The sequence below is a fragment of the Neoarius graeffei genome, chromosome 11 (assembly GCF_027579695.1).
Source record: "Neoarius graeffei isolate fNeoGra1 chromosome 11, fNeoGra1.pri, whole genome shotgun sequence".
Taxonomy (NCBI): domain Eukaryota; kingdom Metazoa; phylum Chordata; class Actinopteri; order Siluriformes; family Ariidae; genus Neoarius; species Neoarius graeffei.
The window spans coordinates 7,020,174-7,164,352 of NC_083579.1; the positions used below are offsets into that span (position 1 = coordinate 7,020,174).

General features: G+C 42.5%; 3 protein-coding genes across 5 annotated transcripts; 2 read left to right on the top strand and 1 right to left on the bottom strand.

Annotated features, from left to right (window-relative positions):
* The first annotated feature begins 2,808 nt into the window (after window positions 1-2,808).
* On the top strand, window positions 2,809-13,530 carry zbtb8a (zinc finger and BTB domain containing 8A). Its single transcript, XM_060933336.1, has 4 exons — window positions 2,809-2,958; window positions 8,299-9,044; window positions 11,671-11,840; window positions 12,143-13,530. Exons 1-4 carry the CDS (start codon window positions 2,894-2,896, stop codon window positions 12,458-12,460), a joined length of 1,299 nt encoding a protein of 432 aa, XP_060789319.1. The 5' UTR covers window positions 2,809-2,893; the 3' UTR covers window positions 12,461-13,530.
* Window positions 13,531-24,516: 10,986 nt separating this feature from the next.
* Window positions 24,517-70,855, top strand: hmgcl (3-hydroxy-3-methylglutaryl-CoA lyase). 2 transcript variants are annotated; one of them, XM_060933337.1, is made up of 8 exons: window positions 24,517-24,681; window positions 40,131-40,214; window positions 40,368-40,475; window positions 45,938-46,033; window positions 55,477-55,625; window positions 57,490-57,742; window positions 58,257-58,382; window positions 65,211-70,855. In XM_060933337.1, the coding sequence occupies exons 1-8, from the start codon at window positions 24,586-24,588 to the stop codon at window positions 65,310-65,312; spliced, it is 1,014 nt and encodes a 337-aa protein (XP_060789320.1). In that variant the 5' UTR covers window positions 24,517-24,585; the 3' UTR covers window positions 65,313-70,855. The 2 variants fall into 2 exon arrangements, with proteins under 2 accessions (XP_060789320.1, XP_060789321.1); XM_060933338.1 differs by lacking the exon at window positions 24,517-24,681 and adding an exon at window positions 24,682-24,755.
* Window positions 70,856-100,775: 29,920 nt separating this feature from the next.
* gjb3 (gap junction protein beta 3) lies at window positions 100,776-107,102 on the bottom strand. 2 transcript variants are annotated; one of them, XM_060933339.1, is made up of 2 exons: window positions 106,981-107,102; window positions 100,776-104,067 (listed from the first exon to the last, which is right to left on the bottom strand). In XM_060933339.1, the coding sequence occupies exon 2, from the start codon at window positions 103,926-103,928 to the stop codon at window positions 103,077-103,079; it is 852 nt and encodes a 283-aa protein (XP_060789322.1). In that variant the 5' UTR covers window positions 103,929-104,067; window positions 106,981-107,102; the 3' UTR covers window positions 100,776-103,076. The 2 variants fall into 2 exon arrangements, with proteins under 2 accessions (XP_060789322.1, XP_060789324.1); XM_060933341.1 differs by lacking the exon at window positions 106,981-107,102 and adding an exon at window positions 104,166-105,582.
* Window positions 107,103-144,179: the final 37,077 nt, after the last annotated feature.

Sequence of the window (144,179 nt, forward strand, 5' to 3'; positions counted from 1 at the left end):
GTAGTACTCTAAAGAGCATGTATATGTAGTACTCTAAAGCTCTTGTATATGTAGTACTCTAAAGCTCTTGTATGTGTAGTACTCTAAAGTGCATGTATATGTAGTACTCTAAAGCGCATGTATATGTAGTACTCTAAAGCGCATGCATATGTAGTACTCTAAAGCGCATGTATATGTAGTACTCTAAAGGGCATGTATATGTAGTACTCTAAAGCTCTTGTATGTGTAGTACTCTAAAGTGCATGTATATGTAGTACTCTAAAGCGCATGCATATGTAGTACTCTAAAGCTCTTGTATATGTAGTACTCTAAAGCGCATGTATATGTAGTACTCTCAAGCTCTTGTATATGTAGTACTCTAAAGCGCATGTATACCATATGTAGTACTCTAAAGCGCATGTATATGTAGTACTCTAAAGCACATGTATATGTAGTACTCTAAAGGGCATGTATATGTAGTACTCTAAATCACATGTATATGTAGTACTCTAAAGCGCATGTATATGCAGTACTCTAAAGCACATGTATATGTATATGTAGTACTCTAAAGCGCATGTATATGTAGTACTCTAAAGCACATGTATATGTATATGTAGTACTCTAAAGCGCATGTATATGTAGTACTCTAAAGTGCATGTATATGTAGTACTTTAAAGTGCATGTATATGTAGTACTCTAAAGCGCATGTATATGTGTATGTAGTACTCTAAAGCGCATGTGTATATGTAGTACTCTAAAGCGTATGTATATGTAGTACTTTAAAGCGCATGTATATGCAGTACTCTAAAGCGCATGTATATGTAGTACTCTAAAGGGCATGTATATGTAGTACTCTAAATCACATGTATATCTAGTACTCTAAAGCTCATGTATATGTAGTACTCTAAAGCGCATGTATATGTAGTACTCTAAAGCGCATGTATATGTAGTACTCTAAAGCACATGTATATGTATATGTAGTACTCTAAAGCGCATGTATATGTAGTACTCTAAAGTGCATGTATATGTATATGTAGTACTTTAAAGCACATGTATATGTAGTACTCTAAAGCGCATGTATATGTAGTACTCTAAAGCGCATGTATATGTGTATGTAGTACTCTAAAGCGCATATGTATATGTAGTACTCTAAAGCGCATGTATGTGTAGTACTCTAAAGCGCATGTATATTTAGTACTTTAAAGCGCATGTATATGTAGTACTCTAAAGGGCATGTATATGTAGTACTCTAAAGTGCATGTATATGTAGTACTCTAAAGCGCATGTATATGTAGTACTCTAAAGCGCATGTATATGTAGTACTCTAAAACACATGTATATGTAGTACTCTAAAGAGCATGTATATGTAGTACTCTAAAGCTCTTGTATATGTAGTACTCTAAAGCTCTTGTATGTGTAGTACTCTAAAGTGCATGTATATGTAGTACTCTAAAGCGCATGTATATGTAGTACTCTAAAGCGCATGCATATGTAGTACTCTAAAGCGCATGTATATGTAGTACTCTAAAGGGCATGTATATGTAGTACTCTAAAGCTCTTGTATGTGTAGTACTCTAAAGTGCATGTATATGTAGTACTCTAAAGCGCATGCATATGTAGTACTCTAAAGCTCTTGTATATGTAGTACTCTAAAGCGCATGTATATGTAGTACTCTCAAGCTCTTGTATATGTAGTACTCTAAAGCGCATGTATACCATATGTAGTACTCTAAAGCGCATGTATATGTAGTACTCTAAAGCACATGTATATGTAGTACTCTAAAGGGCATGTATATGTAGTACTCTAAATCACATGTATATGTAGTACTCTAAAGCTCATGTATATGTAGTACTCTAAAGCGCATGTATATGCAGTACTCTAAAGCGCATGTATATGTAGTACTCTAAAGCACATGTATATGTATATGTAGTACTCTAAAGCGCATGTATATGTAGTACTCTAAAGCACATGTATATGTATATGTAGTACTCTAAAGCGCATGTATATGTAGTACTCTAAAGTGCATGTATATGTAGTACTTTAAAGTGCATGTATATGTAGTACTCTAAAGCGCATGTATATGTGTATGTAGTACTCTAAAGCGCATGTGTATATGTAGTACTCTAAAGCGTATGTATATGTAGTACTTTAAAGCGCATGTATATGCAGTACTCTAAAGCGCATGTATATGTAGTACTCTAAAGGGCATGTATATGTAGTACTCTAAATCACATGTATATGTAGTACTCTAAAGCTCATGTATATGTAGTACTCTAAAGCGCATGTATATGTAGTACTCTAAAGCGCATGTATATGTATATGTAGTACTCTAAAGCGCATGTATATGTAGTACTCTAAAGTGCATGTATATGTATATGTAGTACTTTAAAGCACATGTATATGTAGTACTCTAAAGCGCATGTATATGTGTATGTAGTACTCTAAAGCGCATGTGTATATGTAGTACTCTAAAGCGCATGTATGTGTAGTACTCTAAAGCGCATGTATATTTAGTACTTTAAAGCGCATGTATATGTAGTACTCTAAAGCGCATGTATATGTAGTACTCTAAAGCGCATGTATATGTAGTACTCTAAAGCGCATGTATATGTAGTACTCTAAAGCTCTTGAAGGAATACTATAAATAATGGCACCTTTTTACCAAAATGCAGATTGAACCTTCCCAGTCGGTCGGGTTCATGTCTGTAACTTTAAGCGAGTCTTACTGCCCCAAGCGGGCTCTCTGAACGCCCACGTCAGCACACTCGGGTTTTTTTTTTTTTTTTTAAATCCTCCCTCCCTCCCTTCCTCCTCCCGCACAACCGGGTTTCGGTCTTTCGGGCTGAGCAGGAAGCGATCTGTGGGGGGAGAGAAAACATACCACCACCACCACCACCAGCAGGAGCAAAGAAAATGGAGATGGTGTGTGAGAACGGGACCCGCAGACCGTACAGGACACCGAGTGAAGCGGATCGGCAGTGAGTACAGAGCGCAGTCGGAAGCGGGTGGGCGACGGGACGGGACGGGACGGGCCGGGCTCTGAGCGCTGAGCTCGCCGCGCTATTGCGCATTCCGTGCGCAAACATGGTGCGCCCACGGCACGGCTCCCTGCACAGCCACCACCACCAGGGGGATTTTTTTTTTTAAATAATAATAATAATCGGGTGTTTTACATCTTAAAACGTGCACGTGTGAATGTGAATATTACAGGCCAGCACGGCTGCACTGGTAAAGCATGGTGCGTCTTTTTTCCTCCTCCTAAAGGGCGAGGTCGGATTCGGATGGGCTGAACCGCACGGGTTCGACTTGCCCGCTGGTTCAGCGTCTCTGCACCGGAATCCTCGCTCAGTATTCGTGCATTATTCGCTTGTTTTTGCGGGTGTAGGCAAATCCTGTGGATGCACGGCAGCCACGGGCTCGCCTTCTTCACAACAACACCGAGCCACTTCATAATCATCTCCTCCTCGGCATCATTTATAGGAAGGAAAATCAGTTCCCTTATTTTTTCCTGCAAGAGGAAACAAACCAACCAACCAAATCCTATTTTTCTTGATAAAGTTTAACGCTGACTTTCTCGCCTTTCTCTGCTTTTTTAAACGCGACCCGAGTCGGGTGTAGACCCCGCCCCTTTCTCGGTGCCAGCATTTGACTGACAAGCGCATCATCCAATCAGCGTGCGCGCTGCGTTCTCAGCTCCTCCTTTCTTTCTCCACTGAACAAAGGATGGCCTGGGAGTGTTGTTCAGAGAGAGAGAGAGAATAACCCAGAAATGAATAAGTGCTCTCCTCTCCTCTGCTCTCTTTCTTTCTTTTTTTTTTTTTTTACATTTACCCTCATAGTTTATTAAACTTCTTAATGCATGCTCATGCAAAATCATATCACCTTAAGATCTCAAATAGGTCTTGTGGCACATGTGATGGATAATCCATCCATCCATCCATCCATCCATCCAGTAACCCATCTCCTTCAACCCAAGTGCAAAAACAGGACACCAAACACTTCGTGAGATTGCACATCAGGGATGAATTTAGAAAATGCTGATTTGTGATTTTTTTGTTTGTTTGTTTAGTTTGTTTTTTATTTAATTGCATGCAGTCCTGCACACGCCCCAGCTACCCTTCCTGTATATGGAGCATTTTTGTTCATATGCAAGTCTAAAACTGCAAAATATAACAGTTTTACTAAACTAACCAAGGATTAAAACAGGTTGATGACCAATGAGGTCATCAAACGTCGACATTTGTAGATCTGCATGTCTGGAAATGGGGTCGGGATACCCCAAGGGGAATGTGACGTGTAGTGATGGGGTCTGCTGCAAATAGTAGTAGTGGTTAGCGCTGTCGCCTCACAGCAAGAAGGTCCGGGTTCGAGCCCCGTGGCCGGCGAGGGCCTTTCTGTGCGGAGTTTGCATGTTCTCTCCGTGTCCGCGTGGGTTTCCTCCGGGTGCTCCGGTTTCCCCCACAGTCCAAAGACATGCAGGTTAGGTTAACTGGTGACTCTAAATTGAGCGTAGGTGTGAATGTGAGTGTGAATGGTTGTCTGTGTCTATGTGTCAGCCCTGTGATGACCTGGCGACTTGTCCAGGGTGAACCCCGCCTTTCGCCTGTAGTCAGCTGGGATAGGATCCAGCTTGCCTGCGACCCTGTAGAACAGGATAAAGCGGCTAGAGATAATGAGATGAGATGAGATGCGATCCACATTCACTGTAGCAATCGCACACTCTGATTGGCTACTCTACTCCTACTACTAGGCTAGCGTGTCTGTACACAATGCTGAATTTTCTCACTATTCCCATGATTCGAACGGTCGAGCGAAGATTCAATACAAAGAGAAGATGGATATTATTTCCACATTATTTCCATATTATTTAAAAAAGTCAGACTTTTCTGAAGATAAGACGCTTCTACCGACCATCGAGTACCCAGATATCACATTCTATCTCGTTTGGCTGCCAAAGAATCAGGTCCGACCTTAGACAGAACGTAGCCCATTTTCTGAATGGGTGCCCAGTCTGGATTGTTTCTATCATATAATTTTGCTGGCACTCCTAGAAGCGAAATGGTAATACATGTGTTAAAATTCTAACCATGACAAGAGAACGCTCATTTTATAGCAAGAGTCTAGCAACATCAAATAAAATTCTTCTATGATATTATCGAGAAAGCTTTTGAATCTGACCTGAGATAAAATGATTACTGCAAACACGAGCTGTTTCGGTTTTAGCCTCTGTTAGATCAGCCCTGCCGATGTTGTTCAGCCGTGCTCGTCTCCTCTCTGTACTAAGCCTCGGGGTTTCCTCGCCTTCTTTCCGAATCACAGACGGAATTCTAAAAAATCGGAACATGCCATGGTCACGTGTACTGTTCTGACCACAGCCATATACAGCACACCGGTTCTCTTGTCGTGGTTATAATTTTAACACGTGTATTACCATTTCGCTTCTAGGAGCGCCAGCAAAATTATACGATAGAAACAATCCATAGCTAAAAGAACGCTTAAAGCAGTGAAAAAACAAAGAAAGTTGCGCACCCATGACTATGTTTTGTATGGAATGTCGCTTGACCCCGCATCTCCATCAACATGGCTGACATCCGGGTTTCTATTTTGCTTTGACGTCATTTGCAAGTCAAAGATACCGTGAGTAGAGAAAAACAAAATGGCAAAGCGTGTTGCTGAACCAATCGAGGACGAAATAAAAACTCTACTTGAAAACAAAACCTCTAAAAATACAAAACAAGCAACAAAATATGGAATAAAAATATTTCATGGTAAGAACGTATCTTTTTTTTTCAAGAATTATTATTATTATTATTATTATTATTATAGCATTTTTCAGAAATTGCTCCTGTCGTTTCGCCAGTTTGTTTACATTCTAAGCGGAAATGATTTTGTCGGACGTTTTGTATAAAGTTTTTATTTCTTGAATTTCCAAAAAAAAAAAATGCTCTGTTTTTCAAAATCCAGTGAGTGTGGATAGAATAAAACAGTTACTCCACTCAATCTTGCCGTACATGGCTTATAGCCAACTCTGTGCTACGCGCCTCGTCAGCTATCAGCTCATGCACGACTCGATTTTGTGGAATAACTGTTAAATATTAGCCTGGCAAGCCAGACTAAATGTGAATATTTAGTCTGGCCTCGCTCGTAGACATTTCCGAAGGGTGTGGGAGGAACAACCCGCTGTCTTTCAAACTGTCTCTGTGCGTATAGGCCAACGCTCTGACCAATCAGCACAACAGTGACTGTGACGTAGTCAGAGCGACAGAAAGCAGTGGGGGAGGCCTTGAAATAAATAATTTTTCAAAATGCGTTTATTAATTTTTCAAAATTAATAAACAGGTTCTAGATATTAAGAAGTTTGGAGATAATGACCACAAGTTTGGAGTCTGTACCACATACTTAACATACACTTATTTTTTTCAAGTGTTTTTCAAGGGTTTGCTTAAACTGTTTTTGAGAGTTTTTATTTATTGGTGTTTGGTGAAATAATTTCCCTTAAATTTAAAATAACGGGAAAATAAGAAACAATCAAAAAGTAATGTTTCAAAGCTGTTTATTAATTCTTCGTACTGCACAAACTAGCCCCATCCTTTTGGCTACGAGCGGAGCCAGCTGGTAGATCAGACTTTTGCCATAGCCGGTCGGCAAAACAGCGAAAACGTCCTTCTTGAAAAGGAATGAGCGGAGAGCCTCTTCCTGCTCATGTTTCAACAAAAACTCCAAGTCTAATTCTTCTAAAACTGATTCCAAAGCGGAGTCAAACGCGCGCTGTTCACTAGCCGTAGCCATCTTTCCTGTTGTGCTTTCTCCAGCATCGCGCAGCTTTGTCGTCACTCCTGCAAAAGCCCGCCCAAAGAATCCAAACAAAAACCTTGCGTTGTGATTGGCGGGCACGATTTGATGCCCGGGGTGTTTTGTTGATATGGTGCGAGGCTAGACCCACTCGCAGGCAAAAAATATTTTTGGCCGCTAGGCAGGTGGGTCTAGTTTACTAGGCTAGTTAAATATCTCAAAAATAAGTAGAAATATTGTCATTTAAAAATGAGGGAAATGCTGTTAATATTTCACAATTATTCACCGATATTCACTGAGCTTGAGGCGGATAATTGTTTGTGTATAAATATACAGGTTTTTATTTAAAAAATATATATATATTTAAAATTATTTCGGACTGCAAAAGCAGCATGCAAGTGTAATAAAGGCGCAGCTCAGATTTGTGTCACTTATCTACGCCGAGTCACATAAAATACTTTGTTTTGAAACTGATAAAATAAATCCCAACTCCACCTTACCTTTGAATAGTTTTAGACCAAACTTCGTAGCATCTTTAGTGATTTTAGGAACAGCGTTTTCTTTCATCATTTGTAATTCTTCCTCACTCGGCCATTTTGCAGGGTCGCTCGAGGTGATTGGCGAGAAATAGTCCGAGTTTCTCGACCAATCAGCGTATGCAATTTTCTATAATCACCTGCATATTTATGCTAAAAATAATTACAAATCTACTTTTTAACACCATGTAATTGGCTTAGGTACTATATATACATGCACACACTGTATATAAAAAGCTCAGTGCATCAAATAAATAAAAATAATGGAGCTTCTTTACCAATTGTAGTTTACAGTAATTGTATTTATTACATTCATAAACCTGAAGGATCTTGAAATGAAGGAGTCTGTTTGAGAATCTTTGTCCTGTATAGAGTAAATTTCGCCTAAACATCCAAGCTTCCTTATTCCTCCACCACTGAACCTCACACCTCCTAGCTTCCTTATTTCCATACCTCCTCGCTTTCCACTTCCAACACCTTCTGACACATAATTCCGACACACCCTGCCCTATTCCGATACCTCCTAGCTTCACCATGCCAAAAATTCAAACACCTACAAGCTTCCAATAGTTATGACACCTTCTCACTTCTTTCTTGTAAACGTTCGAAACAGCACGTCCCAGAGTGCCTTCTTTTGAGTCCCAGTGTTTTATCTTTTCCCTTCATAAAAAGCTGTGCTTCAAATAAATCTGATGGAATATAATGTATGTATGTATGTTCAGAAATCTGAAAGAAATCTGTGCTGTTTGAAATGAAGGGATCTGGTTGAGAATCTTTGTCCTCGATGGAGAAAAAAAAGAATAATAGAAATAACATTACGGAATATCGCTATTTGCTTCTTTTATAAAAAGAGAAATGATCCGCTTCCGTGTCATTTTGCACAAAACGTGCAAACTCAGAAAACCTTCATGGTTCTAGACAGATCCAAATGTATTCCACACCATCAGAAAACGGTTTACACCAGCGTGTCATTTTTGGTTGTTATTTCAGGCTGGTGCACAGATGGACGAGCGCTGACATGTCTGCCAACCACCACAGTTGCCTCCTGAAGCAGTTGGACCAGCAGCGACGCCAGGAGCTGTTCTGTGACTGCAACGTCCTGGTAGGTGGACGCCTTTTCCGAGCACACCGCAACGTCCTATTTGGGAGCAGCGGTTACTTCCGCATGCTGCTGTCTCAGGGCGCGCGGGACAGCCTGGAACCTGCAAGGGCCTCATTCGACGCCTTCACCCCCGATACCTTCGCCACCATCCTAGACTTTGTGTACTCTGGTCACCTGGCTCTGGGCAGTGCCAACGTGATCGAGGTGATGTCTGCAGCCAGCTACCTGCAGATGGACAATGTCATCGCCTATTGCAAGGCCTTCATCGAGTCCTCGCTGGAGATCAGTGCCAAGGAGGCAACCGAGGACATTCTGCCTCCTCAGAGCATCCTGTGGGAACACCAGGATGACTGCAACGACGAGGACGCGTATGAGACAGAGGTGACGAACGAACAGAGCCCACAGTGCCAGCAGGTTCTGGAGACGGGCTTGAAGGAGGAGCAAATGGGGCAGTTCGAGGCAGTTTCTGAACCCAGGAGGAGAGGAACCAGGAAAAGATCAGCCACTCATCGGTACACCCCAGACGAGAGTTCGCCGATTGACCTCCAGAGAGCAGCAGCGGGCACACAGAAAGCTGACGAGCTCTATGCCACCCTGCCTACCATCGTCGGAGTTGTGGGGGTTTTCAATAAAGGTGAGTGGATTGCTGTATATGTAGCACGGTTCCAGTGTCAGGCCATGCTAAACTAATTACGATGATCAAATATTCAGGTGCCATTTTATCCTCATCATCGTTAATGCATCGATTATTCAGTGAATACACTCCATTTGGAAGAAGGCTAACAACATAGACAGCATTTTTGGGCAGTATTTGCATTGCAGTTTGGACTGTCTCAATGCAGAAGACATTTTGACCAAAATCTCAAAACATGTTGATAAATGAAACTTAACGTCATCTTGTAATTAGTTTAGCATGGCCTGACACTGGAACCGTGCTACATATACAGCAATCCAGTGCAACCGAGTAAAATACAGAATGCTAGATGTTCACGTCTGCATTCGCACATCTGGAACATTGTACACAGAGGTTCACACAGGCACCTGCAGGCGAACTTGCGTGCAAAGAAAGGCAAACAAAATGACGACAAATGAAGAAGAAAGTCTGGTGTTAGTAATGTTATGCTAGAATTAGGTTCACATTTCCATTTGTTTATTATGGGAAGCCATGGCCTACACCCTCAGGAAACAAATACATCATTGTACCTTTAGGGGTACAACAGCCTGTCACTGGATCAGTACCCTCTAAGGTACTGATCCATTTTGTACCATTTATATACTGACCGGGAACATATAAGAACCTTTTTGACCCTAAAAAGGCACAGTAAGTTCGTTGAAGTCCAATAATGAGCCCTAGGGGGTACATTAGTCTAGATTGTACCTAGGGGACAGAAATGGACTCCTACTGTATGTACCCCTATTTCTCACAATATAAAGGTTTCATAGAGGACCTGGGTTAGATACGTATGCGCATAATTTAGGAGAGTATAAGAAAGCAAGCATTTGATTAATATAAAGAAATTGTATTTTCAATCATACTATTATGATCTATGGAATGTTAACTTAAAGGAACAGTCCACCGTACTTCCATAATGAAATATGTTCTTCTCTGAATTGAGACGAGCTGATCCGTACCTCTCCGAGCTTTGCGCGACCTCCCAGTCAGTCAGACGCGCTGTTACTCCTGTTAGCAATGTAGCTAGGCTCAGTATGGCCAACGGTATTTTTTGGGGCTGTAGTTAGATGCGACCAAACTCTTCCGCGTTTTTCCTGTTTACATAGGTTTATATGACCAGTGACATGAAACAAAGTTCAGTTACACAAATTGAAACGTGGCGATTTTCTATGCTATGGAAAGTCCGCACTATAATGACAGGCGTACTAACACCTTCTGCGCACTTCGACAGCGCATTGATACCTTCACTCGGAGTTGTACCATTTTTTTTTTAGACAGGGCGGACGGACCAGGGCATTCGCCCGCCTGGCCGTGCCCGACAAGGAGCGCTCTCGGCCGGCTTGGGAGGCAGACGGCAGCCCCTCCTGGAAGTGTGGTTTTACCATGGGCCTCATGCGGAAAAATGACAAAGTCCCAATTTTACCATGGGACTCGAGTTGTACCATTTTTTTAGACAGGGCGGACGGACCAGGGCATTCGCCCGCCTGGCCGTGCCCGAAGAGGAGTGAAGGTATCAATGCGCTGTCGAAGCGCGCAGAAGGTGTTAGTACGCCTGTCATTATAGTGTGGACTTTCCATAGCATAGAAAATCGCCACGTTTCAATTTGTGTAACTGAACTTTGTTTCATGTCACTGGTCATATAAACCTATGTAAACAGGAAAAACGCGGAAGAGTTTGGTCGCATCTAACTACAGCCCCAAAAAATACCATTGGCCATGCTGAGCCTAGCTACATTGCTAACAGGAGTGACAGCGCGTCTGACTGACTGGGAGGTCGCACAAAGCTCGGAGAGGTACGGATCAGCTCATCTCAATTCAGAGAAGAACATATTTCTTTATGGAAGTACGGTGGACTGCTCCTTTAAAGTGAAAAATACAAAACAAAACTGATTACTTTAGTAGGCAGCAATATCTTGAGAGTCTAAATGTTTAACAGCCAACAATACAACTTTTAACGGCACGTTATTACTGTTTGTGTCACATAAACCAGGGTCAGGAACGTGAATAGTAACACAGTAATAATACCGTAATACCGGCGGCCATTTTGGATTGGTAATTTTCAGGCTGTTTGCCCTTGATAGTGATTTTGGCACACATCTCAAGTTATTGGGGTCAAATTAGCCTATAACAGTTGAGTTATCCTCTCCTAAATTATGTGCATACGTGTCTAAGCCAGGTCCTAGACTAGTTAGAGAAGCAGCTTTGAGACCAAAAGGTCGCTAGTTCGAGTCCCTGAACCAGCAAGAATGCCTGAAGTGCCCTTGAGCAAGGCACCTAAACCTTACTTAGACTGACTGTTGTAATGTTTGGAAGATGATTGGATATAATGTCAAGATTTTATTTTACATTACAGGTATTTAGCAGACGCTCTTATCCAGAGCGATGTACAACGTACCCAGAGCAGTTGGGGGTTAGGTGCCTTGCTCAAAGGCACTTCAGCCATTTCTGCTGGTCTAGGGAATCAAACTAGCAACCTTTTGGTCCCAGAGCCTCTTCTCTAACCATTAGGCCATGGCTTCCTCAAACCCCTGATTTCTCATTTTCCCTTCTTCTAACGTGTCCCTTTTTCGATTTCTCTCTCGCTCAGACTCCACCCCCACAGTGCGCTTTAAGTGTCCGTTCTGCACACACACGGTAAAGAGGAAGGCGGATCTGAAGAGACACCTGAGGTGCCACACGGGTGAGAGGCCGTACCCCTGCCAGGCCTGCAGTAAACGCTTCACTCGTCTTGAGCATCTGCGCAGCCACTTTGAGACGGTGAGGAAGTTTTATACGCATCACAGCTTCCGGTTTCCTTTTAGATAACTACATTTCCAGTTGCCTTAGTAACTGATAACGTCGAACACTTACTTACTGTACCGCTGGCTTCCTAGCTTCCATATTCCTACAAATCCTACCTTCTTTATTTCCATAGGCTACTTTCTAGCTTCACACTTCCTACACCTCGTAGTTTCCCACTTCCGGCACGCCTCCTAACTCGTTTCTAATAGAGCAAAACACCGCAAAGTACACCGCCAAGTGTTTTATTCTTCACTTGAATCCACTGATTTTCCTTTCAGATCCACCAGGCACGTAAACTGGTGTGCCGGAAGTGTAAGCGACACGTGACGGAGCAGAACAGCCGTGTGGTGTGCGAGGGCTCACGCCGATACCGGCTCTGTGAGGTGTGCCTACAGGAGAGCGGCCTGGTGGCACGGGATGGCACCGACGCCAACACGGAGGAGCCTGGACTTCTGTTAGGGGTGGAGGAAGAACTGGAGGGAAACCGCAATGCCTCGTGGGGGGTGGGGGATGAGGATGATCTTGCTGAGGATTCAGGAACTGACCTCATCATTCAGGAAGTGGAGGACAGCGACGAGGAGCCCAGCGCAAAGTGACGCTCGGCGGTGCGACTGAGTGAGTGAGCGAGCGAGCGAGCGAGTGTTAGGAGTTTGCGCCAAATTCAGTTTCACTTCTTTTAAAAACGGGCATATTTGAATCAAAGAAAATGTTCTATAATAAATGTATAATTGTATTATTGTAATATAAAAGTCTGTAAATAGTTTATTTCAATATCACAGTTGGTTAAATTATTTCCTCTTGCTTCTTATATAAGGAAAGAAATAATCCTGCAATGTAACATTTTGGCAAAATAAGTCACGATACGTTTCCTGCATTTTCCTGTCACTTATGCTTAGAAGTCTGTTATCTACAGTTACGCTCACTGGCCACTTTATTAGGAACACGTAAACAAAACACCTGCTGTTTTATGCAGTTCTCTAATCAGCAGCATGATGCAGTAAATCTTGCAGATACAAATCAAGAGCTTCAGTTCATTAATGTTCACACGTCAGAATGGGGAAAAATTGTGATCTCAAAGATGGACTGGTTTGAGTATTTCACAAACTGCTGATCTCGTGGGGTTTTCACACACTACAGTCTCTAGAGTTTACACAGATAGAATGGTGCGAAAAACAAAAAACTTCGAGTGAGTGAAGGAGCGACAGTTCTGTGTGTGGAAACAAACACCGTGTTGATAAGAGAGGTCAGAGGAAAATGGGCAGATTGGTTTGGAAGGATATAGTAACTCGTATAATCACTCTTTACAGCCGTGGTGAGCAGAAAAGCATCTCGGTATGCAACAGCAGAAAGACGACCACGTTGGGTTCCACTCCTGCAGCCAAGAACAAGTTCCTATTAAAGTGGCCAATGAGTGTGTGTTCACTTCACCAAATATTTTAGCCAGTTGTAAAGATTCATAATAATGTTTTTAGTGTTAAATTTTACATTGTCCAAGAGACTTTATTTACATCACTGTTTGAACAATCAAGCATCATTTTCTCTTAATGTCAAGTACAATTTTATGGAAATGAATACACTTTGCACTCCTCCATCAATCATCCTCATTCTCTTTTTTTATTATTATTATTGTTGTTGTTGTTGTTGCTGTTGTTGTTGTTGTTTGTTTTGTTGCTTGGTAAGACAATGATCATATCTTATTTTTACTTTTTTATGAATAAAAATATGCATTTATTATGACATTTGCTATAAAGCTGAATTAAATTGTTATTAAAGTATAGCTGAGGTCCTGCTTTCTTTTTTTCTTAACGTGAACGCTTGGTTAACTAAATGAAAAGAATAAAAATACAGAATGTTAAGAGAGAGACGAACAAGTTACCTTGTAAGTATCAAGCCACTATTGCGCTCGCTTTGATTTCTTGTTGAACGTATCCAAACGTTATGCATTTCCTGAATAATTAACAATTTACTGCAGCTCTCGGGAGTCCAACAGTGATCGCAGACAGAGCGGCACAAAGGGAGAGTGTGATGTGCGTTTTTTCAAAATGTTTTCTCTTTTTATGTATTTTAGCAGCTGAATACGTTTAGGTCCGAGTATTATTCTGCATTCGGCCATCAATATTTGTTCAAAAGTACAACCCCGGAGCAGGAAAATAATAATCAAATGTACAATATAATCAATAGAAGACTGCTGTAATGAGCTAAATGTGAGCTAAATGTATCTCATCTCATCTCATTATCTGTAGCCGCTTTATCCTGTTCTACAGGGTCGCAGGCAAGCTGGAGCCTATCCCAGCTGACTACGGGCGAAAGGCGAGGTACACCCTGGACAAGTCGCCAGGTCATCACAGGGCTGACACATAGACACAGACAACCATTCACACTCACATTCACACCTACGGTCAATTTAGAGTCACCAGTTAACCTAACCTGCATGTCTTTGGACTGTGGGGGAAACCGGAGCACCCGGAGGAAACCCACGCGGACACGGGGAGAACATGCAAACTCCACACAGAAAGGCCCTCGCCGGCCACGGGGCTCGAACCCGGACCTTCTTGCTGTGAGGCGACAGCGCTAACCACTACACCACCATGCCGCCCCGCTAAATGTATCTGATACCGAAAAACAACAAACTGCAGAAAGAATGTCTGGAAGCAAATTTGACATTTTGTGAAGGAAAATAATCCAATTTGGTCTGACCATCATTGCTGATAGAAAGGAAACCAGTACCGCTACTGACAATGATGATAAACTTTATTAGGCACAGGGTTTCAAAAGCTGAGATGTATTTACATGAAAGCTGTGCATAACATAAATATAAATGAATGGCAAGTATATAATAACAAATAGAACTAGATAGAGTCTGTGACTGAAGCCACAGTAATTTGTGCTAGCTCTTACAAACCGGGATGTCTGAGTGGTGCTTGAAATTTTGTGAACCCTTTAGAATTTTCTATATTTCTGCATAAATATGACCTAAAACATCATCAAGTCCTAAAAGTAGATAAAGAGAACCCAGTTAAAAAAGTGAGACAAAAATATTATCCTTGGTCATTTAGTTATTGAGGAAAATGAGCCAATATTACATATCTGTGAGTGGCAAAAGTATGTGAACTTTTGCTTTCAGTATCTGGTGTGACCTCCTTGTGCAGCAATAACTGCAACTAAACGTTTGCGGTAACTGTTGATCAGTCCTGCACACCGGCTTGGAGGAATTTTAGCCCATTCCTCCGTACAGAACAGCTTCAACTCTGGGATGTTGGTGGGTTTCCTCACATGAACTGCTCGCTTCAGGTCCTTCCACAACATTTCAGTTGGATTAAGGTCAGGACTTTGACTTGGCCATTCCAAAACATTAACTTTATTCTTCTTTAACCATTCTTTGGTAGAACGACTTGTGTGCTTAGGGTCATTGTCTTGCTGCATGACCCACCTTCTCTTGAGATTCAGTTCATGGACAGATGTCCTGACATTTTCCTTTCGAATTCGCTGGTATAATTCAGAATTCATTGTTCCATCAATGATGGCAAGCCGTCCTGGCACAGATGCAGCAAAACAGGCCCAAACCATGATACTACCACCACCATGTTTCACAGATGGGATAAGGTTCTTATGCTGGAATGCAGTGTTTTCCTTTCTTCAAACATAACGCTTCTCATTTAAACCAAAAAGTTCTATTTTGGTCTCATCTGTCCACAAAACATTTTTCCAATAGCCTTCTGGCTTGTCCATGTCATCTTTAGCAAACTGCAGACGAGCAGCAATGTTCTTTTTGGAGAGCAGTGGCTTTCTCCTTGCAACCCTGCCATGCACACCATTGTTGTTCAGTGTTCTCCTGATGGTGGACTCGTGAAGATTAACATTAGCCAGTGTGAGAGAGGCCTTCAGTTGCTTAGAAGTTACCCTGGGGTCCTTTGTGACCTCGCCGACTATTACACTTCAAGATTCAAGATTTTTATTTGTCATATACACAATAACAGACACAGCGGTTTATTATTGGGTAATGAAATTCTTATTTTGCAACTGCCTGACCAAACTACGCTTACCAATATAAAAAGAAATATATATATATATATATAAAATATGAAATATAAAATATAAAGTGCATATGGAATGCAAAATATAAAGGTAGAGTGAAAAATGAAGATAACATTTAAAAAAAAGGAGAGGCAAACAAAACAGTGTGCAAATATAGAGGTAGATATACTGTGCAATGTCTTTAAAAAAAAAGGAGAGGCAAACAAACAATGTGCAAACATAGAGGTAGATATACTGTGCAATGTCTTGCGCAAAATTGCTAATATAATCCGTGGTTCAAAGCCTGATGGAAATATAGAGGTAGATGGTGATTATAATCCGTGGTTCAAAAGCCTAATGGCCTGAGGGTAAAAACTCTTTGTCAGTCTAGCAGTCCTTGCTTTCACACTCCTGTAGCGTCTGCCAGATGGTAGGAGTGTGAATAGTCTGTGTTGTGGGTGTGTTTGGTCCCTGATGATGCTCTGTGCCCTTTTTGTGACCCAGGTGTTGTAAATGTCCTGTAGTGGGGGGAGGACAGCTCCACAGATGAACTGTGCCATTTTAATGACACGCTGGAGAGCCTTTCTGTCCTGAGTTGTGCAGTTCCCGTACCACACAGTGATGGAATTTGTCAGGACGCTCTCCACTGTGCACCTGTAGAAGTTGCTGAGGAGTTTGGTGGACAGTCCAAATTTCCTCAGCTTCCTCAGGAAGAAGAGTCTCTGTTGAGCCTTCTTGATGGTCTGCTGTGTGTTGTGTGTCCAGGTGAGATCCTCACTGATGTGAGTTCTGAGGAATTTAAATCTTTTCACCCTTTCCACCTGTGTCCCATTGATGTGCAGCGAGGCGTGCTGGTCTCTCCTCCTCTTCCTCGGGTCAATAATCATCTCCTTGGTCTTCTCAGCATTCAAGGAGAGGTTATTTTCCTGGCACCAAGAGACCAGCTGAGCCACCTCCTCCCTGTAGGCGCTCTCATCTCCGCCGGTGATCAGCCCAATGACAGTGGTGTCGTCAGCGAACTTGATGATGGAAGTGTTGCTCTGGGTGGGGGTGCAGTCATAGGTGAAGAGGGTGTACAGGAGTGGACTGAGCACACAGCCTTGGGGGGTCCCTGTGCTCACTGTCTTGGTGCTGGATATTCTGGTACCGACTCTGACAGCCTGGGGTCTGTTTGTGAGAAAGTCCAGAACCCAGCAGCAGAGGGAGGATGTCAGTCCAAGGGTGGAGAGCTTCTCTGTCAGTCTGCTGCGGATGACGGTGTTGAAGGCTGAACTGTAGTCCACAAACAGCAGTCGAACATAGGTGTCCCTGTGTTCCAGGTGTGACAGGGCTGTGTGGATGGCTGCATTGACGGCATCATCAGTTGAACGGTTCTGACGATATGCAAATTGAAGGGGGTCTATTGTGTCTGGGATGTCCTTTTTGATGTATGACATGACTATCCTCTCAAAACACTTCATTACAACTGAAGTGAGTGTAATTGGGTGATAGTCATTCAGGCATGTTATATTGTTTTTCTTTGGGAGGGGCACTATGGTGGTAGTCTTGAAGCATGTGGGCACAGAAGACATGGAGAGGGACAGGTTGAAAATGTCTGTGAAGACCTCTGCTAACTGTGTGGAGCAGGCCCTCAAAGCATGGCCGGGGATGTTGTCAGGGCCGGCTGCCTTTTGGGGGTTAGTCCTCCTGAAGACCTTGCTCACCTCGGTTATGGTCACAATAGGTGAAGCGCTCTGTGCTGCCTCTGTTGGTAGAATCCCTCTGTGTTGTTACACGCCTTGCTCTTGGAGTGATCTTTGTTGGTCGACCACTCCTGCGAAGGGTAACAATGGTCTTGAATTTCCTCTATTTGTACACAATCTGTCTGACTGTGGATTGGTGGAGTCCAAACTCTTTAGAGATGGTTTTGTAACCTTTTCCAGCCTGATGAGCATCAACAACGCTTTTTCTGAGGTCCTCAGAAATCTCCTTTGTTTGTGCCATGATACACTTCCACAAACATGTGTTGTGAAGATCAGACTTTGATAGATCCCTGTTCTTTAAATAAAACAGGGTGCCCACTCGCACCTGATTGTCATCCCATTGATTGAAAACACCTGACTCTAATTTCACCTTCAAATTACCTGCTAATCCTAGAGGTTCACATACTTTTGCCACTCACAGATATGTAATATTGGATCATTTGCCTCAATAAATAAATGACCAAGTATAATATTTTTGTCTCATTTGTTTAACTGGGTTCTCTTTATCTACTTTTAGGACTTGTGTGAAAATCTGATGATGTTTTAGGTCATATTTATGCAGAAATATAGAAAATTCTAAAGGGCTTACAAACTTTCAAGCACCACTGTATAGAATCCGGACTGTTGAATAATTTAGCTACTTCATAGATGTAACTATGTTTTGTGTTCTGGCAGCTGGATTATACTCTATTATAGCATGCAGAATTTAGTATTATTTTAAAAAATAAAATGAAATGAAATCTTGATCCTCCTGCACCATCAGTCCTTCTGTTAAATATTCATCTTGGGTTTTTTTTTTTAGCTAGTAGAAGCAGCTGTGTTACAATAAACATTTAAAAAAGTGTATGATGGCTGATGGATCTTAAAGGAAAAGGTGAGAGAGGAAAAAAAGAATTAAGTAAAGGACAAAACACCTTGTTTTGTGCTAGGGAAATAAATCAACAGCGAACTGGTGTGATGAAGTAGAGTTACTGTTCCCATCCTGAAATTGATTACTTTCCTGTAACTGTGAGTCCTGAAGTGATGGACCACAGCAATTTCCTTTTACAACTTTTTAATCATTCAACCAATTAAAGAACATTAGCCGGGATAGCTGTCTGAGGTTTCGTTGTGGAGAATTAATCAGCATGGTATAAAGGTAATTATTATCCATACAGGACACTTTTTCGATGGAATAAAAACATGTGTTCTATTCCCTTCTAGCGGGTTTCATTCATTTGGTTTGATAGCGTGCAATATTGTTAGCATATCGCTTATCCTATGTGCATTACATCACTCTACTCAATGGAGAATGAGCATTGAATATGGTTTACGATATTGCATGGTTGTCAAGACAACATGACGTCACACGTCGGAGATGTAAAACTTCCGTGCTAGCGAGCGACTGTGACAATTTGTAAACAAACATGGCCGCCAGGGTTGTTTCGTTAAATACGGAAGATTTTGAGAAATTTTTGAAAGAGAAAGATGCGTTGAACACCTGAAAGGAATGTGTATGTATAATAATAATAATATTAGCTGGCTTTTTTGTGGTATATTAGATATATTCCATTCAGCTACTCATCTTCAACTCATTCAAAATCTTGCTAGCTGAATGGAATCTATCTGATATACCACGAAAAAAGCCAGCCAATGTTATTTAAATAATTTATGTCAAGGCAGCAATACCACCCTGTCACTGATTTGTCCCCTCCCAATCTCTTCCATCATACTTTTTATCCATTTATAGTCGCATTCAATGTTGTAGACTGTGTGCTCAACAACGTTCCAGTTATTACTTACGTTATAGCAGTTATAAACATTCGTTCCCTCACTAGCTTCTGCTTTTTTCACCCTCACCTGAAGTTAATTTCATCTCATCTCATTATCTCTAGCTGCTTTATCCTGTTCTACAGGGTCGCAGGCAAGCTGGAGCCTCGTCTCGTCTCTCGTCTTCTTCCGCTTATCCGGGGCCAGGTCGCGGAGGCAGCAGTCTGAGCATGGAAGCACAAACTTCCCTTTCCCCAGACACCTCGGCCAGCCCCTTGGGAAGAACACCAAGGCGTTCCCAGGCCAGCTGAGAGACATACTGTAGTCCCTCTAGCATGTCCTGGGTCTTCCCCGGGGCCTCCTCCCGGGGGGACATGCCTGGAACACCTCTCCAGGGAGGCGTCCAGGAGGCATCCCAGCTGACTACGGGCGAAAGGCGGGGTACACCCTGGACAAGTCGCCAGGTCATCACAGGGCTGACACATAGACACAGACAACCATTCACACTCACATTCACACCTACGGTCAATTTAGAGTCACCAATTAACCTAACCTGCATGTCTTTGGACTGTGGGGGAAACCGGAGCACCCGGAGGAAACCCACGCGGACACGGGGAGAACATGCAAACTCCGCACAGAAAGGCCCTCGCCGGCCACGGGGCTCGAACCCAGACCTTCTTGCTGTGAGGGGACAGCGCTAACCACTACACCACCGTGCTGCCGCCTGAAGTTAATAAGAAAAAAATTAAAAAACATAACTTGTAATATTACTGAGAACCTTGAAAGCATAAACAACTCTGTCCTGAATACACTATTATGGCCAAAAGTTTGTGGGCCCCTGAACACACCATCACACCCTGTTGAACATCTCATTCCAGATTTATTCCCCCTTTGCTCTTATAATAAGCTCCACTCTTCTCTTCTCTTTTCTTCTCTTCTGAAAGATTTTCCACTAGATTTTAGGGTGTGATTGTGGGGATTTGTGTTCATTCAGCGACAAGAGCATTAGTGAGATGAGATACTGATGTTGAGTGACAAGTAATATCTGGGGTGCAGTCAGTGCTTCAGTTCATCCCAAAGGTGTTCAGTGGGGTTGAGTTCAGAACACTCAGGTTCTTCCACTCCAACCTTAACACACCATGTCTTCATAGAGCTCACTTTTAGCCCTTTTCGACCAACAGGGAAGGTTTCTGTTCTTGTCTCATCTCATCTCATTATCTCTAGCCACTTTATCCTGTTTTAGAGGGTCGCAGGCAAGCTGGAGCCTATCCCAGCTGACTACGGGCGAGAGGCGGGGTACACCCTGGACAAGTCGCCAGGTCATCACAGGGCTGACACATAGACACAGACAACCATTCACACTCACATTCACACCTACGGTCAATTTAGAGTCACCAGTTAACCTAACCTGCATGTCTTTGGACTGTGGGGGAAACCGGAGCACCCGGAGGAAACCCACATGGACACGGGGAGAACACGCAAACTCCACACAGAAAGGCCCTCGCTGGCCACGGGGCTCGAACCCAGACCTTCTTGCTGTGAGGTGACAGCGCTAACCACTACACCACCATGCCGCCGGTTTCTGTTCTTGTTCTCGCACCAAATTTTGAACCGTTCAAAGCATTCTGACCAAAATAAATTGTTTCAGAACCCAAAAAAGTCGGTTCCCAACTGGAACTGAAATATAGCTGGTTTCTCCAGCACAAACCGTGATGACATCATTGGGCGTGTCATTGATTTGGAGAGGAAGCAGAGTGCAGTGATGAAGAACACAATGGAAAAGGAAACATCTTCAGGAAAAAATGGACTGAAAACAACTATCTGCAATAACAGAACAAAAGCTTGGAGGTAATCAATGTGCACCGCCATCTTGCTCATACTGTTTACTCCCGTTGTGAATTGTGCCACACCCTCTGTTCATGGCGCATCCTTGATTACAACGGTTTTGTTCAAAACTGGTGAAAACGTGGGCTGGTTCGCTTTGCACCAAGGTTCAAGAACCTGTTCCCTGTTGGTCGAAAAGGGGTAGTGTACAGCGGCATTGTCATACTGGAACAGGTTTGGGCCTCTTTGTTCCAGCGAAGGGAAACTAATACCCCTTTTCGACCAACAGGGAATGGGTTCTTGAAACGGTTCTGTTCAGGATTCTTTGAACCTTGGTGCCAGCTAGTGAACTAGCCCATGTTTTCACCAGTTTTGAACGAAACCATTATAATCAAGGATGCGTTATGAACGGAGGGCTTTGTACAATTCACATCGGGAGTAAACAGTAGGAGCAAGATGGCAGCATGCATTGATTACCTCTGAGCTTTTGTTCTGTTATTTATTTGTTTTGGGTTAATTTTTTTGAAGTACAGTAGTATCTTTTCCTGTTGCATTCTCCATCACTGAGCTCTGCAACCATACATCCCAGTTTTCAGCTTAGACTTACATGCTGAGACTATGTCTGAGTCCCAAACACTACTTGGAAGGCTGTTCCATAACTGTGGGGTTTTGTAAGAAAAGGCTCTGGCCCCTGATGTACCCTACACTATACGAGGTACCAGCAGATAGCCTGCACCTTTTGATCTAAGTAGGCGTGGTGGGTCATAAAGGACCAGAAGTTCACTCAGGTACTGTGGCACGAGACCATTCAGTGCTTTAAAGATCAATAGTAGCATTTTATAATCAATACGAAATTTGATTGGGAGCCAGTGTAGTGTGGATTTAGCAGACGCTCTTATCCAGAGCGACGTACAACATACCTAGAGCAGTCTGGAGAGCAGGTGAGGGTTAGGTGCCTTGCTCAAGGGCACTTCAGCCATTCCTGCTGGTCCAGCAACCTTTTGGTCCCAAAGCTGCTTTTCTAACCATTAGACCATGGCTTCCCATGTTACATGTTGAGTAACGTCAGTGTTACAGCATACAAAGACCTTAGATTTTAGGGTGTGATTGTGGGGATTTGTGTTCATTCAGCGACAAGAGCATTAGTGAGATGAGATACTGATGTTGAGTGACAAGTAATATCTGGGGTGCAGTCGGTGCTTCAGTTCATCCCAAAGGTGTTCAGTGGGGTTGAGTTCAGAACACTCAGGTTCTTCCACTCCAACCTTAAAAGGATCTTCACAATTGTGTGCTTCCAACTATGGGAGGAACTGTATATGGGTGTGATGGACATACTTTTGGTCCTATAGTGTACTTTCCTGTGGTTGCTACAAAGCTCTTTTTTTTTTTTTATAAAATGTTAAATAAATGTCTCCTTACAGAAAAGTGAGCCATGTCGGTGATTACAGGTTTATTTTATGTAGAGAGTCGGGCCAATTGACCCGACTCTCTGAATGAGAATCTTACTATGAGAATGAGAATGAGAATCTGTTGCTATGGAAATTACAATATTAGTACTACTGCCAGAGCTGCTGTTACACACCAATCAGGGTTAGATTATGATGGTTATTAGCTTATTCGGCCGCCGGGTGATGAGCTTATGCCATTATGTATTATCCATCGTCCGTTCATCGTCCGTCCGTCCAACGTCATCCACATTTCACGAAAATCGCTTTTTCTCTCTCAATTCTTCAACGATTTTTATTCTTTTTGGCAGGAAGGTAGGTCTGCCTGGGCTGCGTATAGCTTCTAGTCAAATTTGCATAATTACAATTAATAATGAAGATATGGTGTAATTAAGCCCTAACGATCAGTTTCCACACAAATCACTTCTTCTCCCTCAAGTCTTCACCGATTTTGATTCTTTCTGGCATGAAGGTAGGGGAACCTAGGGTGCATATAACTTCTACCTAGATTTGCTTCATGAAAATTATTAATGAAGTTATGGACTAATGAGCAGTTCAACAAAAATCGCTTCTTCTCGGTCAATTCCTCGCCGTTTTGGATGCTTTCTGGTAAAAAGGTCGGTATTCCTAGGGTGTATATCGCTTCTATATATAGCTTGTATATAGTGTATATAGGGGGCGGAACGGTGGTGTAGTGGTTAGCGCTATCGCCTCACAGCAAGAAGGTCCGGGTTTGAGCCCCGTGGCCGGCGAGGGCCTTTCTGTGTGGAGTTTGCATGTTCTCCTCGTGTCCGCGTGGGTTTCCTCCGGGTGCTCCGGTTTCCCCTACAGTCCAAAGACATGCAGGTTAGGTTAACTGGTGACTCTAAATTGACCGTAGGTGTGAATGTGAGTGTGAATGGTTGTCTGTGTCTATGTGTCAGCCCTGTGATGACCTGGCGACTTGTCCAGGGTGTACCCTGCCTTTCGCCCGTAGTCAGCTGGGATAGGCTCCAGCTTGCCTGCGACCCTGTAGAAGGATAAAGTGGCTAGAGATAATGAGATGAGACAATTAATAATGAAGATATGGTGTAATTAAGCCCTAACGATCAGTTTCCAGACAAATCGCTTCTTCTCCCTCAAGTCTTCACCGATTTTGATTCTTTCTTGCATGAAGGTAGGGGAACCTAGGGTGCATATAACTTCTACCTAGATTTGGTTCATGAAAATTATTAATGAAGTTATGGACTAATGAGCAGTTCAACAAAAATCGCTTCTTCTCGGTCAATTCCTCGCCGTTTTGGATGCTTTCTGGTAAAAAGGTCGGTATTCCTAGGGTGTATATCGCTTCTATATATAGCTTGTATATAGTGTATATGGGGGCGGCACGGTGGTGTAGTGGTTAGCGCTATCGCCTCACAGCAAGAAGGTCCGGGTTTGAGCCCCGTGGCCGGCGAGGGCCTTTCTGTGCGGAGTTTGCATGTTCTCCTCGTGTCCGCGTGGGTTTCCTCCGGGTGCTCCGGTTTCCCCTACAGTCCAAAGACATGCAGGTTAGGTTAACTGGTGACTCTAAATTGAGCGTAGGTGTGAATGTGAGTGTGAATGGTTGTCTGTGTCTATGTGTCAGCCCTGTGATGACCTGGCGACTTGTCCAGGGTGTACCCCGCCTTTCGCCCGTAGTCAGCTGGGATAGGCTCCAGCTTGCCTGCGACCCTGTAGAACAGGATAAAGCGGCTAGAGATAACGAGATGAGATGAGATGAGATGAGATAGTGTATATAGCTTGCACCATTTATTGCACAAGGTGGCCCACTTTAGAGAGTTCCTCTGGACTAGACTGGGCCGGAGTGAATGGACTCATTCATGCTGTTCGAGTATGAGATGGTGATCCGCAGCAGTAGATGGCGGTGTAAGTGTTAGTGAGTGTAGATCCACTGAAGTGACACTCAGGGTGTTGTGCAGCAGCAACATGGCGGCGGCGGCGGCGCTGGGGATGAGGATGAGGCTTGTCCAGACTTCATTCCGGCCCGGTTCGGGCCACTGCTGTTTTTCTGCGGCTAAATCAGTGAGTTATACAGCGCACTTTGTCACTTCTGGAATGATAACACGCTTTTCATGATCGACTGCTTGGATTTGGAGGTAAAAATTGAACCGTTTCCACATATATAATCAGTTTCAACAACAGGTTTAGCTTTTTAAACAACAAAAGACGGACATGTTTGTATGTTACACCGACCCCGGAAGTGAATTCATTCAGTGAACTGTATTGTTTACGGTTCATTTATCATAATTTATATCTCAAAGACTATATTTCAGGGTTATATAAAGAGTTTGGTTATGTTAGCTCTAAACTGTTTTAAGGTTTTAAGCACGTTATTATCGCGAAAGTCAAGTGTAACTCCCAAAGCTGTCCACTTCCTGGTTTTAGCCTTTTGCTATTTAAACAATATCTCAATGAACACAATTTCCAAAATGTTGATAAGACAAAGTTTAATATAACATCTGTTTAACTTATAACGTGAAAGTAATGTTAATAATATAAACTTAGATTACACATTTTTCAATTTTACTCAAATTAGGGTGGTGCAAAAATGAGTACACCCCACAACAAAAACTACTACATCTAGTACTTTGTATGGCCTCCATGATTTTTAATGACAGCACCAAGTCTTCTAGGCATGGAATGAACAAGTTGGCGACATTTTGCAACATCAATCTTTTTCCATTCTTCAACAACGACCTCTTTTAGTGACTGGATGCTGGATGGAGAGTGATGCTCAACTTGTCTCTTCAGAATTCCCCAAAGAAAATAATTTCTTTACGACACAAAGGTGAAGGCTACAAGAAGATCAGCAAAGCTTTACTTATCAGTCAGAATACTGTAGCAAAAGTGGTACAAAAATTTAAGAAAGATGGAACTGCAACCATCTCACAGAGACGTCCAGGTCGTCCACGGAAGTTAACACCTCGACAGGAGCGTCTTCTGATGAGAAGGGTTGAAGAAAATTGGCATGCAAGTTCACTGCAGTTATCTAAAGAAGTAGAAAGCCAAACTGGGGTGACTATTTCCCGTGACACAATACGGCGTACGCTGCAGAGGAATGGCATGCATGGATGCCGTCCACGAAAGAAGCCTCTCCTAAAGCCCAGGCACAAAAAAGCCCGCCTAGAGTTTGCCAGGGCCCATGCTGACAAAGATGAAGACTACTGGGACTCTATACTCTGGAGTGATGAGACCAAGATAAATGTTTTTGGAACTGATGGCGTCGCAGAGGTGAGGAATGCAAAGAAAAATGCCTGGTGCCTACAGTGAAACATGGTGGTGGCAGTGTCCTTATGTGGGGCTGCATGAGTGCTGCTGGCAGCGCTCGAAACTAACGGTGTCCCGGGGACCATAAAAAATGTCATCGGGACACAAAATTATCATATCTGGGACAATCCCGGGACAATGGAAAAAAATAGATCTAGAAAAAAAGTTCTACATTAATATTATTTACAAAGCCGTAACACATACGTAGACATTCACCTAATTTGTCAATTTTAATTTTAAAACGTTAACAGCGAAAAACACATAGTAGCTACACTTTCGATGCACCTGCATCCGTAGGCTACAGAGCAGCGCATTCTGTTCTAGAATCTTCGGCCGGTGTCCGCATTATATGGACTTGGAATGGAATTGCTACCGCACACGCTGCGCCGACTCTTGCCAGAACAAAAATGCTTAAGTGGTTGAAGCGGACCGACCGCGGGGAAGAAACTGAAAGCCCAGACATAACGTCTCCGGGACCTTCAGGATCCAAAGTGTCCTCGCCTGGTCTGCAGGCAACGCTAGCAACTGAATGAACTTAATGAACACTGTTAGACACGTTATAAAATACAACAGGAATGATGTGGATGATATTGACGGAAGATACCGTTCAACAGAATAAGTGAGTTTTCTTGGTGTCTTTCTAGTTCAGAAAGTTTAGTCAGTCAGCAGCACAACTAGGCTCGGACCTGGCACTATGTTGATGTTGCTAACATTTGCACCCACGTTTCGGCAGCGAAAGTTCATAAAATGGATAACGGAAAGTTCATAAAAATGGATAACGGTAATGGTGAAAATTATAAGTTGGCCTTATAAGTGCCAACAGATATTCAAGGTATAAGTAGATGAAATGAACATAAAAGGGGTCTTATTTTCAACTAAAGTGTACTGCAGATGTAGGGAGTTGAAACATTTTCTGAATGAGCTAGTTGGCCCCTTTAAATAAACGGGTATCTATTCATACAGTGAGATCGCCAAAGTTTAATAAACTGAAAATGCAATAACTGTAATTTTGAAGTAGATGACGTATAGGACATGTGTCGCTTGTGTCTTGTGACTTATTGTAAAAATGATATAAAGGGTTCAAAATCGCATAGTTACAAATATAATAGTAACTTCATATGATAATATTAACCACTGGTTATTTCAGAGAGGAAAAAAATGGGGACACTATTGCTTCCATTCGGGACAATACAACATAGAATTCGGGACCACTGGGGGACACAAAGAAAAAAAGTTAATTTCGAGCCCTGGCTGCTGGTGTCAGGGAGCTGCATTTCATTGATGGTATCATGAATTCACAGACGTATTGCTCTATACTGAAAGAGAAGATGCTGCCATCACTCCGTGCCCTTGGTCGTCGTGCATTTTTCCAACATGACTAAACACACATCTAAGGCCACTGTTGGATTTCTGAAGAAGAACAGGGTGAAAGTGATTCAGTTGCCAAGTATGTTTCCTGATCTGAACCCAGTCGAACACCTATGGGGAATTCTGAAGAGACCAGTCGAGCATCGCTCTCCATCCAGCATCCGGTCACTAAAAGAGGTCGTTGTTGAAGAATGGAAAAAGATTGATGTTGCAAAATGTCGCCAATTTGTTCATTCCATGCCTAGAAGACTTGGTGCCGTCATTAAAAATCATGGAGGCCATACAAAGTACTAGATGGAGTAGTTTTTGTTGTGGGGTGTACTTATTTTTGCACCACCCTAATTTGAGTAAAACTGAAAAATGTGTAATCTAAGTTATATTATTAACCTTACTTTCCTGTTATAAGTTAAACAGATGTTATATTAAACTTTGTCTTTTCAACATTTTGGAAATTGTTTAAAATGTTACTTTTTAAAGGGGGTGCACTCATTTACGCTCAGCACTGTATATATCTTTAAAAGAGACTTTAGCAATTTGTAAAGAGAATAAAAACAACTCTTACGAATTTCAGTACTTCAGCCAGCAACAGCCTCTTAATGACGCACCCTTCAGCTATTCACATGTTTAGTGCATGGAACATCAGTGTCGTCATTCGCTCATTGTGTCGCAAGGGGAGGTGAGAACACGCCCCATTTCACTGGTATAGATAGTTTTCACTGACGTCACGGCATTCCGAGGAACACCCTCCAGCCGCCATCTTGTGGGGCTAACAAAACGGACCATCGCAATTACCGGCTACGTTATCTCGGACGAATTTATAAAGTTATATAGTCAGTTTTCTAAAATAATCAATGTCGGCAAAATCAAGCAAACGGAAGTATATGGATACATCTCACGACAACGGTATGTAGCCAAACTGGCCTTGATTGGGGGAATTGACCCCTACGAAGTGGACAAAGATGCATTTTCAAGTGACTGTGCAGGGCTGCCATCCATATCGTACCCTGATATTGTGAACTATTTCGTGAATAGTAAAAGCGCCTACACACTTGACGACCTCAAAGCATACAAGTCGCTGGAGTCATACAATTATTTTGTCTGTGGCTGGGTCCGTGAAGTCCACCATATAAAACCAAGTGACAGTCGTGTCCTAATTACAGCCAAGGTATATAAACATTGGAATTTTAGAGCTCTCAACACTGCATATAAATATATATGTGTGTGTGTATAATATCGAGTTGATTTAAGACAAATTTTACATCCATTAGTGGTATTACAGTACCATGTCAGTTCCAGTTAGGCATCCTCCAGAGATTGCTTACACCAGGGGTTTTCAAAGTGTGGGAGAGTCAGCCCCCCCTCGGAGAGCAAATAAACAACAGCGTGGCGCCCCCCCCCCCTTACAACTTTTGTTGTTGCTATACTTAATGTTCCATTCGTATTTTTAAAAAATGGTTGTTGTACACATTATTTTTTTCTTTTTCACATCTCATAGCATCGTTAGCTAGCACCTCTTGACAGACAACACACTGTGGCAGTGGAGCGTCTTCAGATCCAGTCCATGAAAATCCAAACTTTAAATAATCGTGGTCATACTTCCTTCTTTTTTCAGTCCCCCCAGGATTCCGCGGGCCTTTTTTGTGATTGTTGCGGACTAAAATGTCTGATGTTGCGGGGTTTTCCAAAAAAATTGCGATGAAAGTTGCGGTGTTTAGGTTTTTGTTGTGATTACATTGCGGGAGGAAGTGAAAGTTGCGAGAAATTGTTGCGATTTTCTCTTTTTGTGATTAAAATTGAGTGATATGTTAAATATTAAGTTATTACTGAAAAACTATTGATTAAAAAAACCAAAGAGAAATGGTCCTATAAACAACTTTACCAATATAAAAGATTACCAGAACTACAAAAATGCAGAAAAATAGGCTTTACTTATCCAAATGCACCTGTTGGTTCTAAAGTTAAAGTGCAGAGAACCTCACAGCACAACATGAAGTTACCTTAAAATATAATATAAATGCCTCAGCTTTTATGTAAGAAAAAAAACTATTAATACTAGTACTGTGTGCAGGCAGTCTCTCCTGAAGACTAAATTAAACAATAATTATAAACTAATAAAATAAATGGCTCAGGCTTCATAGAAGAAAAAAACAATTGGAACAGAATCTCACAGTATGATGCTGAAGCTGCCTAAACAATGGAAAATAAAATACCATTTTGGCAAAAATGTTGGCATCCATTAACTTCTTGTATTGAGTAAAAAAAAATAAAGTGCACACAGTCCTTCACTGTAAACATAACACACTTTCAGTGTTGCCAGATACTGCTGATGTTTTCCAGTCCAAAATATGTTCAAAACCCGTCAAAATGCACTTGAAATCGTCTAATCTGGCAACACGATGCGCATGCTGCTTCTCTTGAACACACGGAAGTAAGGCGGAAGGTAGTTTGTCGACGCCAACGATTGGTCAAATTTGCGGGAAAGTTACGGTGATTGGATATAATTGCAACACCGCCCTGAATTCGCGGGGATTGGTTGAATTTGCGCTGAAGTTGCAAATCGCAACATCCTGGAGGCTCTGTTTTTTTTGCTTGGCCCAGACTTTGTCTCCTCACTCACTGTAGCTTTAGGTACTAAAAATCGATCCATTTTGTCTCTCACGTTGCGCCCCCCCTGAAGAACTCTGGCGCCCCCCAGGGGGGGCACGCCCCACACTTTGAAAAGCCCTGGCTTACACGATGTTTTGGTTTCCAAAAACAAACTTAAACACAATTGATTGTTTATTTAAACAACTTACCACTTATAAAATGATCAGAGCAGATTTTGCTGTGCTTGGAAGGCTGATAATCCTTGCAGTTGATTCTCGCAAGCCATAGATTTCTCCTTTGTATGCTGAGTTTCTTTGTTTGCTCGCCTTCGTACTCCCGTACAGTGGGAATTCCATAAAAGCTCCGCTTGACGTCATCATCTGACCTATTACGACAGCCGTGAATACAACAGGCGTGCACCATTGCTAGCTTTAAATAGCCTGCTTGGGTTCTTTTGAAGACTTCGTACTCGCGCGTTACAATGTGTGCTCAGTGACCCGTACGGTAAGCTTGACCCTCAAGATGGCCGCCACTAGGGAATCCCCGACTCTGTGACGTCATGTGCAAAGTATCTATAAACATGATCACTTGTTTCCATACCAACTGAGAAACTTTGAGGAATGGCCAATGCAAGGAAGATGTCTCACTAGCGGTTGTTGTCATGCTTTTTTGGTTAGTGTATAGGGAGAACTACATTACATTACGTTTAGCAGACGCTTTTATCCAAAGCGACTTGCAATTGAGAAAAACAATCAAGCTACAGGAAATCATAGAGTAAGAAGAAGAGTGCATGTTAGATGGTTAGTGGGTTGTTCGGATAAGAGGTGCTCTTTGAATAGAAAGAACTAGTTGATCGAAACGTGCTGTGCTGTTTTTCGTCAAGTTTTGAAAACATTTTTCTGTCGCCAAACTATGTTTCACTGATTACTGATTTACAGTAATTAGTTACCTACGTCAACATGCCCTGCATCATCATAGTTATTTTCATTGCTAACTTTAGATTTATTATAGTCCGTGCGTAAGTCTATGCATAAGATTGTGAAATGTAGCTTTGGCTTTTAGGGCTTCTTTTCTTTGCAGTAATTTTCCAAGCAGAGAGGTGTGGAGGGGCGGCAGGGAGGTACAGGGGCCAGGGCCAGGGTCTTTGTCTTTGACAAATGGACTATTGACAGTGACGGGGGATTACAGGTGAATTACACCTACCTCATCAATATTCATTTGAAAGGTTAAGTGACCTTTGGAGAAAGCAAATGTAGTCTGAAGGCCTCTGCATGCTCTTGCGACAAGGCTTTCGCGGACAGCTTTTCGCAGACAGTTGTAATTTATCGTTGAGCGGGGAGTAATAGGCGTGCGCGGTGTTATTCACCGCTACAACACAAGGGGGCGCGAAGTCGCAAAATCGCTAGAAGTAGTTGGTGGGTGTGGTTAGTGGAGTGTTTATCCTCCGGTTACTTATAATGACTAGAACTGGAGTCGTATAGATGTACGTACTTCCTCGATCAACCGCTCTTCGTGCTGCTCCATCTTCGCTCGTGTTTTTAAAAATGGCGGTCGTGAAAACAAACCAAACCGGGAAAGTAGGGAAGTGGAAGTGCGTGTACAGCGGATGTAGAGTGGACCAATCAGAGCCCTCTTGTCTGCGACGCTGTCTGCGAGGCTTCTGCGGTGGTCACAATTTTTGGGAGGTGCGCGCAGAGCGTCTGCGAAGGTGGGGGGGGCTATGCAGACGCTATCTGCGACACCGTCTGCGAGGACTGCGTTGTCAGCATAAATTGGCCTTGAGGCTACATCCACACGACAACGGCAACGAGATTTTTTTTTAAATATCGCGTCCACATGGGCAACGGATCAGTAAAATATCAGGTTCATATGGCAATGCAACACTTGCTGAAAACGATGCAATACACATGCCACACCACTACGTGCGCTGTAAGACGGTCCTATCGGAGACACCAGAACAATAGAAGTAGACGCATGCGCATAACTGCGCATGCGCACAGTGACTATCCCTGTCACTGTCACACGCGCACACTTTCTCACTCCTTATCCTATGGATATAGTCCCTTTAAATCACGTGCTCGTTTTTTGAATGGAGACGCGGAAAGAGGAATGAACGGGGGTAGATGGAAGCCAGTACGCCAACATTCTGATATCCTCCAGAATTTTTTAATGGTCCGGAATAAACATCTGAAGAGGTGAGATCGCTCCTTTTTTTTTTTTTTCCCTATTTTTGCTGGCGGGATTGACTCTGCTCTAAGGGCTATTCTCTCTCTCTCTCTCTCTCTCTCTCTCTCTCTCTCTCTCTCTCACTTTGCACCATTACACAAATATTCACAGTGAAAATATTTTGTAAGTGCGTTTCATGAACCAAGTTATAGGATTTGTTGACAACTCGCATCGAGTTCGTTACACTTCTACCCGGCGTGAAGCACTGACAGTCATGTGGTTGTGACGTTATCGTAAACAAATCCGTCCTACTCATCCAGACGACTTCGCAACGGCTCCGTTGCCAGATTTTTTTCACTCTGGAACCCGTTCTCAAAAGATTTCGTTTTGGGGCACCCAAAACGCCGGTGCCGTGTGGACGCCAGGCCGAAACGATAAACAATTTTATCAGATTCACCTGAATCCGTCGCCGTGTGGACAGGGCCTGAATTTTCTACAATTAGTATTGAAGCTACAGAACATTTCTGAATGCCATTCTTACTTTTATGTAGCCAACACCTATGTTTACAAGGTTCAGACTTCAAAAGTCTTGTGCAGATATATTTATCGTGTGAATTTTTTTTTTTACAAGGTTTGAAGACTCTGAAAATAATTTTTTGTGAGGTTATGTTTGCACTTAATTTAAATAAAAACAAATTTCATCACGGCGGCACGGTGGTGTAGTGGTTAGCGCTGTCGCCTCACAGCAAGAAGGTCCGGGTTCGAGCCCCGTGGCCGGCGAGGGCCTTTCTGTGCGGAGTTTGCATGTAATCCCCGTGTCCGCGTGGGTTTCCTCCGGGTGCTCCGGTTTCCCCCACAGTCCAAAGACATGCAGGTTAGGTTAACTGGTGACTCTAAATTGAGCGTAGGTGTGAATGTGAGTGTGAATGGTTGTCTGTGTCTATGTGTCAGCCCTGTGATGACCTGGCGACTTGTCCAGGGTGTACCCCGCCTTTCGCCCGTAGTCAGCTGGGATAGGCTCCAGCTTGCCTGCGGCCCTGTAGAACAGGGTAAAGCGGCTAGAGATAATGAGATGAGATGAAATTTCATCACATTCACTTTACTCATATTATTATTGCTGAGGGCGTCCAGAATATAACCATGTGTGTCACTTTTGCATGGATGTTTTTAGTTAGATGAAATACTTTAAAAATGTCAAGGTTTATCAGACTGCCACAGTGTGTCTAACAGGCCCAGGACCTCAGAGTGTCCTAGCTCTACAAATCTGATTAAATTCTCTGTAGGAGCATCTTAAATTAAACTTTTCTACAAATTAATTAAATGGCCATTTTTCATACACTTTTTTTTTTTTTAATCATACCATTATTTGTTTATTTAAAGTCTTCCTATTAATAGTAATGGTTCTATTATTCCACAAGGTGGAGCTATGTGGTGTGAAGTTGTGAGAAAACATCATTTTCCCACAATGCAATATCTGTTTACAAAAGTCAGACAACATAATTGACAGTTTGGATATTTCAAAGCCACAACACAACAAAAATTCTTAACCCTCCAACATTTTTAAATAAACGTTTTGGTATAAAAATGCCTGCATGTGCAGCACTGAACTGTACAAATCGTCAGGTCAAAGGTTGTGGACGGACATTTCACCTGTGAGTATTGTTAGCTAGTGTTGATCATTTTTACGTGTGTGTGTGTGTGTGTGTGTGTGTGTGTGCACAGCACCATAAGAAGAGCGCAAAAAAAAAAATCTCTCCTTGATATCTGGGATGAATACCGTGACTGTCAGATTTTTGATGGAAATGTCCAAGAGTAGATCAAAGCCTGTGTGCAAGGAAGAAGAAATGTATGAAAGGGAAAGGTACACTGTATAAGAGGAAAAACAGAAATAATCTTCATCTCATTATCTCTAGCCGCTTTATCCTGTTCTACAGGGTCGCAGGCAAGCTGGAGCCTATCCCAGCTGACTACGGGCGAAAGGCGGGGTACACCCTGGACAAGTCGCCAGGTCATCACAGGGCTGACACATAGACACAGACAACCATTCACACTCACATTCACACCTACGGTCAATTTAGAGTCACCAGTTAACCTAACCTGCATGTCTTTGGACTGTAGGGGAAACCGGAGCACCCGGAGGAAACCCACGCGGACACGGGGAGAACATGCAAACTCCGCACAGAAAGGCCCTCGTCGGCCACGGGGCTCGAACCCGGACCTTCTTGCTGTGAGGCGACAGCGCTAACCACTACACCACCGTGCCGCCCCAATAATCTTCATAAAAATAATTATAGTAGTAAAAGAGCTGTTGAAAAAATGATCAGAGACTGAACTGGAAAAGAGAAAAACAATCACAGTGAAGGGGAGCGCTGTAAGGAATGTGGGTGAAGTTGAAAAAAAATAAGAGGAGGTAACACACAAGCCAAATACACACGGTGGGAGTGGTAAGATGGCGGCCAGATGGCTTCACTCAGATGGCTTTTTTTTTTCCCCTATTCAATCCACAACCTGTACATATTGCTTGATTTTCCATATCATTTCTGTTAAGTGTATTTATGTTCATTTTGTATATATTTATCACCTTTCTTAGCTCTCAGGTATTTGCTAAGTGCATGCTGTGGGTCCCCCCCCCCCCCGTTATATTTCTGTCTTAATTTTTTGCACCTATGGGACGAGCACAAAAGAAATTTCATTGTGCCTTAATGACAAAGTGGCGGCACGGTGGTGTAGTGGTTAGCGCTGTCGCCTCACAGCAAGAAGGTCCTGGGTTCGAGCCCCGGGGCCGGCGAGGGCCTTTCTGTGTGGAGTTTGCATGTTCTCCCCGTGTCCGCGTGGGTTTCCTCCGGGTGCTCCGGTTTCCCCCACAGTCCAAAGACATGCAGGTTAGGTTAACTGGTGACTCTAAATTGAGCGTAGGTGTGAATGTGAGTGTGAATGGTTGTCTGTGTCTATGTGTCAGCCCTGTGATGACCTGGCAACTTGTCCAGGGTGTACCCCGCCTTTCGCCCGTAGTCAGCTGGGATAGGCTCCAGCTTGCCTGCGACCCTGTAGAAGGATAAAGCGGCTAGAGATAATGAGATGAGATGAGATGACAAAGTGCTTGAACTTGAACTCATCTCTACAGCAGGGAACAGGCTGTGAGCTCTGTAGATTTTTATATACAGCTCAGTGCAAAATACCCGGATGAGACCGTGCTATCCGATTCGCTTAAGCCCACCGTACACCTTCCCGATTCGCTTAGGATTTTGTCGGGCCAATTAAATCGCTTGCGAATCGTAAATGTGTGCGGGGACACCTCGTAGCCGATTTCATCAGTAGTCGGTTCAGATCAAACTGGTCTTGATATTTTCATACGCGATCTCCTCGTACGCAACACAATCGGTAGTGTGTGCGTTGTTACTACGATCTCGTCGGTTACAATAATTTTAAACAGCCAATTGGAGTGCTAGGATCGATCACACGTGGACTGCAGACCAGGAAGCACAACTCGTGTCGCTTTGGGAAGCGTCCACCTGTCTTTATGACATTAGTTCATCTGATTATAGCAAACGGGAAAAGAGGAACGAGGCTATGGCTGTAATAGTGTCAGCTTTGAAAATGCCTGGTAAAGTATTATAGCACTGTCAGTGGTACAGAAATCGCTTGTCTGGAATCCCGGAACAATTTGAATTTTAAGAACGACTGAACAAATTAGAATCTGTTCTTATTATTGATTTGTCTAGTTGGGATTATTATCCCTTTTTGATTCTAATATTTCAAATTTAATACTTCTGTGTGTGTGTACAAAATATATATTGCGTGATGTCTTGAACACATGACCATCTATTCGGGCTGAACGTGTATGATGTCTCGCAAATGTGTGCGGGGAATTTTGAACTGATCAAACCGGGCCCGTATGCACGTAACCGATCGCCCGACACACGAAGACCCGATGAAATCGGGAAGGTGTGCGCTGGGCTTTCATCGAGTTGTCTTTTGCTGTTCATGTTCCGGAGGAACACTCGGAGGTGAATTATCGCCACCTACTGGAATCTTGGTGAAATTGCTCATGATGTCTGAGTGATGGAGCTGAGAATAGCAGCTTGGATAGTAGTCTGTTAATATACAAGGACTTGAGCATCTATGACCATCAGACCAGGCTATGCACACTAGGGCTGTAACGATATGCAAATCAAAATCGCGATATGCAGAGCCACGATCTGTATCGCGATACAAGAAGGCAGAACACCCTTTCAAACTTCTTCTCAGCCCAAAAACAGAGGCGCTTCCAAACTTCAATTTATGAATACTTTACTTTTTATTTAAATTACATTTTAAACTTACTTAAATTACTTTTATTTTTTTATATCTATTAGTAAGTCGTTTTTTCGCCGACCTGTGACAATCTTCTGCGAGTCACGCAACGTCCACACTCGCCACTGGCAGAGCATTCATTTCTTTTAAGCGGTCGCCATTCTGGTTGCGACGCGGGGAGCGAATCTGTAAACAAGCAGCTCATTGGCTGGCTAGGTGTGCCACAAGCCAATCACAATCACTTGACCGGAAAGGCATGCAGTGTTGCCAGATTGGGCAGGTTTAGGTGCTTTTTGGCTGGTTTTGAACATATTTTGGGGTGGAAAACGTTAGCAATATCTGGCAACACTGAAGGCATGTCTGCTTGGGCGGAAGCCTTCTGCGGCAGTTACATTTTGACACGCGAGCAATGTTTCACCATAAAAATTCCGTAATTTCCATCTGTTTTCCGCGATCACAGAAAATCATTGGCCCTATGAGAGTGAGACAGTGAGAGAGCCCCCCCCCCCCCCCCCCCCCCAAAAAAAAAAAAACAGCTCAACAGTATTATTTTGAGAAATAAAACAATCTTTGGATATACATTTGTTCATTTTTGCATACATATTACTCATTCTCTGCAGTGGTCTGAATTATTTGTTATTAAATAGTTAATGTAAGTAAGTAAATGTTAAGTCAAATTTACTACTTTAAAAAATCATTTAAAAAAAAATCGTGGGCGTATCGAATCGTGGGTCAAAAATCGCGATTCGAATCGTGAGTTGGGTGTATCGTTCCAGCCCTAATGCACACTATTACAACCTTATTTTCCCTGATCCAGGATCAACTACTTCAAACAACGCCTGTCTCTTTTCCCTGAAAGAATGTAATCCATTTTTTTCCTACGTGTACAGTTTCAGAGCCCAAAGAGAACTCTTCATCAAAACATTATACCATATTTTACCAGTGTGAGCACTCAATGTAATAAAAGAATTGATTTGTTGGTCATATCCTGTGGAAACAGAGGTCTTGCACTTTTTTCCCCCTTCGCTATAGAGACACTTTAGGAAGTGCTGTTTTCTATCTTCTGTCGCTGAAATCAAAACAAAACCAAGTTTAAATCTCAGAACAATAAAACATCAGCGTTTTATAAAGATGTCAGGATTGACACTTGCGGCTTTTAGGTACATTACTGGATTCCTAATACAGTGAATTCAAGTACCTGGGGTCAACTGTGCAGGAAAATGGGGGCTGCGGTAGTGAGGTGAGAAAGAGAGTGCAGGCAGGGTGGAGAAGGATTTCGGGAGTCACTTGTGATAGGAAAGTCCCAGCAAAAGTGAAAGGTAAGATGTATAAGACAGTAGTGAGGCCAGCTGTGATGTATGGATTGGAGACCGCACCCTTAACGAAGAGACAGGAGGCAAAGTTGGAGGTGGTGGAGTTGAGGATGTTAAGGTTTGTGATGGGAGGTTGGACAGGATAAGGAACGAGCACATCAGAGGGACAGCACATGTGGAGAGCTTGGGAATGAAGCTAAGAGTGATGAGACTGAGATGGTCTGGGCACATCCTGAGAAGAGATGCAGAGCATGTGGGAAGGAGAATGTTGAGGATGGAGCTGCCAGACACACGAAAACGAGGAAGGCCAAAGAGGAGATCCATGGATGCGGTGAGAGAGGACATGAAAGTGGCAGGTGTGGTAGAGAAGGATGAGGAAGACGGGGAGCAATGGAGATGAAAGATCCGCTGTGGCGACCCCTAATCAGGAGCAGCCAAAAGAAGAAAGAAGGCTAGATTCCTAATACAGATACAGCTGATATACAACCCCGATTCCAAAAAAGTTGGGACAAAGTGCAAATTGTAAATAAAAATGGAATGCAATGATGTGGAAATTTCAAAATTCCATATTTTATTCAGAATAGAACATAGATGACATATCAAATGTTTAAACTGAGAAAATGTATCATTTAAAGAGAAAAATTAGGTGATTTTAAATTTCATGACAACACCACATCTCAAAAAAGTTGGGACAAGGCCATGTTTACCACTGTGAGACATCCCCTTTTCTCTTTACAACAGTCTGTAAACGTCTGGGGACTGAGGAGACAAGTTGCTCAAGTTTAGGGATAGGAATGTTAACCCATTCTTGTCTAATGTAGGATTCTAGTTGCTCAACTGTCTTAGGTCTTTTTTTGTCGTATCTTCCGTTTTATGATGCGCCAAATGTTTTCTATGGGTGAAAGATCTGGACTGCAGGCTGGCCAGTTCAGTACCCGGACCCTTCTTCTACGCAGCCATGATGCTGTAATTGATGCAGTATGTGGTTTGGCATTGTCATGTTGGAAAATGCAAGGTCTTCCCTGAAAGAGACGTCGCCTGGATGGGAGCATATGTTGCTCTAGAACCTGGATATACCTTTCAGCACTGATGGCGTCTTTCGAGATGTGTAAGCTGCCCATGCCACACGCACTAATGCAACCCCATACCATCCGAGATGCAGGCTTCTGAACTGAGCGCTGATAACAACTTGGGTCGTCCTTCTCCTCTTTAGTCCGAGTGACACGGCGTCCCTGATTTCCATAAAGAACTTCAAATTTTGATTCGTCTGACCACAGAACAGTTTTCCACTTTGCCACAGTCCATTTTAAATGAGCCTTGGCCCAGAGAAGACGTCTGCGCTTCTGGACCACGTTTAGATACGGCTTCTTCTTTGAACTATAGAGTTTTAGCTGGCAACGGCGGATGGCACGGTGAATTGTGTTCACAGATAATGTTCTCTGGAAATATTCCTGAGCCCATTTTGTGATTTCCAATACAGAAGCATGCCTGTATGTGATGCAGTGCCGTCTAAGGGCCCAAAGATCACGGGCACCCGGTATGGATTTCCGGCCTTGACCCTTACGCACAGAGATTCTTCCAGATTCTCTGAATCTTTTGATGATATTATGCACTGCAGATGATGATATGTTCAAACTCTTTGCAATTTTACACTGTCGAACTCCTTTCTGATATTGCGCCACTATTTGTCGGCGCAGAATTAGGGGGATTGGTGATCCTCTTCCCATCTTTACTTCTGAGAGCCGCTGCCACTCCAAGATGCTCTTTTTATACCCAGTCATGTTAATGACCTATTGCCAATTGACCTAATGAGTTGCAATTTGGTCCTCCAGCTGTTCCTTTTTTGTACCTTTAACTTTTCCAGCCTCTTATTGCCCCTGTCCCAACTTTTTTGAGAGGTGTTGCTGTCATGAAATTTCAACTGAGCCAATATTTGGCATGAAATTTCAAAATGTCTCACTTTCGACATTTGATATGTTGTCTATGTTCTATTGTGAATACAATATCAGTTTTTGAGATTTGTAAATTATTGCATTCCGTTTTTATTTACAATTTGTACTTTGTCCCAACTTTTTTGGAATCGGGGTTGTATTTTTAATGGATCCTAAAACAAGGGCTTGTAATACAGTTCAAAACAATCAGATTGTGTATTAAAAATGTAGTGTCGTACAGATGGAATTTTTGTTCGATCATGAACACACACCTGTCCATGTACAAACTTTACTTGCCAGAAGTCTGATCCTGTCCGAGCAGTACTTCAGTCATGTGCTACGACATCATTTCTGAACCTGAATCTACATCCTGTCAAAACGTGCTCTTGTATCCCTCACGTGTGGACAAACCAAGAGTTAGCAGCCTGTAACCTCAAGTCAGATGTGCTTTTAGCTCACAAGCAGTGTATAACGTGATGAGTAAAGGTCTTGTTCACCTTCTGTAATGTGTAAGACGTTTGCGTTTTAAATCTGCCTGTTTTTACAGGTTCGTCTGCATGCTACACGGCCTCTTCCAGAAAAGGTGAAGATAGTAGAAGTTGGACCCAGAGACGGACTCCAGAATGAGAAGGTGACACAGGACTCCTGTTTATCCATAAATATGTCACATTTCTGCAACTAATATCCTCACGAAGCATTTAATTTCTATATCTTGATTAATTATTATACATTGTATATTTAAAACAATAATAATAAGTGCTACTTTCCCTGTCTGTTCTGTTAGACCATCGTTCCAGCCGAGGTGAAGATCCGTCTGATTGACATGCTCTCAGAGGCAGGACTTCCTGTCATCGAGGCCACGAGTTTTGTCTCGCCTAAATGGGTGCCCCAGGTAAACCGGGTCATTTCCAATCATTTAACGGTTATACGCTAGAATTAGTATTGAAGGCAAGCGCAAGCCACCAGTGTGAAGAAGTAAAATAAATTTTCACTGAAGCACCGTTCAAGGCTACATGGTAAAACCAGCATAAAATGCATCCTTCTTATCCTTTTTACGTCTGTTTGAAACACTACTAGTGCGTCAGACGGTGCATGTGAGTTTGTAGCCTCCTCCTCCAATAGTCTCTATCTAGAGCGTCACTGGCCAAAAGGCCCCAGTCCTTCAAATCGGCAACCACTGACTCCTTCCATGAGTTTCTCAGTCGACCCTTCTTCCGTTTCCCAGCCACTTGCAGGTTTGTGATTTCTTTGATGGTTTGCGAGCTGCGATGGACGTGGCCAAACCATCAAAGGCGCCTGTATCTGATCTCCGAGAAGAGATCAGCGAGGCCCAACTTCTGGCGAAGGTCTTCAGTACTAGTGTTAACACCCGGCTTAATGTGGCACATCCAACGCAGCATAGCTCTTTCATTACGCTCCAAGCGCCTGAGATCCTCCTTTTTAATCGGCCAGTACTCACAGGCATATAGCATTGCGCTACGAACATAGGAGTTGTAGACTCTGCCATGAATGCTCCAAGATACACTCCTAGACGACAGGAGGGGCAGGAGCTCTCTGAATTTCTTCCAGGCTGACCTAGTTCGCGTTATAGTGGCAAGCTCACAGCCACCGCCAGCACATAGGTTGTCACCAAGGTAACAGAAAGAGTCAACAGTGTCAAGCTCATGAGTGCCAATAGCCACCTGATTACATTGCTTGCCGACAATGGGACGTGCGAGACCAAGGCAACGGTCACATCTGAAATTGGGAACGGCAGATAGCCTACCACATATGTTTGTGCATTTCTTGTGTACCTAATGCTTACAATCATTATAGAAGATGGAGTTACGGCCAACACCTTTCCTGCAGACGCCACAGGGATGTTTACCAGAGTCCCTCAAGGTGTTAAGGTTAGGGCCAGATATCATCACCTTTGTTTTCTTCATATTGACTCTCAGTCCTCTGGACTCCAAGCCACTTTTCCACAGAAGAAACTTATCAGTGAGCTCATCAAGGGACTCAGCAGCGATCACCAGGTCGTCAGCATAGAGTAGCTCCCAAGGTGCACCGGTTGAAAAAATCACGGGATGAGGCTTCCAGTACGATGACAAAAAGAAATGGACTGAGGACGGATCCTTGACGCACGCCAACATTGACATCGAAGTCTTCGCTGAAGGAATTGTTTATCCGAACCTTGCTCGTAGCATGCCAGTACATAGCCTGGACTGTTCTCACGATCCATTCTGGGATACCAATGCGTCTCATGGCCCACCATAGCATGTCATGAGGCATGCGATCAAACGCCTTTTCCAGATCCACAAATGCAAAATGTATGTTACGCTCTTTAGCCAAATACTTTTCCTGCAACTGCCTTACAGTGAAGATGGCATCGCTCGTTCCTTTGCCTGGCACAAAATCAAACTGAAACTCGGAGATAACTGCAATTTCTCTTAACACTTTATCTAGCACTCTTTCAATAACTTTCAGACAATGTTCAGTCATCTTCAGACCCCTGTAGTTGCCTCTATCTGTTGCATCTCCCTTGCCTTTGTACAGATTGATGATGAAACTGTTGTCCCAGTCTGTGGGAATACAACCTTCAGCGATGATGGCATTTGCAAGCTTGATTAGCATGGGGCAGCTAACAGCAATGGACTCTTTGAGCATGTCAGCCACAATACCTCTTGGGCCGGGGGATTTTCCAGACTTCATTTTGGTGATTGCCTCAGCCATCATGGCACCTGTCACGAGGATGGGGGGGCCAGAAACAGGTTCAGCAACAGGAAGGTCTTCAGCACTCCAGGGGAATTCTTCATTGAGCAGACGTTTGTAATGCTGTTTCCAAGCCGCCGCCTTTTGTTCGTCACTGAGACACAGATTGCCTTCATCTCTAATGCAGTTCTCGTCCACTATATCAAGTTGTTCTCTTTTCATCTGCTTGGCCACATGGAATACATCTATATCACACAACCAGTTTTCCTCTGCTCTCTGTTTTGCTTCAAAGACTGCACGCTTGGCTGTGCGCTTGGCTGCAAGATAATCTTCTTTACTCCCACCTTTCTTCCAGGCCTTCCAAAGGTGCCTTTTTTCACACACGGCATGGTTGACTGACTCATCCCACCACCAGGTTTCCCTCCTTCTGATTCTCTTCTTTGTAACACCACACCCTTCATAAGCTGCTTTCAACAGATTATTTTTCAGGAGCTGCCAGCTTTCTTCAACAGTGGAGACGTCGTTGTTGTTGTTGGATAGCTCAGCTTCAACGACTTCCGAGAAACTCTTCTTTATCTCAGGGTCTCTTAGCTTCCAGGTGCGAAGTTTAGGGGTAAAGGATTGCTTACAGGGCTTGGTAGATTTGAGAGAGAGGTCACAGACAAGTAACTTGTGCTGCGTGGCACGTTCCTCACCAGGAATTACTTTGGTGTTGGTGACAAGTCCAAACTTGCTCCATTTCACAAGAATACAATCAATTTGGCTAGTGGATCCTCCAGATTGGTATGTAATCAAATGATTAACTTTCTTCTTAAAGAAGGAGTTGCAAATGGCAAGCTCATTAGCCATAGAGCATTCCAACAGCCTCTCGCCCTCAGGGTTGCGATCACTGTAACCAAACCCGCCATGAATACCTTCATAACCTGCAGACTTTTCTCCTATGTGACCATTGAAGTCGCCGCATAACAGCAGGGTGTCTGAACTTTCGATTTTTGATACAGTGAACTGTAAGAGGTCATAAAAGGCATCCTTGATGTTATCGTCCAGTCCTACTTGAGGAGCGTACACGGAGAGGATTGTAAGAATGGTCAAACCAATGTTGATCTTGATTAAACATATCCTATCTGAAACACGCTTAAAGGAACAGTCCACCGTACTTCCATAATGAAATATGCTCTTATCTGAATTGAGACGAGCTGATCCGTACCTATCGGAGCTTTGCGCGACCTCCCAGTCAGTCAGACGCAGTCAGACGCGCTGTCACTCCTGTTAGCAATGTAGCTAGGCTCAGTATGGCCAACGGTATTTTTTGGGGCTGTAGTTAGATTCGACCAAACTCTTCCGCGTTTTTCCTGTTTACATAGGTTTATATGACCAGTGATATGAAACAAGTTCAGTTACACAAATTGAAACGTAGCGATTTTCTATGCTATGGAAAGTCCGCACTATAATGACAGGCGTACTAACACCTTCTGCGCGCTTCGGCAGCGCATTGATACGGAGCTCAGATATCTCACTGTACAAGACATCACTCAGCTCCTTCAATTCATCGCCACATCCACATACTTTCAGTTCAGGAATACAATTTACAGACAGAAGGAAGGTTTTGCCATGGGAGACCCACTATCAGCCATCATGTGCGGCTTTTTCATGGAAGATCTGGAGCAGAACGCACTCACTACAATACCAGCAGAATACAGGCCAACACTCTGGAAACGTTACGTGGATGACATGCTAGAAAAAGTGAAGAGGGGACACACTCAACAACTCACCGACCATCTCAACACCATAGACAATACCGGTAATATAAAATTCACACATGAAGAAACGGAGCAGTCAATAGCATTTTTGGACTTAAAAATACATCACACAGAAGATAGGGACATCAAAATAAAAGTACACAGAAAACCCACACACACCGACCAATATTTAAACTGGACTTCCGAACACCCCATAATGCACAAAATATCAGTAGTCTCAGAACATTACATGAACGCACAGCAATAATTACAGATCCACAGGACAAAGAACAAGAGGAACAACATGTACAACACGCACTGAAGGCATGTCAATATCCACAATGGGCAATATCCAAAGGGGCGGAACAGGTTAAGAACAACAAAACACAGAAGAAAGAGAAAAAACAAACCAACAAACAAGAACACAGGGGAGTGGTGACATTACTATACCTTAGGGGAACAACTGAACGCATTCAAAGAGCAATGAGGAAGCACAACATTAACACACCTGCCAAACCACACACAACACTCCGTCAGATCCTGGTTCATCCCAAAGACAGAATACATCCGGACAACAGATGCAACACCATATATGAGATTCCATGTCAATTATGCAATAAAACTTACATCGGGGAGACAGGAAGGAGTTTCAACACAAGAAAAAATGAACATAAGAAAGAGTGCGAAAAGGAGACAGCTACAAGACAAACCCGAACAATAAAAGAAAAGGCACAACAGGAAAATTATAAGTCAGCCATAACAGATCACTGCAAAAGGGAAAATCATATTATGGACTGGGGGAATGTCAGAGTCATCCGCGCAGAAGATAACAAACATCAGCGCTGGATCAGGGAGGCCATGGAGATCCGTAAGCGAAGCCCGAGGACCATCAACCGGGATGAGGGAGCATACATGCTCTCGCATACCTGGAGTGCCATCTTGCAGGGGACGAACAGACAGTAGAAAGCGTGACCGACCTGTCAAACCAGACAGGAAGGCCACGCCTTTCGGAAACATCAGCTGATAAAAACGTCAGAGCGTCACCAATAACATCCGGTGACGCTCTGAGGAAGACGACAGTCGTACGTCGAAACATGTCAGATAAACAAACCTAAAAAATTAGATGTCTGATAAAAAAGAAAAAACTAACAATATTCAATATAAGACATAATGAGCATAATCGAAAGATTTATTACCGTAATTGTGCAAATTAGCTCAAGACACAACCTAGTGGAGAAAGTGTTGAAAAGCTTTGTGACTGCAAATACAAATTATTTTATTTATTTTTGCCATTTTATCACCTGCCTCACTAGGCATGATCATGATGCGTAGATCTACACACACAGAAATGCTCGCGGAGCCATAGCTGCGATTCGAGTCAGCCGTATAGCTTAAAATTGTGACATCAGTTCATGGTATATACAGGATATACCATGGCTGACTCACACCATATCCTTTTTTTTTTTTTTTTTTTTTTTTTGGGCACATCATGAGATACATCGCTTAATCAATGGTGGAACTATTTCCTGTCCGTCCCCCCCTCCCCGTAACTCTTGAGTACTTCATTGGCTGTATCCACATAATCAATATCCATGTGATCATAGTGTAGCTCGATATCTAGTAGTTTTCTAGCAGAAATGGGAAACATATCTGATCCCAGTTAGCCAATAAAATGTAATTCAAGAAACACTGGGATACCTTCATGTAGTGATGCCTCTGGTTGCACCAGTACTATAAAACTGACTTGCTGGGGATCGACTTGGACAAAAATGACAAAACCTGGAATGCATTTATCCATTGTTTATCCACTGACTGACTGACCGTCCATACCTCGAATCTTTCTTTCTCGCCATTAACAGGTTCTAATCGCAATTATTGAAGGTGTTAAAACAGCCCAGTCACTGTGTCCTTGCTCCATTCATAGATGGCTGACCAGGAGGAAGTGATGCGAGGCATCAACAGGAAGCCTGGGGTGAATTATCCAGTGCTGGCTCCAAATCTGAAGGGCTACAGAGCTGCTGTAAGTACCAGCAAAAACACACATGGTGCTAATGGTGAATAAACAGCTAGTTATGGTGATGATTAGGGCTGTAACGATATGCGTATCGAAATCGAAATCGCGATACGCAGAGCCACGATCCGTATCGCGATACAAGAAGGCAGAATCGCGGTACACCCTTTCAAACTTCTCCTCAGCCCAAAAACAGAGGCGCTTCCAAACTTCAATTTATGAATACTTTACTTTTTATTTAAATTACATTTTAAACTTACTTAAATTACTTTTATTTTTTTATATCTATTAGTAAGTCGTTTTTTCGCCGACCTGCGACAATCTTCTGCGAGTCACGCAACGTCCACACTCGCCACTGGCAGAGCATTCATTTCTTTTAAGCGGTCGCCATTCTGGTTGCGACGCGGGGAGCGAATCTGTAAACAAGCAGCTCATTGGCTGGCTAGGTGTGCCACAAGCCAATCACAATCACTTGACCGGAAAGGCATGCAGTGTTGCCAGATTGGGCGGGTTTAGGTGCTTTTTGGCTGGTTTTGAACATATTTTGGGGTGGAAAACGTTAGCAATATCTGGCAACACTGAAGGCATGTCTGCTTGGGCGGAAGCCTTCTGCGGCAGTTACATTTTGACACGCGAGCAATGTTTCACCATAAAAATTCCGTAATTTCCATCTGTTTTCCACGATCACAGAAAATCATTGGCCCTATGAGAGTGAGACAGTGAGAGAGCCCCCCCCCCCCCCCCCCCAAAAAAAAATCTTAACGGATTTACACGATTTGGAAAAATGACTTTTTCAGAACCAAAAAAAACAGAGCTTCCGGCTCAACAGTATTATTTTGAGAAATAAAACAGTCTTTGGATATACATTTGTTCATTTTTGCATACATATTCTCTGCAGTGGTCTGAATTATTTGTTATTAAATAGTTAATGTAAGTAAGTAAATGTTAAGTCAAATTTACTACTTTAAAAAAACATTTAAAAAAAAATCGTGGGCGTATCGAATCGTGGGTCAAAAATCGCGATATGAATCGAATTGTGAGTTGGATGTATCGTTACAGCCCTAGTGATGATACACGGGGCAACTTTTTGGGCAATGTTGCCGAGCAATGTTGCTGGGCAATTGCGTTTTGACTCTTTTCTATTGAGATTGGGCAACACTGTTTCTTTCTGAATGGTTTTGATAATCTCTGGCAACTTTTTGAGATAAGCCAATCAGAACGCGAGTATCGAGTCATGTGACCTCCGGTGAGGTTCGGATCAGAAATTTCAAACAAATATGGCGGCTGCAGTGTCAGTGGAGTGAAGAGATGGAGAGACTCCTCATCTGTTTTTACGCCGGTAAGTTGTTATTTTAATATTCTATATGGAGGAATTTACCTCACCAAAGCTCTAAAAAACAACAGACAGCTTGATTAAATGGCCACAGCAAAAATTAAGACATCGATTTTATTTTATTTTTTTTAAATTTTTTTTTAGCTAACTGTAAACTGCCGTTGCTAACTGTTGTTGCCCATTGTTAGTTGCCCTGAAAAGTTGCCCTGTGTCTCACCTAGTTGCCCGTTGCCGGCAACATTGCCCAAAAAGTTGCCCCGTGTATCATCACCTTTAGGATTTTTCTGTATAAAAAAAACCCCCAAAACTAATATATATATATTTCTTTTTCCCCCTACGTCAGTATTTTGTCGTACAGTTTCTCACAGATCTCAAAAGGATCCCATGTCAGTTAATAATAAGTTAGATGGCTAATATTTGAATAAAAACTCTGTGGTTGTACTGTAAATATTTGACCAGGATATGGGTGGTAGTTTTATCACACCACGCTGCCTGGTGTATAAAACACTGATCAGCCGTAACATTCTGATCCCTGAGAGGTGAAGAAGTAAAAAAAATTGAGTCTCCATTACAATGGCACCTGTCAGTCAAGGGGTGGGATATATTAGTATTAGTCAGCAAGAGAACAGACAGTTCTTGAAGTTGACGTGTTGGAAGCAGGAAAAATGGGCAAACGTAGTGTAAAGATCTGAGTGACTTTGACAAATTGGGATGGCGAGATGACTGGGTCTGACTGAGCATCTCCAAAATGGCACATGTTGTAAGGTGTTCCCGGTATGAGCCCTTTAGCCAGCATTAACTTTTTCAGCAGTTTGTGCTACATTAGGTCTTCTACTGTATGGATTGGACCACATGTTCTAGCCTTCGTGCCCCATGTGAATCAATGAGCCTTTGACGCCCATGACCCTGTCGCCGGTTCACCGGTTGTCCTTTGGATCCTTGGACCACTTTTGTTCGGTACTAACCATTGTATACCAGGAACACCCCACACACATTTTGGAGATGCTCAGACCCAGTCATCTAGCCATCACAATTTATCAAAGTCGCTCGTATCCTTACACTGCATTTGCCCATTTTTCCTGCATCCAACACATCAACTTCAAGAGCTGACTGTTCTCTTGCTGCCTAATATATCCCACCCTTTAACAGGTGCCAGTGTAATGAGGTATATAAACTGTTATTCCATGAAATCGAGTTGTACATGAGCTGATTAAGTGCGTAGCACTGAGTTGTCTATAATCCATGTACGACCAGATTGAGTGAAATCACTTTTATTCTCTCCACATTCACTAGATTTTGAGAAACAGGATGTTTTATTTTCTGCAAATTCGATACATAAAAGCTTTCCACAAAACGTCCGACAATCATTTCCACTTAGGCGGACGACTTAAAGGGATAGTTCGGGATTTTTGACATGAATCTGTATGGCATCCCCATCAATAGTGTCGTGCACACACACTGACTTACCCCTGACAGCATCCTGTGAGTCCAGTTCTTGTCCAGTTTTGGTCCAGACGAAAGTAGTCCGGCAAGTTTGTTGGGGTCACGAAAGTAAAACGTTTTTCGTCTCAAAACGGTACGTGTTCAAAAGAGTGATATATTTGCATCACAAAACCGTTGCCAAATAAAAAGTCAGACCTCGAAATCGCTTGGCACTATTTTCTCTCCCTTATCACTGCGCGCTGCCGCCAGGTGACAGCCACGGCTGTTTCATTCATTGTTTACTGCTAGCAAAGTTAGCGACAACATGTCTGACTACGACAGCGACGTTGAAAACATTGACTTCATCTCACAGCCAAAGGGATATCTTTATGAACCCGAATATACAGATGAAGAAATTCGCCAGATGGAGTTAGAACGGGCAGAGAGAGAAAGGGTGGACAGAGAAGTGGAAGAAGGTGAAGCTGGAGCCGCGAGACACCGGGTGACCGACAAATGGTGGTGTACTTGTTCCAAATGTGAAGTAATGCAGACAGAGGTGGAGTGCTACTGCTGCCACGAATGGGATCTCATCATGCCACAGATGCAAAACCTTTCAATTGACGAGGAGGCCAGCGTGCCAGCTGCTGTCTGCATCACAAACCACACTGACTTCCCTGCACTCCTGAATGTTGGTGTCTTGCAGACGTTTTTCCACATTCCTAAAATTAACTGGAAGAAGCGTCCCAGGCCAGCTGGACCCGATGGTCAGTTGTCTTCAGGGTAAGTGTTGACTCCTTTTTTACATGTTGTAGCCTACAGGTGTTTTGTTAGTTTGCACAGCCTCCGTGCATCACCCAGTCACTATGCACTGATACCATGGGTAGAACTGGGAGGACTGATATTGTCCTGTCCAATGTTTTCATTTCAATGTTACCATTGTCTTGGCGTAAATTTGGAATGTACAAATGTGTCTGGAGTTAGGATATGTTTGCTCTATGTCAGTATCTCGTAATATCACGGGCAGATAACATGTCTTTCATTCATGTCTCAAAACACAACGTTGCTAGCAGCTAGCTCTAGCTGATTCTTGAAAGCCTGTCCGCTTGAAAGCATGGCGGTACAACTTTGTTCTTACCTGGGGTGCAGGGACAGCAGCTTTCTTCAAAACCCGTTTCTTCTTCAGTCCTGGGCATGAAGAAACATAGTCGTCGTCGCTGAAGTGCGCACTGCAAACACAAAGCTTTTTTACCTTTGCCTGTTTGGAGTCCACATGGAAGCCCAGAGCAACAAGCCAAAGTTTCCTCAGTGACACGTCCGTCATGGGAAAACGGTGAAATGTGTGCGGAGATTCAGCCACATCTTTGTTGCTACAGCCTGGATAGTCGCAAGTGCGCACCATTTTCACAAATATATTATTGTATAGAGATCTTGCAGTCACGTGACCGGAAAGTACACAGCCGCCATCTTGTCGGTCAACAGCACAGCTGAATACTGCTGCACTCGTGTACAGAATGGATCAATTTCAACCGACGGACTACACGGCTCATTTTTCTAATGAACAGATAACTAGATATATGTCTAAAATAAACGACCTACAGATTAGTGACCCTTATGGCTTACCGGACGGAGTTTTCACGACCGTGACAGTGGATGTTGAACTGCCAGCGGAATACCCGGACATGTATGATTACCTCATTAACTTTCCCTCGCTGTTCAGTGGTGAAGCACTGCGTGCTTATAAATCTCTGGACAGTTATCTTTACAGAAATTCAGGATTTGTCAGCGACTCAGATGTGGCATCTTGTAAACAAGAAAATGATCCTCACTGGATGGGTAAGTCACTTAAGTATTGAGTATAGCACTGACCAGCCGATTATAGAATAAGGTAATTCCAAATCGTCCGTCTTGTTTACCTGGCGTTGGAGAGGTAGAGGCTTAGCAGTGGAGATTTGAGTGGCTGTTTTCTGAGCTTAGTCAACTCTGACTCGCTTTTGCTTCCTCTCCCGGCGCCGCCTCCTTAGCTTTGCTTCCAATAACAATCCACGGAGACCCCGCTGGTCTCGCTATCTCGTCCGGAATGTTTTTTTTTTTTTTTCTCGTCTGGAATGTTGTGCATGCGATGGAAATCGCTACAAACCGTCATTTTCTGCTGGAAACCAATGTCCAGTAAGTCCATACGGTTGTAGTGGATATTGAAGTCCAGTACAGACGAACAACACGCAAAAATACACACAAAAAACATAAAAAACGTGCACAGGTAGGGAGAGCTTGCAGCCGTTGTAGTAGAATTGTATATAGTAGGTTTTTCCAGAAGAAAAGGTAGAAGTAGAAGGCGGAAATATGGCGTTTGACCGACAAGATGGCGTCTGTCACATTCTGGATCGGCTGTGACGTCACATGCAAGTGCTCCATAGGTTATAGAAGGTGATAAATTGTCGCTGTTCTTGCTCTCAAATTAGCTTGTTAGCGCCGCTGATCTGAACTCCTAATCACTGCCAAACAATGGGAAAGGTGTTGATTCCTGTGCAGATGTCAACATGACAGCGCGCAGTGATACCGAGGGAGACAAAATATAGCGCCAAATAATTGCGAGGTCTGACTTTTTTTTATTTGGCAAAGGTTTTGTGATGCAAATATATCACTCTTTTGAACACGTACTGTTTTGAGACGAAAAACGTTTTACTTTCGTGACCCCAACAAACTTGCCGGACTACTTTCGTCTGGACCAAAACTGGACAAGAACTGGACTCACAGGATGCTGTCAGGGGTAAGTCAGTGTGTTTGCACAACACTGTTGACGGGGATGCCATACAGATTCATGTCAAAAATCCCGAACTATTGCTTTAACCTATCGATGGCTGCATGAATTGACTTTTTGTTTTAGTGGTGTTTTTTGTCAAAAGTGCCGTCTTGCTGTCGTGCCGAGGTATAGAATAGCTTTAGATATTTATTTCATTCTTCCTTGGACATTTCAGTGATTGTAATTTTCAAACTTCTTTGAGCTTCTGAACCAGTGTTTTTTTTTTTTTTAAAGCTTAAAGATGATGAATGTAAACAAACCGGTGAAATGACAGGAGCAAATTGTGAAAAAAGATACGTTCTTACCGTCAAATACTTTTTATTCCTTTTTTTGGGGGGTGAGGTTTGTTTTCGAGTAGATTTTATTTCGTCCTCGGTTGGTTCAGCAACACGCTCCGCCAGAGATGGGACCAAGTCACACATGTGCAAGTCTCAAGTAAGTCTCAAGTCTTAACCTTCAAGTCCCAAGTCTTTTTTGTCTTGGGCAAGTCAAGTCAAGTCACAGGCTATGTCAAGTCAAGTCAAGTCCTATAATAAGTCAAGTCCAAGTCAAGTCACCTTAGGTGTATTGGCGTAATTTTAGCAGCAGAATATGAATTTAATACATTGAAAAGGCAATTCATAAGTAAATGTCAGTAAACATCCCTGGCACATGTGCCCAACCTGTTAAATATTTGCATTTTAAATACTCATGTTCTGTAAAATACATAAAACAAAACAGTAATAATGTCACAAAGTTATTTATTGATGGCAAAATTGATTGCAAGATTGAAAGCCAACTAAGTTTCTCACATTGTCATCAGCCAACAAGAAAAATAAACAGAGAATTGGCAATGTGCGTAGTTAAAAGAGGGTAGGACGACACCTTGGGTTAACAGGGGCATGAGCTCCTCCAATCTCTAATCACGTCAGATGAGATGATTATTATTAATAAGATACACGTGGAGAAACCTGAAGTGACTTCGATGTATGTTTGCGCCAGTAAAAAAAAAAAAACCCAAAGGATAGAGAAATGTGTCGGACATAATTTAGGTCTCAAAAAGAAGACCTGTTCACCCATGCAAAAGTGACATCATCTCACCCCATATGACAAGCTACGAGGTGTGTGCAAAAGCGCTCTCTCTCTCGCTCTCCGAGGCTGCCTCAGCCTGTGCGGAGCGGGGACATATAGAACGACTTTGGCGCGGGAGTCTTGGTTCCCACTATAATAGATTGTTACGAAAATAAATGTTAAATGAAATATGCATCCCGTGCATTCCTTTCCACAGGAACTTTGCCTACAACGTTTCGGTCGTGGCTAACGCACTGTCCTCCTTACCACAAGTGCAACGTTTCGGGAACAATACGGAAAGGACAGTGCGTGGGATTCATCTTTCCTTGAACAATTACCCAGAGACTTTTTAAATTACCTCACTGGGAAATATCCAATGCACCTGTTCAGTTACAGAGTTGTGCTCTCTAAATTGTAGTCATTCAAACCATTGTTTTGGCGGCCTGGTAGCCTGATATACTAAATGAAAATTCATGGTTTGGATGAGTGCACAATTTATTTTCGTAACACTGTGTTACAGCGGGAACCGAGACTCCCGCACACAGTCAGCCTATTTTGCAGAGTTTAGTATTGCTGCTAGCCTGTATTCAAACAGCGAGTGGCATGCCGGTGAATCCAAATCGTGGCGCTTTTTTCAATAGTGCATGATGGGCAGTGGGACGGAGTTTTCTTTTCTTTTCTTTTTTGATCTGGTAGTGTGACGAAAAAAATGTGCAGGTTGCTGCACTGCTATTTGAAACGGCTATGATAAACTCCCCTGCCTCTATGCCCTATGGACAGTCTGGCTAATGTACACGAACACACTTACACGAATTTGTACTGCTCATGAACGTGTACATGTTCACAAGCTGACCATTAGCTTAACCCTGAAACAGAACAACAGGGTAGGAAGCTGCTTATGTTATTCAGCATCACGACTGCAAAGTGCACAATCAACTTACTACTACTGATATACAATATCATTAAACTTGACGTAACTACATTGCTTACCAGCATTCACATAAGAATTTCACAATAATAAACTGAATCCCTAGCTACATCTGCAACGGCTAAAATCCTCCTACCGCTCACTCTCGTGGCTAACAATGGCTAATGAGGAGTTTAGCTGCTGTCACTAAATAACACATTAATAAACTTACTGGGCAGAATGGATCTTCAAATGCCGGACGAAATTGGAGGTCGTGGTCTGGCTGTCAGAAATCGTCACGTTGCAAATCTTGCACTGCGCCGTTCGTCGTTTACCTTCTAGGCAGTAGCCCTTGAAGCCGAAAGTGATGACTCTTGGGATGGCTGACATGATGATATGATGTGAAATCTGTGAACACATCGTGGCATGGGGCGTGCCGGTATATAGCCCACGCAGAGAGCGTGCCTGATGGACAGGGCGGTGACAACGCAACGGCAGTGCAATCAAAATTACTGAAGTATGTGCATATTACATTTTATTTTCACAATAAAAACATGATGGAAATAACACTCAAGTCATTGTGTGTCAAGTCAAGTCAAGTCCCGAGTCTTAAACTTCCAAGTCCGAGTCAAGTCTCAAGTATTTTCATGTTTTGTCAAGTCAAGTCACAAGTCATGAAAACAGTGACTCGAGTCCAAGTCCCTAAGTCCCAAGTCCCCACCTCTGCGCTCCGCCATTTTGTTTTTCTCTACTCATGGTATGGAGCACTTGCATGTGACGTCACATCCGCTCCAGGTTGTAGGCAGACGCCATCTTGTCGGTAAAACGCCATATTTCCACCGTCTAACCGACACTGACTTTTTCTTTTTTTTTTCGCCCGAATCTTCAAATATTACCGTGCCACAATGCCGGAGAGTTGTATGGCATATAACTGCCACAACAGGAGAGGTCAGAAATCGGGAAGAAAGTTTCATAGGCTGCCACGGGACCCTGACAGGCGTGCAAAGTGGATTGCTGCTATCAGCCGGGCCGATGCAAACAACAAGAACAAGGCATGGGAACCGACTGGAAAGAACGATCACTGGCGCCTGTGCAGTGACCATTTCATCTCAGGTTCGCCATGTATTTATTTCAGTATATCCATGTAGTTATTCGCAACATAAGTTTATGACTTGCTCTAATAAAAAAATTCCGGGAAGTGGGAACCTGAGAAAAGGGTTGGGGCGGGGGGGTGGATTGGGTCTTTAGTGGTGAGACATTCAATGTAGTCTCTAGATGTAAAATAATTTTATACTTTTAGGATACTACTGATATATCTAGTATCAGCACTAGTACTCAATACTTAAGTGACTTACCCGTCCAATGAGGATTGTTATTTTCTTGTTTGCAAGATGCCACATCTGAGGGGGGCTGACAAATCCTGAATTTCTGTAAAGATAACTGTCCAGAGATTTATAAGCACGCAGCGCTTCACCACTGAACAGCGAGGGAAAGTTTATGAGGTAATTATACACACCTGGGTATTCCACCTCTGGCAGTTCCAGTCGTGAAAACTACGTCCGGTAAGCGATAAGGGTCACTAATCTGTAGGTCGTTTATTTTAGACATGTATCTAGTTATCTGTTCATTAGAAAAATGAGCCGTGTAGTCCGTCGGTTGAAATTGATCCATTTTGTACACGAGTGCAGCAGTATTCAGCGGTGTTTTTTACCGACAAGATGGCGGCTGTGTACTTTCCGGTCATGTGACTGCAAGATCTCTATATGAGCTGATAGCCTAGTAGTAGAGTAGCCAATCAGAGCGTGCGATTGCTCATATCCAGTGAATGTGGATAGAATAATCAGTGTTTTTCATGTCAGTGGTCATAATGCTATGACTGATCAGTGTGTGTGTGTGTACAGGAAATTGGACAGATGAGTGTGTTTACTGCTCTCTCTTAGGTGAAGGCTGGAGCGAAGGAGGTGGCGATATTCGGCGCTGCCTCTGAGCTGTTCAGTAAGAAGAACATTAACTGTTCTGTGGAGGAGAGTCTGCAGCGCTTCGAGGAAGTGATGTCAGCAGCCAAACAGGAAGGAGTCCCTGTACGAGGGTGAGACTGCCACTAACGCAGCACTGTTGAATTCTTGATCAGTTTTCGATTTAATCCGTCACCAAGAAGCTCCACCAGTTTGGGGGGGGATCAAATTATCCAAAGAACATGATTCTGTTGTTCAGGAATATACAGTGGTGCTTGAAAGTTTGTGAACCCTTTAGAATTTTCTATATTTCTGCATAAATATGACCTAAAACATCATCAGATTTTCACACAAGTCCTAAAAGTAGATAAAGAGAACCCAGTTAAACAAATGAGACAAAAATATTATACTTGGTCATTTATTTATTGAGGAAAAGGATCCAATATTATATATCTGTGAGTGGCAAAAGTATGTGAACCTCTAGGATTAGCAGTTAATTTGAAGGTGAAATTAGAGTCAGGTGTTTTCAATCAATGGGATGACAATCAGGTGTGAGTGGGCAACCCTGTTTTATTTAAAGAACAGGGATCTATCAAAGTCTGATCTTTACAACACATGTTTGTGGAAGTGTATCATGGCACGAACAAAGGAGATTTCTGAGGACCTCAGAAAAAGTGTTGCTGATGCTCATCAGGCTGGAAAAGGTTACAAAACCATCTCTAAAGAGTTTGGGCTCCACCAATCCACAGTCAGACAGATTGTGTACAAATGGAGGAAATTCAAGACCATTGTTACCCTCCCCAGGAGTGGTCGACCAACAAAGATCACTCCAAAAACAAGGCATGTAATAGTCAGCAAGGTCACAAAGGACCGCAGGGTAACTTCTAAGCAACTGAAGGCCTCTCTCACATTGGCTAATGTGAATGTTCATGAGTCCACCATCAAGAGAACACTGAGCAACAATGGTGTGCATGGCAGGGTTGCAAGGAGAAAGCCACTTCTCGCCAAAAGAACATTGCTGCTCGTCTGAAGTTTGCTAAAGATCACGTGGACAAGCCATTGGAAAAATGTTTTGTGGACAGATGAGACCAAAATAGAACTTTTTGGTTTAAATGAGAAGCATTATGTTTTGAGAAAGGAAAACACTGCATTCCAGCATAAGAACCTTATCCCATCTGTGAAATATAGTGGTGGTAGTATCATGGTTTGGACCTGTTTTGCTGCATCTGGGCCAGGACGGCTTGCCATCATTGATGGAACAATGAATTCTGAATTATACCAGCGAATTCTAAAGGAAAATGTCAGGACATCTGTCCATGAACTGAATCTCAAGGGAAGGTGGGTCATGCAGCAAGACAACAACCCTAAGCACACAAGTCGTTCTACCAAAGAATGGTTAAAGAAGAATAAAGTTAATGTTTTGGAATGGCCAAGTCAAAGTCCTGACCTTAATCCAATCGAAATGTTGTGGAAGGACCTGAAGCGAGCAATTCATGTGAGGAAACCCACCAACATCCCAGAGTTGAAGCTGTTCTGTACAGAGGAACGGGCTAAAATTCCTCCAAGCCGGTGTGCAGGACTGATCAACAGTTACCGGAAACGTTTAGTCGCAGTTATTGCTGCACAAGGGGGTCACACCAGATACTGAAAGCAAAGGTTCACATACTTTTGCCACTCACAGATATGTAATATTGGATCATTTTCCTCAATAAATAAATGACCAAGTATAATGTATTGTTTCATTTGTTTAACTGGGTTCTCTTTATCTACTTTTAGGACTTGTGTGAAAATCTGATGATGTTTTAGGTCATATTTATGCAGAAATATAGAAAATTCTAAAGGGTTCACAAACTTTCAAGCAGCACTGTAAGTTAAAGCAGTGAGTTTGTTTTTTGGGTAACGTAAATGAGCTCCGTCTTAGTTTTATAGCAGCAGCAGCAGCAACCCAGTGCAGTTTTGTATTAGTGTTTGATTACTGATAAATATTTTTTTTTCCAGCTATGTGTCATGTGTTCTGGGATGTCCTTACGAAGGCAAAGTCTCACCACTGAAGGTAGCTGATGTAGCGAAGCGTCTCTACGCGATGGGCTGTTACGAAATCTCACTAGGCGATACGATCGGAGTGGGAACGCCGGGCAGCATGTCCGAGATGCTGGAGGCGGTGATGAAGGAGGTGCCGGTCGATTCCCTGGCTGTTCACTGCCACGACACGTACGGGCAAGCGCTCGCTAACATCCTGGTCGCTCTACAGGTCAGCTATTCGTTCATCAGCTCTGCAGACGATGTCGAGTTTAAATTTCACACAAACCAGTTCAATCGAAAACAACTAAACCGTCACTTGCGTTATAGTTTCGTCGTCGTTGGTTTTCGATTGAACTGGTTTGTTGATGTTTGTGAATACTTTCCATTCTGTCCCTGATGATGGACCGTATGTCCAAAAGCTCGGAATAAAACTTCGTAAATGGATGTAGAAGATTCGGTTTTTATTATTGACTCAGTATCATTCCCATATACAAACAAACTTTGGATATAATATACGGCTTGTTGTACGACTTCCTGTAGTGATTGTAATGTTCGGAGTCTCGCGGTAAATTTTGTGCAATGTGCTCAAAATATGTTTTGTTTTGTTTTTTTCACTTTAATCTCATTAAGCATCCTAGAAGTCAGTTTTTTGCAGATGATTCGTAAAGCAGTATTTTTAGAACATGAATAAGGCGTCACATAGCATTTGGATGTTTGTTTTTTTGTTTTTGTAACTTGTACAGAACGGCGTGAGCGTCGTGGACTCGTCAGTGTCTGGATTGGGAGGCTGTCCGTACGCTCAGGGGGCTTCTGGAAACGTGGCTACAGAGGACGTTGTGTACATGCTGCATGGACTCGGCATCCATACGGTAAGCGTACACATCACTGCAAAAGGGGGGAAAAGGGGTATTTATTTATTTCATTCAAATTTATTTATTTATTTATTTTTAAATAATCATGACATCGTCAAAAACAGAGCTGCACTGAACGTGTCCTACGACACTGGTGTTCAATTTTCGGTTCATATTGATCAGAAGCTTGGTGTTTATTAATGCGGTCATTTGAATGTTATCGTTACCATAGTAACAGCTTGCACAGGGATGAGTACGATGGACGTTCTGCTTAAACTGACTTTTTTTTTTTTTTTAATTATTAAATGTGTGCGCTTGATTTTTGGTGAAGTTTTGTGTAAGATGTTTGTTTAACTGTGGCAGCGGGGGCGTGGTCAAGTGTTGGTTTGTGAATGGAGGGCGGGGCCAGGGAAGGTGAGTGGCAAAGTGATCACACTTATGGCCCTTTTCCACTACCCTTTTTCAGCTCACTTCAGCCCGACACGGCTCACATTTCGACTACCTTTGAGCAGCACGACTCAGCTCGCTTCAGCCCTACTCAGCACCCAAAACTCGCACGGTTTTGGAGTGGGGCTGAAGCAAGCCGAGCCGAGTGGGGCTAGGGGCGTGAGGAGACACTCCCCTGTGCACTAATTGGTGAGGAGGAGTGTCCTCACATGCCCACACACGCCCCGCGAGCACGCTGGGATCTGTAAACACCGTAAACCCGGAAGAAGAATAATTACGAATTACGAGAATTTCCGAAGCCTTATGCGCCTCGCCTCATCTATACGCTCTTGCCAGTATCTGTTGGCGTTGTCGGTGACAACAAGCCACAGCACCAAGACCAGCAACACTAACGACTCCATGTCCTCCATGTTTATTGTTTACTATCCGGGTCGTGAGACTACCGCTTAAAAGGTCACTGATGTCACTGTTTGCGCCGCCTAACGACATCACGTGACGTCCACCCACTTTCGCTAACTCCACCCAATGTGTCCACCCACTTCCAGCCAGCACGGCTCAGCGCGGTTGTAGTCGAAATGCAACTCCAACAGCCCCACTCAGCTCGACTCAGCCCAACTCAGCACGGCACGGCTCAGCCCAACTCAGCCGCGTTGGTAGTGGAAAAGCGGCATTATTGTCGTGTGTGTGTTTTCACAATGATGACAGAGCAATGAAAAAGAGGGGGAAATGAAGAGGTTGCTGTCTCCCAACCAAAGTGTGTGTGAGAGATAATGTTGAGCTGAAAAGCAAAACAGAATAAAAAGGACTGTGTAATTTCCCGCCTGCCTGCGCTACAGTGTTCCACCCACCCCAGGAACACACCACACTGGTGCCGAAAGCCGGGAATACTGATGTTTCCAAACACCGTCCTTTTTATTGTGAGTTTTTTGCTTTTGAGCTCAATGTTATGTCTTACACACACCAGCTTTGGCTGAGAGATGGGCACCTCTTCGTTGTCCCTTTCCTCTTCACCGCTCAGTCATCACCGTGGAAGACAGACACGCACACCAATTGACAGCAGGTATGATCACTTTGCTACTCACCTTCCCTAGACCCGCCTTCCATTCACAAACCAATGCTTGACCACACCCCTGCTGCTACATTAACATTTCTGGAAGGAGTCTCCAGTGTCAGAGGTGAATGAAGCTGTAACTTCTGACATCTTCAGGACTGAGGAGTTTATACTTCGGGGTTTCTTGGTAACAGGACAAACTGCATTTCAGTTGCCTTATTAACCTTGAGAGGATGGCGCAGTGCGTAATGATGCTGCTCTGTGTCATCTTGCGTTTTTTTCTTTTTTTTTTAAGTTATGGAGACGTGTTACTATTTCAGTCAACTGATGCAGTGATTAATAAATCAGAAACGTAGTAAAGGATTTTAGGTGTCGCTGGCACAAGGCCGGCCTATTGTCGTGTTTTTTTTTTTTTTTTTTTTTTTCCCCTTCTTCCTTCTAACCGAAAACTTTCTTAGAGCTAATGATGAAGTGGAGAGAAGCAGCAGGATGGACTGTATTGTGCGGTGTAATTTATTTTTACTCCTTTCTGTTTCTCATGGCCTGATGGAAGACAGACAAGGACAGAGGAGTTTATGCTTTGCAGGTTCTCTCTCTGTGTGTCTTATTAACATGGGGGGGGACTGTTTATAGTGCACATGAGAACAGGAACAGTTTTCTGAACATTAAACGCAGCTATAAACATAAGTATGAAGTGTCTCTTAAGTTTCCAAAATTAATAATAAATTTGTTACTTTTGGGAAATGATGGAAAAGAATCCGCTCCAGCGTGATACCAGTTCATTACACCACCACGTCATTGATTTATTTTTCGATAACAGCACAATACAAAATGATGACCATTTCGTATTAAACATAACAAACTCTTCCTACGAACTTCCGCATATAATGAACCAAGTTCGTGTCCCCGCCTTTAATGATGAGTCAGTCTTCCAAAAAAAAACGGTTAGTAAGCCATGCGCTCTTCTTCCCATCAGAGACAAATAATAAGTAATTAAGTCTGCAGTCAAGTTAACAATATGTACTAATGTCATAAAACAAAGGCTTAACGAGCCTCGCTTGGGTGTCAGTCATGAACAACTATCGAGAACCGTGATCACTGACTTGGAAAAAAAAAATCCCTTAGAAGGACCTCATGAGCTAAAAGCAGTTTTACTCAAGTCTTTACTCCATAAGCACTGTTGTCGTCATGGCTATTCGTAAACTTAAGGTTGTGTCCGTCTGTCAGAAAATGTAGGCGAATGGTCAGGATGAAGTTGCTGGAAGAGGTTTTTGTTTATTTATTTATTTATTTATTTATTTTCCTAATTATTAAAAACACATTCAAATCAGTTGAGAAACGGGCTATGGTCAGGCAAGACACAGACAGGATATCGAAGGTGGAGACAATGAGCAAAATACAAAACGGTCGGAAACCAGAATATCAACAGTGTTACAAAAAGGCTTGGTAATGTGAGACACAAGGTACAGCTCGTATACACAAGTCTGTGTGTAGTGAGAGTCCTTATAAGTGCACGCTGTGATTGCACTCTAATCTGGAACAGGTGCAAGGCAGTTAGTCCTAATGGTGCTGCCTGTGCAGACGTGACGCTGTCAAAGACGAGCTTTGTATCCTGGAGCGTCTAAAGCGTGCTGAGAAAGCAATGGATTTGTCTGAAGAATACGGTATCCTGAAAAATTCAGTTTCAACTTTTAAAGAAAAGGGCTCCAAGAGTTCTTCCATAACACTATCTGCTATCAACACAATGGGCTGGGAAAAAAAAAAAGATGTGGCAAGTAAATGACAGCGAGTGTGACTTGTTTCCTTTCCGTTGTAAATATGCAAGTGAATTAAGCGGAAATATAAATTAAACACCGTTGGTTTTGTTTTCTGTAAAGAGTGAGCGAGTGGTGTGACAAGTGGATCCATTTCAGTATCACGATCTTTTCGGGATAATGAACTATTTGGACGTCCCCCCCCCCCCCCCCCCCCCCCCAAGGAGTTCATTCCAGGGTATTCAGTGAAAGGTCTGGGGTGAAATTTCATCCAGCTGAGGTCTTGAGCATTATTCTTCCAAAACACAAGCATTACAAAATAAAACAGGCAAATACATTTTATTCTATCCGCGTTCACTGGATATGAGCAGTCGCACGCTCTGATTGGCTAGAATATCAGCTTATATACTGTGAGTCGAGAAAAACAAAATGGCGGAGCGTGTTGCTGAACCAACCGAGGACGAAATAAAAACTCGAAAGTTTGAAGCTTTTTTTTTCTTTTTTTTTTTGGATAATGTGTTAACATTGATCGATTATTGATGTAAATCTCGTCAAATTAGAATATTTTACTGCGCACGAATGCAATTGTCACGTGTCCGCCAAGCAGAACTGATTATTGTTGGACGTTTTGTATCAAGTTTTTAATTTATCGAATTTGCTGAAAATAAAAATGCTCCGTTTCTCAATATCCAGTGAATGTGGATAGAATAAGTTATTCCACTCAATCTCGTCATACACTGCTTAAGCCTAGGTCACAACCAGATGTACGATTTTTTTTTTGGCCATGCGATTTTTGGCGTTTCCCAAATCGCTGCGTTTTTTTTTTTTTGTGGAGAAAGGCGCACGTTGGCCGTAAGTTTGTCTTGCAACCTGAAAAAAACGTAAGCGCCCGTAGAGTTTGTTTGACATGACAAAGAACCTCTGCGGCCGGTCTACGGCTCGAAAATCAGCACGTCACACGCGCGCCCTCCGTGCATTTCTTGCGTTTTTTGCACGTAGACCGGCCATAGGAGCACGTACGGCCGGTTGTGACCGAGGCTTTAAACAATTCAGTGCTACGCGCCTCGTCGGCTATCAGCTCATGCACGACTCGATTTCGTGGAATAACTGTTAAATAAATATATATATATATATATATATATATATATATATATATATATATATATATTTTTTTTTAAGTCCTGTTTGGACTGGATTGTACGGGGGGGTTGTGATGACTAACTCTCTCGTGAACCTCCAGTTACACATTTCTGCAGTTAGTCAAATTTGAACTTTTTTTTTTAAACCATCATTGGGGGGGGGTTGGTTTGTGGGCGCATTTATTTATTTGAGGGCTTGTTCCAAAACCTCCTGTAACTTTCTGATTTCATGAGGGGGGGTTAAAAAAAAAATGACCATGATATAAGGGCTAATATGATCCTGAACTTTTTCAGCCATTTTCTCAGATGTAAAAGCAAAAACGCTACCAATCCAAATCAAATCTCGCACCAGAATAAGAATATTATATTTTTATAGTCAAGATCACAACCCTGGTCCTGTAGAACCCTGTGCCCTGCACATTTTAGTGTCTCGGTCATAGATTTACATAGAAGACTAGATGCCTCATCCCCGTTGCCCGTCAACGAAGTCGAACGTCCGCACATGGCGGCCATCTTACCTCAGACAGCTGGCTTACCCGTTACATTGTGTTGGTAGCGATATGTACTTTTCAGATGACCGTAACTTCCTCAAATTTCAATCGATATTCAAACGGTTTGGTTTGTTATATAAAAAAAACAAACGGAAGTATTTATGATATTAATGATGAATAATCATTTTATGTTTAAAAAAAATACGCATAGCTTGGCGAAAATATTTCAGTATACTACAGACTGTAAGACAGGATGCATGCTGAAATTCCTCTGCTGTGAGAAGCCTAACACTGCATACTTATGGATAACTGCGGCCTTAGGACAAATAACCATACAATTTATTTCCAATTTTTAGTGAAAATATTTTTACATGTGATAGGGCCGTAGGGGAAGCTAAAGTTAAATAAACAGCTTACTCACTTCTGAAACTTCAGAAGTACTTCATCCACCTCAAAAACCGAATGCACTCACAGCATAGCATAATAACAAATGCAAACTCACATCATAGCATAATAACAAATGCACTGCCCGAGTAAGTAATAGTATAAAACAGTGACAGCGACTCACGGTAGTTTGTGACCAAAAAAAGCATTTAATTAATCACGTGGTTATACTTCCAAGGATAAAAAGATATCTTTACATTTACAAAAAGAACATTCAAAGCTGATTATCATGTCAAAGTCAATATACGTTAGCACAGAAGATTGAAATTTCATTTGACTAGGCTCCAATGTGCAGTTAAAATAAAACTAAACATACTGATATAAACATCTACAATTAAAACACACACAGACACACACATCATCTTGTCATCGAAGTCAGTACTTTGATTTCCTGTAAATCATAATGTGAGTGCTGGGCTGTGCTGTGCTTGCGTAAGTCTTCATACCCCTTGTCTGTGGTAAGATGGCCGCCCTGTTCGGATGTTCTGGAATACACGGTGAGGAATCCATTACGTTCACACTGCAAGGCTTAATGCTCAATTCCGATTTTTTTGTGAAATCCGATTTTTTTGTGAGGTCGTTCACATTAACAAATATATGCGACTTGTATGTGATCCTCAGTATGAACGAAAAGCGACCTAAAAGTGTTCCGCATGCGCATTGCAGGATACGACGACGTCACACGCAGTGAGCATGGCCAGTGTTTACGGAAGTAACCTAAAGTTTCCTGTGTATGACGGTAGCCAGCATGGAGTACCTGGCGATGATGCAGTTGTTGTTGCGACGGAGCCAGAACATGCACAATAGCCTGATGTTAAGGAGGCGGTTGAGAAGGAAGAGGGCAAGGGTTTTGTTGTTGTAACTTTTTTTTGAGAGACCCGCCGCCTACTTCAGCGCAGAATGGTGACGTTTTTGGCTTGTTGATGATGTGTAAGTCGGATGAATGCGACCTGGCGGTTCAGACTGAAGTCGCATATGAAAAGATCAGATAGGAATCGGAATCAGGACCACATATCCAAACGGCCTGGGTCGGATTTGAAAAAATCGGATCTGTGTCGTTCATATTGTCAATAAAAGATCGGATACAGGTCTCACATGGGCGAAAAAATCGGATTTGAGTCACTTCAGCCTGCAGTGTGAACGTAGTCATCTAGTCTTCTGTGTAAATCTATGGTCTCGGTGCTCTAACATGCACCTAAAACTACGTTTTGTGTGTGTGTGTGTGTGTGTGTGTGTGTGTGTGTGTGTGTAGAGTAAGCAAAACACTAAACTATGCAGAACAGGCAGTTCTCCAGGACCAGAACTGGGAATGTGTTGTGTTGAAAATATGGTTTGTAAAATTTTGAATGTTTATATAGGGGATAAAATTAAAGGCAACCGAAGTTATATAAAGTCAGCTTTGTTTATACGAGGAAATGACTCGTTAACTTGAGCTGAATTACAGTTCCACTAAAGACTGTTTTTGGGTATTTTGAGTCATGTATTAGCGTGTGTGTGTTTGATTTAATTTATGTTTCCAGGGAGTAGACCTGCAGAAGCTGATGGACGCCGGATCGTTTATCTGCCGCTCCCTCAACAGACGAACCGGTTCCAAAGTTGCTCAGGCTTCATGTAAACTCTGACCTCAGCTCGAGTGTGGTTGTGTTTGTCCTCATTGTGTTGATTTTAAGCTCACTCTCTCTGAATCAGCCATTTCCTGCAAAAGAACAGGAAGTGTAACAAGTCCTGTCGAGCCTAATGATCAGATGGACGCTATTGTGTACGGTTTCCAGCTGATACACACTTTCCATTTGGGTCCATGATGGAAGGAAGCTGTATGAATCAGCAGCTTGTTTTTAGAAGACACTTGCACTTGGATTTCTCATGAATAGGTTTATAAATATATATACACACACATTTAATGTCTGTTTATTAGGGAATCATGTATAGAGACTGCTTCTTGTCTGGAAGCTTCAGATTTGACAACCTGTGTGTGTGTGTGTGTGTGTGTGGCTACAGTCTGCTATAAATATACAGACGCAAGTATGTAAAGTGTCTGTCTGTCTTATAATCGGGGAAGCAGCTCTTCAGGGAAGTTCTTCTTGCAGCCTCGGTATTTTCATTTTCAACCTGAAATCATGAAAACGCATAATTTCCTGATGAGGAACTTAGATGAACAATGATTGCTCGATTAGTGTTGTTTTATCTTTTCTGTACAAAGTGCGATTGTTATCGGTTCATCGTACCTGTTGATCCAGTCCTACTTCGAGCCCTAATATGGTCCTGCAGAAGCTGCATCCTATCCAGAAGCCCTGACATCAGTCACTTTTAAAGATGTCTGTGGAGCAAAATGTCATCGCTGGCTCTCACGTTAATATTCCTTGGTATTGCCAAGATATAACCACAACTACAGCCAAAACAAATACATGACCTGAAGTATTATGAATACACACTCAGTGGCCGCTTTAATAGGATCATGGTTGTTGATTCTAAGATCCCTGTTCTTGGCTGCAGCAGTGGAACCCAATATGTTCTTTCTCCTGTTGCATGCTGAGATGTTTTTTTTTGCTCACCACAGATGTAAAGCGTGATTGAGCGTTACTTTATACTTCCTGGCAGCTTGATCTGCTCAATTTGGCCATTTTCCTCTGACCTCTCTTATCAACAAGGCGTTTGTTTCCACCCACAGAACTGTTGTTCACTCGATGTTTGTTTGTGTTTAGCTCATCCAGCTGTAAGCCAGCTCGGATTAACGTATGCGATCACGTGTCGCCTGTCCATCCACGATTTACAAAAATCGCTACTCCTCCGACAGGATTTCGATCAAACAGTGTTCCCCAGATGTGTGTGTGTGTGTGTGTGTGTGCATAAAAGTTGTCAAGACAGTGGCGCCATCGGTCATTTATTCACGATTTTATGGACATCTGAAGTTTTTGGGTGACTCGTCATGTTAAACGCTAGGGCTGTAACGATACACCCAACTCACGATTCGATTCGTATTGCGATTTTTGACCCACGATTCGATACACCCACGATTTTTTTAAAATGTGTTTTTAAAGTAGTAAATTTGACTTATTTACTTACTTACATTAACTATTTAATAACAAATAATTCAGACCACTGCAGAGAATGAGTAATATGTATGCAAAAATGAACAAATGTATATCCAACGACTGTTTTATTTCTCAAAATAATACTGTTGAGCCGGAAGCTCTGTTTTTTTCGGTTCTGAAAGTCATTTTTCCAAATCGTGTAAATCCGTTAAGATTTTTTTTTGGGGGGGGTGGCTCTCTCACTGTCTCACTCTCATAGGGCCAATGATTTTCTGTGATCGCGGAAAACAGATGGAAATTACGGAATTTTTATGGTGAAACGTTGCTCGCGTGTCAAAATGTAACTGCCGCAGAAGGCTTCCGCCCAAGCAGACATGCCTTCAGTGTTGCCAGATATTGCTAACGTTTTCCACCCCAAAATATGTTCAAAACCAGCCAAAAAGCACCTAAACCTGCCCAATCTGGCAACACTGCATGCCTTTCCGGTCAAGTGATTGTGATTGGCTTGTGGCACACCTAGCCAGCCAACGAGCTGCTTGTTTACAGATTCGCTCCCCGCGTCGCAACCAGAATGGCGACTGCTTAAAAGAAATGAATGCTCTGCCAGTGGCGAGTGCGGACGTTGCGTGACTCGCAGAAGATTGTCGCAGGTCGGCGAAAAAACGACTTACTAATAGATATAAAAAAATAAAAGTAATTTAAGTAAGTTTAAAATGTAATTTAAATAAAAAGTAAAGTATTCATAAATTGAAGTTTGGAAGCACCTCTGTTTTTGGGCTGAGGAGAAGTTTGAAAGGGTGTACCGCGATTCTGCCTTCTTGTATCGCGATACGGATCGTGGCTCTGCGTATCTCGATTTCGATACGCATATTGTTACAGCCCTATTAAACGCTACTCTTCGTAAACTGCTTGGGCATTTTCACTGAAACGCGCCCAGAAGACTCTAACAACACATTCCAGCAAGAATTGTTCACCAGGTGGTGCCACCTACCATGGATGCAGCTACACAAGAGTCCTATGCAATTTCAAACTCGCACGCAACAGTATGAGCGACAGCCTCATTGAGGCTATTTTTTGTTTTCTGCACCATTTTGTCTGTGTAAACTCTAGAAACGGTTGTGTGTGAAAACCCCGGGAGATCGGCTGTTTGTGAAATACTCACTCAAACCAACACTAGGGTGCATCAGTTGCCCTCACTTTCATAAAATCTGATGCATTTGTGTTTGGGTGTTCCTTTTCACCAATAAAGACATCCTGTAAAATTTTTTGACCATATTCAAAAGTCTAATGGTGGCACCATGAGGTTCTTTTTTTTTTTTTTTGCCAAAAAACGCTTATTTTATGTTTTCACATAAGGTTTGAATCACAATGTTGGACTCCATTTATTGATTTCTTGTGACCCAGAGATCATGTTAAGAACCTTTGCAAGGGATTGAGAAGCATTAATGTGATTCATAATACATTTGTATTGTTTAAAAGTAGTTGAACAATCGATTCAATGAACAGCTAAAACTCAAACTGTGCTTGATAATATATTTAGAATATGTACTAAAAATGTGTATCTAAGGCCCCGGTCACACCGCCCGAACTTTGCTGAAGCGTTCCTTGAACGGTAGGGAGGGGGGGCCGAATTTCGACAACGCTAGTCACCGCGCACAAAATGGGAAAAAAATCGAAAACACGGGCGTTGGCTTAGCGGTGCACCGCTGAAGCCGGCGTTGCTTTAGCGTTAGTTTAGCGGTAGCGAGCGTTGGTTTAGCAGTGACGCAAGCGTTGGTATAGCGGCGTTCTGCGCATGCGGGCTTTGGCTCGGCGGGGGTATAAAGTTGGTTTAGCACCAATCATAGCAAGTCTCTCAGCATCCATGGTGATACAGTTTTACTGTAACTTTGAGCAAATTCGATATAGATGAGGTCTGAACTCAACGGCAGCTCGATTCCAAATGAGCTCCTGGTCCATTTCTCCCCGTATTTATAGCCAAATTCTGGTCCCGCTCTGACACCTCTATAACAACGCCAAACCAAAGTTCATCGCCGCCATGGATAGCTGCTTCAACGCCCGACACCGTTCCAGCAACCCCGTGTCCGCTCGTAAAACGCTTACAACTGCTCCACCGAAGTTTGTGCAACGTTTAATCGCTGCCCGGGCAACGCTGGCGAAGCAGCGGTGGTCCAGCGTTCAAGATTTCTACGTTGGCCTAGCGGACCCAAGCGTCCACGAACTTGCGTCTAGCGGTGCCAAACTTTGACTGGGCGTTGGTGGTGCGGGGGTGAACTTTGCCGGGGCGGAAAATTGCCCCCTCCTCACCGCTCGCAATATTTTGTGCAGCTCAAAACTTTCGGAGCGGTAGGAGGGCCCCTCGAGAAACATCAGCGGTGGCCGAGCGTATACGGCGTTGCTTTAACGGGGGCCAACTTTTGTTAAACGGTGGTGAACGGTTACGAGCGGTGATGAATTTTTTTTCACCGCTCCAGGAACGCTCCAGCAAAGTTCGGGCGGTGTGACCGGGGCCTTAGATATTTGGTATACTCTATAAGGTGCCATAATGTTTCATGAAAAGTGATCGAAATTTTGTCATAAAAGTCATAAAATAGCAGCTTTTTCCATAACTTTGAGCTCCTGGTGCCACCATTAAACTTTTGAATTTTGTCAAAATATTTCACCCAGTGGCGGCACGGTGGTGTAGTGGTTAGCGCTGTTGCCTCACAGCAAGAAGGTCCGGGTTCGAGCCCCGTGGCCGGCGAGGGACTTTCTGTGTGGAGTTTGCATGTTCTCCCTGTGTCCGCGTGGGTTTCCTCCGGGTGCTCCGGTTTCCCCCACAGTCCAAAGACATGCAGGTTAGGTTAACTGGTGACTCTAAATTGAGCGTAGGTGTGAATGTGGGTGTGAATGGTTGTCTGTGTCTATGTGTCAGCCCTGTGATGACCTGGCGACTTGTCCAGGGTGTACCCCGCCTTTCGCCCGTAGTCAGCTGGGATAGGCTCCAGCTTGCCTGCGACCCTGTAGAACAGGATAAAGCGGCTAGAGATAATGAGATGAGATGAGATTTCACCCAGTGTGTTTTCTTACCAAAAGGAACATAACAAAAATGCATCATGATCGGAGGAACTTTTCATTTTTAGGGGGCAACTGATGCACCCTAACCAACACCCATGCTACAATGAAAGAAAGTCACACTATGAGACCCCCCCCCATCATTCTGTTGTTTGAACATTAGGAACATTAATTAACTGAAGCTCTTGATTTGTATCTGCGTGATTTTACGCATCGTGCTGCTGTTGAGGGATCGGCTGATTTTTAGAGAACCGCATCAAACAGCAGGTGTTCCTAATAAAGTGGCCACCAGATGTATAAGATCTTGCACCCTGAAAGCACAGCATAATCTGCTAAAATGCAAGTTGCTAATGCGCCGTTTTAAGAAAAATAAACAACCACAAGGAATACTTTTTACACCTGGCAAATTCTCAATTCTGATTGGTCAGATTGGGGCGACTTTTTAATTTTCTTTAACAGCAGGTTTACATTTGTTTTTGTTTATCGCAGGTTTGTATTTACACAGGTTACATGTGGTACATCTACCGAACGTCTAACGAGAGAAAAGGCGAGGCTCATGAGGTTGCGAGTGTTTAGAGCTGATGTAACGTAAGCAAGGACGGGAAGTAATGTTTCCTGGATGTTTCACAACACTAAATGTAACTATAAATGGATAAAAAGTTTAAAAAAAATTTGTTGGAGGACTGGAAAAATCATGGCAAACCTATGCTAGGTTTTCTTCTCTAAAAGAAGAGAGAAGGGTTAATTTTTTTTTTTTTTTAATAAAACAGCCTGCTGAAGAGACGCAGCAGGATGGACTTTGCTGTGCTGTTTTGTTTAATTTATTTGTACTTGTTTGCGGTTCTCACAGCCTGATGAAAGACAGACGCTTCATGCCACTGATGTAACGTCGGACGAAAGTTTGTCTACACACGCACGAATGTAATTTCCTCTCTGTGTACGGATCTTCAGTATATATCTAATCGAATGATTGATTTTATAAATTAATGACTTTTTAATTTACTTCTGTACATTTGTGTCTATACATCATGTACTGACTTGATGGTGTTTTCAAATAAATGGTGGTTTATGTCATAAAATCGGCTTGCCTCTGTTCTTTGTGCTTGATTATAATCTGGAGGTGGTGCTTCTAAAATACTTGATTAAAAAAGCAGGAAACAATAACTCCGCTTGCATATCTACTGTACGTTAAAATAAATCTTATCTACTTCCTGCAGTCTCATTTTTCCTTACAACATTATTTGCATTCATTGGAACCCTTTTTTTTTTTTCAAAATTAACAAACTTCGTCTTAAAAAAAGGGCTATTGTACTGAAGGAAAGCTAATGGCAATAAGTTTTGAGTTAGCTGAATTTGCTAACATCGTGACACACTTGAATCCAAGATATGGTTTAAATCAGCAACATAATTTGTGCATGAAATGGAACTTTATTACTGTATGATCCAAATTACTTTTACAATTTACTGGGCTGTCTAATTGGCAATGAGCAAAGCTATTCCAAAGGGTGAACCTTTGGAGGAAAAAAAATTGGATACTTGTGGTTAATTTAAGCGTGATTTTTGGGCTTCCGAACAATGGACGCAAGCTTCTTGACAATTTGCATGTTCCTGGAAACAATTCGTTGAACCTGAACTGATGCAGTGAGTAGCTTCTCATTACTTAAACAGCCATGTTGGAAGTCGCATCTCGTGCTCATGGAAAAGATGTTCCTGTGTTTCAGAAGGTCAAATTATTGGCCTGGACATTTCAACTAAAATGACTGGAATTGGGTTAAGAACTTTTCCAACGCATCATTAAAACGTGGAGGGATAGAGATGAACCATCAACATCATGGGAGAAATGTGACCAGAAAAAAAGATCCTGACTGACCATGATCAGAGATCAGTTAAACGCTTGAAGTCAAATCATAAAAAAAAATCGAGAGTAGAACTCACAACTATGTTTAATCATGAAAGTAAGATCATTTCCACGCTCCCAAGGTGACGAGAACTCTCAGCATTAGGACTGAACAGCTGTGTGTCCATAAGAAAACCACTTGTCAGTGAGACTGATCAGGAGAAAAGGCTTCAATTTGCGATGGACTCTGGAGCGATGGAAAAAGGTCATGTGGCTTGGGTTTGATGAGTCCAGATTGACCCTATTCCTGAGTGTCAAGGTAAGAAGGGAAGCTCATGAAGCGATGAACCCATCATACATAATGTCCACTGTACAAGCCTCTGGAGACAGGGTTCTGATCTGGGGTTGATTCAGATGGTCAGGTCAAGACTCAGCAACATTATGGGGCAATAAACTGAAGTCAGCTGACCACCTGAATGTACTGAATGACCAGATTGTCATCACATCAATGTTTTGTTTTTTTTTAATTCCCTGAAGGCATGGGAATAAAATTAGGGCTCAGATTGTGAAAGTTCAGGAAGCATGAGGAATCATTTTCACACCCCACAGAGTCCTGAACTTAACTCCACTGAAAGTTTTTGGGACGCTGGAGACGTTTTACAGAGGGGTTCGACTCTCCAGGCGTCAAGACAAGATCTGAGTGAAAAATAAATGCAACTTTGGAAAGAAAGAAATGTTGTGATGTATAAGGTTGTTGAAACAATGCCATGGCAAATGCAATCAAAGCTAATAGTGGTCCAGTGAAAGATTAGTGTGTGACCTTGTTTTGCCTTGGCAGTGTACAGTGCCTTGCAAAAGTATTCATACCTCTTGAACTTTTTCACATTTTTCCACCTTACAACCACAAACTTAAGTTTTTTATTGAGATTTTATGTGATAGACCAACACAGAGTAGCACATAATTGTGAAGTGAAACGAAAATGATAAATGGTCTTCAAAATTTTAAACAAATAAAATTCTGTGATGTGCATTAGTATTCAGCCCCCCTGCGTCAATACTTTGTAGAGCCACCTTTTGCTGCAATTACAGCTGCAAGTCTTTTGTGGTATGTCTCTACCAGCTTTGCACATCTAGACACTGAAATTTTTGCCCATTCTTCTTTGCAAAATAGCTCAAGCTCAGCCAGATTGGATGGAGAGCGTCTGTGAACAGCAATTTTCAAGTCTTGCCACGGATGCTCAATGGGATTTAGGTCTGGACTTTGACTGGGCCATTCTAACACATGAATATTCTTTGATCTAAACCATTCCATTGTAGCTCTGGCTGTATGTTTAGGGTCATTGTCTTGCTGGAAGATGAATCTCCTTCCCAGTCTCAAGTCTTTTGCAGCCTCCAACAGGTTTTCTTCCAGGATTGCCCTGTATTTAGCTCCATCCATCTTCCCATCAACTCTGACCAGCTTCCCTGTCCCTGCTGAAGAAAAGCATCCCCATAGCATGATGCTGCCACCACCATGTTTCACAGTGGGGATGGTGTGTGCAGGGTGATGAGCAGTGTTAGTTTTCCGCCACACATAGCGCTTTGCATTTAGGCCAAAAAGTTCAACTTTGGTCTCATCTGACCAAAGCACCTTCTTCCACATGTTTGCTGTGTCCCCTACATGGCTTCTTATGCCTGTCTTTCAACAATGGCTTTCTTCTTGCCACTCTTCCAAAAAGGCCAGATTTGTGGAGTGTATGACTTGTAGTTGTCGTGTGCACAGATTCTCCCACCTGAGCTGTGGATTTCTGCAGCTCCTCCAGAGTGATCATGGGCCTCTTGGCTGCTTCTCTGACCAGTGCTCTCCTTGCTCGCTCTGTCAGTTTAGGTGGACGGCCATGTCTTGGTAGGTTTGCAGTTGTGCCATACTTTTTCCATTTTTGAATGATGGGTTGAACAGTGCTTCTTGAGATGTTCAGAGCTTGGGATGTTTTTTCATAACCTAACCCTGCTTTAAACTTCTCCAGAACTTTATCCCTGACCTGTCTGGTGAGTTCTTTGGTCTTCATGATGCTGTTTGTTCTTCAGTGTTCTCTGACAAACCACTGAGGCCTTCACAGAGCAAGTGTATTTATGCTGAGAGTAAATTACACACAGTAGGACTCTGTTAACTAATTAGATGACTTCTGAAGGCAATTGATTGCACTGGATTGTATTTAGAGGTATCAGAGTACAGGGGGCTGAATACTAATGCACACCACATTTTTCAGATTTTTATTTGTTTAAAATTTTGAAGACCATTTATCATTTTCGTTTCACTTCACAATTATGTGCTACTCTGTGTTGGTCTATCACATAAAATCTCAATAAAAAACTTTTAAGTTCGTGGTTGTAAGGTGGAAAAATGTGAAAAAGTTCAAGGGGTATGAATACTTTTGCAAGGCACTGTAGGTCCGTGTTTAACAATCTCTGTATTTATGTAAATACACATTCCACTCTTTGTACTGCTGGAGCTCGTTTTTCTTGCCTGACCAAATATATATGTGAATATGCGTCTCATTTTTACACACCCTATACACCCACACAGGTCTCGTATGTACTGAAGAATGTTCTCGTTCTTGTTGGCTCTCAGCAATGAAATTCTTCAGAGTACACACTGCTCGAGCCTGGCAATGATTTGTTATCTGATTTGATTATTACATAACACGATTCAGAAAATTAACATTTCAACTTTCAATATTTCGCTCACTCGTCTAGTTAACGAATGACATCCAATGGACGGTACACACTACAGGCAGGTGTATGTTGACAAAGATTTCTCATGACGCTTACACTATGTTCACATGCTCTATATACAGTGGTGCTTGAAAGTTTGTGAACCCTTGAGAATTTTCTATGTTTCTGCATAAATATGACCTAAAACGTCATCAAATTTTCACACAAGTCCTAAAAGTAGATAAAGAGAACCCAGTTAAACAAATGAGATGAAAATATTATACTTGATCATTTATTTATTGAGGAAAATGATCCAATATTACATATCTGTGAGTGGCAAAAGTATGTGAACCTTTGCTGTCAGTATCTGGTGTGACCCCCTTGTGCAGCAATAACTGTAACTAAACTTTTCCATTAACTGTTGATCAGTCCTGCACACCGGCTTGGAGGAATTTTAGCCCGTTCCTCAGTACAGAACAGCTTAGACTCTGGGATGTTGGTGGGTTTCCTCACATGAACTGCTCGCTTCAGGTCCTTCCACAACATTTCGATTGGATTAAGGTCAGGACTTTGACTTGGCCATTCCAAAACATTAACTTTATTTTTCTTTAACCATTCTTTGGTAAAACGACTTGTGCACTTAGGGTCATTGTCTTGCTGCATGACCCACCTTCTTTTGAGATTCAGTTCATGGACAGATGTCCTGACATTTTCCTTTAGAATTTGCTGGTATAATTCAGAATTCATTGTTCCATCAATGATGGCAAGCCGTCCTGGCCCAGATGCAGCAAAACAGGCCCAAACCATGATACTACCACCACCATGTTTCATAGATGGGATAAGGTTCTTATGCTGGAATGCAGCGTTTTCCTTTCTCCAAACATAACACTTCTCATTTAAACCAAAAAGTTCTATTTTGGTCTCATCCATCCACAAAACATTTTTCCAATAGCCTTCTGGCTTGTCCACGTGATCTTTAGCAAACTGCAGACGAGCAGCAATGTTCTTTTTGGAGAGCAGTGGCTTTCTCCTTGCAACCCTGCCATGCACACCATTGTTGTCCTGATGGTGGACTCGTGAACATTAACATTAGCCAAATGTGAGCGAGACCTTCAGTTGCTTAGACGTTACCCTGGGGTCCTTTGTGACCTCGCCGACTATTCTGCGCCTTGCTCTTGGAGTGATCTTTGTTGGTCGACCACTCCTGGGCAGGGTAATAATGGTCTTGAATTTTCTCCATTTGTACACAATCTGTCTGACTATGGATTGGTGGAGTCCAAACCTTTTCCAGCCTGATGAGCATCAACAACGCTTTTTCTGAGGTCCTCAGAAATCTCCTTTTGTTCGTGCCATGATCCACTTCCACAAACATGTGTTGTGAAGATCAGACTTTGATAAATCCCTTTTCTTTAAATAAAATAGGGTGCCCACTCACACCTGATTGTCATCCCACTGATTGATAACACCTAACTCTAATTTCACCTTCAAATTAACTGCTAATCCTAGAGGGTCACATACTTTTGCTACTCACAGATATATAATATCAGATCATTTTCCTGAATAAATAAATGAGCAAGTATAATATTTTTGACTCATTTGTTTAACTGGGTTCTCTTTATCTACTTTTAGGACTTGTGTGAAAATCTGATGATGTTTTAGGTCATATTTATGCAGAAATATAGAAAATTCTAAAGGGTTTACAAACTTTCAAGCACCACTGTAGGATTCATGTTTAATCCCATCCAGTCCTCATGTCCACCAACCTCGTCCTTTCCCAATCTCCATGAAAGCATGGATTATTTCATCACTCCTATCTCTCAGTTCATGTAAAGTCTTTCACCATTCTAGCCTAGATTTCTGCCTTATTGCTTCACTTTTCACACTTTGTCACTCTAGCTTGTTCTTCTCGTTCCTTGGTTTATTATGGTGTTGTGTTTGCACTAGCAGTCTAGAGCTGTCTCCAGTATGGAAGAATGTGATCTCGCTGAGTCATTTCCGCCCATACCTACCTGTATAAACATGTCACGTACAACTACAAGCATCATTCTGTCACATTATCTGTTGTTGACTCAATACTTGATCAAGTAAATGACTAAATGGAAGTTTTCATAAAAATGGGCCAGTCTGAAATCAAAAACGGAACAACAGTGAGGAAATGTCATTTATCAGATTTAGAAAAGGCTTCCCAAATACAGTATGTCAAAGGAAGTAAGGCTGAATGATGCTCTGAACTGTTAAAAGAGCAAACAAGGCATTTTAAACACTGAATTATGAAGTCGTTCATATTAAGCAAAAATGTGCATGTTTCAGGAAAATCCCTTAAAATTTTAAAAACACCCAGAGCACATAATCAGCAGCATTTTTCCTGTTCCACCCAACTGTAAGTACACTTTATCCTGAAATACTGTATAACCATTAAAATATTTCAAAAATCTCATTATTATTATTATTATTATTATTATTATTATTATTATTAATTTGCACTAGCAGCGCTGGCGCAAATTGTTATTCTCACTCAGGATCTTTCTACTTCCTTCTTATTATTATTCTCCTAACATTTTTCGGATGCTATTTCTCCCTCAGTTTTCAACCAATCATCACCAAATTTCACATGAAGAATACCTCTGGGCTGAATTACCTTGCTATGACTTTTGGTGCTGATCTGGATCACTGATCCGGAATGATCTGTGAAAAACGGGATTTTTTTTCAGTCATTTATAACTCTGTCAATTTTCATGACTTTTTTTAAGTCAGTGTTTTTTTTTTGTTGTTAAATTTTGTTCTTTTCCTTGACCTTCAATTGACAAAGGTCAGCTAGCGCAAATTACTGTGACTTTAGTCACAGTCTCTATCATCTTTTTCTTGCATTCATGTATTAATCTGTTTAGTGTCTCATGCTTGAAACGTCTTTTTCTACAATTCATCAGTTAAAGCTAGACGGCCTTTTGATTTCATAAAATCGGTGAAATTTAGTTCCCTCTGAATGTTGGTCATTGTGATATGTTTATTTCTGTAATATCTCACAAAATATCAGGTCATTCTGTGGCTGGGAAGTTATTTAATTTGAGGGGATCAAAGCAAATAATGTGCATGAAATTGCTCGCTTGTGTCCGTGTGTGTGCGCGCGTGCATGTGCAGGTTTCCCTTTGAGCGTGCACTGACAGTTCCATCACTCTGTCGCTAAACGAACAGCTGATCACACCGAGGTGCTCGCTGAGCGCCGATATTTTATTAGTTTGGTCCTGCGTTTCCTTTCCTTTGTATATAACATAGCATCTTTTCTTCTCGCTTTCTTTCCGTTACTGTAGTTGGTCTTTCACATTTCATTCGCACACTCGCGTCCTCCATTTTTCTCTCCTGTTTCAAATTTGTATCCCAACATGCCTTGCGCGAACGGGGAAAGCCCACCACGTGATGCATGATGTAGTTGTATTGCGTCATGTTGAAGCAGGAAAAAATAGCGGAGAATTTAGGGCCATGTGACCTTTAATTCATTAATTGTTCTGTTTAAAAAAACAAAACTAATAAGTCTGTGATTCAAATTCAGTAGCTTTCGGTCCACGAAACAAAAATAATTGGCTGTCGGGAAAATTCTTTTTATGACCTACACTTGAAAACTCTGAAAAGCAGTCTAGCTTTAACATCAAAGAAAAAATGGACATTTACAGTATTAAAGTTTGTACACCCCTACTCTACTCATTCATTGGCTTTTCTCTCATTTTTATTATTATTATTATTATTTTTTACTATTTTCTACATTGTAGAACAACACTGAAGACATCAACACCATGAAGGAACATGTATGGAGTTATGTGGTAAAAAGAAAACCAAAATATGTTCGATATTTTAGATTCTTCAGCGTAACCAGTGTTTACCTTGAGGACGCTTTGTGCACTATTGGTGTTATTTTAACCAGCTTCGTGAGGTCGTCACCTGGAATGCTTTTCAGTTAACAGGCGTGCCTCGTCAAAAGGTAATTAGTGAACGACTTTCTTGTCTTCTTAATGCATTTGATATCATCAAACAGTAAATAGTAAATAATATAAATACAAAATGTAGTAATCCATACTATATTATATCAAGAGCCGATTGACTAAGTAAAGAGAAACGACATCTGTCATTACTTTAAAACATGAAGAAGTGACTTGTAATTCATAAAAATAAAGAAAAAACTTTGAATTAGATAGTAGATGTGTCCAAACTTTTGACTGATACGCCGTTTCATTCACTAAACCCTGTTACCTGAACACATTCACCCTGATTAAATATGTGGAATATTCCATAAGATTTGTTACATCATTATCTTGATCATGTGGAAAGAGTTCTCTCTCTCTTTTTGTTTATCCTTTATTTTCAGTGATTCTGTATGACGACGTCACTTTGAAATTATAATGAACACTAGTTTACTACGGGCGGCACGGTGATGTAGTGGTTAGCGCTGTCGCCTCACAACAAGAAGGTCCGGGTTCGAGCCCCGTGGCCGGCGAGGGCCTTTCTGTGCCGAGTTTGCATGTTCTCCCCGTGTCCGCGTGGGTTTCCTCCGGGTGCTCCGGTTTCCCCCACAGTCCAAAGACATGCAGGTTAGGTTAACCGGTGACTCTAAATTGACCGTAGGTGTGAATGTGAGTGTGAATGGTTGTCTGTGTCTATGTGTCAGCCCTGTGATGACTTGGCGACTTGTCCAGGGTGTACCCCGCCTTTCGCCCGTAGTCAGCTGGGATAGACTCCAGCTTGCCTGCGACCCTGTGGAACAGGATAGAGCGGCTAGAGATAATGAGATGAGACTAGTTTACTACATTTTGTGCATTTGCTAAAAATCTGTGGTGGGTTTCCCAAAAGCCTCTTAACCCTAAGAGCATCTTATCGAGGAGAGAGAGTGTTCATTGTGCTGCTCGCTCGACCATTTAACGATCATCTTTGTGCTACGATGCTTTTAGGAAACTCGGCACTGTCTGTTTCAACCCTGTTACTGATCGGAGAGCAAAATGCAGCTTGTCAGCAAAGATTTAAAAAGGAGATAGTTTTGCAATGAAATGTGTGCTGTTTTTGTGACTTGTTCCTGGTTTGGATCTTGTTCAGCAGGTGGGGACGACATTTTTTGGACACGAGAGCTCTCAGGTTTCTGTCTGGTTGTGAAATATTGTGAAATAAGAATGCCTGAATGTACAAATTATCGGCCAAACTATTGAACCAGAACGTCAAGGACGTAGGCCTTCCATCAAAACAACCATGACAACCAAAACATCAAGCGGAACTGAAATGTAACAATGTGAGAGAGGCCCAACCTCCACAACTAATGCTGTGTTCACACTTATACCGGTACGAAAGTGGTATAACTGTATCGATACAAGGTATACCAGTACAGTTTAGTGCATCTGTCCACACTAGCGAGAAATGTTTGCGGTTTTCTTTCACGGTAGTTGAAATGCGCGTGCGCGAAATGTTTCCGTGGTTACCGAGTAACTTCCTTCCGAGAATATATGGTGGATGAAACAACGTGTGTGTGCTTTTTGTTGTCAGTGTACAGTCTGTATTTCTGGTGGTCATTTATTCAGTCGAATCGTATAAAACGTGCGAGGCAGTTGAGAAAGAAACAAACGAATCTCCGTTCTTCACTATTTTATTCAGCGAAGACATCGATTGAGGTGTGTGACTTTGCGCATGCGCATTATATTTGTATCGATACAGAGCTGCTTCATCTGTCCACACTACAGCGAAGTGCTACTGTACCGGTACGAAACCCATACATTTGTGGGTTTCATACCGATACAGTTATACCGCTACAGTACCGGTATAGTTGCTAGTGTGGACAGGTGTTGCGGTACGAAAGTAGTTTCGTATCGGTACAAAATCCGTAGTGTGGACAGGGTATAATTGTGGTACAACAGGAAAATCAACAAAGGACTTTTTAAAATTTTGTTCCCTGAGGCAAGATCTACCCAAAACATCAATCAGAACTGAATTTGGATGAGAACAATTCTAGTGAGAGGCCTGGAAAAATTCATTACGAACTTGTTGGCAAATAATTTGACAAAACAATGACCAAGTTTTGTGCGGAGTGATGAGTTCTTTCAAACAAAATAATCGGAACGGAAATCCATGGATAATTGATGGGAGGCATTAAACTCTCCACATAAATGGGTAAAAATATATAGATTTTACAAAATGTGTGTAATCGCTAATACGGCAACTTTTTTTTTGTCTGGAGATGTTTGCTTAACATTTTATGGAAGGAACGAGGTTCGGGAACATGAGGACTGGATGGGGTTAAACATAAATCCTACATATATAGAGCATGTGAACATAGTGTCAGTGTAGGGAGAAATCTTTGTCACCATACACCTGCCTGTAATGCGTGCCATCCATCAGATGTCGTCCGTTAACTAGACATGAATGAGCGAAATATTGAAAGTTGAAAGGTTCATTTGCTGAATCGTGTTATGTAATAATCAAATCGGATTACACCAGTGATTGATTGCCAAGCTCGATCAGTGTGTACTCCTGAAGAACTTAATTGCTGCGAGTCAACCAATAACAAGAACATTCTTCAGTCCTATACCTGTGATACCTGTGTGGGTGTATCCATTGATGTGGTGATAATCTGGTCATTCAGTACATTCAGGTGGTCAGCTGACTTCAATTTATTGCCCCATAATGTTGCTGAGTCTTGACCTGACCATCTGAATCAACCCCAGATCAGAACCCTGCCTCCAGAGGCTTGTACAGTGGACACTATGCATGATGGATTCATCGCTTCATGAGCTTCCCTTCTTACCCTGACACGCCCATCACTCAGGAATAGGGCCAATCTGGACTCATCATACCCAAGCCACATGACCTTTTTCCATCGCTCCAGAGTCCAATCTTTATGCTCTTTCGCAAAAGCCCTTTCTCCTGATCAGTCTCATTAACAAGTGGTTTTCTTATGGACACACAGTGGTTGAGTCCCAATCCTGTGAGTTCTCATCACCTTGTGAAATGATCTTACTTTCACTATTAGCGCGAGCAGGCCCAGAGATTTTCACTTCTGCTGCATGCCCCCTCCCCTCTGCAAAAATTGCGTATTCCTCTCAAGGTGTAGCCTGGCTAACGCAACTTCAAAGCCCTCGTGTTGCATCACGCTTAGGATGGGCGGGCCCAGGCTACTCAAGGTGCTGTCTCCATTGTATTGTGAGCAGCCACTCCACCCCCCCACTGAGGTTGCTGCCTGTAATGACAAAGGCCAAACTGCTGTTTGAATGAACTCTGATCAGCCCAACATACTGTGTGTTGAGTTGTGTGTGTTGTACTAAGAGTAACCATTTTTCACTTTATATTTTATTTAGCCAACAAACAGATGTACACATTCACCTTATTTTGTCAGTTGATCCGAGAAACGCTTTCTATTTGTCATAAAAACACTTATTTTAATAATGGCCTGTCATTTTAGGAAGGGACATACTAAATCCGGGCAGCACGGTGGTGTAGTGGTTAGCGCTGTTGCCTCACAGCAAGAAGGTCTGGGTTCGAGCCCCGTGGCCGGCGAGGGCCTTTCTGTGCGGAGTTTGCATGTTGTCCGCGTGGATTTCCTCCGGGTGCTCCGGTTTCCCCCACAGTCCAAAGACATGCAGGTTAGGTTAACTGGTGACTCTAAATTGACCGTAGGTGTGAATGTGAGTGTGAATGGTTGTCTGTGTCTATGTGTCAGCCCTGTGATGACCTGGCGACTTGTCCAGGGTGTACCCCGCCTTTCACCCATAGTCAGCTGGGATAGGCTCCAGCTTGCCTGCGACCCTGTAGAAGAATAAAGCGGCTAGAGATAATGAATGAGATGAGACATACTAAATCCTTCATGAATGGTAATTTGGTTGTAGGTTACACCCAATTTCAATGACAATTTACTCTGCCAAGCTCACAATGACAGAGGACTGGAATTAGTGCCCCAAAAAACACAATTTCAGCTTGGAAAAACTACAAACAGACGGTATAACTTCAGGAAGAAAATAAATGTTTATTTCACACTAAGAAAAGCAGGCTCACTACATATGGAGGCTATACAAAGCACAGAAATGTAGCATACAGTTGTCCCATCTAGCAGTTTCCACATTCCCATGGTCAGTCTTTCCTACATTTGCCACAGGTGTATTTGTGGCAGTGTACACAAAGTTCGGTGCTTCTGTTATTATTGCAGAGTATGCACACCTGGCACTGTGTCTTTTTCTTCTGAGAAACTCTCATCTCATGATGCTCTGTTTGTGTTCTTCCCCTTGTGCCTTTTCCTGCAAAAGCCTGTTTTGAAGTTCCTCTGCAAGCTCCAGCATGAACAATTGGCGACTTTCTTTGGATCCTGTACATGCTGTGTACAAGATGTGCATTTGTGACAGCCATGTCAAGCAGGTTGTAAAACACAGCCATGGGCCATCTCCGTGTTCCTGCATGCACTGAGTAGTTGCGTAATTTCTGGTCCATGATATCAATGCTGCATTTCAAATCAAATCAAATCAAATCAAGTTTATTTGTACAGCGCTTTTAACAATAAACATTGTCGCAAAGCAGCTTTACAGAATTTGAACGACTTAAAACATGAGCTAATTTTATCCCTAATCTATCCCCAATGAGCAAGCCTGTGGCGACGGTGGCAAGGAAAAACTCCCTCAGACGACATGAGGAAGAAACCTCGAGAGGAACCAGACTCAAAAGGGAACCCATCCTCATTTGGGCAACAACAGACAGCCTGACTATAATATTAACAGTTTTAACAGGTATAACCCTCAACTGTCCTCATGGGGCCGTCCTTCACAGGAGTGGGGCGATAAAACTCCGACCAGACACAGGGCACCAGGATGGATCAAGCAGGTCCGAGGGGCAGAAGAGGCCAGCATCTCAATCCCAGGATCAACATGTAACTCAGAGGGACAGATGAGGGGGGGGGGAGGGGGGGGGGGGAGAGAGAGAGAAAGAAAACACGTTGTTAGGTATGCCCTAAAAATGACAAGTATTAAATCTGTGTGGTAGGCTCGCAGAGACGAGAGTCTTTACATCAGGCATGACGCACAATGGCATGTTAATATGGTAAAAAATATATCATGACCTGCTCTGGCTGGATGCTTGATTGGGTGATGGGAGCACACTCCTCAGCAATGATGAGATGCAGATGGGACCCTTAGGCCTGGCCAAGACAATTCAGTTACATTTCACCGGGTCTGGGACATGCGACAGAATGTCTGACGGCCGATTCCCTGCAGGCTACGATAGCCAGTCGAGGTCCCCACCGTCTCCACCAAAAGATTTCCTGTTGACTCCATGTAACTCAGAGGGACAGATTTGGGGTGGGGGGGGGAGAGAGAAAGAAAACACAGGTGGTTAGGTATGCCCAATGTCACCTGAATAAGTAGGAACAGTATACATATTGCACCGAGTACAAGCAGGGACTCCGGCAACTAACTATGACAGCATAACTAAAAGGAGAGAGCCAGAAGGTAACACAGGCATGAGGGAGCCCCGGGACATAAAGCAGCCAGCCACTGCACCGTCAACAAACTCGAGTGAGCAAGCGAGTGGGGACTGACAGCATCCATACATCCCAGTTTACCAAAACACTCTATGTCTGAGGACCCTCCAGATCTACTCCTTTACCTCATAAACACCATTAACAAAAGGCTTGACTAAACAGATATGTTTTCAGCCTAGACTTAAATGCTGAGACTGTGTCTGATTCCCGAACATTACTTGGAAGGCTGTTCCATAACAGTGGGGCTTTGTAAGAAAAGGCTCTGCCCCCTGATGTAGCCTTCACTATACGAGGTACCAGCAGATAGCCTGCACCTTTTGATCTAAGTAGGCGTGGCGGGTCATAGAGGAGCAGAAGTTCACTCAGGTACTGTGGTGCGAGACCATTTAGTGCTTTAAAGGTCAATAGTAGTATTTTATAATCAATACGAAATTTGATTGGGAGCCAATGCAGTGTGGATAAGACAGGCGTGATGTGGTCATATTTTCTAGTTCTAGTAAGGACTCTTGCTGCGGCATTTTGAACTAACTGGAGCTTGTTTATGCACTTATTGGAACATCCAGACAGTAAGGCATTACAATAATCCAACCTGGAGGTAACGAAAGCATGGACTAGTTTTTCTGCATCATGCAATGACATTAAATTTCTTATCTTTGCAATATTTCTGAGATGAAAGAAAGCTATCCGGGTGATGTTATCAATGTGAGTTTCGAATGAAAGACTGGGGTCAATAATCACTCCGAGGTCTTTTACTGCTGCACGTGAAGAAACAGAAAGGCCATCCAGAGTTACTGTGTAATCAGTAAACTTACTTCTAGCTGCATGTGGTCCTAGCACAAGTACTTCAGTCTTGTCAGAGTTAAGCAGAAGGAAATTTATAAGCATCCAGTGTCTAATGTCCTTAACACATTCCTCAATTTTATTAAGCTGGTGTCTCTCATCAGGTTTTGCAGAGACATACAACTGTGTGTCATCAGCATAACAGTGGAAACTAATACAATGTTTATGAATAATATCGCCCAGAGGTAACATATATAGAGAAAAAAGCAGTGGACCCAAGACAGAACCTTGTGGAACACCAAACTTTACCTTGGTACGTCTAGAAATATCACCATTTATATCGACATACTGATAACGATCAGTTAGATAAGACCTGAGCCAGGAGAGGGCCATTCCCTTAACTCCCACAACATTTTCTAGTCTATCCAGAAGAATGGAATGATCAATGGTATCAAATGCTGCACTAAGGTCAAGCAACACAAGTAGCGAGACACAGCCCTGATCAGACGCCAACAGTAGGTCGTTTACTACTTTAACCAGTGCTGTCTCTGTGCTATGATGAGGTCTAAATCCTGACTGATACATTTCATGGATGTTATTCCTATGTAAATATGAGCATAACTGCTGTGCCACAGCTTTTTCAAGGATCTTGGAGATAAAGGGGAGGTTTGATATTGGCCGATAATTGGACAGCTGACAGGGATCAAGGTCAGGTTTTTTAATCAGGGGTTTGATAACTGCTAGTTTAAAGGATTTGGGTACATAGCCAATCGTAAGAGAAGAATTTATTATTTTTAGAAGCGGTTCAATTACTCCAGGCATTATCTGTTTGAATAGATGTGTCGGTAAGGGATCTAGTACGCAAGTTGAGGCTTTTGATGTAGAGATTAATGAAAGTAATTCAGTTTCTTTTAGGGGAGTAAAACATTCTAACTGATGATCTGATACAGTTATATTGTTAACTACAAGGTCACTTTCATTGTCTAACCTTAAATTAGTAGTTTGAATTTTTTGTCGGATATTCTCAATTTTGTCATTAAAAAAATTCATGAAGTCGTTGCTACTACATACTGCAGGTGTGCATGTGTTGATAGTGGACTTATTCCTGGTTAATTTTGCTACAGTATTAAATAGGAATTTAGGATTATTTTTGTTATCTTCTATTAGGGAGGAGAGATATGTTGATCTCGCAGCACTAAGAGCTTTTCTATACTTCAGGAAGCTCTCCTTCCACGCCAATTTGAACACTACCAATTTTGTTTGACGCCATTTACGTTCCAATTTTCGAGTGGTCTGTTTTAATGTGCGAGTGTCATCATTATACCAGGGTGCTAATTTTTTGTCTCTGACCATTTTCCTTTTTAGAGGAGCTACATTATCTAAAGTATGGCGGAATGTTGACTCTAAGCATTCAGTTGCCTGATCGAGTTCTGCAGGGGCTGACAGTGACCCAATCAAAGTTGACAGCTCTGGGAGATCATTTATAAAGCTCTGTGCAGTAGTTGACGTGAAAGTACGTTTAATACAGTAGCGTGGTGAGGTGCATATATTATTACTCAGACATATTTTGAATGAGATGAGACAATGATCTGAGATAACTTCAGACTGTGGAAGTATGACTATATTGTCTACGTTTAATCTGAATGTTAGTATTAGATCAAGGGTGTGACCACCATTATGGGTCGGTCCTATGACATTCTGCTTAATCCCGACTGAATCTAAGATGGACACAAACGCTGTTTTTAAAGGGTCTTCTGGGTTATCAAAGTGAATATTAAAATCTCCGACAACTAAAGCTTTGTCTAAGGAAATAACCAGATCTGAGATAAAATCTGCAAATTCAGAAAGAAACTCAGAATATGGCCCCGGGGGCCTGTAAATAATAAGCAATGGAATTAACTGGGTAGACTTATTTTTCGAGGCTACATACATTATATGAGTATGAAGAACTTCAAATGTATTAAATTTATAACCAGGTTTGTGTGTTACACCTAGATAATCGTTATAAATAACCGCGACGCCTCCTCCTCTGCCAGTTAGACGAGGCTGGTGTATATAACTGTATCCAGGAGGACTCGCTTCATTTAATGCTATATATTCATTTGGCTTAATCCATGTTTCTGTTAAACACAGTACATTAAACTCCTGATCAGTAATGAGTTCATTAACCATTAGCGCTTTAGATGTAAGAGATCTAATATTTAATAGCCCCACCTTTAGATCAAAGGTGCTGGCAGCAGCTGTACAGTCAGTCTGATCTAATTTTATATTGATTAGGTTACTGGAACAAACTCTCTGAAAATTTCTACCTTTTTGTTGAGCTCGGGGAACAGACACAGTCTCGATGTAGTGGGCCCTGAGTGACGACTCTGTGCAGCTAGCAGACAGTCGGTTTAGCCTGTTCGTCTGCTCCCTGGCCTTGGCTCTGGATTGTCAGAAATTAACTAGGCCTGTTCTGAGACTATGACCTATGCTGCAGGAAATGAGAGCAGCACCTTCCCGAGTGGGATGGATACCGTCCCGCCCTAACAGGCCAGCAGTGCCCTCAAAATTAGCCCAATTATCTATAAAGCCCACACTGTTTTCAGAGCACCACCTGGACAGCCAGCAGTTCAGCGACCATAACCTGCTGTAAGCTACATCGCCACGCCGCATTGGGATGGGGCCAGAGCATACTACAGCATCGGACATCGCCTTCGCTAATTTAAACACCTCTACAAAGTTACTCTTAGTAACCTCAGACTGACGAAGGCGTATATCATTAGCTCCTGCATGGATAACTATCTTTGAGAACCTGTGCTTGCCTAGGACCCTAAGATTACCTGCTATGTCCGGCGCCCTGGCTCCCGGTATACACCTGACTAAAGCTGCTGGTGCCCCTAAAGGCTGAGCTAATTTCACGTGCCGTATGATAGAGTCCCCTATAACCAGAGCTCTTTCAGGTTTCTCAGTGGGTGCATCACTAAGGAGAGCAAACCTGTTCGACACGTGACGCGGAGAGGAGTGGTGCTCCCGTGGGCGAGCCTCAGCGGTAGCTTTGGCTCTACGCTTATGCCGCCGAGCCGTCACCCATTCGCCCCGCTGTAAGGGCTCTAATGCCGGAGTTGGGGGATTGCTAACTCCACCTAGGGCGTCCAGACTTTCCCTAACAGAAACTACACTGTTCTCACGCTCACTAACCTGCTCTAAAGCCTGGACACGCGCTTCTAGCACTGAAATCTTCTCCGTCAGAGAGCTAACTAATCTGCACTTATCACAAGTAAAGCTAATAGAGCTATCGCTAGTGACGGAGGAAGAATGACTAAACATCCTGCACTCAGCACACTGAACAGGCTGAAGGTGTGCCATGATGAAAAGATTCACGTACCTTAAATGAAGATCTGTTGATATTAAAGCAGATCAGATGGCCTCCGCTTGTGGACTTTACACAGGAGGAGAAAAAAAGAAAGCTTCCGGTCTCGGCGTTCTTCCGAAAAAAGAAAGAGAAAAAACCGGGGAAAAAAAACCGGAAAAAGGAAAGCGAAAGTGAAAAGTACAAAAATGAAAGCGACAGTATAATAAAAATGAAGACGATACTGGAAATTTATTTATAGAAAAAAAGTTAAAAAAGGATTTGCATTTGAAATGGTTGTAATCAACAACAGTGTTTGGTTTTTGTTTTTGGGTGTCCACAATTTCCACTTTCTGATGCATGGTGCTCAGAAGACAAACAGACTTTTTTTGTTGTTGTTGCAAACACCATCAGCAAGGCACTTCCAGATGTGAACACCTGTGTGGAGTGCAACTGGCGCCCCGAGGTTTCCTTTGCAGTTGCTGGTAGCTCCCCACGATTTTTGTTGATGGTGCCAAGCAGAGTTGTTTTTTTGTTGAAGAAGCCTGTTAGCCAAAGACAGAGAGGTGAAGAAATTGTCCATAGTTACAGTCCTTCCCTGGTCCATAAATGGTTCCATCAATTTCAAAACAACATTCTCTGACGGCCTCTCTCCCGTCGGACGAGTGGTATCTTTTCCCAAGTAAGGGATGGCATTATACATGTATTTTGTGTCCAGATCTGCTGCAATCCAAAACTTGATTCCAAACTTGTCAGGGTTGGATGCAATGTACTGCAGAAAGGGACAACGAACCTTTGAAGGAAATAACTGCTCATCCATGGTAACATGTTGCCCTGGACTGTAGGACAACACACAATTCTGAACAAACCGCTGCCAGATGTCTGAAATTGCTGCAAATTTGTCCGTTTGTATGCGCTCCTTGCGGGTGTCCTTGTTGTCGAAGCGAAGGTACCGCTTTATTTCAAGAAAGCGGTTAGGGGCATTATGGCTTTGATATCTGGGTTGCCGAATCTATTGGCCCACATGAGTCTCATGGCACCAATGTAGCCCTTGGCAGCCCTTCGAAAAAGGATTGCGAGGAACGCCATCAGCTCGAAGACACTCATCTGCCAGCTGGGATTTGTTCTACGGCCCTCCTGGACTGTGCAGTCTCTGATGGTCAACAACATGCTGATATCCAACCAACACAGGAAGCTTTGAAGGCGACTCGTGATTTTGCATGTTGCAAACTCTGTTGGCCCTCCAGATCCATTGAATGCTGTCTGTGGAGTTTCATGAGCAGAAAAGACTCCAACTTTGTGGTGGAACCACACAGTGCCATCTTTCGCCTTCTCTGTGGATCCAGGTGTTATGCCCACATCTGCAACTTTTTGTTTTTTATTACAAGAGGGGTTGATGTGCGTTGTGTCTTCCTCCTCATCTGACGTGGCCTCTGTGTCTGAACTGTCCTGCTCAATCACATACTTGACCACCTGTCTCCTGGTGCGTCTTTGGAGGGGAGGATTTACTGGTGCAAGAGCAGTCGCATCCTCATCACTTGATGAATCGGTGACAACGTTTTCATTCTGAAATGCGAGGTCCACATCTCCACCATCAGATTCACAATCCAACAGTTTCTGCTTCAGGGTGTTACTGGGTTTGGAATGTACCGGAATGTTGTGCTTGTAGAAGATCCTCCTGAGTTTCTCAGATAGACCAGAAATGTAGGGAATGACAATGTTCTTGCATTTGTTCCTGTTATCCTCCTTGTCCATAATGTTCCTTTTTCTGCTCTTGAAGAAAGACCAGTTGGGATACCCGCAGTTCTGAAGTGCTTTCTTGATGTGATTCTGCTCCTTCTCTTTTCCCTCTACCTTTGTAGGAATGTTCTGAGCCCTGTGTTGCAAGGTCCTAATGACCCCCAATTTGTGTTCCAGTGGGTGGTGAGAGTCGAAGAGTAGGTACTGGTCTGTGTGTGTGGGTTTCCGGTAGACCTCGATGCTAAGGCTTCTGTCTTGTCTAATGTGTACATCACAATCCAAGAAGGCTAGATTATTCCCACTGACGTCCTCCCGAGTGAAATTGATGTTGATATCCACTGCATTGATATGCTTAGAGAAGGCTTCCATTTCATGGGTTTTGATTTTAACCCAGGTGTCATCCGAGGGTGACCAGATTTCCCTAGTCTGAAACCGGGACACTTTTGCGTGCAACCATGCTCGTGCACGCACACCTTTTTTTTTATGTAAATGTGACACTCAGAGAGGTGCTCTTATCATTTTGTTGAAGCTCACATTTATCAACATCTCACATGAAATAAAACAAACAGGCATTTTGTTATCTAGTAGCATAGTGGTATACAGATCAGTTAAATTATGGTCAGACAACAGATTTTGTAATGGCTGAGAATAGGCCAGGCTATGTCCATAGGCCAAATTTAAACTGATTTATTTCACCTGTTTGTGAGAACACCAAGAAGAATGCATATGCACATGTAGGCTATACCTCTAAAATTGTATGCACTATAGCATGAACTTAAAAAGTAGATATGTGACCTCAACATAGCCTAGGTCAGAATCAACCTTACTAACCATTCCCCACAACTGAATGAATAAAGCAAGAAGATGTGTACAAAAGTGAACACTTTAATGGAAGGTGCAACAAGCTGTTCAACACAGCAATATGGCCAAACTGTCAGAATGGTATGTTAAACAGAAACAAAAAAGAGACAAGTGATTTGAGAATATACACTCAAACAAAACAGCAATAAAGGAGGAGAGGGGCGACAGCCCGAGGAAAGCGCCCACAGGAGCGCACATCATTTGCAACATAGGCTACCCAACTCAGTACAAGAACAAAGCACAGGAACAAAGCTAAGGCGACTGTCAATCCACCCACCCTAAACAAAATGCATTAGCCTACATATATTTACAAGAAGAGTTTTAATGTGATCCTGTATATCGGCGTTACCACCGTGGGCTACGGAGAAGGAACACTTACAGTGTGTGCAGTAGGCTTCGTGCGCATTGTTCTGCACCTCTCAGAGGAAGGGGTAGGTGCCCTGTAAATCTTTGGAAAAGGTACATTTTCTTTTCGGCATAATTGCTGCGGCGTTACTGCGGCTAGCTGCTAGACAAAGAACATTCGCGCCAGTTAATGTTTATTTTATTGTTGCATGGCAACACGTTCTGTTGTCTGGAATAATGTGGCTAAATAAACACCCATGCCACAGGGCCAGGGGGCAGTAACCAGGAAAGTTTGCGATTCCTGTCAATTCATCAAAATAGTAAATGCAGACATTTCTCCGCTAATGATTCCCACGCTCAGGGGCGCCGCTAGAAATCTTGGGCCCTATGAAAGATTACAATTTAGGGCCCCCCCGGTAAAATTTTCAAGCTCAAGCAACTGAATTTCAAGTCTGTTTTTGGCTGGCACTTCTACTTTACTATGCATGTGATCAGCTACCTATCAAGTTTAGGTGATACAATTATTTGGTATATGAACATTTTAAATGCAGAACTGTCAGAATTAGACTGAATAGACTGTTGCCTTAAAATGAAAATTCCATGATATATATGGAATATATAAAAATCTCTTTCTCACCCCCGGGGGTGGGGTGGGGGGGTGGTATCCATGTCATCCTCAAGCTCGGGTCCTCTACCAGAGGCCTGGGAGTTTGAGGGTTCTGCGCAGTATCTTCGATGTTCCTAGTACTGCACTCTTCTGGACTGAGGCTTCAGATGTTGTTCCTGGGATTTGCTGGAGCCACTCTCCCAGTTTGGGGGTTACTGCCCCAAGTGCCCCCACTACCACGGGGACCACGCAACCCTTGACCTTCCACATCCGTTCCAGCTGCTCTTTCAACCCTTGATACTTCTCAAGTTTCTCATGTTCCTTCTTCTTGATGTTGGCGTCAGCTGGGATCGCCACATCTATCACCACCACCCTCTTCTGCTCTTTGTCCACCACCACTATGTCCGGTTGGTTAGCCAGGATCTGTTTGTCAGTCTGGAAGCTGAAGTCCCACAGAACCTTGGCCCTGTTGTTCTCAGCCACCTTCTGTGGTATGGCCCATTGGGACTCGGGTACTTCTATTCCATACTGGTTGCAGATGTTCCTGTATACTATCCCAGCCACTTGGTTGTGCCTCTCCATGTACGCTGATCCAGCTAGCATCTTACATCCTGCTACTATGTGCTGGACTGTTTCAGGGGCTTCTTTGCACAGTCTGCATCTTGGGTCTGATCTACTCTGGTAGATCCTGGCCTCTATGGCTCTTGTGCTTATGGCCTGTTCTTGTGCTGCCATGATTAGTGCCTCTGTGCTGTCTGTCAGTCCTGCATTATCCAGCCACTGGTAGGATTTCTTGATATCAGCCACTTCCTCTATCTGACGGTGGTACATGCCATGTAGGGGTTTGTCTCTCCAGGTTGTCTGTTCCTCCTCCTCCTCTGCACTCTCATCAGGGTTCTGCTGCCTGAGACATTCACTTAGCAGTTCATCCTTTGGGGCCATCTTTCTGATGTATTCTCGGATTTTCGATGTTTCATCCTGGACCGTGGTCTTGACGCTCACTAGCCCTCGGCCTCCCTCTTTCCGCTTAGTGTATAGTCTCAGGGTGCTGGACTTGGGGTGGAACCCTCCATGCATGGTGAGGAGCTTTCTAGTCTTGATATCTGTGGCTTCTATCTCCTCCTTTGGCCAGTTTATGATACCAGCGGGGTATCTGATGACTGGTAGTGCGTACATGTTGATGGCTCGGACCATCAACATGTACGCATTTTTGCCTAAGAACCCTTACTGGATGATGTTTTGCCCCGACCGGGATTCGAACCCCGATCTCCTGCGTCGTAGTCAGTGAGCGTTACCACTGTACTATCCAGCTATAATATAATATATAATTTTTTTTCTTTTATGAGCAACTATTACTAGGCCACTCAGTAGCCTATGGAGTTCATTCAATCCAAATGTTTGTGTTGAGAGAAATTGCATGCATCACTGTATCAGTATGGATTTATAACATTCTGTATGCACATTATGGATACTCCAGAGCCCTCCAGCAAACATCATCAATAATCAGAATTACAAAATGTATTCCTTTGTTTCCTCCATTTATTGACTTATTGTATGTGATCAAATGTATGCCTTGATGAATAACTACACTAGTTTTTTGATACAATTACAGAGTGCACTGCAAGAAATCCACTAAATGTTTTTGGTTTCTTTTAGGCATCACACATTTATTAGAAAACACAGCAAATGTTCAAATATTCAAGCTAAATACTTAGCAACAGTATCAATAAATCCACACATGAACAATAGCAATGATATCTATGACCACAGCTAATGTGCAAAATATTAAAGTTAAATACTTAACAATATCAACAAATCCACACATGAACAATGGCAAAACATCTAGACTTAATTATACAATAAAGATACCTATGAAAAAAGGTGATTTTTTTTCACACACAGTGTGATATCCATCTCATCTCATTATCTCTAGCCGCTTTATCCTGTTCTACAGGGTCGCAGGCAAGCTGGAGCCTATCCCAGCTGACTACGGGCGAAAGGCGGGGTACACCCTGGACAAGTTGCCAGGTCATCACAGGGCTGACACATAGACACAGACAACCATTCACACCTACGGTCAATTTAGAGCCACCAATTAACCTAACCTGCATGCCTTTGGGGGAAACCGGAGCACCCGGAGGAAACCCACGCGGACAACATGCAAACTCCGCACAGAAAGGCCCTCGCCGGCCACGGGGCTCGAACCCGGACCTTCTTGCTGTGAGGCGACAGCGCTAACCACTACACCACCGTGCCACCCGTGTGATATCCAGACTTCATAATTCATCACACCTGCTCCTGCTTAGCAACTTCTAGAATGTGCACCTCTGTTGTGCACATAGAAAAACTGACAGCTGCTCTAAGCTGCGCTAATAGCTCTGTGCATACACGGAGCGACACATTTCACGTGTCCCCTGCCCAGAATCAGACTGTACCATTAATAAAAAGGGTGGAGGGGTGAAATGACAATATCATAAATAATTCAAGAAAAATGTTATAGCAAATCATAACCATGTATAATTTGCATATTTTAACAGATCAAATTAAATCTTTTATTTCAAAAACTTACACAAGGCAATACTATTAAAATAATATTAATATCCCTCACAGGCCCCCCGTCAGTGCCAGGCCCTTAGAATCGTCCTAACTTCCCCCCCCTAGCGGCGCCCCTGCCCACGCTGCTCAGTCGCAAACGTCGCGAGTGGCGAAAACCGGGACATATCCGTGTCCCGACAGACTTTTGTCAGGACTCGGGACACACAACCCCAAATTGGGACTGTCCCGGTAAAACCGGGACGTCTGGTCACCCTATATCATCCACATATCTGAACCAGTGGCTGGGAGCAACTCCTGAAAAAGTGGTCAAAGCTTTATGTTCCACTTCCTCCATGTAAAGATTGGCCACAATAGGGGACACCGGTGAGCCCATGGCGCATCCATGCTTCTGTCTGTAGAAACTTTCATTAAACTGGAAATAAGTGGTAGTCAGGCAGAGGTCAAGCAGGGTGCAAATCTGGTCCGTGGTGAGGTTCGTTCTATCCAGTAAGGTGTTGTCTTGAAGGAGTCGTTTTCTAACAGACTCTACTGCTTCTGTGGTGGGAATACAGGTGAAAAGAGAAGTGACATCGTAAGAAACCATGGTTTCATCTAAGTCTAGTTTGAGGTCTGCAACTTTATTAGCAAAATCTTGGGAGTTTTTGACGTGATGTAGCGTATTCCCAACAAGAGGAGCCAGGATGGTGGCTAGGTGTTTGGCAATGTTATAGGTGACAGAATTTATACTGCTGATGATAGGTCTGAGTGGAGCTCCTTCCTTGTGAATCTTGGGGAGTCCGTATATGAGAGGAACGGCTTCCCCAGGGTACAATCTGTAGTACAGAGATTGGTTGATGGCTTGGTCCTTTTCTAGTTGTTGCAGGCAGCTAACAACTTTCTTTTTGTAACAACTGGTGGGGTCCCGGCTTAAGGTTTCATAGGTGGTTGTGTCGCTGAGGAGACTGGTTATCTTTGAGTGGTAGTTCACTGTGTTTAGCACCACTGTGCATCTCCCTTTGTCAGCAGGAAGGATAGTGATGTTCTGGTCTCTTTGAAGCAATGCAAGAGCCCTCCTTTCTTGGCTGGTGAGGTTGGAGGGGGTGCTTTTGCACTGGACAGAGCAGCTGATATCTTCAGTCTAAGTTGTTCTGCCTCTGTGTTGGTCAGATTGTTGTTTCTGATGGCTGACTCTGTGGCTGTGATGAGATCTACCACTGGTATCCGCTCTGGTGAAACTGCAAAGTTAAGTCCCTTGGATAAAACATCTTTCTCTGGTTGGGTGAGTACCCTGTTGGATAAGTTCTTCACCCATTTCTCTTCTATGTCCGGTTGTGTAGCCTGGTCATATTTCTTCCTCCAAGTCAGCATTTCTGTCTTACTGGAGGAGGTGGTTTTAGACAGCAATGTTTGAAATGTGTGCATCTGTTGTTCCTTGCCTTTGGTATGTTGTGAAATCTGTGCCTTCTTCTTCCCGAATTCAGAGACTCATTCCAAAATTTCACTGGGAAGAAGTACTGTCAACTCTTCAAACATCAGTTCAGTCTTGTTCTGGAGAGCATCGATGGTGAAATGTACTTGTCTCACTCTCTCGTTGAGAAGCTGTTTCTGGGCTTTCTGGAGGATTATTTCAGCTCTGTGTCCTTTGACCGTTGAATGCAGGCATAGGCTAGTGGGGATAATGTTGGATTGTCGGCATCTCAGGTTGAAACGCAGGTGGTTTCTGTAGTCTGCCAGTTTTCTGGAAGTCCTCTCATACTCCCACACCAGTCGAAGGGTTCTCATCCCAAAGTGCGAGGAAACATGTCTGTGAAGATTCTCAGTCATCCAGGTCATAGGAACTTCTTCAGACAGAACTGAAAAAGCCTTTTGGATGAGAGGTGAAACGTCTTCAAGAATCTTCAAGCAAGTCCAGTTGCTCTCTTTTACCACCCACAGTTACTGTATAAAATGTACATTCATGTCAACTACTGCACAGAGCTTTATAAATGATCTCCCAGAGTTATCAACTTTGATTGGGTCACTGTCAGCCCCCGCAGAACTCGATCAGGCAACTGAATGCTTAGAGTCAACATTCAGCCATACCTTAGATAATGTAGCTCCTCTTAAAAGGAAAATGATCAGAGAGAAAAAATTAGCACCCTGGTATAATGATGACACTTGCACATTAAAACAGACCACTCGAAAATTGGAATGTAAATGACGTCAAACAAAATTGGTAGCGTTCAAATTAGCGTGGAAGGAGAGCTTCCTGATGTACAGAAAAGCTCTTAGTACTGCTAGACCAACATATCTCTCCTCCCTAATAGAAAATAACAAAAATAATCCTAGATTCCAGGCGGCACGGTGGTGTAGTGGTTAGCGCTGTCACCTCACAGCAAGAAGGTCCGGGTTCGAGCCCTGTGGCCGGCGAGGGCCTTTCTGTGTGGAGTTTGCATGTTCTCCCCGTGTCCGTGTGGGTTTCCTCCGGGTGCTCCAGTTTCCCCCACAGTCCAAAGACATGCAGGTTAGGTTAACTGGTGACTCTAAATTGACCGTAGGTGTGAATGTGAGTGTGAATGGTTGTCTGTGTCTATGTGTCAGCCCTGTGATGACCTGGTGACTTGTCCAGGGTGTACCCCACCTTTCGCCCGTAGTCAGCTGGGATAGGCTCCAGCTTGCCTGCAACCCTGTAGAAGGATAAAGCGGCTAGAGATAATGAGATGAAATGAGATCCTAGATTCCTATTTTAGCAAAATTAACCAGGAATAAGTCCACTATAGACACATGCACACCTGCAGTATGTAGTAGTAACGACTTCATAAATTTTTTTTAATGACAAAATTGAGAATATCCGACAAAAAATTCAAACTACTAATTTAAGGTCAGACAATGTAAGTGACCCTGTAGTTAACAATATAACTGTATCCGATCAGCAATTAGAATGTTTTACTCCCCTTAGAGAAACTGAATTACTTTCATTAATCTCTGTATCAAAAGCCTCAACTTGTGTACTAGATCCCTTACCCACACGTCTGTTCAAACAGATAATACCTGAAGTAATTGAACCGCTTCTAAAAATAATAAATTCTTCTCTTACGATTGGCTATGTACCCAAATCCTTTAAACTAGCAGTTATCAAACCCCTGATTAAAAAAACCTGACCTTGATCCCTGTCAGCTGTCCAACTATCGGCCAATATCAAACCTCCGCTTTATCTCCAAGATCCTTGAAAAAGCTGTGGCACAACAGTTATGCTCATATTTACATAGGAATAACATCCATGAAATGTATCAGTCAGGATTTAGACCTCATCATAGCATAGAGACAGCTCTGGTTAAAGTAGTAAACGACCTACTGTTGGCGTCTGATCAGGGCTGTGTCTCGCTGCTTGTGTTGCTTGACCTTAGTGCAGCATTTGATACCATTGATCATTCCATTCTTCTGGATAGACTAGAAAATGTTGTGGGAGTTAAGGGAACGGCCCTCTCCTGGCTCAGCTCTTATTTAACTGATCGCTATCAGTATGTTGATGTAAATGGTGATTTTTCTTGACATACTGAGGCAAAGTTTGGTGTTCCACAAGGTTCTGTCTTGGGTCCACTGCTTTTTTCTTTATATATGTTACCTCTGGGTGATATTATTCGTAAACATTGTATTAGTTTCCACTGTTATGCTGATGACACACAGTTGTATGTTTCTGCAAAACCTGATGAGAGACACCAGCTTAATAGATTTGAGGAATGTGTAAAGGACATTACACTGGATGCTTATTAATTTCCTTCTGCTTAACTCTGACAAGACTGAAGTACTTGTACTAGGACCACATGCAGCTAGAAGTAAGTTTTCTGATTACATAGTAACTCTGGATGGCCTTTCTGTTTCTTCACGTGCAGCAGTAAAAGACCTCGGCGTAATTATTGACCCCAGTCTTTCATTCAAAACTCACATTGATAACATTACCCGGATAGCTTTCTTTCATCTCAGAAATATTGCTAAGATAAGAAATTTAATGTCACTACACGACGCAGAAAAACTAGTTCATGCTTTTGTTACCTCCATGTTGGATTATTGTAATGCCTTACTGTCTGGATGTTCCAATAAGTGCATAAACAAGCTCCAGTTAGTTCAAAATGCAGCAGCAAGAGTCCTTACTAGAACTAGAAAATATGACCACATCACCCCTGTCTTATCCACACTGCATTGGCTCCCAATCAAATTTCATATTGATTATAAAATACTACTATTGACCTTTAAAGCACTGAATGGTCTCGCACCACAGTACCTGAGTGAACTTCTGCTCCTCTATGACCCACCACGCCTACTTAGATCAAAAGGTGCAGGCTATCTGCTGGTATCTCCTATAGTGAAGGCTACATCAGGGGGCAGAGCCTTTTCTTACAAAACCCCACAATTATGGAACAGCCTTCCAAGTAGTGTTCGGGAATCAGACACAGTCTCAGCATTTAAGTCTAGCCTGAAAACATATCTGTTTAGTGAAGCCTTTTGTTAATGGTGTTTATGAGGTAAAGGAGGAGATCTGGAGGGTCCTCAGACATAGAGTGTTTTGGTAAACTGGGATGTATGGATGTTGTCAGTCCTCACTCGCTTGCTCACTCGAGTTTGTTGACGGTGTAGTGGCTGCTGCTTTATGTCCCGGGGCTCCCTCATGCCTGTGTTACCTTCTGGCTCTCCCCTTTTAGTTATGCTGTCATAGTTAGTTTTGCCGGAGTCCCTGCTTGTACTCAGCACAAAATGTATACTGTTCCTACTTATTCAGGTGACATTGGGCATACCTAACAACCTGTGTTTTTCTCTCCCCCACCCCCAAAAATCTGTCCCTCTGAGTTACATGTCAATCCTGAGATCGAGATGCTGACCTCTTCTGCTCCTCAGACCTGCCTGATCCATCCTGGTGCCCTATGCCTGGTTGGAGTCTCATCACATCGCTCTTACAGTAATGCTTTTATGGTTGAGGACTACAGTTGACTTGCTAACTTTAGGACTACAGTTGTCATGAACAGTTTTGCATTCAAGTTTCCATCAATTAAGAGTTTATAACATCAACGAAACTGACTTCATGTTAAAGCTGTTAATGCTATAGTCATTTTGTCTGTTGTTGCCCAAATGAGGATGGGTTCCCTTTTGAGTCTGGTTCCTCTGCGACCATCGCCACAGGCTTGATCACTGGGGATAGATTAGGGATAAAATTAGCTCATGTTTTAAGTCATTCAAATTCTGTAAAGCTGCTTTGCGACAATGTTTATTGTTAAAAGCGCTATACTTGTCTTGACTTAACAGTCTCAAGTTTACAGACAGAATGGTGCAAAAAACAGTGAGTGACAGACAGACAGACAGACAGTTCTGTGGGTGGAAACAAACCCCTTGTTGATAAGAGAGATCAGAGGAAAATGGCCAGATTGGTTTGAGGTGTTTTTTTTTTTTTTTGCCAGGAAGGATATAGTAACTCATAGCAACTCTTTACAACCGAGGTGAGCAGAAAAGCATCTCAGCATGCAACAGAAAACAGAAGGCCACATTAGGTTCCAGTCCTGCAGCCAAGAACAGGGATCTTAGAATCAAGAGCAAGTTCCTGTTAAAGTGGCCGGTGAGCGTATAAAACAGCTCATCCACCAGTACGTATCGTGACACAAATCACAATCATTCGATGCATTCTAAACCTTTTGTACTGATGTATTATGGTCAGTTTTAATTTTTGAGCTTAATGTGTGTTTAAAGGAGATACACAGAACCATGGCCTCACTTTTTGTTTATAAATGCCTTGAGACCTCAAGAATGGCACAGGAATAGTTTTAAGCATTAACAATAAATCTAATATCGTAATTTTTACGATCAAAGTGATTCATATAGGTAGCGGTCTGAGTGAATGAACTTGACATCTGTGACGTCACAGCAGGAACTCTATCGGTCTCATCGCCATTTCTGCTATACTAAAAAACAGAGCTAGCTGCAACTTCATTCCTCCATTTTGAGCTAATTTATCGCCATGCCATGTCAATGTGTTGCTGGCGGGTGCAGCAACACGACAGAAGGTGGATTTATGTTTCATTCATGGCCCAAGGATGTTCAAACTGCAATGATTTGGATGCATTTTGCAAGAAGTTCACGGGCACATTGGGCGGCTACGAAGTGGTCTCTCCTCTGCTCTCCACATTTTACTGAAGACTCGTATGAGACCTCTGATCTGTTGAGGAGCGTTGGCTATAAGCCCGTATTGAAAAAGGGTGCAGTACCAACAATTAAAGGAAAACTACAAGAAAAGGAAAGTAAGTTCAGTTGCACCAGTTCTCCTGGAGCGTGAGCCAAGGGTTGTTGCTAAAACCCGGGACGGAACCGGACGTGACATACCGTATTATCGTTTGGGCAGTGACCTCCCTGTGGTTGTTGCTAAAACCTTGACGTCCTGTCCCGGGTTTTAGTAATTGCCTGAGCTGTGCAGTAATGGCGGCATACTCAGTATGGAGAAGATGGAGAACGAGTGGACCAGCTGTCTGATTTCTCGGCCAGATATGTTTGCCTCAGCAGCAATATCTTGCCCTTACATGGAAGAAGTGAATGAACGGAGAACTGAATGAACAACTGAAAGTCAGACTGTTTCAAAACAAAAGCTGATTATTTTCCAATAACAACATGTCCTGAAGTATTTTATTTCCCTTACACCACAACAGCTTGCCAACAAGTATTTATTTATTTACAGAATGGCATGCCATACTACTTTTTATCCATTTAGAATTACATTTAATGTTGTGGAACAGAATGTCCATGAAGCACATTCGAGCCGATTCTTCATTTCCATTTTTATTGACCAAGGACAAAACATAAATATGAAGTTTCTTCATAAAACATACTTTTTATATACATATAGACACCAAACGTTCAAAACAACTCTTGATGTGGCCACAGTGAGAAACACGCTCTACCGTATTTTTCCATAATTAAAGGTCTGAGGCAGAAGCAGTTTTCCGTTCATTTGAGGTTCAATTTGCTTTTAAGTCAACTCTCACATTCCACATCCTGTCCGTCAGTCTGACTCAACACGGCACTGACACACAGATGTCTTACTCACGTCTTGGCGAAATGCAAACAAATCCGCTTGAATAAACCTAACACTGGAAAAGAAGCAGAAATCTGTTTGTTCGAGCGAATACACAGCACTTTGACATGAGTGCTGCATTGACCTGTTTTTTTTCTTTTCTTTCTTTCTTTGATATGGATCTTCTGAAATCTTCTTGGGTTTCATACCTTTTCCATGGCAAGTCTGGAATGTAAAAAAAAAAAACTCTGGAATGATGTGAAGATTGTTCTGGAAAACAGTCAGAGAAATACCCTGAGTTCAATTTCCCATTAGTAAACAGCTCACAAATCGTAAAAATGATCGTACCTACAATAATTTTTGGTGCAGTTCCTGCTGTATTAGTGATGTAACTTTTATTTCATTACCTTCTTTATTTTTATGTTTGTTGTTTTTTGATGTTCTTCCTCTGTGGTGTTCTTTTGATATGAAGTATTTTTTAGTTAATATTTGCATAATAAGTGCTCTATAAATAGTCATTATTATTATTATTATTATTATTATTATTGTTCTTCCTCCTCCTATTATTATTATTATTATTATTTCCCACATTTGCTTAATAGCTCTGTCTCAGTGTCTCATATTATTTGTCTCTGGAAAGTTCTTTGCTTATTCATTAGCCATGAAGTCTTTTTTCAAGTATACTAAAACTACTCTCTGCTCATTGGCAGGTCGGAACTTTTGGACAATAAGAAAATATTCCATAAGAGACCTTGAAAAACATTAACATTCTCTTTAGCAGGCTGTTCATCAGTCTGTAAACGTGTATATTATGTATATTATATATATATTACATGACAGTGGTTTCCTTATAGGAATAAGGAACGTAATAAGGAACGTTCTACTGAGCTGTGGAAAAAAAAGTCTCAGCATTTCACCCTGATTCACACCTGTAACACCATGAAACTCATTCAAATCACAATCAAGAGTCCAGAGGCGTCGACTGGTGTGTAATAATGCAGTGGAATGTAGCAGAATCCTCCCTGTTTGCCATGGCGTACTGCTGCTAAGAAATGTGGACGTTCTTGTCCTTTCAGCCAAGTTTTACAAGACTTCTCTTTTCTTTTGATCCACAATAAGGCTTGTTCTGTTCTTGCTGACCTTCGTCTTCACTCTTTCTTGCTTCCTGCTTCCTGAATGAGCTTGTCTTGTAATGTATACGTTAGCAACTTATTTGTGAACAAATCATATCAATAGCCAATGAAAAGAAGGAATATAAAAACAGGAAAATACAGAAAGTTGGTAAAAATAAATGGCTGACAGGCACGTCAATATCCAATGAAAAGAGAAGAACTGGTAAAACCAGCAACAACAAAAACAACAACAACAATAGACAGGTGTCTATAGCTGCACTGGAATTCCTTACAAGGACAAAGACATGTCTGTACAACAGCAATTCAAAGAACCAGACAAAGAAAAAAAAAACAGGTTTCAACTGGAAAAGCTTTGAACCAACTCACTAAAACCTCTATGTTTGCTTTGCTATTGTTGTCTTCGAGTCAATATGGATCAAGACACTTGTTCAAATCGGACTAAAGCATGACCCCTAGTTGTTCAATGTTTCAGTTACCAAATAAATCTATGGAAATCATTTGGAACTCCCTGTTCATCTGTGTTTCAAAAGTAAACCCAAAATACTTGGGGCAGCCGGACTGCTGGGATTTGATCTGAGCTGTAGATCTTCTTATAAAGTGCTTCCAGAGATTATTCTGTCATCAGACAGCTCTTTTAAGGTTCAATGGAAGATGGAAAGCAAGGAAAAGAAGTCTGAGACTTGAAAATGGTTCTGAGCCTGGGCAAAGTCTGTATTTACTTCCATCTCTCACTAAGAACAAGTTAATCCCTGTTTTAGAGCAAGGTATGGTTTGAGGGATTCCACTGCAAATGCTCCACAAGCTTGTGGACCACAGGTGAAAGCTTGGATTTAATTTTGTTCTTGTGCTCAGAGTGCATGGAAAATCTTGCTCTCTCGCTCTTGAGTAGTCGGTCTATAGAGGAGTGGATCTCCAAGTTAGGCAACACTAAGGTTGGGAGCTGAAGCCCTCATGAAAACACTTGTCTTGTAATCTAAAGGTGGGACACCCAGCCTGGCCTTGGGAGTGTACTTTAGTTTCTGCTCCAGGTCTTGCATGGGCAGCGTGCAGTTGCTATCCTGGTCCCGACATGGAGGTTTGTACAGAGGCACAGCTCGCTCCCGACGATTCTTCATCTTCTTGACACAGCTTGAGATGCGCTTGGCCAGAAGATAAATGATCTCACAGATGTTGAGGACGATGCAGATGGCTGAGGCACCCACCATGAAGTAGGTGAACATCTTCTTTTCAGTGGGCCGGCCAATGTAACAGTCCACCACGTTGGGGCATGGGAAGCCTTCGCACTTGACAACACGCGGCAGGTAAAAGCTATTGTAGATATGGTGGAGGATGTAGAGAAAGGCAACCTCAATACCTGTCTTGGCAAAGAGACTGATTAGGTAGGTCCACCAGAGGCCACCATGCTTCTTGCCTGTGTCATCGTAGAGCTTGGCACTGGCACCATGTTTGGCACGGTACTTGCGTTCCCGTTCATCCCGATACTTGACATGCATGACCACAAGGAGTGATGGGCACGTGACAAAAATGAGCTGCAGCGCCCACAGACGAATGTGTGAGATGGGGAAGAAGTGGTCATAGCATACGTTGGGGCAGCCTGGCTGCTTGGTGTTACAGTCGAAGTCCTTCTGCTCGTCGCCCCATACTCGCTCTGCCGCCACTACATACACTAGGACACGGAAAACAAAAACCACCGAGAGCCAGATGCGACCGAACGCCGTTGAGTACTTGCTCACTCCGCTGAGCAGGCCCTGTAATGTCTTCCAGTCCATAGCTCCAATTTCTTCGTCTCCTGATCCCTCTCAAGTTCTTTTTTGTTCTCTTTCTTTGTTGTCTTTTTTTGTGTTTGTGTACTTGAGTCTTCTTTCAGATTTCTGCCTTTATTTTTCTGATGGTGGGTCTTAATGCAACCTGGGAAAAAAACAAAAACAAACAGAAGGTAAGTATGAGGTAGAAAATGACCACAATTTCCCCAAACAAAAAAAAAATACCAATGCCTATATCATTACCTCCACCAATTGTGCTGGAGAAGATTGTTTTCACCTTCATTTGGTGGAAAGGTGAGCCATTGGCCAAGGAACCATTGATTTAGATTTTGATGGAAATCCAGATTTGTATATGGATCCAGGATCTGTTTATCTGTTCCCAACATAACTCAAAGTAGTGAACAGGTTTGGATGAAATTTGGTGTACAACTCTAATATTATCCTAGGTTCAAGTGATTTGATTCTGATGGTGATAATATGTGGCTTGGCGGAGGTATGCACTCTACCAAGTTCCCTTCTAGTTTTATATGCGTTAAGTTGCAAAGTATCCTGTTTTACTTCACTGGGAGCTCTGAGATTTAATCTAAGACCAAGAAGTAAACCAATTTCCAAAATATACTCACCCATATCTGAAGTATATCTAGATATTTCAACACCAGAAATCAAGGCTAGTTCAAGAAATTAAGTAGAACTGGAAAAATAAAACAGTCCCCTTAGCACATTTTCAAGACATTGACATTCCATTTTAAGTTACACAGCAATACTTTTCAGGAAGCTTGTCGTATAAATGATCACGGCATGTTATATAGAGGATATTACATGGTTGCGGGAAGATATGAAGTTTATTTTCAAGTGGTGCAAATATTTTCAACACGAGAAGATAAACGTCATATCTTCACACCACCATGTAATGTTCTTTATAGTATATGGACACATCCACAAAAAAATATGCATGTTAATCAAAAGAATTTTAATTTTGAACCGGTTCACCATTTTGACAGCGCGCGCCTAGTCAGTGGGAAAACACTGGGAGTGATGTCATTGGAGTGAAATATCAGGAATTATTATACATACAGGACACTTTTTCGATGGAATAAAAACGTGTTCTATTCCCTTTTAGCGGGTTTCATTCATTTGGTTTGATAGCATGCAATACTGTTAACATATCACTTATCCTACATGTCTTACATCACTCTACCCAATGGAGAATGAGCATTGAATATGGTTTGATATTGCATGGTTGTTAAGACAACATATTGTCACATTTCAGAGATGTAAAACTTTCACGCTAGCGAGTGAGCGACTGTGACGATTTGTAAACAAACATGGCCGCCAGGTTTGCTTCGTTAAATATGAAAGATTTTGAGAGAATTTTGAAAGAGAAAGACGCGTTGAACACCCGAAAGAAATGCGTGTATATGTACAATAATAATAATAATAATATTGGCTAGTTTTTTTTGCGTGGTATATCAGATATACCTCATCTTCGACTCTTTCTGATATCCCACTCAAAGCCAGCCAATATTATTTAAATGTGTTACTCAGATCCACATGGCGGCACGGTGGTGTAGTGGTTAGCGCTGTCGCCTCACAGCAAGAAGGTCCGGGTTCGAGCCCCATGGCCGGCGAGGGCCTTTCTGTGTGGAGTTTGCATGTTCTCCCCGTGTCCGCGTGGGTTTCCTCCGGGTGCTCCGGTTTCCCCCACAGTCCAAAGACATGCAGGTTAGGTTAACTGGTGACTCTAAATTGAGCGTAGGTGTGAATGTGAGTGTGAATGGTTGTCTGTGTCAGCCCTGTGATGACCTGGCGATTTGTCCAGGGTGTACCCCGCCTTTCGCCCGTAGTCACCTGGGATAGGCTCCAGCTTGCCTGCGACCCTGTAGAACAGGATAAAGCGGCTAGAGATAATGAGATGAGATGCACATTTGATTAGCATTATAAATCCTGCTTTTATAATATAAGCGTGTGCAGATATCTTTGACGCTTGTTATTGCTGTCAAACCAGTTTAACTGAACTTTTACCTCTTTAAACCAAATGCAATAACTTCTTTAGAGTTCCAGACCGCCCTAGTTTTAAAAAAAAAAAAACATATAAAAAGAAGAAAAAAGCCCTATGGGACAGTTTGAGTAATCCGTAGTGTGTGTTATGAAGAAATCCAGATTGTTGGACTATTTCAGATCATGTAAGCATAAATCCAACAATGTGATACTGAAATCAACACAGCTTTTGTGTTCTCATTGCTGAAACAAACTTTGGAGAGTGTGTCGAGCTGGCAAACTGAAACTACACACACACACTTGATGTAAAAAGTGTGTATAGTTTATATTTGATCATGTATTAGTTTATACACTTGATAAAGTTTGAGTTTTACAGTCAAAGCAAAACACGAGTGTTGATGGAACTCATCAGAGCAGTGTTGGATTCAAATTTACTTTGTGGAACAGATTTATAAAGTTTGGTTTTGATCCATCCATTATCTGCCAGCTGGCTTGAGGTGAGAGGCGAGGTACACCCTTGGCCAGAGAAACGCACAGCCATTTACACTCACATTTTCAACTCTTGTATTTTAGAGTTGAACTAGTCTAGGAGGAAACCGGAGCACACAGAGAACATACAAACTCCACTAAGAAAGGTGCCAGGCAGAATCGAACCCAGAACCTTCGTGATAGTATGGAAGTTCTAACCACTCCACCACCCATCATGCCACCCCAAGTGTTTATGCACACATGTATCAAATAAAATACATACTAGATAGATTGATAGCTCAAAAGCTCAATCATTCAATCAATTAATTAATGAATTCATTAATAAGGATTTTTTTTTAAATATGTCTCAAGTGTTCATGTTGTATTGATATCTTTGCTTATCAATTTATTCTCACATTGTTTAACTCACTGGGTTCATTAACACCCATCACTATATCGACACACATGTGATATGAAACATCTGTCCTATTTATTTTATATCTATAACCTTTGTCTATTCTACTCTTCCCGAGTTGCTGTACATAAAGTTACACCACACATAAAATAAAACTCTATCTGAAACTCTACTTACTTCAATTTAATTCCAGTCCAGAACTGAAAGAACTGATTCCACCCTCAGATCAGATTTTTTTTCAGACTTCAGACGACTTGAAGCTGGGAAAAATAGATCAACAGCATCTCGGGAGGGTGGAGTTGAACAATCCTTCGAAAGGAAAAGAGGAAAGAAAGAGAAAATCCTGGGTTGCCAGATTTCCATTTCTAACTCCGGATTAATGTTTAACGTTAGTTTAATTTGGAATAGATCCATTAAAGTTGGATCATTAACAATGATTAATTAGATATGTCAGAGTAATATCTGTAACAATGTCACTTTGTTTACTCTCTCTCTCTCATATTCATCCAAGTCCGCAGCATATAAGGAAGCACAGAGTATAATGCATGGGTATAGGGAAAGGTTGCCAGATTGGAATCCCCCAAATAAACTCCTTTATCTCATCTCATTATCTCTAGCCGCTTTATCCTGTTCTACAGGGTCGCAGGCAAGCTGGAGCCTATCCCAGCTGACTACGGGCGAAAGGCGGGGTTCACCCTGGACAAGTCGCCAGGTCATCACAGGGCTGACACATAGACACAGACAACCATTCACACTCACATTCACACCTACGCTCAATTTAGAGTCACCAGTTAACCTAACCTGCATGTCTTTGGACTGTGGGGGAAACCGGAGCACCCGGAGGAAACCCACGCGGACACGGGGAGAACATGCAAACTCCACACAGAAAGGCCCTCGCCGGCCACGGGGCTCGAACCCGGACCTTCTTGCTGTGAGGCGACAGCGCTAACCACTACACCACCGTGCCGCCCCTGTACAGATCGTTTTTCTTTTAAAATAAAACTTCCCTAGGCGCTGCCATCTTACTTTCTCCGAGGTACAAATAACACACGTCTTAGATCTAGTGGATACATCGCTTCTGCATTACTTCTAAATTGTTGTAAACAACCCTAAAGATGCCGAGTGTCAAGCGTTTGGATGTAAAATTAAGCCAGAACGTCGCAAACGGAAATCTTTTTTGTCGTCCCCAGTCCTATAAAGGATATAACTTTGAACGTGCAAGCAGAGAAATATCTGTTTTTTGTTTCTGGTATCACTGGAATCAGTTTCCTCGTTTGTTTCTCCCTCACCGGGCTCATATTCTGGTTCAGACGCATACAGCTGAATCGTTTTTTGTTCAGGAATATTTTCCATGTTTGAACAGCAAAACTACAAAAATAAAAAATTACAGAAAATTTCCAAGTCGACAGCTCTGCGTTACTCAGGGAAACGGTGTACTCGTGTGCAAGCTACATCACAAGTAGATATCCAGTTTGAGTGCAAATGGCCGCACCCAGGGAAGGCTATTTTGAGCAATATTGCAACTTTTAAAATGGGTAAAATGTTGTTATAAAGCTTTATTTTTAATTAAAACATGCAGGGGGAACATCGGGGCACTTGCCGTGATTGGCAAATGGTGTTTATTTTTTGGGTTTTGTTGGGCTTTAAAGCCTAATTTTCCAATTTACATTATTATATTATTATTAAATAAATCTAATCCATAATTCTGCACACCTCTGACCCAAAATGACATCAGTACCTTATTATTAATATGAATAGATTTGAATATACGAGTTATGAGACACTTAAGGTCAAATGTCAGTTTTATATATGGCATCTGTTAAGGGATGGGCTATATTAGGCAGCAAGAGAAGTCAGTTCTTGAAGTTGATGTGTTGGAAGCAGGAAAAATGGGCAAGTGTAAAGATCTGAGTGACTTTGACAAATAGTGATGGCAAGATGACTGGGTCTGAGCATCTCTTTAAAAACTGCCACATCTTGTGGGGTGTTCCTGGTATGCAGTGGTTAGTACCTACCAAAAGTGGTCCAAGGATCCAAAGGACAACCGGTGATCAGGTGCCAGGATCATGGGTGCCCAAGGTTCACTGATGTCTGTGGGGAGCAAAGGCGAGCCTGTCTGGTCCAATCCCACAGAAGAGCTTCTGTAGCACAGATTGCTGATAAAGTTCATGCTAGCTATGATAGAAAGGTGTCGGAACACACAACTTGTTGTGTATGGGGCTGTCTAGCTGCAGATTGGTCAGAGTGCCCATGCTGCCCCCTGTCCATCAACGAAAGCACTTACAATGGGCAACTGAGCATCAGAACTGAACCATGGAGTAATGGAAGAAGGTGCTCTGGTCTGATGAATAACATTTTCTTTTATGGCATGTGGACGGCCAGGTGTGTGTGCATCACTTTCCTGGGGAAGAGATGGCACCAGGATGCACTATGGGAAGAAGGCAAGCTGTTGGAAGCTCTGGGAAATGTTCTGCTGGGAAACCTTGGGTACTGACATTGATGTGGATATCACTTATGTATCACCTACCTAAACACTCTTGCAGACCACCTTCATGGCAACGGTGGCCTCTTTCAGCAGGATAATGATCCCTGACACATTGCAAAAATGATTCAGGTATGGTTTCAGGAACATGACAAAGAGTTCAAGGTGTTGACTTGGCCTCCAAATTCCACAGATCTCAATCCAATCTGGTTTTCTGTTGGATGTACTGGACAAACAAGTCCGATCCATGGAGAGCCCACATCGCAACTTACAGGACTTCAAGGATCTTCTGCTAACATCTTGGTGCCAGATAGAGTCCCACAGCACACCTTCAGAGGTCTTGTGGAGTCCAGGCCTTGATGAGTCAGAACTGTTTTGGCAGCACAATATGAGGCAGGTGGTTTTAATGTTATAGCTCGTCGCCTTTTGAATTTCTTTCCTCAGTAGATGGACTCCAAACTGGATAGCTGGACAACTGAGTTATCAATGAAATTACTCTTTTTAGTGAATCAATCAACTGTCAAGCTTGAATGATGCATCAAAAGTTACATAAGCATGACTGTAATTTCATTTTATTTATTTAACATAATTTCACATTACCATATATGACACACTGTTGATGAATGAATATTAATGTGATGATTCTGCATTAAATAAGGAAAGCAATACACCAGGGTGTGTGGTTATAGGGAAATAATCAGTGGTGATGATGAGGGTGTTGCGATTACCCAGAATTACTCTTACTTCCTGGAGGTGGAGTAGTTTCCTGAAACAGCAATCTCATCTCATTATCTCTAACCACTTTATCCTGTTCTACAGGGTCGCAGGCAAGCTGGATCCTATCCCAGCTGACTACAGGCAAAAGGCGGGGTACACCCTGGACAAGTCGCCAAGTCATCACAGGGCTGACACATAGACACAGACAACCATTCACACTCACATTCACACCTACGGTCAATTTAGAGTCACCAGTTAACCTAACCTGCATGTCTTCGGACTGTGGGGGAAACCGGAGCACCCGGAGGAAACCCACGCGGACACGGGGAGAACATGCAAACTCCACACAGAAAGGCCCTCGCCGGCCCAGGGGCTCGAACCCAGGACCTTCTTGCTGTGAGGCGACAGCGCTAACCACTACACCACCGTGCCGCCCCTGAAACAGCAATCTGTTTTCTTTATTTCCTTTTTGATCAGTAATCAGTACTTTCCCAATGCGAACAATTTAGCTTTATAAATGCAAACCTGTGATTTACAGCTGCAAATTTTACATAACCTTTTCAAGCTAATTGAATTTTATTGGAAATAGTGAAAACAGCGTATCTTCAAACCTCATTTTGTGCCTTAATGTGCTTTCACACTCACTGCTGGTACAAAGGATTCAGACAATTGACTAATTCCAGTGTAAACGTCTTTATGAGTTGAGTCAGATGTGACTGGAGTGGAGAAAAATGAGGGTCATGGGATTGAGCTTCTGAAAATTTCTTAAAATTAGGTTTTATTATTGTGTCATCCCCCCCCCCCCCCCGGGTTCATTAGTGTGGAAATATACACCCACTGGCCACTTTATTTGGAACACCCATCCATCCACCTGCTATTCTGTTTGATGCGGTTCTCTAATCAGCCGATCCCTAGACAGCGGCACAATGCATCAAATTACGTAGATACAAATCAAGAGCTTCGGTTAATTAATGTTCACAATGTTCAACCATCAGAATGGGAAGAATTGTGATCTCAAAGTGTGACCTTTCTTTCACTGTGGCATGGGTGTCGGTTTGAGCCAGATGGACTGCTGGTTTGAGTATTTCAGAAACTGCTGATCTCCTGGGGTTTTCACACACAACAGTCTCTAGAGTTTACACAGAATGGTGCGAAAAACAAAAAACGTCATCGAGAGAGTGAGTGAGCAACAGTTCTGTCAGTGAAAACAAACACCTTGTTGATAAGAGGTCAGAGGAAAATGGACAGATTGGTTCGAGCTTTTTTTTCCAGGAAAGATATAGTAACTCATATAATCACTCTTTTACAACCGTGGTGAGCAGAAAAGCATCTCAGCATGCAACAGGAGAAAGAAGAGCACAATGTGTTCCACTCCTGCAGCCAAGAACAGGAATCTTAGAATTAAGAACTATTAAAGTGGCCGGGGAGTGTATTTTCCAAAAATAAATAAACAAACAAACAAATAAAGGCCAATATTTCACAAATTGTCAGTGTATGTACTGTAAAACTACAAGCATAACTGTATCTACTTTATCCAGTATCCTAGCCTTATATGTTAATGTTCCTTAAATCTACTCATTTACTTGGGGATAATCAACTAACACACTTTTGATTTCATAAAATAGATGAAATTTAGTTCCCTCTGAAATTTGGTTTTTGTGATGTATGTTTATTTCTATAAAAAGACAAAAACAGGTCATTCTGTGGCTGGGAAGTTTTTTAATTTGAGGGGATTAAAGCAAATAATGTGCATGAAATCACTTGCTTCGTGCAGTCAAGCAGACAGAGGAAGTCCGTGTGCGCATGTGCACGCTTACCTTCGTCGTCGTCTTCTTCTTCTTCTTTTGGGTTTTACGGCAGCTGGCATCCAGTGTTGCATTATTGCCATCTACAGGTTTACCTTTGAGCGTGCACTGACAGTTCCATCATTCTGCCACTAAACGAACAGCTGATCACATTGAGGTGCTCGCTGACCGCCGATATTTATTAGTTTGGTCCTGCGTTTCCTTTCCTTCATATATAACATAACGTCTTTTCTCGCTTTCTTTCCGTTACTGTAGTCGCTCTTTCACTTTTCATTCGCACACTCACGTCCTCCATTTTTCTCTCCTGTTTCAAATTTGTATCCCACAATGCCTTGTGCGAACGGGGAAAGCCCACCAAGTGATGCATGATGTAGTATCCTGTATTGGGTCATGGTGAAGCAGGAAAAAATAGCGGAGAATTTAGGGCCACATGGCCCAATTGTTCTATTTTTTAAAAAAAGAATAAAATTGGAAGTCTGTGATTCGAATTCAGTAGCTTTTGATCCACTAAACAAAAATAACTGGGTTTCATGGAAAATTCTTTTTGTGGCCACTGCTATAACAAAAGTGACTACGCCACTCTCAGTTTCAAGCATGAGAGAACCCTACAATAAGGCACCTGGATTTACTTCCCCACAACAGTTCAACATAAATAACTGAAATACAACTGTCATATAGTCATATAAAAAGCTTTTATTTTCTTTTAATTTCTCTTTTTAATTTAAAACAGGACTACTCATGGGCACTAGGCTCTCAGCCACATAGACAGAGGGTAAGGTGACAATGTGCCTATTGGCAACAGGAATGTGCAAATAGCAAAAATAAATAATGTATGGTATAAATAGTATAGGTGTTCATGAGAGGAAAACCAAAAGATAATACACAGCAAACGTATTAATCAACAAGGCACAAGAAAAAAACAAACAAAAAATACAAAACCACAAACCCAAAAAAAGAAAAAAAAGTTACTGCCACATGGGCACAGTCTCATCTCATCTCATTATCTCTAGCCGCTTTATCCTTCTACAGGGTCGCAGGCAAGCTGGAGCCTATCCCAGCTGACTACGGGCGAAAGGCGGGGTACACCCTGGACAAGTTGCCAGGTCATCACAGGGCTGACACATAGACACAGACAACCATTCACACTCACGGTCAATTTAGAGTCACCAGTTAACCTAACCTGCATGTCTTTGGACTGTGGGGGAAACCGGAGCACCCGGAGGAAACCCACGCGGACACGGGGAGAACATGCAAACTCCGCACAGAAAGGCCCTCGCTGGCCCCGGGGCTCGAACCCAGGACCTTCTTGCTGTGAGGCGACAGCGCTAACCACTACACCACTGTGGGCACAGTCTAATTTGTTAAATGGTAACACAACACACACACACACCTGCACACACGTATTACTCTAAGAATACTTAATTTGGTTTCCCCCAATGGTAGCCTAAATACTACTAAAAGGATGGAACTACAGCCCATAGGCTGCACACTTTAAATGCACAAACCTAATACCTAGTCATGACACACAGGATCACCAAAGCTCAATTTCCTAATTGCCCAGAGTATTAAACCAACAGAAAGAAAATTGATTAAAACTCAATAAGGAAAAAACAGTGGTGCCCCATCTACCGTTGCTGTAGCACCAATGGTGATGACGATGTGTTCCTCCCGCTTGGACAGCTACACAGAAACGAATTTTACTCATAGAAGGTCAGGTTCCAGCTGGGTCCACCCCATCAGTAATACTTCCGTTTGCTCGTCAAATCGCATGAGCTGTTACCCACACACAGGCTTCCAGCTGTAGGCCACTGGCAATACTTCCGTTTGCTTGTCCAGGCACTGAAGTCACTACACACACAGCCAGCTGGGCTCACACCACCAGCTTCTTTGTAAAAAAGACAAAAATAACAACCACGGAGAGGAGACACAACATATACCACCGCAGGTGCTCAGCATCAACTTGGCGTCTCTTCCCAGGTGAGCTAAAGACGTGACGTTTTAAACTCTACGTGAGACCAACAGGGAAAACAAGGGGCCAGCTGCCGTATCAAAATAAAAGTGCAGTGCTCCCATAGGCTACATTCACCCCCACATCAGAAGGGAACCGTCCCGGTGACCCACCCTCTCTATACTGACCCACTACAACTACGCCAGTCTAAGATTTCCCCCCCAGCGGGTGAGCTGCCGCCCCAACCCCTCCCCAATCCCCACTGCAGTCACAGACCATGGTAATCGATGGGGGTTAGAGTGATGGCCCCGTTGTGCTCTGGACGACCGTCGAAGAATGGCCTCGACTGGGATGTCACTCCCCACAGGCCGTCTCCCTAAGGTCTGTGGCAACAAGACTGGGATCTGCAAGGGCTCACTGGGCTGGCCTGTGCTGAGGGCAGGTGACGTGTCCTGTTGTAGGATCGGGCCTCCTAGGTTGCCATCCATACTGAAGGGGTTGGTCCTTGTCACAAGGTTTGGGGCACTGGGCTCAACAGACCCCTGACCTTGAGGCAATGTTGCGATGAGCAACAACTCCGTATCCTCTTCGGAGTCGACTTCCTGGTTGGACACACCTGGCTCGGTGTGCATTTCTATCGCACTTGGGTCCGCCTCCGATTCAGGACAAAAGTCAGTTGGGGAGACCCGTAACTCCGTCCGATGGATGTTCTTCACTGGTCCCTCACCATCTAAGGGACTGATGGCATAGACTCTTCCCTCATCATCTAAGCACCTCACCACTTTATATTTAACTGGACCCCATACGTCCTGGATCTTATTGCGGCCTTGCACATAATTGCGTCGATAAACAACTGTTCCAGGAGGAAGAAACTCGGCATTGGCCTGGGGCTGTTGGACCGCTCTTTTGACTGCAGCCTCTTCCAGGTGGCGCCCTGCAAGATCATACGCCACCCGGAGGCGTTCTTGGTGTTCTTGCACCCAGTCCTCTATTGAACCCTCCTCAGAACAATCCTCTTGAAAGCCTAGCAAGGCATCCACAGGCAGAAAAGGTTTGCGCCCAAACATGAGCTCGTAGGGAGAGTACCCAGTAGAAGAATGCACTGTGGCGTTATAAGCAAAAACTACTTGAGGTAAGTGTTTTGGCCACTGTCTCTTCTTCACCGCTGGGAGAGTACGCAGAAGGTTGTGCAGGGTGCGGTTGAACTGCTCGCATTGTCCATTCCCCTGAGGGTGATAAGGGGTAGTGCGGCTCTTCTGCACCCCATAGAGTGTACACAGATTCTTCAGAAGGTCACTCTCAAAACTTCGCCCCTGATCTGAGTGGATGCGTTGCGGAACGCCATAGATGTAAAACCACTGAACCTGTATCAAGTAGACATGGGACCCGAACCCCTCCCATCTCAACTTCGACTACTGGACAAGACCCAATAAGCTTTAAATGTTTTGCGGTTATGATTGAGCCGTTAAAATCCCCTTCGGACGGCCGACTCTCTGCACCAGAGGGGGCTAATTTCCCTGTGGCCCAGAGACTGCAGCTGCCACATCCGCTTCAATTCCCTGCACAGCCACCCTTCCCCGCATGGTTGGCCCAGAGCTGCTAGCCAGTTCTGTACGGCAGAAATGGGCAATGTGTCCCGGTTGTTCACAGCGCAAACATATGGGTTTACCGTCTGTTTGAAAACGATAAGGCCTACGGGAAGGTCCGCTTGGGCCCCGACTCTGCATGTTGGGTGAGTGTGAGGAGGCCAATTGCTGCAATATAGCATCCAACTGTGCTTGCTGTTTTCGTAAGCATTCTTTCAGTTCTGCTAGTTCATCATTAGGTTTAGCAGTGACTACATGGCTATCAACTTGACACTCACCCACCACCAGAGCCTGGGAATCACAGGAATAAGAGCGAGGTCGTGGGCCTCGCTGCGTATGGAAAGAAAAGAAGAACGTGGGTTAAGCCTAACCAACTTCTTCAGTTCCCGTCTTAACAGCCCATCCTGTACATGCTCAATAAATTGATCCCGGACTAAAGCATCTGAGTCTGAAATGCCTCTGGGATTGTTACGCTTTATAGCCTCCATCAAGCCCAACAAGGCATGAGAAAACTCACGAATGGACTCCCCCTCTAATTGTTTACGCTGGAAAAACTGCTTTTGGAGAGAAATAAACAATTTAGAACATCCATAGGTATCAGTCAAAACTTGAAATATTCTGTCTGGATCATTTCGCTCTATGGAAGGGCGGAACTTTCTCATTTTTTGCTTCGCCATCTAAGAGGTCATACAAAAACAAGGCCTGCTCTGCCCGGGACATATGTCGTACTTCCAGAGATCTACGGGCCTCCTCCACCCACTCCTCTACTGGCAGAGTGTCTGTCTTTCCCAGAAAACCTAGGACATTTTCTCTCCCTTGGCAAATATATGTAACGTTCAGATCTATGAGATACATTAGCAATACCAGCCCCTGAAGAACCACCCCCATCATTCCCACTAGAGCTAGTATAAGTATCAGAAATACCAGCCCCGGAAGTACCAATCCCGGAAGTACCAGCCTGACCAAAAGTAGCACGCAAGCGGTCATTATCAGCCTGCAGCTGTTGAATACGTTCATTTAAAAGTCTAAGATGTTCATCAGGGTTCATTTCTGTATCACTATTACTCATGACTGATTACCAACAACAATTAAACAAAAAAACAAAACCAAAAAGCACTAGTTCAGAGGCACAAAATTTCAGCTTAGCAGAAAAAGCAGATCTTTTTAACCTTGCCGTTTGTCTAGAGGGCTGGTTGTCTGCAGGGCTGGTCACTTAGAGGGCCTTTCGTTGACTGGAGGCAACCACTGTTTTTCTCCCAAAAAAAAAAAAAAATACATACAAAACCAACTTAACTCTGAAACTTCATGACAGTTGCACTCAGCTATCCTGCTGGCTACGCCAAATGTGGCCACTGCTATAACAAAAGTGACTACGCCACTCTCAGTTTCAAGGATGAGAGAACCCTACATTTTCTTTTAATTTCTCTTTTTAATTTAAAACAGGACTACTCATGGGTACTAGGCTCTCAGCCACATAGACAGAGGGTAAGGTGACAATGTGCCTATTGGCAACAGGAATGTGCAAATAGCAAAAATAAATAATGTATGGTATAAATAGTATAGGTGTTCATGAGAGGAAAACCAAAAGACAATACACAGCAAACGTATTAATCAACAAGGCCCAAATAAAAAACAAACAAAAAATACAAAACCACAAACCCAAAAAAAGAAAAAAGTTACTGCCACATGGGCACAGTCTAATTTGTTAAATGGTAACACAACACACACACACACACACACACACACCTGCACACACGTACTACTCTAAGAATACTTAATTTGGTTTCCCCCAACGGTAGCCTAAATACTACTAAAAGGATGGAACTACAGCCCATAGGCTGCACACTTTAAATGCACAAACCTAATACCTAGTCACGACACACAGGATCACCAAAGCTCAATTTCCTAATTGCCCAGAGTATTAAACCAACAGAAAGAAAATTGATTAAAACTCAATAAGGAAAAAAACAGTGGTGCCCCATCTACCGTTGCTGTAGCACCAATGGTGATGACGATGTGTTCCTCCCGCTTGGACAGCTACACAGAAACGAATTTTACTCATAGAAGGTCAGGTTCTGGGCGGCACGGTGGTGTAGTGGTTAGCACTGTCGCCTCACAGCAAGAAGGTCCGGGTTTGAGCCCCGTGGCCGGCGAGGGCCTTTCTGTGTGGAGTTTGCATGTTCTCCCCGTGTCCGTGTGGGTTTCCTCCGGGTGCTCCGGTTTCCCCCACAGTCCAAAGACATGCAGGTTAGGTTAACTGGTGACTCTAAATTGACCGTAGGTGTGAATGTGAGTGTGAATGGTTGTCTGTGTCTATGTGTCAGCCCTGTGATGACCTGGCGACTTGTCTAGGGTGTACCCTGTAGTCAACTGGGATAGGCTCCAGCTCGCCTGCGACCCTGTAGAACAGGATAAAACAGCTAGAGATAATGAGATGAGATGAGGTCAGGTTCCAGCTGGGTCCACCCCATCAGTAATACTTCCGTTTGCTCGTCAAATCGCATGAGCTGTTACCCACACACAGGCTTCCAGCTGTAGGCCACTGGCAATACTTCCATTTGCTTGTCCAGGCACTGAAGTCACTACACATACAGCCAGCTGGGCTCACACCACCAGCTTCTTTGTAAAAAAGACAAAAATAACAATCAGGGAGAGGAGACACAACATATACCACCGCAGGTGCTCAGCATCAACTTGGCGTCTCTTCCCAGGTGAGCTAAAGACGTGACGTTTTAAACTCTACGTGAGACCAACAGGGAAAACAAGGGGCCAGCTGCTGTATCAAAATAAAAGTGCAGTGCTCCCATAGGCTACATTTTTATGACCTAAACGTGAAAAAATCTGAAAGGCGGTCTTGCTTTAACACAGTTAGCCAAGTTGAAGTTAATTTTTAGTTGAGTACAATTGCTGGGTTGCATCCAACGTCACATCTGCCTCATTAGATATGCGAGACATGAAGTGGTGGTCAGCTGAGCTCACTGTTCACAAAGCGTTACTATCACTGGGGCGCCTTGCTAGTCGTTAAAATGCTCTACTCTTGCGTTGTTTCGGGCTGCTCGAAACAAACAAACCGTGAAACTGATAAGTTTCTTCCAGATTCCCCATGAAGTGATAAAGAGTGCAAGAGCAAAGAATTTTACCAGAAGACGATGAGAAATGCGGATAAGAACAGGAATCTTAGAATCAAGAACAAGTTCCTATTAAAGTGGCCAGTGAGTGTATAGAATGATTAATAAATATATAAAAATTAGTTTTTAATGTACACTGCGTTCACTTACTCAGGTGAACGATACTAAAGGCACATAAAATGTAGGCCTACCCTTGAGTGTATCCTAGTTATGAATATACAGGATGTGGTTTAATACAGGGTAGAGCCCTGCACTCCTGCTTGAGTCCCGCGGGACTCGCGGGACCCGCCACAAAGCAGTGCGGCGCGGGACAAATTTTGAAAGCTCATTGTGGTCGCAGGCGGGACCGGAAGTGCACATATGCGCGCGCCCGGGCGGGAGCAGGAGTGCACATATGTGGCGCGGGCAGGAGCGGTGATAAGCTGCAGTCCCGCTAACTAAAATTTATAAATTATTAATTTGTGTCTATCATATATAATTTGTGCTGGATATTTTATTTGGCATTAATAAAAACATTTTAAAATACCTAAATTTACAAAGAGAGTTAGATTGCCAGATTGAGTGAGAAATAGCATCTTAAATTTGCCATTGATCACTCTAATGACTCGCAGTTCACAGCCAGCTAGCAAGAGAACCATGAGTGAAGTGATTTACTGCTTGAGTTACGTATTGAGTTATGTAGTGTCTCTAATAATAATTAGTGCTGTCAAGCGATTAAAATATTTAATCGCGAATTGCACATTTTTATCACATGAGAAGCTATTGTAATTTTCTGATCAGCATAAAAAAGTGAATGGGCTTGCTTTGTACCAATGGTGTTTTTTTTTTTTTTTTTTTTAATTGCAAAGCAGAGCTAGTAAGAGAAGGGAATTGATTTACTGCTTGAGTTAGTCTACAACTTTAATCAGAGAGACAGATTACACAGTGACGGTAGGCTTGGCTCAATGCTATCCCAGAAATTCTTCCTGTAATATGCAAATTTGGCTGTCCAATCAGAGGCGGACAAATTTGCATATTACAGGAAGAATTTCTGGGATAGCATTGAGTCAAGTCTACCGTCACTGTGTAATCTGTCTCTCTGATTAAAGTTGTAGACTAACTCAAGCAGTAAATCAATTCCCTTCTCTTACTAGCTCTGCTTTGCAATAAAAAAAAAAAAAAAAACACCATCATTGGTACAAAGCAAGCCTGTTTACTTTTTTATGCTGATCAGAGAATTGCAATAGTTTCTCATGTGATAAAAATGTGTGATTCGCGATTAAATATTTTAATCATTTGACAGCACTAATTATTATTAGAGACACTATATGCTGAATTCAGAAACAAGGTAAATAATGAACGTGAGCTGTAGATATTTATGCTCAAATCCATTCAAAGTAGGGGGCGGGGCACCATCACGCTGTGTCAAGACAAGAACTTTCTTGAGAAATAACGCGAACGTCTGCATCATGCGGGATTTGCGGGCGGGGCGGGACAAAATATGGCAGGCGCGGGTGGGAGCGGGACTGAAAATCATAATTTTTTTGTGGGCGCGGGCGGGAGCGGGACTGAAAATCATAATTCTTTGCGGGCGCGAGCGGGAGCGGGACTGAAAAATCCGACCCGCGCAGACCTCTAATACAGGGCGGCACGGTGGTGTAGTGGTTAGCGCTGTCGCCTCACAGCAAGAAGGTCCGGGTTCGAGCCCCGTGGCCGGCGAGGGCCTTTCTGTGTGGAGTTTGCATGTTCTCCCCGTGTCCGCGTGGGTTTCCTCCGGGTGCTCCGGTTTCCCCCACAGTCCAAAGACATGCAGGTTAGGTTAACTGGTGACTCTAAATTGACCGTAGGTGTGAATGTGAGTGTGAATGGTTGTCTGTGTCTATGTGTCAGCCCTGTGATGACCTGGCGACTTGTCTAGGGTGTACCCTGTAGTCAACTGGGATAGGCTCCAGCTCGCCTGCGACCCTGTAGAACAGGATAAAACAGCTAGAGATAATGAGATGAGATGAGGTCAGGTTCCAGCTGGGTCCACCCCATCAGTAATACTTCCGTTTGCTCGTCAAATCGCATGAGCTGTTACCCACACACAGGCTTCCAGCTGTAGGCCACTGGCAATACTTCCATTTGCTTGTCCAGGCACTGAAGTCACTACACATACAGCCAGCTGGGCTCACACCACCAGCTTCTTTGTAAAAAAGACAAAAATAACAATCAGGGAGAGGAGACACAACATATACCACCGCAGGTGCTCAGCATCAACTTGGCGTCTCTTCCCAGGTGAGCTAAAGACGTGACGTTTTAAACTCTACGTGAGACCAACAGGGAAAACAAGGGGCCAGCTGCTGTATCAAAATAAAAGTGCAGTGCTCCCATAGGCTACATTTTTATGACCTAAACGTGAAAAAATCTGAAAGGCGGTCTTGCTTTAACACAGTTAGCCAAGTTGAAGTTAATTTTTAGTTGAGTACAATTGCTGGGTTGCATCCAACGTCACATCTGCCTCATTAGATATGCGAGACATGAAGTGGTGGTCAGCTGAGCTCACTGTTCACAAAGCGTTACTATCACTGGGGCGCCTTGCTAGTCGTTAAAATGCTCTACTCTTGCGTTGTTTCGGGCTGCTCGAAACAAACAAACCGTGAAACTGATAAGTTTCTTCCAGATTCCCCATGAAGTGATAAAGAGTGCAAGAGCAAAGAATTTTACCAGAAGACGATGAGAAATGCGGATAAGAACAGGAATCTTAGAATCAAGAACAAGTTCCTATTAAAGTGGCCAGTGAGTGTATAGAATGATTAATAAATATATAAAAATTAGTTTTTAATGTACACTGCGTTCACTTACTCAGGTGAACGATACTAAAGGCACATAAAATGTAGGCCTACCCTTGAGTGTATCCTAGTTATGAATATACAGGATGTGGTTTAATACAGGGTAGAGCCCTGCACTCCTGCTTGAGTCCCGCGGGACTCGCGGGACCCGCCACAAAGCAGTGCGGCGCGGGACAAATTTTGAAAGCTCATTGTGGTCGCAGGCGGGACCGGAAGTGCACATATGCGCGCGCCCGGGCGGGAGCAGGAGTGCACATATGTGGCGCGGGCAGGAGCGGTGATAAGCTGCAGTCCCGCTAACTAAAATTTATAAATTATTAATTTGTGTCTATCATATATAATTTGTGCTGGATATTTTATTTGGCATTAATAAAAACATTTTAAAATACCTAAATTTACAAAGAGAGTTAGATTGCCAGATTGAGTGAGAAATAGCATCTTAAATTTGCCATTGATCACTCTAATGACTCGCAGTTCACAGCCAGCTAGCAAGAGAACCATGAGTGAAGTGATTTACTGCTTGAGTTACGTATTGAGTTATGTAGTGTCTCTAATAATAATTAGTGCTGTCAAGCGATTAAAATATTTAATCGCGAATTGCACATTTTTATCACATGAGAAGCTATTGTAATTTTCTGATCAGCATAAAAAAGTGAATGGGCTTGCTTTGTACCAATGGTGTTTTTTTTTTTTTTTTTTTTAATTGCAAAGCAGAGCTAGTAAGAGAAGGGAATTGATTTACTGCTTGAGTTAGTCTACAACTTTAATCAGAGAGACAGATTACACAGTGACGGTAGGCTTGGCTCAATGCTATCCCAGAAATTCTTCCTGTAATATGCAAATTTGGCTGTCCAATCAGAGGCGGACAAATTTGCATATTACAGGAAGAATTTCTGGGATAGCATTGAGTCAAGTCTACCGTCACTGTGTAATCTGTCTCTCTGATTAAAGTTGTAGACTAACTCAAGCAGTAAATCAATTCCCTTCTCTTACTAGCTCTGCTTTGCAATAAAAAAAAAAAAAAAAACACCATCATTGGTACAAAGCAAGCCTGTTTACTTTTTTATGCTGATCAGAGAATTGCAATAGTTTCTCATGTGATAAAAATGTGTGATTCGCGATTAAATATTTTAATCATTTGACAGCACTAATTATTATTAGAGACACTATATGCTGAATTCAGAAACAAGGTAAATAATGAACGTGAGCTGTAGATATTTATGCTCAAATCCATTCAAAGTAGGGGGCGGGGCACCATCACGCTGTGTCAAGACAAGAACTTTCTTGAGAAATAACGCGAACGTCTGCATCATGCGGGATTTGCGGGCGGGGCGGGACAAAATATGGCAGGCGCGGGTGGGAGCGGGACTGAAAATCATAATTTTTTTGTGGGCGCGGGCGGGAGCGGGACTGAAAATCATAATTCTTTGCGGGCGCGAGCGGGAGCGGGACTGAAAAATCCGACCCGCGCAGACCTCTAATACAGGGCGGCACGGTGGTGTAGTGGTTAGCGCTGTCGCCTCACAGCAAGAAGGTCCGGGTTCGAGCCCCGTGGCCGGCGAGGGCCTTTCTGTGTGGAGTTTGCATGTTCTCCCCGTGTCCGCGTGGGTTTCCTCCGGGTGCTCCGGTTTCCCCCACAGTCCAAAGACATGCAGGTTAGGTTAACTGGTGACTCTAAATTGACCGTAGGTGTGAATGTGAGTGTGAATGGTTGTCTGTGTCTATGTGTCAGCCCTGTGATGACCTGGCAATTTATCCAGGGTGTACCCCGCCTTTCGCCCGTAGTCAGCTGGGATAGGCTCCAGCTTGCCTGCGACCCTGTAGAACAGGATAAAGCGGCTAGAGATAATGAGATGAGATGAGATGGTTTAATACATTTCCCCCATTTTTTTCTTGGAAGAAGCATTTAATTAACAACAGCATAAACACAGTCTTAGCTTGACTTTTTCTTTAAACTGGTTATAGTAAACCTGAACAGCAGGTCAGGATCAGACGTTTAATATGTGACTTAACATTGTTTTAGTAGACCCATGGGAACAACGCCCTGTTGTAGGTGTTCTCTCAAAAGAACCAAGCACATAAACCAGCTTGGTCTCAACTTGCCAGAACTTGCATGCAAGAACAGTGTACACATAATATTCTGAAACATGGCAACTGCCTGATATTGTGATCTTTGAGACCTCATCCTGAAAACCTGACCCAGGGTCAATCGGATTTGGTTTTCTGCCTCTTTGTGGTCTTTTTGATATGAATGCATACAAGCGTGTTAGTTCAGGTTCCTCAACATAATAACCAGATTGACGTATTGTACAACCTCCTTATATTGTTCTGTCAGGTTAGCATATAAAGTTACAAAGAACACCACCTTTTTATACAGAATGGCCATATTTTACCGCTCTATATTTATTGCCATCAATGGGAACATTGTATATGAGTTTATAAATATTTTTCAATTTTTTTGATAACACTGAATACAAGAATGCATTTGAAATCAGATTCCTTGTGTTAAATTAACACTTCGATGGTTTATCTGTGTTTATTTAACACTGTTACGGGTCATTTAACCAATTAATTCATCACTGTAGCTGTTCATTGATTTGAACGCTAGGCAACTTCCTTCAGAATAAAGATACACTATATAAATAAAAAGTATAAGTTTAGTACCAAAGGCATTCATTCTATACATTTATGCAACACAAGTTCATGATTTCTTCCTGACAGTAAAAGCCACTAGGAAGTAATGATTTTAAAAAATAATAGGTGTGGTCAAGGGCGGCACGGTGGTGTAGTGGTTAGCACTGTCGCCTCACAGCAAGAAGGTCCGGGTTCGAGCCCCGTGGCCGGCGAGGGCCTTTCTGTGTGGAGTTTGCATGTTCTCCCCGTGTCCGCGTGGGTTTCCTCCAGGTGCTCCGGTTTCCCCCAAAGACATGCAGGTTAGGTTAACTGGTGACTCTAAATTGAGCGTAGGTGTGAATGTGAGTGTGAATGGTTGTCTGTGTCTATGTGTCAGCCCTGTGATGACCTGGCGACTTGTCCAGGGTGTACCCCGCCTTTCGCCTGTAGTCAGCTGGGATAGGCTCCAGCTTGCCTGCGACCCTGTAGAACAGGATAAAGCAGCTAGAGATAATGAGACGAGATGAGATTGCTGTTTCAGGAAACTACTCCACCTCCAGGAAGTAAGAGTAACTCTGGGTAATCACAACACCCTCATCATCACCACTGATTATTTCCCTATAACCACACACCCTGGTGTATTGTTTTCCTTATTTAATGCAGAATCATCACATTAATATTCATTCATCAGCAGTGTGTCATATATGGTAATGTGAAATTATGTTAAATAAATAAAATGAAATTACAGTCATGCTTATGTAACTTTTGATGCGTCATTCAAGCTTGACAGTTGATTAATTGATTGATTCACTAAATGATTCACTAAAAAGAGTCATTTCATTGATAACTGAGTTGTCCAGCTATCCAGTTTGGAGTCCATCTACTGAGGAAAGAAATTCAAAAGGCGATATATACACAGACGAGCTATAACATTAAAACCACCTGCCTCATATTGTGCCACCAAAACAATTCTGACTCATCAAGGCCTGGACTCCACAAGACCTCTGAAGGTGTGCTGTGGGACTCTATCTGGCACCAAGACATTAGCAGAAGATCCTTGAAGTCCTGTAAGTTGCGAGGTGGGATCTCCATGGATTGGACTTGTTTGTTGCCTCACAGCAAGAAGGTCCGGGTTCGAGCCCAGCGCCCGGTGAGGGCCTTTCTGTGTGGAGTTTGCATGTTCTCCCCATGTCCATGTGGGTTTCCTCCGGGTGCTCCGGTTTCCTCCAAAGGCATGCAGGTTAGGCTAATTGGTGACTCTAAATTGACCGTAGGTGTGAATGTGAGTGTGAATGGTTGTCTGTGTCTATGTGTCAGCCCTGTGATGACCTGGCGACTTGTCCAGGGTGTACCCCGCCTTTCGCCCGTAGTCAGCTGGGATAGGCTCCAGCTTGCCTGCGACCCTGTAGGACAGGATAAGGGGCTACAGATAATGGATGGATGGATAGGTGTGGTCAAAGAAATACAACTATGTGTGTGTGTGTGTGTGTGTGTGTGGTTTTAATTAAGGAAATAAAAATGCAAAGTTATGCAAATCTGAAAGATTTCATCTGGGTGATTGTAAGGAGCAGATTTTTTAAAATTTATTTTTAGATTTAAAAATGCATCGACTTTTTATATTTTTAAAAGTGTATACAGAAAAAAGGTCCGATTAAAAGTGTTCATAGATATTAGATTTATAAAATGTTCACATCTTCAATTTATGATACGGATCCAGAATTATTGGCACCCTTGGGATAGATAGCAGGAAGATGTTAATGAAAAAAATCAATGTTTGTGGTTGATTTGTTTAATCTCACAGTGAAAATGAGACAAATTTAACCTTTCAGCACAATCATTTACCCTTTAATTGAAGCAATGTTTTTACATTATACACAAACCTTTGTTCTAGATTTCTATTTTATTTTATGACTTCTACAGTCCTGGGTATGACTTTAAACTGCAACCGGTGGTGAATCTTATGTCCAGGAGGACTTGAGTATTGGGGAAAGTGGAGTTACCCCAAATCACCATTGCTCCCAGGTCTGCTCTGACCCAGAGTGGTAGCACCTGCCTGGGTTCCAGCTATGGGGTAAACAATACATCACCAATAAGGCGCTGGCAGCAGGGTGCTTTTCAGTGCAATGAGGCAGATGAACCCAACAGGGTCAATGGCGCACCACCAGATGGCATGCAGAAGAGCCACTCAAATGGCCAATGGATGGCATCACTTGGCATGTCAGTCGTCACTGCGGGGCAACTTCCATACCCGTCAGGTCTGTGGCACTTTTGTGCATCACTTGGTATCAGGTCTGGAGGTCCAGAGAGACAACACGATGGGGGCACAACATCGTTTGTCTTACCTTACTGTGCAAGGTGCTTTGTTAGGAAAGGAGCGCCATCTGTGTTTCTGCGCATCCTAATGAAGCAGTCATCATCGCGATGGACAGCTGATGATGACATTATCCAGTCAGTACAAAAACATTTTAGAGTTCCAAACATTCGTTTTTTCTCCAGCACAAAATTAAATGTTACAGAAAAAATATTTGTTTCTGAGCAGCATATTACACAAGAGAGCACTTTTCAGATTAAAAAAGAAAACATAATGAAGGATTTTTTTTTTTTGGTGCAAGATGAAGAAGTGAGTGTGACAGTGTCCAGAAGAACTGTGGCTGGTTCTGTAAGATGCTCAGTAAAACCTACAGCTCATTTCCTTATGAAACTGCACTCATTAGACCTGAGACTAAAACAAAGGGTCGTCTCACATCAAATATTGACTTTGTTTCATTTATTATGGCTTAATGATTATTGTTTATAGTATTTTTCTTTTTAATGTTGAAGCCATTTTTGGTCTTTACGTGTCCCTAAGTCAGTACAGTACTGTATGGGTTAGACATTTTAATATAAAATGTATAATGTTTTCTACATTTATTCAATCTAAAATTTCTTAGCGCTTCATATGCTTCTTTTGTATACCATTTTTCCTTTTTCCATTTCTCATGAGTGATGATTTTCATCTACCATTTCCTACTACTTATTTTTTCATCAGTTATGTCATTTTTTCCCGATAGAAACAGACATCTACACTTAAAACACCCTTCATTGCAGCACATTATCAGCTGTGCTTTTCACTGTGCACTCTGTGTTTTCAAGGATTTCCTCCCCATGAAAGGCCTCCTCCAACTCCCTTCCTGAAGAAAAGGGAGAATTTGTCGTCTCCATGTAAACAGTGCCATAATAACCATTTCCCTGCGCCGGACTGACTCACCACAAAAACCTGCACAGTCCAAAACCACACATACGGTAAATGAGAGAACAGCAGAAATGGCTCCATGCTGGAGCGGAGCTTATATGACTGCTGTGTAACTCTGTGCCATGTACTAACTTCTGACTGTTCCAGTAGGAGAAAAGATTTTATGTCTTTTGGGAGTAGCAGTGTATGTGGAGTGTGTGTAAGTTTGTGTAGCTTGGAGAAGTGCAATGTTGTGAAGATATTGAAATCAAGGCTATGGCAAGAAAAAAAAAAACAAGACCGTATGCTGAACTAACAGGAAAAACTTTGAGAAGGTTCTAGAGCTAGACAGTCCATTATTTTAACCCTACGGGCATGGACTGGAATTCCAACTGAAAGTCAATTTGGATGAAAGTATTTCCAAAATAAATAAATAAAATACCAAAACAGGGGCGGCACGGTGGTGTAGTGGTTAGCGCTGTCGCCTCACAGCAAGAAGGTCCGGGTTCGAGCCCCGTGGCTGGCGAGGGCCTTTCTGTGTGGAGTTTGCATGTTCTCCCCGTGTCCGCGTGGGTTTCCTCCGGGTGCTCCGGTTTCCCCCACAGTCCAAAGACATGCAGGTTAGGTTAACTGGTGACTCTAAATTGAGCGTAGGTGTGAATGTGAGTGTGAATGGTTGTCTGTGTCTATGTGTCAGCCCTGTGATGACCTGGCGACTTGTCCAGGGTGTACCCCGCCTTTCGCCCGTAGTCAGCTGGGATAGGCTCCAGCTTGCCTGCGACCCTGTAGAACAGGATAAAGCGGCTAGAGATAATGAGAGAGAGAGAGATCTAGATAAATCCAGTGACTACAGACCAAACTTTAATATGCCTAATGTTAATGTCAATAATGACTATTATAAATTGCCAGTGGTAGACCCTCTGATAATGTTCTTCTAATAATATTCTATTTCCAAGTTAGTAAAAGTCAGACAAAAAAAGTCAGACAAGTTCATTAGAATCTAACGTCTGGTCTGGTGATCTAGCCCTGTCAGATATAGGGTCGTCTTGCTGCCGTCCAAAATAGTCAGCCATTCGTCCCTGGCGACCATCATGATGGGCGATCCGAACTTTATCTTGGTGATTTTCTGATATTTTTTCTTCATAGTTTGGCTTTCGCCATTTCCACCAACGGAGCTTCGTTTCATTATCTCATTCAAGAGAACATAAAGATGAGCAGGCGATAAATGCAGACGCATAAAAACAAACAAAACGGTTGAGTGTCGCGGGTTTTCTCGTTCTCTCACGCGTATCATTAATAGCGCCATCTGTATGCTTTATCGGTAACTCCTAAGACATTGGGTGGGCTCAAGTGTGTACCCCGTGGCGTACCGAATTCCACTTGATTCATATGCGTGCTTGATCTGTGCACACATGCCTCCGGCATGTGAGATGAAATACCAAAACACTATGTTCTACAGGTGCTGATGATAAACTGTCCGTTCCTAAATTAATTAGCTACTGACAGAAAATTGGCACTGTAGAATGTAAATGTTGGTTCTCTAAGATTTAGTTCGTTTTTTTTTTTTTAAACTGTGTATAATTTATTTTGTATTTCTTATTTAGCTACGTATAATTTCTCACCAGACTGCACATTAATTTTATGATTTTATATCCTTTTTTGATTTTATGGTTGATCTTATGATTGATTTTACTATTTTTGTTAGATTTTTATGATTTTTATTTGGTTTTACGTCTTTAGTCTTGCCTCATTATTTCTCTCCTTCCGTTTATATTCGTGCCTTTTTATGTATTGAATTGTATTTGCCTCAACTGTAAAGCGATTTGGGTTAACTTTGTTGTTTTTAAATGCGCTGTAGAAATAAAGTGACTTGACAATTTAATAATAAAAAAAGACAGGTAAGCATCATTAAGTGTCCTTCATGTTGGTTGTCTCTTTCGGGAGCCTCTTTTGAAAGGTGTTTCTCAAGCCTCTGATTGATCAAGAATGCTTATGTATCCAAAGTTCTCTTTAGGAAAATCTTTCTTTTCCAAAGTCTTTCCAAACATCATCTTCAATGAGGTGAAATGTTTAAAGGTTATAAATAAAGTTTCCCAATCAGAAAGGGTTCCAAGTACAGTACACTCTCAGAAAATAAACTACATTATTGTACCTTTAGGCCCTGTGATGATCTTGTGACCAGGGTGTACCCTGCCTCTTGCCCATAGTCAGCTGGGATAGGCTCCAGCTTGCCTGCGACCCTGAACAGGATAAGCAGCTATAGCTGATGGATGGATGGATGTACCTTTAGGAGTACAATGGCTTGTCACTGGGGTAGTACCCTCTAAAGTACTCTTTATATACTGCTTGGGAACATATAAGTACCTTTTTGGCCCTATAAAGGAACACATAGTTACTTTGAGGTCCAAAACTGAACCCTAGGGTGTACATTAGTGTAGATTGTATCTTGGGGGGCAGAAATGGACTCCTACTGTAGCCCTATGACAGTGTAGAACCTCTACAAGAACTACCTAAGAACCTTTCTGTACAAAGAAACATTACCATAAATAAATGTAAATGTTTAAAGGACCTGTAGAAGCAGCCTTGGGCCCAAAGGGTTGCCAGTTTGATTCTCAAGACCAAGAGGAAAAACCGGTGAGGGTAGTTGAGTGAATGAACAGCACTTTCTCCTCCCTCTGTATCATGGCTGAAGTGCCCTTGAGCAAGGCACCTAACCCCCAACTGGTCCCCAGGTGCTGTAGCATAGCTGCCCACTGCTCTCTGTGTGTATGTGTGTGCTCGTTGCTCACTTGTATGTTCACTGCTTCAGGTGGGTTAAATGCAGAGGAGGAATTTTACTGTGCTTGAGTGTCCATGTGACAAATAAAGGCTTTTATAGGCGTAAAACCTACAAAATGTGTTTCCCTTAAAGTTTTAAATGCTCAAGCATTCAACAAAGCATTTCTCAGTTAGATGTCTGTGAATGTTCTCATTCATCCAGGTCAGAGTTACGTCAAGGAAATTCAATCAAATGCAACTGGACTTCATTTTAAGTCTTTGAAGACGTTTCACCTCTCATCTAAGAGGCTTCATCAGTTCACTTCATCAGCTTGTCTGACTAGACTGAGCTAGTCTGACCAGCTGGTATGAGTACCCAGGTATTTATCCTCCGTGGAGTCATTCTCAGGGCCACTGATGTGTCATTGTTTCTTTAGTGCTCCAGGGTGTGGTAATTAAATCTCACAGAGGTGAAATACCTGGGTACACACACCAGCTGGTCAGACTAGCTCAGTCTAGTGACTGACTAGCTCAGTCTAGTGACTGACTAGCTCAGTCTAGTGACTGACTAGCTCAGTCTAGTGACTGACTAGCTCAGTCTAGTGACTGACTAGCTCAGTCTAGTGACTGACTAGCTCAGTCTAGTGACTGACTAGCTCAGTCTAGTGACAAACTGCTTCCACTGAAGGAAGAGATGCAAGGAAATCAAGAAGACAGAGAAAATAGAACAGAGTTCAGTTAAAAACTCGCTCAGCCAGCAAGTCGATGACAGGGCATCTTTGTTTTTCATGTCTACACATGCCTATGCAAAACAACTTTCATGCCTTCATAGATAGAGTGAAAGAGATAAAAGCAGTGGCTGAGGGGAGAGTTTAGGTTTATCTTGAAGAATGTAAAATATTTGACTGTGAGAGAGGGATGTTTGGTACTCCTGATTAGAAGGTTGTCAGGTTAAATCTCATGGTCTGTTATTGGAAGTTTCTGTGGAACCGATGGGTGAAATTTAATGTTGATATAGAACCCATTGTTTACCATGGTGACACTATAATGGTACAGGGTTCGTTTTTGAGAGGGTGTGCCATGAATGGAAGATTTCATAACTGCCACACAAGCCACCAGTTCAACTGAATCAGGGCGTTCCACACAACAGGAATTTCTGATCTTCAGACTGAAGACCTTTAATCCATAAATGTTGTTATGCATTGTGATAACCTCACACTCTTGACCTACTGATTTCATAATACTTGGGGATTAAAATGAGGCACAATGCCTGAGCAGTGGAGGAACTTGTTAAAGGGCTCAAAAGTCCTGCGATTCAAACCAACAGCCTCCTGGTTACTAGCACCAACCAAGGTTCTGAGCTCAAAAACTTCAACATATATTGTATACAGTGGTGCTTGAAAGTTTGTGAACCCTTTAGAATTTTCTATATTTCTGCATAAATATGACCTAAAACGTCATCAGATTTTCACACAAGTCCTAAAAGTAGATAAAGAGAACCCAGTTAAACAAATGAGACAAAAATATTATACTCTGTCATTTATTTATTGAGGAAAATGATCAAATATTACATATCTGTGAGTAGCAAAAGTATGTGAACCTTTGCTTTCAGTATCTGGTGTGACCCCCTTGTGCAGCAATAACTGTAACTAAACGTTTGCGGTAACTGTTGATCAGTCCTGCACACTGGCTTGGATGAATTTTAGCCCATTCCTCCGTACAGAACAGCTTCAACTCTGGGATGTTGGTGGGTTTCCTCACATGAACTGCTCGCTTCAGGTCCTTCTACAACATTTTGGTTGGATTAAGGTCAGGACTTTGACTTGGCCATTCCAAAACATTAACTTTATTCTTCTTTAACCATTCTTTGGTAGAACGACTTGTGTGTTTAGGGTTGTTGTCTTGCTGCATGACCCACCTTCTCTTGAGATTCAGTTCATGGACAGATGTCCTGACATTTTCCTTTAGAATTTGCTGGTATAATTCAGAATTCATTGTTCCATCAATGATGGCAAGCCGTCCTGGCCCAGATGCAGAAAAACAGGCTCAAACCATGACACTACCACCACCATGTTTCACAGATGGGATAAGGTTCTTATGCTGGAATGCAGTGTTTTCCTTTCTCCAAACATAACACTTCTCATTTAAACCAAAAAGTTCTATTTTGGTCTCATCCGTCCACAAAACATTTTTCCAATAGCCTTCTGGCTTGTCCACGTGATCTTTAGCAAACTGCAGATGAGCAGCAATGTTCTTTTTGGAGAGCAGTGGCTTTCTCCTTGCAACCTTGCCATGCACACCATTGTTGTTCAGTGTTCTCCTGATGGTGGACTCATGAACATTAACATTAGCCAATGTGAGAGAGGCCTTCAGTTGCTTAGAAGTTACCCTGGGGTCCTTTGTGACCTCGCTGACTATTACACACCTTGCTATTGGAGTGATCTTTGTTGGTCGACCACTCCTGGGGAGGGTAACAATGGTCTTGAATTTCCTCCATTTGTACACAGTCTGTCTGACTGTGGATTGATGGAGTCCAAACTCTTTAGAGATGGTTTTGTAACCTTTTCCAGGCTGATGAGCATCAACAATGCTTTTTCTGAGGTCGTCAGAAATCTCCTTTGTTTGTGCCATGATGCACTTCCACAAACATGTGTTATGAAGATCAGACTTTGATAGATCCCTGTTCTTTAAATAAAACAGGGTCCCCACGCATACCTGATTGTCATCCCATTGATTGAAAATGCCTGACTCTAATTTCACCTTCAAATTAACTGCTAATCCTAGAGGTTCACATACTTTTGCCACTCATAGATATGTAATATTGGATCATTTTCCTCAATAAATAAATGACCAAGTGTAATATTTTTGTCTCATTTGTTTAACTGGGTTCTCTTTATCTACTTTTAGGACTTGTGTGAAAATCTGATGATGTTTTAGGTCATCTTTATGCAGAAATATAGAAAATTCCAAAGGGTTCACAAACTTTCAAGCACCACTGTACAACTCTCCTAGAAATGATCGGATTTGTCTGAATAATGGTTGATAACTAAACATATGCTTCCTGTCAGTATTTTTACTGCAAACTCATGCTCTTATAGTGAATCCACAAAGTCGAAGGATGTCAAAGATAATCAAAAACTGAACAATGCATTAGTATTCAACCCCCCTGATTGAATTCAGCTGTGTCTTAATGAGGACAATTTATAATTGGCCTTCACCTGTTAAATATTAAAACAGTTCCCATTTTCTGGACATAAAACACCCAGGTTATATTGAACTGTCACTGAAGCGACTGTTAGTTTGAAAGAAAGGACCAAAAATGAAGACTAAGGCATGTTGTAAAGTAATAGAACTTCATAAGTTAGGAATAGGGTGTAAATTTACATCTAAGAGGCTGGACATCCTTGTAAGCACTGCTGGATCAATAGTGAGGAACTCATACCACCCAAACACAACCCAGACAACATGTCAGTACAAAAACAACACCTCAGACTGGTGACAGTCAAGCCAACAGTCACTCTGAAGGAGTTACAGAGGACACTGGCTGAGAGTGGAGTGAAGGTGGACCAGATAATCATTTCAAGAGTTCTGTATAATGGAGGACTCAATGGGAAGCATGTCTAGAAGCATGTCTTTCTTACAAAACCCCACAGTTATGGAACAGCCTTCCAAAGGACCACCATTGTCATTGCGGTTATTTATAATGATTATCTAGGTGTAACACAAAAACCTGGTTATAAATTTAATACATTTGAAGTTCTTCATACTCATTATGTATGTAGCCTCGAAAAACAAGTCTACCCAGTTAATTCCATTGCTTATTATTTACAGGCCCCCGGGGCCATATTCTGAGTTTCTTTCTGAATTTGCAGATTTTATCTCAGATCTGATTATTTCCTTAGACAAAGCTTTAGTTGTCGGAGATTTTAATATTCACTTCGATAACCCAGAAGACCCTTTAAAAACAGTGTTTGTGTCCATTTTAGATTCAGTAAGGATTAATCAGAATGTCATAGAACTGACCCATAATGGTGGTCACACCCTTGATCTAATACTAACATTCAGGTTAAACATAGAAATATAGTCACACTTCCACACTCTGACGTTATCTCAGATCATTATGTCATCTCATTCAAACTATGTCTGAGTAGTAATATATTGTATGCACCTCACCACACTACTGTATTAAACGTACATTCACGTCAACTACTGCACAGAGCTTTATAAATGATCTCCCAGAGTTATCAACTTTGATTGGGTCACTGTCAGCCCCTGCAGAACTTGATCAGGCAACTGAATGCTTAGAGTCAACATTCCACCATACTTTAGATAATGTAGCTCCTCTTAAAAGGAAAATGGTCAGAGACAAAAAAAATTAGCACCCTGGTATAATGATGACACTTGCACATTAAAACAGCCCACTCGAAAATTGGAACGTAAATGGCGTCAAACAAAATTGGTAGTGTTCAAATTAGCATGGAAGGAGAGCTTCCTGATGTACAGAAAAGCTTTTAGTGCTGCGAGATCAACATATCTCTCCTCACTAATAGAAGATAACAAAAATAATCCTAGATTCCTATTTAATACTGTAGCAAAATTAACCAGGAATAAGTCCACTATAGATGCATGCACACCTGCAGTGTGTAATAGCAAAGATTTAATGAATTTTTTAATGACAAAATTGAGAATATCCGACAAAAAATTCAAACTATTAATTTAAGGTCAGACAATGTAAGCGACCCTGTAGTTAACCATATAACTGTATCAGATCATCAATTAGAATGTTTTACTCCCCTTAAAGAAACTGAATTACTTTCATTAATCTCAGCATCAAAAGCCTCAACTTGCATACTAGATCCCTTACCTACACGTCTATTCAAACAGATAATACCTGAAGTAATTGAACCGCTTTTAAAAATAATAAATTCTTCTATCATGATTGGCTATGTACCCAAATCCTTTAAACTAGCAGTTATCAAACCCCTGATTAAAAAACCTGACCTTGATCCCTGTCAGCTGTCCAATTATCGGCCAATATCAAACCTCCCCTTTATCTCCAAGATCCTTGAAAAAGCTGTGGCACAGCAGTTATGCTCATATTTACATAGGAATAACATCCGTGAAATGTATCAGTCAGGATTTAGACCTAATCACAGCACAGAGACAGCTCTGGTTAAAGTAGTAAATGACCTACTGTTGGCGTCTGATCAGGGCTGTGTCTTGCTGCTTGTGTTGCTTGACCTTAGTGCAGCATTTGATACCATTGATCATTCCATTCTTCTGGATAGACTAGAAAATGTTGTGGAAGTTAAAGTGCACCTGACAGCAAAAAACATGTTAATTTGAGCCATATTGAGTTGAATAAAATGACATATTTACTTCACACATCGCGTGACAGAATAGTAACAAACATCGTTTTGAATGGCCAGCCACGCAGATAAATCGATATCATAGCGAGCCAACCCACGGCCGAGGAAGAAGGCGGATATGACGTCACATGCAGAACTGCTGACAGACATTTTCTCAACTTCTCGTTGTTCACCAGTGCTTTGCAAGTGAATATTTTTGCGTCTGAGTTGTTTATTTTGGCGAATATGCCTGCTCGTTGTGTGGCTGGATTTTGCTCCAACACCAGGGAAGCCGGGTATAGTCTGTAGGATCCCATCAGACGCAAAGAGTGGGCAAAACAAGTTCGCCAGACACGGGAACTGTTTGTGTAAGTATCAATATTTATAACAAGAAAATGATATTTTCATTTGAAAACAGATTGTATCTTGGGAGGAAATGATGTCAGGATAGCTTTGTGTATAAAATCAGTCTATCATCTAAAATTTCCAATCACCGACGATATTAGCATAAAGTAGGAATTTCATGAACATGACCAGATTGAATGAAGTATGAGGTTTTATTTACATGTAGTATACAGAGCCTTTGGTCATGAAAATATAATGAAAGATACTCCAAAATATTTATTATATGTAGTAATCCTGTTATATTGTCTCAAATTACAGATTGAATGAAGTCTGAGGTATTATTCACATGTATTCTGTGTCCGAGTCGAAAATCTCACCTTCTGCAGGCAAATCGTCCAGATATGGCTCAAAGCGATAAGGCAAAATGCCACCCACTGCTTCGTCTTCATGTCATCCGACATGTCCCGTGTCAACCTCAAAAAGGGCCTCAGTTTCTGAAGACTGGTCAGAAAATCGCTCTGTTTCATCGGCCATAGCTGCCTTGAAGGCCGAGCATGTGATGTCACGGCAAATATGGCGGCCCCTGACAGCGGCTTGGTGCTTGGCCAGATTGACGCAACTGCACACAAAGAGTTTCGTTCTGTTGGTGGTTAGTTCTATCATGAAAGTGATCAGTGGTGTTTGTAGTTTTATTACAGAAACCTATTTTAGAGCATAATTTTGCTGTCAGGTGCCCTTTAAGGGAACGGCCCTCTCCTGGCTCAGCTCTTATTTAACTGATCGCTATCAGTATGTTGATATAAATGGTGATATTTCTAGACGTACTGAGGTAAAGTTTGGTGTTCCACAAGGTTCTGTCTTGGGTCCACTGCTTTTTTCTTTATATATGTTACCTCTGGGTGATATTATTCGTAAACATTGTATTAGTTTCCACTGTTATGCTGATGACACACAGTTGTATGTTTCTGCAAAACCTGATGAGAGACACCAGCTTAATAGAATTGAGGAATGTGTAAAGGACATTAGACACTGGATGCTTATTAATTTCCTTCTGCTTAACTCTGACAAGACTGAAGTACTTGTACTAGGACCACAAACAGCTAGAAGTAAGTTTTCTGATTACACAGTAACTCTGAATGGCCTTTCTGTTTCTTCATGTGCAGCAGTAAAAGACCTCGGAGTGATTATTGACCCCAGTCTTTCATTCGAAACTCACATTGATAACATTACCCAGATAACTTTCTTTCATCTCAGAAATATTGCTAAGATAAGAAATTTAATGTCACTACATGACGCGGAAAAACTAGTTCATGCTTTCGTTACCTCCAGGTTGGATTATTGTAATGCCTTACTGTCTGGATGTTCTAATAAGTGCATAAACAAGCTCCAGTTAGTTCAAAATGCAGCAGCAAGAGTCCTTACTAGAACTAGAAAATATGACCACATCACCCCGTCTTATCCACACTGCATTGGCTCCCAATCAAATTTCGTATTGATTATAAAATACTACTATTGACCTTTAAAACACTAAATGGTCTCGCACCACAGTACCTGAGTGAACTTCTGCTCCTCTATGACCCGCCACGCCTACTTGGATCAAAAGGTCCAGGCTATCTGCTGGTACCTCGTATAGTGAAGGCTACATCAGGGGGCAAAGCCTTTTCTTACAAAACCCCACAGTTATGGAACAGCCTTCCAAGTAGTGTTTGGGAATCAGACACAGTCTCAGCATTTAAGTCTAGGCTGAAAACATATCTGTTTAGTCAAGCCTTTTGTTAATGGTGTTTATGAGGTAAAGGTGTAGATCTGGAGGGTCCTCAGACATGGAGTGTTTTGGTAAACTGGGATGTATGGATGCTGTCAGTCCCCACTCGTTTGCTCACTCGAGTTTGACGACGGTGTAGTGGCTGCTGCTTTATGTCCTGGGGCTCCCTCATGCCTGTGTTACCTTCTAGCTCTCCCCTTTTAGTTATGCTGTCATAGTTAGTTGCCAGAGTCCCTGCTTGTACTCAGTGCAATATGTATACTGTTCCTACTTATTCAGGTGACATTGGGCATACCTAACAACCTGGGTTTTCTCTCCCTCTCCCCCCCCAAATCTGTCCCTCTGAGTTACATGTCGGTCCTGGGATCAAGATGCTGACCTCTTCTGCTCCTTGGACCTGCTTGATCCATCCTGGTGCCCTGTGTCTGGTCGGAGTCTCATCGCATCACTCCTGTGGAGGATGGCTCCATGAGGACAGTTGAAAGTCACACCTGGAGGACGCTCTGGACTCTTACAGTAATGCTTTTATGGCTGAGGACTACAGTTGACTTGCTAACTTTAGGACTGCAGTTGTCATGAACAGTTTTGCACTCAAGTTTCCATCAGTGAAGAGTTTATAACATCAATGAAACTGACTTCATGTTAAAACTGTTAATGTTATAGTCATGCTGTCTGTTGTTGCCCAAATGAGGATGGGTTCCCTTTTGAGTCTGGTTCCTCTCGAGGTTTCTCACTCATGTCATCTGAGGGAGTTTTTCCTTACCACCGTTGCCACAGGCTTGCTCATTGGGGATAGATTAGGGATAAAATTAGCTCATGTTTTAAGTCGTTCAAATTCTGTAAAGCTGCTTTGCGACAATGCTTATTGTTAAAAGCGCTATACAAATACACTTGACTTGACAAGAAAGAAACTGTACGAAAGCACAAGAGTGATGGAGTGAAGATGAAATTTTTTTGGTGTGATGAGAAAGATTGAAAAGAGAATGGATGGACTAAAATTTAAGGAAGGAAGGAAGGAAGGAAGGAAGGAAGGAAAGAAGGAAGACAGAATACCCCACCATCCTGAGCACTGGGGCCCCCCAGGGCTGTGTGCTCAGTCCACTGCTATTCACTCTGCTGACTCACAACTGTGCAGCAATCCACAGCTCCAATCACATCAAGTTTGCTGATGATATGACTGTGGTGGGTCTCATCAGTAAGAATGACAAGTCGGCATACAGAGAGGAGGTGCAATGGCTATCGGACTGGTGCAGAGTCAACAACCTGTCTCTGAATGTGAATAAAACAAAAGAGATGGTTGTTGACTTCAGAAGAACACAGAGTGACCACTCTCCACTGCACATCGATGGCTCACTTGTGGAGAACGTCAAGAGCACCAAATTCCTTGGTGTTCATCTGGCAGAGAACCTCACCTGGTCCCTCAACACCAACTCCATAGCCATGAAAGCCCAGCAGCATCTCTACTTCCAACAGAGGCTGAGGAAAACCCATCTCCCATGCTCACAATATTCTACAGAGGGACTATTGAGAGCATTCTGAGCAGCTGCATCATGGTCTGGTTTGGGAATTGCACCGTCTCAGATTGCAAGACCCTACAGTGGATAATGAGGACAGCTGAGAAGATCATCAGAGTCTCTCTTCCCTCTGGAAAGCATCTGGAAAGCCACCAGCATTCTGGCCAACCCCACACACCCCTCACACAAACTCTTCACCCTCCTGCCATCCGGAAAAAGGTACCGAAGCATTCGGGCATTCACAGTCAGACTCTGTAACAGTTTCTTCCATCATGCCATCAGACTCCTTAACTCTGAAGGACTGGACTGATTCTCACTGACTGCTGAACACACCACTCCCACTGCAGTATTTGCACAGTGGACAATAATGCACTATTGCTTTATAATGTTTACAATGTCTTTCACACACACAAGGTTTACATTTATTTCATTTCCTACCTCAATATGCACACTCAACTCTGCACTTTATGTGGTTCATGTCATTTATTGTCTGCGGTGTTGCACTCTTGCATTTTATGTTGTATTGTAGATTGTAGTCCTGTGATGTTTAATGTAGCACCATGGTCCTGGGGAAATGTTATTTCATTTTAACTGTGTACTGTACCAACTGTATATGGTTGAAATGACAAATAAAAAAGCCTTGACCTTGAAAAAGACAGAAAGAAAGAGCAAGCAAGCAAGCAAACTTGGGAGAACCTTCACCTCTCAGTCAGGACATTAGTCCCAAACCCAAAGCCAAAGCAATGCAGCAGTGGTTAAAAACAAAAAGGTAAATGCTCCACACTGACCAAGTCAAAGTCGAGATCTAAATACCACTGAGAAATAAGCAACATCCATCCACCTTGAGGAACGTGGCGCAAATCTGCCAGGAAGAATGGGTGAAAATCCAAAACCGTGTGTAGAACTGGTAGATTTTGATCTGTCTATACCAGGGGTGGGCAAACTTTTTGGCTCAGGGGCCACATTGACTTTTGAAATTTGCCAGGCGGGCCGGGCCAACACCAAATTCATACATATCGAACATAAACCGGAAAAGCTTTAGTGTTATTGAAAGGCCTTCACTGACAGAGACCCAAATGCAGATCAGATTGACATTTATTTTAGTTCTCAGTCAACAAAGGCAGAGCAGAAAAATGTTTGCAGTTCAATAGATTGGCACTGGATCCATCCAGAAAAGTAATACACACACACACGTGATAGTAAGAAAAGTAGCACACTTAATTCTCATCTCATCTCATTATCTCTAGCTGCTTTATCCTTCTACAGGGTCGCAGGCAAGCTGGAGCCTATCCCAGCTGACTATGGGCGAAAGGCGGGGTACACCCTGGACAAGTCGCCAGGTCATCACAGGGCTGACACATAGACACAGACAACCATTCACACTCACATTCACACCTACGCTCAATTTAGAGTCACCAGTTAACCTAACCTGCATGTCTTTGGACTGTGGGGGAAACCGGAGCACCCGGAGGAAACCCACGCGGACACGGGGAGAACATGCAAACTCCACACAGAAAGGCCCTCGCCGGCCCCGGGGCTCGAACCCAGGACCTTCTTGCTGTGAGGCGACAGCGCTAACCACTACACCACCGTGCCGCCCACACTTAATTCTTAAATTACATATTTGAGCTGCCAGGATGAGTAGGATGCCAGTGTATTTGTATATTTGTCATTTAAATTTTTATTGAATTTTTCAGACACACAGAAATAAGTACAGGTTCAAGATACACATGTTTTTTCTTTTGGTGTGTTTTGGTGTTGACATCCTCTCATACACAAAAAGGAGGGATTGTGAAATCCAAACAAACATGACACATAAGGAATCCATAGGAAAAGAAACAAGTCCACCAAATGAATGATGCAGGGTGCTGCATTTAGGCTCTGGTCTGCTTTGTGTAGCTCCAAAAAAGTTCCCAAGAGCTCCTCCCTTCTTCTTCTTTGCCTTTCAGCCTGCAGAGCATAGTTTCATAGGACGCTGTCTCCACCATTGCAGCCAACCACTCCCTCAGATTAGGAGACATAGCTGTCTTCCAATGTCTTAAAGTCACTCTGGAAGCTGTAGTCAGGCCCACCATGATAACAGAAAATGTTCCTTTAGATACATTTGGTAACTGAGACCTGTCCCCTATAAGACACATCACAGGAGTCAAGGGGATTGCTAAGCCACTCCATTCACTCAGGAAGTTCACAACTTCTGCCCAAAATGGAGCCACTAATGTACACTCCCATATACAGTGCAAGAAGGTTCCCAATCCTGTTTTACATTTCCAACACTTATTGTCAGTCAACAGTTTCATTCTATGTAATCTCACAGGAGTGTGATAGTATCTGTGTATAATCTTGTACTGTGTGAACTTCCCTCGTGCCTCTTTTACATACTTCCCACAGCCTGCCAGCATATCCAGCCATTTCTCCTGAGCAATATTTATTCTCAGATCCCTCTGCCACAACAGCTTCACATTAGTGGACTCCTCACTTACAGAAAAATTTGTTTTGTAAAATTGTGAAGCTGTGCAGTGATCCAGTGGCATTTTCATATATTCCATAATAAAATTCTCTGAAGAGTTACTAATTCGGGAATTTACACAATCCCTGACTTGTAAATATTTCCAGAAATGTTGTTTCCCTTTTAGTTTAAAATGACTGATTAATTCCTCATAAGACATAAATTGTCCATTTTTGTATAGATCTCCTATTATACATATACCTCTTGAGTGCCACTGCTTCCAGTACATCAACATTTTACCAATATGGATGGCAGGATTAAACCATAATGAAGCGTAAGGCTGTACATAGTGTGAAACCTTATACATTTGATGTACTTTGGCCCATACTTCCCTAGAGTGGACTAATACTGGACTTTTTATGTCACTGCGCTGAGAGAGTATCTCCTTTACACTAAATGGTGAACACAACTCAATGTCCATCCAGTCAAACCTGTTGTCTGTCAGTTTCCAATATTTGGCCAACTTAGCCATTTCAAAAGATATGGCATATAACCTTGGGTCTGGTAACCCTAAACCCCCTTTTTCCTTAGAAGAACAAAGTTTACTTAGTTTGATCTGAGGTTTTTTGCCTTCCCATAGAAACTGTTTGACCACATCATCATATTTCTTAAAAATAGTGGGTGGTATCGTGATTGGCAACATCATTAATAGGTAATTAAATTGAGGAGCTATTATCATTTTGATAATATTAATTTTCCCCCACAACGCAAGTTTAATCCTCACCCACTTCTCCAGATTTGTTTTGATTTTTTGTAATAGAGGACTAAAATTTAGCCAAGGCAGCTCTCCCAGATCTTGACTGAGTTTAACACCGAGATACTTGATGCCTTTGGATACCCACTTAAATTTAAATTTTTCCACCATGTGAGGGAGGCATAGTGAAGTTAATGGCATTGCCTCAGATTTATTCCAATTAACTGTGTAACCTGACAGTTTAGAGTAGGACTGAATAGTTTCTATCAAGTATGGCAGGGATGTCCCAGGGTCCGTCGCCACAGCTAGAATATCATCCGCAAATAACAATAGTTTGTGTTCTTGGCCACCACACTCAACTCCCTTAACACCTGTATTTTTTCTAATACTGACAGCCAGAGTTTCTAAAAAAATTATAAACAGTAGGGGGCTCAAGGAACACCCCTGACGGGTCCCTCTAGAGATGCAAAAGAAGGGTGATATTAGTCCATTAGTTATTACTGCTGCCTTTGGTTCTTTATATAATATCTTTACCCACTGAGAAAAACAGGGACCAAACCCAAAATGTGACAAAGCAGAAAAGAGAAAGCCCCATTCTACCTTATCAAAAGCCTTCTCGGCGTCTAAAGAGATGGCAGCTATGGGAACATCCTTAGAATGGGCAAGCCACATTAAATGTATTAACTTCCTCATGTTATCTGTGGAGGATCTATTCTTCATGAAGCCTGCTTGATTTTCATGTATAATATTGGGTAAGACTTGTTGAAGACGCAGAGCCAACACTTTGGTCAATATTTTACAATCCACGTTAAGCAAGCTGATTGGTCTAAAATTTGCTGGGTCTGTTGCGTCTCTATCTTTTTTTGGAATCAAAGAAATTAAAGCTTCATTAAATGTTGGTGGTACATGGCCTTTCTCAAAAGCCTCCTGATACACCTTAACCAACACTGGGGCCAAAATGTCTATGTATTCTTTATAATACTCTGCAGGAAATCCATCATTACCTGGAGATTTCCCAGTATTCATCAATGATACAGCCTTCCTTATTTCTCCTTCTGTTATAGGTGACTCTAACTTCCTCGCTTGATCCATGTTAAGTTTGGGCATGTCAATATTAGAGAAAAACAATTCCTGCTCCCTTTGGTTATCATCGCAAGATACTGTTGATGTATATACACTGTGTGCACAATTATTAGGCAAGTTGTATTCCTGATGATTAATTTTATCGTTGAACAAATACAGTGCTCTCAGTCAATCCAAATTGTTAATAAACCTAAAACCAGAATGATTAACAAAGGAAAGGGGAGTTTAGGCCTTCTCAGGGGAATATATAAGTGTGCAGAATTATTAGGCAACATTTAGTGTGCAGAATTATTATGCAACTAAATGAAAAGCTTAAAGTTTCCCATCTCACTTGTTTATTTTAATTTTCAGTGTAACAAATAAACAACTCAGAATTAACAAATAAACACTTCTAGCATTTCAAAAATATTCAATGACCAATATAGCCACCCTTCTTTTCAATAACTGCCATGAGCCTTCCATCCAGTCTGTTAGTTTTTTGATTTGTTGACGATCAACTTTTTGTGCAGGAGCAACCACGGCCTCCCAAATGCTATTCAGAGTGGTGTATTGTCTTCCCTCGCTGTAAATCTCATGCTTAAGAAGGGGCCACAAGTACTCAATAGGGTTTAATTCAGGTGAGGAAGGGGGCCATGTCATTACTTTGTCATCTTTAAGGCCTTTGTGGGCTCGCCAAGCAGTGGAGTACTTGGGTGCATGTGATGGTGCATTGTTCTGCATAACAATCATGGCCTTCTTGAATGATGCAGACTTCTTCCCATACCACTGCTTGAAGAATGTATCTTTTAGAAACTGGCAGTAGGTTTGGGAGTTGATGTTAAGTCCATCTTCAACCTGAAATGGTCAAACTAGCTCATCCTTAATAATAGCAGCCCATGCCATTACCCCTCCACCACCTTGCTGGTGTCTGAGTCAAAGTGCCCTGTGTCCATTAGTTATCCAGCTATGGGCCCATCCATCTGGTCTATCCAGAGCCACTCTCATTTCATCCGTCCATAAAACCTTTGGAAAATCTGTCTTCAGATATTTCTTGGCCCAATCTTGACATTTCAACTTGTGAGTCT

Bases quoted from the DNA above. Each gene is read 5' to 3' on its own strand.
- zbtb8a (XM_060933336.1), top strand. From the start codon at position 2,894: ATGGAGATGGTGTGTGAGAACGGGACCCGCAGACCGTACAGGACACCG. The intron at 2,959-8,298 runs GTGAGTACAGAG...TTGTTATTTCAG, and splicing joins CCGAGTGAAGCGGATCGGCA to GCTGGTGCACAGATGGACGA. The intron at 9,045-11,670 runs GTGAGTGGATTG...TCTCTCGCTCAG, and splicing joins TGTGGGGGTTTTCAATAAAG to ACTCCACCCCCACAGTGCGC.
- hmgcl (XM_060933337.1), top strand. From the start codon at position 24,586: ATGGCGGCGGCGGCGGCGCTGGGGATGAGGATGAGGCTTGTCCAGACT. The intron at 24,682-40,130 runs GTGAGTTATACA...CTGTTTTTACAG, and splicing joins GTTTTTCTGCGGCTAAATCA to GTTCGTCTGCATGCTACACG. The intron at 55,626-57,489 runs GTGAGACTGCCA...TTTTTTTTCCAG, and splicing joins GAAGGAGTCCCTGTACGAGG to CTATGTGTCATGTGTTCTGG.
- gjb3 (XM_060933339.1), bottom strand. From the start codon at position 103,928: ATGGACTGGAAGACATTACAGGGCCTGCTCAGCGGAGTGAGCAAGTAC.